The sequence below is a fragment of the Anser cygnoides genome, chromosome 6, assembly GCF_040182565.1.
Source record: "Anser cygnoides isolate HZ-2024a breed goose chromosome 6, Taihu_goose_T2T_genome, whole genome shotgun sequence".
NCBI lineage: Eukaryota > Metazoa > Chordata > Aves > Anseriformes > Anatidae > Anser > Anser cygnoides.
Genome location: NC_089878.1, coordinates 4,130,038 through 4,274,216, shown reverse-complemented (window position 1 = coordinate 4,274,216; position 144,179 = coordinate 4,130,038).

Genomic DNA, 144,179 nt, shown 5'->3' with positions numbered 1-144,179 from the left:
AGAAACTACTGCTTGTTGTATGTTCTAGGGATCATCCGCATAATATGAGAGAAAAAAAAATCATACGGTGCTCTGCTATGAAGGAACATGAGGGAGCTCTCTTTTGATTCTTCCATTTTGTCTTCTCCTTAGTACACAGATAATTAATATTTGTAGTTAATATTGACTCAACAGATGGACCAACTTGTTTAAAATGAAGAACCTCAAAATATGTCAAAGTTTGGTTTACTCTGCAAAATAGCACATGTTCTTGCAAGTTATCCAGAAACTATTTCATGTGAGATATTGGGATCAAAAGATAAGAGCCCAGAATTACTCTTTTCCTAGCTTAGGGTGCTTCCCACTAGCCAGGAATACACAAGCATACTTCCTCTCCTTTCTTCCCTCTTTTCCCCAAAGTAGCTTTCATTCCAGGTTGCATAGCTCCTATGGCTCAGCAACAGGAATGAAAAAAACTGTGTTATCTGTATTTCTTTTGTGCTACATTAGTGTACGTCGGTGTAGTATAAAACGTCAGCATGTATTCTCTTTGGGCTTAGAATGCATGTATAAATTGAGTCCTCTTCCAAGATACATTAATTGAAGCAATATATTCTCTTCCACAATATAATATATAAGCTGTTACATACAATGTGTATAGAAGAGCACACATTTTTCTGTATTTGAGTGAACACATATACATGATAAAATGAGTAGTGGCATACTTCTAACCATAGCAGGTATATATGAAAATATGTTAGCTCATTCTTAAATTAGTCTATTGGAGTTGGTTGAAGACATACAGAGAATAGTTTCAGTTAATAATAACGTCTTTTCCTTTATTTTATTTCACTAATCATTAATAAAAAGTAGCAAACCATAACAATAAATGTTGGTTGTTCTTTTTTGTTTTGTTTTATTTGCCTGACTAGCCCTGCTCAGAAGGTAACTAATCACAAGCTAGCACAAGAAAACCATTTTAAGTAATGCATTTTAGAAATGTCAACAGATAACATAAAATTAGTTTCTGATACCAAAAGAATTTTATCTTCACCTCTTTCTCAAAAGCTCATGCCCGCTTTTACAGCTTTTTTAGTTTTCTAAACATACATTTCATTTTACAGTCAGGGAATATGAGATTAAATTAATTCTTAGAATCTCAGGACTGTGAATAAGATGTTTTTAAGCCTAAGAGGGGAACATTTATTCGAAGTTTCTTAGACAGAAAATGGTGGATGCTTAAAGATTTGTAAAATTGAGAAGTTGGACTGGTAACTAGAATCTACTTGGATTTTCAAAGGTGTATGGTAAATTGTTATATTTCAAAGCCAAATGATGTCTTCTGGATTGAACCATTACATGTGATTGTTGATCAATATGTTCATTGGTTTTGAAATAAGAAATTATGCTGGTGCCTTTCTACATTTGATTTGCCTTAGAGAAATTGAGAGATTATTCTAATCGCTTAAAAATAATAATAATAATAGCAAGAACAAAATAAAATCCTCAGTCCTTTAAACTTTCCTTTAGGAATGAATGAAGAAATTAACATGAAAGACTTGAAGCACCTGTTCATTTAGCCCTTCCATTTTAAATCGCATTTGATGCTGTAGTTTCAAATAGTTATCTTGATGGTACAAATAATCGCTCAGATGAAAAAGTTAATGACACTAACAGTAACTAATGCATAATGTACATAATGGAATAATTACGGGTTAACTGATGATCCTTTAATATTTGCGGTCTAATCCTGTATGAGTATGCCAAGCTCTCTCCTCACACTTTATCTCCATTTTCCCGATATCACTCATACTTACCCTTAGGCCTCCATCTTCATTTATTTCCTATAGTTCTACTCCATTAAGTAGATCATCCTGAAATAGCCAGTTCCATTTGTCAGTCTTTTGTTCTGGTCCCCAAGCTCTCTGGTACCTGGATAATGTTTCTCATGCCCTTCTACCTTTAGTGTCTTCAATGAAGTTTGTCATTCAGTATCACAGATTAGGTCCAGAATCAGATGAATAATTAAATAGTCAAATATTACTAGCTGTGAGCAGCGAATGAGACTACTTGTTTCTTCCTTTCTGGACCATGTTGGAAGTTACACTCCTCTCAGACAGACTTTTGCTTGCAGAAGTTTCTCATTTGTATCAGGTACCATAATTTTTAGTTCTCCCATACATATTATTTTTCCTTTTTCACAGACTGATCTATGAAGGATTACACCTAACAGGTGTACAAGAGGCTTCATTGCTGCAATGTTTAGCATCTAACTTTCAGACTCCTACTAAAATTTAATCCAGTAATTTTTGCACAAAATGCAAACTTCAGTGGGAACACTGAGATTAGTCTGTCTTTTGATGAGAATGCTGGGAAGAGTGCTGGAAATTGGGAAGTTGATGCTTTTTCCATTCTGAAGTGCAGCCAGAGAAGTGTTACTGCTGCTGCATTTTTTGCACAATAAATAACTCATTGAATGAGTAGTTCCTCAGGATAAGTGGAATTTAATTACCACTTGTATTTGAGGGGAATTGCAGTCAGTTCACTTGTAGCAGGGCCTTTAACCTCCAGCTGCTCACTGTGCTGACCAGACTTTGATTGACCATCCAGCACTTCTCAGGAAAGGTTTGTAGAGGGCTTCAGAGTGACCATGGATCTGCTGCCTAGTGATCATCTAGCAAGAGAAAGTCTTAGGTTCTCCTCTGTATTCGATGCACTGCTTCATGCGTTTTGTACACATCCAGTCACTGGATTAAAAAAAAAATGAAAAAACATCTTTGAAGACAGGTACGCATGGAGGAGGTTTCCAAATCTCTAAAATTAGCTACCCTTTAGGCACCTGCATTGTTTTATTTGGGATACAGACATTGGTGTATTAGAAGACAAATTGTTTTTTTCACTTTTTGTTGCCATTTAATTTGCCCTTTAGCCAACATGCTGAGGAGGTATGTACCGCTAATGAAACTCTTATGTGGAACTATCTTCTCAAAAACAGCTCCCTAGGCATCTTTGAGCTGGTAGACTGAGGAGTAGTCTGGTATGACAGCAATAAATTTGCACTGTACTGCTTCAGTGATCTACCCTTTGTAGAACACTTCTCTAGGGCTCTCTTAAAAGCCATCACACATGTTTTTGCATCCCCATTACATTCTGAATGATATGCTACAAATCGGATACGCTATAGCACATCCGATTAAAGAAGTCATTCAAAATGTGGAGACGTAAATGCAAACTCATTGTCTGAATTTCTGGGAAGAATCTGACACACCTGAAACATATCATTCAATTGCAATTACTTTATTAGTCACATTAGCTTTCATTTGAATTACTTCTGAAAAGGAAAGGGGGAATAATTACTGGTTAATGTAGTCTCTTTTCCTGAGGAATAGAGATTTCTATGGGTAGACTTTTTATCCGATTCTGTGTGTGTATCTATCATCTCACTCTATGTCATAGGAGTTACTCATTGTAAGTAGATAGCGCCAGTCCTGTACCAAATAGAACTTCTCAGACTATGTCAGTATTAGCAAGAATAATTCCCAGGAATGTGAGTGCAATATTAATTACTGTAAATTCCTAGATCACTTATTAAAAATCTAACCTAACTTGGTGCATGTTAATGGTGTGCTAGCAGTCTTCATGTGATTTTTCAAAATCATGCTGCCTGCTGAGAGTTAAACTCAGAAGGAGAACTCACAGAACAAATTATATTTCTTTAGATGGTTTCTTCTTTAAAGAGATACAGGCACATGATTGGAGTAGCTGCTGGGGATGAGCTGCTGCCTCTGGGAGCACTCCCAGTTTCATCCCAGAGACCTGCTTCCACTGCGCAGGGGCACAGAGGTGCAAGTGAGCCATACCCACTCCTGTGCACCCGCAGCAGGATGGAATTCTCCTGCCCCTGCAGGGCCTGGGCCAAGCCTCTGGCTCACAGGAGGACACACCCGGTCACTTTGGCAGACAGAATGTGTTCTTTTCAAACAAAATGAGCTCACTCAATCCAGCAGTTATTTCTACAATTAAACAATACTTGCCTGGTTAGGTAATAATCCAAAAAACCCTCCACGATACCATCTGGAAACAATTCCAAAATGAAGCAGGTGTGTTGCCCTTCAGGACCTAGTTAGTCCCTTATCCCTTTTGTAAGATACATACTTTGATCATAAAGTGAGTTAGGGATCATGGGCATGTTCAGGCACCCATTTCAGAAACTGGGGATAGAAAAGGTATGTCATCAGACATTTCTCAGAGCATTTTAAATCCTTCCTTGAGGCCAGGACACTGATGCACAATTAACATATCGCACAAGAAAGAAAACAGTCCTACAGGTGGTTATGTGCTTTAATATAGGTCTCACTCTCCTCAACTCCTCAGCTTCAGTTACATCTCATAAGGCTGCATTAGATGAGCAATGACTCTCACTGCTGTTTTGTAGCCAGCTTTTCCCAGTATCAATTTAGTATTTCCTGGGAAAACAACACATGTTAAAGTAAGACTGGTGTACTGAATAAGCTGAATTGTATAAAATACACAGTTTATACTAGACGCTCCCTCTCTGTCCTTTTTATTCCATTATGCAATATTGTAAAATATTAAAGGACTATTGTTATTGCTTTGGTTTTACAGTGGTGAAAGACATTAATCTGCCAATGATGATGAATATTGCAGACAATTTAGTTCATTCTAATGTAGACCAGTTAAATTAAAGTAAGAATATGGAATATAAAGTATAGTTATTGGTATAATATTTGCAAGAAGCAAATAGTTTACAGGCATATTTATTCAGATGAGTATGGCATACTGGTGGCTCTAATATAGATTGTAAGAAAGTTCTGGTGATGATATTTTAGTTTCTTTCAGATTAAATGATGAGAAAAGACTGATGAGGCTTATTGTTTCTGAAGGACAAAATGTCATCCAATAGCAACCTGTTGCTAAGAAAAAGTTGTAAAAATACTGAATGGCTAGAAAAGGAATAGTAATGTTCATGCATGAGGGTAGAACATTATTCATTTTATAAGGAATGAGATCTTTCTTAATTATTTACAAAAACAGTCAGCAGTAGTGAAAAAGCAGATTGAAAATGGAAGCCAGGTGTGGAATGACATATACGTGAATGCCATATGGTCGTTTAAGACTGTCAAAATATGAAATCACAAGGGCTGACAGGGAACACTTAGAAATATCACAAAAATATCGAAAGGTTTTTTTAATAAAAAATTATCAGTTTTCTACTAAGATGCTTGCCACAATGCACAGAATAATAACTAAAACAATAACTTCACAGAAAAAAAAAAGTGATAAAACTGCACTAGGAAATACTGTGTTTATCTAGGAGATCACTAGCCTTTATGTCAGCTGAGGCAGAGATAAGTGGGTCAGTAGTTGTATACATTGAATTTTTTTTGTTGGAAAGTTCTATTGATCTTCATCTTATCACTAACTAATAGGTTACTCAAACTATGACCCAGATTTGAACTTCTGAATTTCAGGGTTCAGGAAGCCCAAAGGTTGGGCTAGCTCTAGAGTTAATGGACTACGTGTAACAAGGAAGGATATTTCTGGCACAAAGTCTTAGACGTATTATTATAAATGTCCTTGTAAAAAATAGGGCTGCTGTTCATGTTATCATTTTTCTTTGTGCAATCTGGCTATGTAAATCTCCTGAAACAGAATGTATTTCTGGATTGGATCCCAGAGTATAAAAGACACTAAGGGAACAGCAACAATCACAGTGACACCTCACAGCAGTAGTAGAAACACTCCCATCAGCCACAACAGGATGAGCTGGGAAAAAAAATGAGGTGTTATTAGTGCAATTGAGAGTACATATCATCAGAGCCATCTTTTATTCCTCTCAGCCACATCACTGCAGAAGAGGACATGTTTTCCACGCTCTAATAAAACTGGAGGGGGTGACGGGAGGATACTCTTATAATGGAAAACCCAAATGCGTCAGTGAAGCATTGCTGATGTATTAGAAATAGTTAATGGTCCAGATTAAAATTCTCCTGAATTTCTTCATTCAGCTAAGTTAGCTGCTCTCTCATGCCCTTGAGAAACCTTGCAGTTTCCCAGAGTACAGCATTCTCTTAAAGATGAAAATATCATGGTTGAAATACCTGAGCAAAATTCAGGTGATATGTAGTAACAACACGCTATTACAGGTTTCTTAAATTCTCCACATCAGGCCTTGCGGCCCTGAGGAACTCTGCCCTTACGGGTCCTCAGAAGCCCCTTCTCTCCCTCCCCCCAGCTCCTTTGCCTAGGGGCCCACAGCCCCGTTTTGGCTCTCCCTGGACTGCTCAGCCCTGCTGGAAGTGTGCGGGGCTCCACTGCTGTCGTCTGGATGGACCAGCACTGAGGCATGGTTCCCAGCCACACTTACAGAAGGTAATTTTAAAGTCATTCAAAAGGACAGATTCAAAACTGGGAATAGAAAGCTCTCAGTTCTGTCCACTGAAAAGAAAAAATCATGAAAGAAGTTACAGCAGTTCTTGAAAATTTCTTCTTCAAAAGTTTTATGAAGAAACCTGTCAGCAGGGAATGCACTGTCTCTGTTACTAAAGCTTCCAGTAATCTGGAAATCAACAAGACCTAAGCAAAGTGTTATATAGCTTCCTTATTAATTCTGTCATTCTGTTTCACTTGTGTGTGCAGCTCTTGTTTTCACTCTGCTTTTGTACTGAATGACAAGAACTCAAGGGCAAAGAAGCAATATGTCATGCAGGCATATATCTTTATCATTCAGTGAAATCCAAGAGCACTCTGTTGCATTGCTGATGACTTTAAAATTTCTATATTCTCAGAACAAATTAAGAAATAGGAGCATTGAGTTTCATTTCTCTTCCTTGAAGTCATGAATCTGAGTGTGAGATGATTAGCAGCACCAGATTGCAAATATCATCAAAAGTAAGGTTGAGAGTCTCAGGAAGTCAAATACATAATCCCCTCCAAATTAACCTCAGCAATGGGAATCCTGGCAGGGTTAACTTGTAATTTGAAGTTTCCTGTGATGAAAATTTCTAGCTCTTTCTTTCTGCTGCTCAGATATCCTTACAAGAGAAAGCACTTTCCTGAAGTCCAGCCTATACTTTTCTGTCTTGTTTGGCATGGTATGAAGAGCAGATTATTCCACTTTAGTAGCAGTTTATGCATCTTTATTCTTCCTTTTTTTTTTTTTTTCTTTTCTATTGGTCAACCTCAAGGATTTAAATCTTCATAAGTAAAGATCTCTAGGCTGCTGATCACTTCTTACAACTGTCTTCTTAACTTGCCTTTTGATCCATGTCTCTAAGTCAGTGTCCCAGGTCAGCCGCAGTACTCCTGCTGAGGTCTCACTGTGCTGTCTGAAGCACCTAATTGTAAGTTGTTCATGGGGTACTCCTCTCTTCACAACCCTCATGAAATTCCATTGAGATATTCTTTTGGGAGAAGATGAAGATGGTGACAGCTCCTATGACAACGTCATTGAATGTATTTCCAAACATTATGCCAAAGCATAGAAGAAATCCAAGTTATCTGCTTCAGGCCTGGTTCCATAAGCTACCCCTGCTCAATCGTATAATAGTTGCCATGGTACCAGCAATGAAGTAGAGGTCTCTGTCCAATTTTCCTACCAGTGCCAATCCCATCCTTCCTCAACCTCTGCAGTCGAGACCATTCAAACCCAATTCTGTTATATCAATTGCAAGTCTCGGTGGTTATGCCACTATGTCCCTCTGTGCCATTTGAAAAGTCATGGAGTTCTTTAACTGCTCTAGGGCTGTGTGCAGGTTTGCAGTGAAGTCTACAGATAATTACTAAATACTTCAATGTTTCTGGTAAAAAAATCGTGGGTTTACAAGTGTAAAAAACAAACAAACAACAAAAAAAAAAAACAGTAGTCAAAGGGCATGAGAACAAATATCACACAGCTCCTTGGTAAGCTCCTGTTATGATAAAATGAAGGAGTTGATCTTATTTCACTTTTAATAAAAACTTGTCATCTAATGTGACAGCACAAATAGCTAGCAGTGAATGGTCAAAGAGAACAGCTCCCAGATGACTCACAGTATTTAGACAAACAGTTTGGCTGATTCTGTAAGAAAAAAGGAAAAGTGCAGTTAAGTCGTAGACAGTTTCGTAGATGAAATGGCTAGTATAATTTGCAAAGCATATAAATGAATAGTTAACCATCTTTACTCAGTGATCCACTATGGCAAAAAAGAGAGCATTTTTTAATCTTTCAGAAATCTAATAGTGGATAGAACAACAACAACAACAAAGGCATTTTTAAAAAGTGTTCAGTATTAAATACAAGATTTGCCAAATCAACAAGAAGAATTTTGGAAGGAGGAATTTAGAAAATGAATATTCACTTAGTAAGTTTGAGACAATATCTGGACCCATATGATAATATCAGCCCTACTGAAAGCATCCATACAGCCTGCTGAATCCGGATTTCTCCTAAACAGTGAATGTGAATGGGAAGGATCTTAGTCAACTGAGGAACAAGTTCTTTCCAATTAAGAAGCAGAGTTCCCGTTGTCCTTTGATTTGACGCTAAATAGGGCAGGGATGCGGTAGAGAGGTTTACAAGTTGCTCTAAATGAAAAAGTATGACAGCTCTTTATTTCCTTGTATCCACAGAGCCAAAAATAAGGTGTTACTCAGGTTCCTACAAAAATATTAATTTAATCATTTGGTTTTGTTTTTTTTTTCCTTACAATTAAACCAACTCTTAGAGGTCTATGTACAACTCCACCCTTCTCCTTCTAAGCCCTTGCTGCACTTTATGAACTAGAGTGATCAGCTCTATAAGCAGAGTTTGTACATTTCCATATGGTGGTTGAGTAATTAAGAAATTAGACTTCTCTGAAAGCTCTGTATTGCTGGCCTTAAATGAGTGGGAAAATGTTAAAAACTAGACAGTGACTTCAAGCACAGTGTTGAGCAGGAACTGATGAAGAAGTAGCCCTCATCTCTTTGTAGGTTCTTTCCAACTGAACTATTTTATTCTATCTCAAGAAAGTGAAAAGGTCAGATTACAAAAGGGGTTAAATCACTGTTTAGGATTGCTTCTGGTGGAGTTTGCCAGTTTATGCTTAAGTTCATCTCCCATCTCTTCATCTCTCTCTCTCTCTTAATAGAATTAACCTGATCTGTACCAACTAAATGATGTGATGGCCTTTTGAACCCTTAAAATTATTATTTGACTCTCTTGCCTGGCTACTTACTTCAGTATTACCTGAAAGGGTGGATCCAATTCGCTCCCCCCCTCATTCACTCCTTGCGAGTGTGGTAGGTTTAAAATGTAAAGAAATGAAGCTATGAAGGAGAATAATAAATCAGATAAATCTACCAATTTTTGTATCTGTTCTTAGATTTTCTATCTCTTTTCGAAGAACTTTGAAAATTATTGAGAATCACATAGATAAATGAAAAGGTCATGCTATCTATATCTAAATGAACGGTACAAAGATCACCCTGTAGTTTAGTTGACTGTTGAATGTGTGTGCTGTATAGCTTGCAATCAAATTAATATGTTTTACTTTAACTTTGTTTTGTTGCAAATAGAGTCACATACAATTGCAAAGTCAACAAAATTTATGTTCTTACCCAAAGCTACTAGAAAGCAATACCAGAAAACTCTCAGAGTTGTCAGAAATCTGCCTTTAAGGTACTGCAGAAATATGCGTGATTTTATTTCCTTTTTTTTCTATCTGTCAGTGCCGATGTGAAGATATGTATTTCTTCTCTTTCTGACATTCCTATAAAGGACATACAACTCAGCATAAATTTTGTTATCATTTTTCTAAATTTGTGCTTCCCAAATATTAACATACTAACGTGCAAGATACTGATGCACTAGTTCCAGGTCTAGTTTTCTGTCTCAGATACACGGGGAACTAAAGGGCTCAAAGAGTCCTAGTGAGTGTAAATCAACATAGCTCCACTGGTTTTAATGAAGTTATGCTAATATACACTAGCAGAGGATGTGCTAAATCTCTCAAGAGCAAATGTTCCCTTTGATTACATTTTGCTGTTAGGTATAAGCATTGTCCCATTCCAACACAATTACTTCTTATTGTTCTTTCTGTATACATATATTCCCTTTAAAGTATCATTACATGGTTTTGAATGTTCCTTGCCTATGTAAGTCCTTATAAAAACACTTCTGAAATTACTTACATTTAATAAGGCTTGAACAGATGCAAAAGATCTAAATAAATTCTGAGGTTGCATTGAACTGTTTCAGATTTTTCACGTCTTACAGGTGAGCTAAGTCTCTACAAGCACGCAGTAAGCTGGGTAAACTGCGGAAATATGCTCCAGTCATACTGGGAGCAAGAGGTGGGCTATGAACACAAGAATATGATTTCAGTGCTAGTTATAAATATCTCAGCTATTAACAATGTCAAAGGTAAAGCTAAAGTAAATTCCTCAGCAGATTTACAAGTAAGTTTCTAGAAGCCCACATTAGCTATGTTTGGCATCCAGTGGGGTAGCAAAAAGCATTTAACTATGTAGTATAAATTGAAACAAATAGCATGACCTATATTAGATAAAGACAGTTAGGAGCAGGGAACTAGTTGAGAAAATAACTGCCAAAACTTAAGGTAATATCAAGCAGTAATGACCCTATATCACTTTTCCTATTTAAATGCTACTGTGTGGGGCAAGGTCAGTAAGACATTTTGAATAAAAAGCTCAGCAATCCAAACTGACAGCACAGAATAAACAAGTATTGAAGGGGAGGCAGTGGACATACACTGTTTCCGCCAGCTTGTAAATAGGGTGTAAGTGAAGCAGCAGTAGATGTGCTGGGAGTGGTCCAAGAGGTCTGTGTAAGAAAGAGGAAACTAAACGTTTCAGGGCTAGAACCTCAGCAGAAAGCTGTGCGTTGCTTTCCTATGCAATTCTTAAATCAGAGTCTCTGTTATCGCTTACAGCAACCTGAATTAATCCTTTATTCTTCATTGATCTCAAAGCATCTAAAACCTGGCCGTCGATATAATTTGCAATAGCCTCAGGTTTGCTTTTATTTTGTGTCTCACTACAGCACAAGCTAGACAGGAAGAAGTCATTGAGTTAGCAATATTTGGGGAATGCCCCCTTCCTCTGTTTTTTGCCCTTGGTACATTTGTTAAAATGGGAGTTGAATACTACTTGTTAGCAAGCGAATTCTGAGTGTGTCCACTTGTAAGGCTTTATGCAAGGAAACTTCTGTCCCCTCTGCCTGTTTTCTCAGAGCAGAAGAAAAAGAAAGGACTATTCAACATAATCAAAGTTTTAAAATCAGGTTCAATAAATGTCTGCAAGTAACAGGGGAGAAAACAGAAATAAAGTTGGAGTAAAACCTTTGAATGATTAGTGTCCAACAAGTTTTTAGAGGATGAAAAATAAGAACCTGGAAAATGGAGCAGACATCTTCCTGAAATACGAGAGAGCATAATCCTCGCATTTTCCAATTCAATAGCCAGATGTAGGAGTTTATTTATAATTTTAATCCTCCTCCTGGAGTTATACTGAAGAACCAGTTTGCTTCAGCAGCTTTTCAATTGTATTTTGCTGTGTAAAAATAAATAAATAAATCTAACATGAAATCAAGATGAAATAACCACTTTGACAGATCCCTTTAACCATGCAGGGCTGGTTTCACCCACCACTGAAATGGGCTGAAATTTAGCGACACTTTATTGAATTGAAATACCGAGGATTTTGAGGTAGCTAAAAGGTAACCACCTTCCCTGGAATTTGGCCAGAACACAGAGGATGTTAGACCTTCATTTCAGTACTGCCCTGGGATTGGCGGTGACAAAAGAAGCTCCCTTTTGCACCATCCAGATGCTGGCACCACTAGCAGAACAGTGACTCAGCTCTGTCTTGTTCTCCTCATTCAGTCGTGACCTGGCCTGACCTCCCTTAACAGGAGGCTCTCAGCCTGAGGTGAACTGGTATGGCTGCAGGCTTGCTGCCAGACTAGAGGTGCTGGACATTGTAAAGAAATCTATCTAGAATAATTGGAAGCCACAGTTTTTATCGAGAATTATTAGAGCGTGTTTTGGTCTGTATTTAAGCAGCTTTGTCAGATCAGCATTCCTTAAAGAGATAAAGAAACACAGTTACGTACGTAACAGTTGCCATTGAAGGAAAATTGCACAAACCCAGGCTTTGGCTTAAAAGGATCAATACTTTACATAAAGCATACCATGTAAAGTGCACTGTCTAGCTATCTAGGTGAGTAGAAGAATATTTTAATCTATTCAGAACCCTGTGAAATTCACACAAAAGAATCTGAACTTCCCATGGTATCTCTCCTTTTGTTTCAGAGTGTTTGAGTGGATGAGAAAATGCAAACTAGCTCATTCAGAATCACAGAAACTGAAGGCTATTGATCTTCCTGGCTGTCCTTCTGCTAACATGCCACTGCATCTTACCTTGGAATCCAAATCCTTTTTCTAATCCTCTTTTACATCTCTGAAAAGTTTTCTGTAGCAGCATATTTACAAATCAATGAATTTGGCTGTCTGTAAAATTTCCTAATGGCCTTCTTTAATTTTTTTTCTTTCAAGTCCTTTTTCTTAATCACAAGACTTTAGACAATCTGATGAAGCTGATCTTCTCTTTCTTTGCCATTTCTTTTCCCAGAATATCTGTACACAACAATCTAATCCCCTTATTCAGTTTCCTGTACTGTAGTTGGTATTATCGGATTCAAAACTTAACTTCTTAACTTTTTTTTTTTTTTTTTTTTTGGCCTTAGGACATATATGAACTTATCACTTCCTTAAATTGTAGAGGTCAGACTAGATGCTTTCACACAGACTCAGAGATGGCCATCTTGCCTATTTTTAAAAGCTGGACCATGAACTTGACACCACTTACCTCTGGACAGTTGTAATTGCTATAATTTGTAGTTGATCATTAATTGTATCCTATATCAGTGAGGAACCATTAGAGGCAGAACTGCAGCACTTCCCTTCTTCCTTTTCTTTACTGACATGCCCTGAAATTTCTTATGACAGTTTTCAGAAGAAAATCTGAAGTTTTTGACAAGTGGCATTTGTTTCATTAAAATACTTGTGGACCACCCCATATCTGTTGCACCCAGCCTTCCTAGCTATAGCTTACATAGCTAAAATAAACAGCATGTTGTTTTTTTGGTTTTTTGTTTTTTTTCAGCATAAAGCAGTGCTGTGAACAAGCAAGGAAAATAAGTGAAAGGGGAGGAAGTACTTCAGCCTGAGGAGAGCATTCTAGGGAGCTGCAAGCATGCACAGGTAATTTATTTTGCCCAGCCAAAACTCAGCAGACCATGACCAAGGGAATTAGAAAAGTACATTATGTGCATGAAGCCCTCTACACCAAATACAAAGGAAACAACAGAAACTGGAAAGTATAGTGATGCACAGCAAAATGGAGGACACTGAGCAATAGGGATGGCTTTGCCCTCTTAGCAGTGGTAACTCAGGAAGAGCCTTTGTGATTATAATAATATGAAGATAAAGATCTCTAAAATGAGAAGAAAATGATAAAGATTCTTCTTCAAAATAATTTCCAAGCATTCGTTTTCTTTTACTATAGTCGATTTGATTTCACTCGTAAAACAGAATTGGCCAACTTTGAATATATTGGCCGTTTTAAAACTGACTGTGCATTGTAATAAGCACACTAACAAGCTAGTTATGTAGCAATTGACTTCCAAACAGCTCAAGATTTAAGTGTGTGCTTAATTTTCAGCATGTTAGAAATCCTACTGAAGCTGATGGGGATTATTCACCTACTTAAATTCTGTACAACTTTATATATTTTGCTGAATTAGGTCCAAAATATACTAGATTCATCCCAAAGCAGCCCAAAGTGCATTCAGGAAAAGAAGCATATACATTCAACCCAGTGTAACACAGACGTTGTGCTGGAATACAGCAGGCCATTTCCATTACTGCTAATCTAACTGGCATAGCTGATGGATTTATTTTTTTATGTGATCCAACACAATTAAAATCAGAATTTTTCTTACAAGCAAATTCAAGCCAGGCTTTAGCTGAAACAGGTTTTAATACAGCATTCAATAAATTTAAGTAGTTACTAAATGATCTTTGAAACAGGGACTTCTTTTCATTACATGTATGTCAATATAGTGACTAGCACTGTGAACCCTTACTTTTGATAATGGTTTCAAGTTTTGTTAGTATTATTAATGAACCATGAACTATTGACATAAAATTATGATTTAGATTAGCAACAGAATAGCAGCACTGTCAAGTTTACAGTCTGCCCTAGGACAACATTAGGAATTTTGTTTAGCGTCTGCTCTATAGAAAAATATGCTTTATTCAATGTATTCTTGATGAATCTTGTTTCTTCTAAGCAATGTTAACCATGTCTTAGACTGCCAACCTTAGTCCCAGTAGAGTGCTATTGATCTGGCTCCAATAGGCCCATGTGATAAAAATGAAGCAATAATGGTCATTTAAATGTGTACTACAACATGGCTATCTAGACTGATTTTCAAAGAGAAAAATGCAAGGTAACGTAAATGAAATATTATGATCAATCATTTATGAAGAATAAACAGGGCAACATTTCCTTTTTGCTTTCCAGTGTGTATTCAGCATACTCTTGTGGATTGGAGTATAGCATTTCATTTCCCAAAAAAATAAAGTGAAATATCAAAATAATGGTTCACTTTCTTTGGATGGCCTCAAAGTATGCTGGATATATTTTCAAATGCCTGTGCTTCCCAGGAGGAGGGAGTAATTGAGTAAGAGATTTCAAAAGAACATAAAGCAGAAAAATTATTTGTATATGTGCAGTGTGATACTTCATTTCACTGCACGTGATAATAATGCATCAGTGTGTGGGCAGCAGACCTGTGTATTTATCATGACTCCATTTTTTTGCATATTTGATGAAGTCAACACTTTATTTTGATTCTGGTGAATTCTTGTATGGCTGTGAGGTATGGTGTGTTTGAGTAAATTTCTATGTGTAAAATTAGGTAAATAAAATAAGGTCAGGTGTGCCGCTGTAGAGAAAATAAAGTAAGAATCTTAGCTTGTCCTCACAATGACTCCCCACGAATCTTTCTCAGGGCCCAAGGAAGTCTGGTAAAATTCCTTCTCTTTACTCCTTCTTTCTCACTTATAACTCACCTTGTTCTTCAGACTCCATGCTTCAACCTTAAAAAGAGTAGTGACAAGATAAGACAAGAAGCAGTTCCAGTGGTTTTCCAGCTTTGACCAAAACAGTAAATACTAGAAATCTACCTCTCCTCCTCCTCCAGAAAAAGTAATGCTATTGAATCTTGTATCAACATAGTATGTGCTAAAAGCTAAATCATGAAAAAGTTTACTTTTTAATATCAAGAAATTATATTAATTACACACATCAAATTATTCCTGCACAAAGTGATAACATTACTATACAGATTTGTAAGCCTACTTTGTGCTAACCAAAATACAGGAAGTGCTGCTCACCGAAATGCAGGAAGCATCCCTTTTTGCAGTCTTACATTCATTACCCTAGTAGACTTAGAGGCTACAGTCTTACTAGTGACTAAAGCTGGATGTGTATTTCAAATTCTTCCTGTGCAGAAAGTGAAGAGGTTGTGACTTAGTGAAATCACCAGTCCTCTGGGGGAAAAAAAAAAAAAAAAAAGAGACTGTGTGAATTCCTAACCTTTCATAAACACTACTATCCAGCCATTCATTAAAGAGGGAGTACAGCACTTAACATGACAACAAAATCCAAAGTCTAAAGCTGTGCAATGGCTTTGCAATGGCAAGATATATCAAGCATATTTTTCCTACATATTTTCCTTTGCTTATTAACCAGCAGCTCAGGCAAGTCAGAGGAGGCATGTCTTTATGTAGAGCTGTGGTTATGACCTATCAACACATGTCTAATAGATATGATATTTATGTCACTTAGTGGGCCATGTTTTCAAAAATTCAGCTAACCCATAGTTCTGAGCACTTTCATAAAAGCAGAAATATGTGAATACTTCAGGTGAAAGGTAATACTCAGATCAGAGGTAATAATGAGATCATATTCTATTATTTAGTTTTCCTTCAGTGAACAAACCTCCACAGTACTCTTAATCCTCCTAACTAGAGAAAATCTCTACACCCAAATTGCTTCGATATGCAAGAACTTAATTTCAAATTAATGTTGCTGTTACTTTAGAGTAACCCTGCGTTTTTTAAATTGTTCCATGTTACTATCAAGTATTTCTACATTATTACATTAAAGCAATAATGTAGTTAACATTCATTATCATGCAGATAAGTAGTTGCTGGAAAACTGAGTCTTCAGATCTCAGCAAGGATACTTAGAGACACTTAACTTCTGGAAGGACTGTAGTATATATAGTGTTTAAAATTATAATGGGGAACTTCCAATGACTTTGCAATTACTTTGTGACAAAATAATTTCATCTTTTTACTCCTGCTGATTAGGATAATGATTAGTATAAGAAGAGGTTTTATTCTTGACTGATACAGCGATGACAGAAGAAAGCCATGGTGATATCAGTAATAGTATGTTCTCAGCAGTTAAGTTTCCTTTGCTCCTGGGAAGTGATTCTATTATATTCCCTGTTCATATGTATATGTCCAAACAAATATCATTCCTGTTGTGGAGAAAATAAGGAACAGGCAAAAGTGTAAGAACTGAGAGTGGAAAACCAGAGGTGCAAAAATGAAGCTAGTTTATGTACCACATCACATTGTGATTAAACTCTTACTTCAACTGGCACCAGACGTTCGTGTAATTGGTTCAGCTCCAAATCAGGAAAAAATAGCAGTTAAAATTATTTTTGGTTTAAGTTTATATTCAATTCCTTGGAAAGGAAAGGGAAAGGGAAAGGGGGAAGGGAAGGGAAGGGAAGGGAAGGGAAGGGAAGGGAAGGGAAGGGAAGGGAAGGGAAGGGAAGGGAAGGGAAGGGAAGGGAAGGGAAGGGAAGGGAAGGGAAGGGAAGGGAAGGGAAGGGAAGGGAAGGGAAGGGAAGGGAAGGGAAGGGAAGGGAAGGGAAGGGAAGGGAAGGGAAGGGAAGGGAAGGGAAGGGAAGGGAAGGGAAGGGAAGGGAAGGGAAGGGAAGGGAAGGGAAAGGGAAGGGAAGGGAAGGGAAGGGAAGGGAAGGGAAGGGAAGGGGAAAATTAATGAAGAGAAAGAGAAAAAAATACTTTTGTGGGGATTTAAACTCTTTGAAAATGTGATTTTTTTCTATTTATATATATATATATATTTGAAACATCAAATTCTTCTCTTAAATTGAAGTATACCTTAGGGACTTATATTTAGATCATGATGTCCTTGTGTAAAACATCAAAAAAGCCTTTAGAAAGCTTTCATTTTATTTAGTGGACTTTGGTTCAAAGTTGTGTGTAGGCCTACAAACACAAAAGGAAATTCTGGGCATGTGTTTGATTCTGTTTTCAAATATACTTATTTTGAATGATACCAATTTCACTGAAGTCATACATTAAAAGGAAAAAATGCATTCATCTTCACAGTAAGAAATGGTTTATCCACAGTAGCATGGCAAGTCAGCAGCAAACCTAGTAGTAGCTGAAAGAGTTCTGAGCTTTTTCTCCTGGAAGATTCAATTGCAAATAAAATCAAGATCCAATATCTTAAACCCTTCTATTTCAACCACACTATTAACTTGTATTTCAGTAAATCCAGATTTCATTTCAAACTCCTAAGGCAGTGTTGGTTTATTTCAGTATGGTGATTTGTTCAGCTAAGGGGGTCTGGTTCTCTATCTGTGGAATTTTGTCTGTGTTTTTAAGCACCCAAATAAGCATTTACCTTTGATTAAGAGCCCTATGGTGTGAGACTAATGGCCACTATTTATCTGCAGTAGAGGGATGTTCATGGCAACCTCAGTTTAAATTTCCGTGAGCCTTTGGTATCAATCCTGCTAAATTACTGCTCCCCTCTATCAGAGGGGGGAAAGTAGTTCTATTCATGTGCCTTAATGCTGTGGTATCTGAATAAACTGATGATAAAGAAGGTAAGTAATGTGAACTGGTATTTTTCTTGTTAGGTTTTGATAAGTTGTCTAGTAACTGCTGGTCCCAAAATTGGCACCTTTCAGGAATGAAATTCCTAGAAAGGCGTGGTCTTATAGGTGATGAACTGATCTGGATTTCAACCTGCAAAAAGCATTAACAGCCCATCAGTGAGTCAGACCATCACCAGAGGTAGTGTCTACATTTGTGAAATTAAACCACACTGCAATTTCCATGACTGATAGTTCTGCAAATTTATGGCCAGTAAACAGAACCCCTGAAAAAAAAAAAATAAATGAAAAAATGGAACTGAAAGCCAGGCAGCTTCAGCTGTTACAAATGCAAATTTACTTTGCCCATCTGAAACATGTTTCTATTGCCTCTTTTCATCAGACTCACACAAAGCAGTTGCGTCTTCATGGAAGTTAGAGACAGATCTATAATGGATTCAAGCTTAGTAATGTCAAAGCACAGCAGTTAAGAGAGAGGGTAAATCTGATGAAAATGAATGAATATTGCAGAATCATATAGTCAGTGGCTTACACAGAAGCCTGAATGAAAGCAGTGAGAAGGCTTCCAGGAGTCTGCAGTCTTCTCCACCTACTGCAAAACTCCATCTGGTGTCAGGCAGCTGAGGCTCTTCGTCTTTAGTCAGCGGAGGGGCTCAAGGGGTCTTTCAGGGCCTCTGTGCAAAAGCTGTCTACAATCATCTTTTATAATAAAAAAGCATTGCTTGCCAAATTAGTCATGGAATATTTAATAATACTTTTTGGTCAAGGCTTTGGTTGTATAAGTGATTCAAAAGATGGATTCAGATATTTAAAAAGTGTGACTTCATTGTGCCTTCAATATTTTATGAATAGAGACTCTTGGACAAGTTACACTCATCAAGAATTCTTAAAGATGACAACTCTTGAAAAGGAGCTCTCTCACTTGCTCTCTCTCCATCATTTTATTTATTCATTTATTCATTTGTTACTTGTATATGGACTTCAAAATGTTACTTCATTATCCCACTTCTGGCTTTTCTAGACTAGCACATGCATTGAGATACACACATTACAATCAAAGCATTTTATCATGGCTTTTAACAGGAAATTACCTACCAGTTATGCAAATTACTCCAATCATATAGATAAATGCAAGTGTGAACAACACGGAAGAATCCTTTGGAACTCATTCTATGCAAGTTATCAAATTCATCACCCTCACTGTTAGTCTGTGGTCCACTGGAGCTCCCAGTGGTGTTTGTGCTATCTCCTTTACTTTCTGTTTCTCGTTATTTATCTTTTCTTTGTTGTTTTATCTTTGTTACTGTCAGTCAGCCTGACAATAATGTATATAAAAGCATTAAAGAAACAAATAGTTGTAAGGGCATCTCCTGACTGATAACTAAGAAAAGAGAGGTTCTATCTTTCTACAACAATTTACAGTTTTACTGACAACGTAATTCACTGAAACTTCACGATTTCTAGCTAGGAGAGAAGAAACAATCAGCTAATGTTGCTAGAAATAGGGAAAGAGACTAAAGGATTTATGAAAAATAAAAAACAGTATAAGAAATGTAAATTTTATAAAATTTTATATTTTATATATACTGTGTTGCACACAGTCTTAGGTAGATCCTTCGTATATAACCTATAAGTATGCTTATTTCTATTAGGAAAGAAGCTGTCTTTGTAAACACAGCGCCAATTTTGATAAATATGCTGAGCCCACAATAACTACTAATTCATACAAATATTTTTCCTCATAGACTTGTCTCTCATTTCTGGAGTTTTAGTTAGCTTATTCAAGTCTTTTGTAATGTCTAGTATTTATATAGTGAACTCTTACAACAACAATCTGTCCATTTTGTGGGGGTCCTGTAGCTACTGTATGTCTGTCCTGGTTTTTCATTATTCTGCTTAGCCAGGACTGAGGTAAGAGTTACTCACACGTTACCTGCTTTCAAGTTATTTAAGTAGGACATAGCTTTTCTTTCCTTTGGCATAGTTTTTACTTAAATAAAACCATATATCCAGATATACATGCCAACTTGCATTCCCTCGCAAATGTCTTCTGTACAATTAAAAGCATTACTTAGAAGTTCTAATCTACATTTCCGTTCACCATTGGCAGTGGTTGTGGAGTTTATTACTAATAAGATTGTGATAGAAAACTCATTGGAAATTTTACATCTGTTGATAGATCTAGAATTGTAAATACGAGGCTCTTATATTAAATAAGCTCTCTTGGAATGAAATTTTTGTATATGTGAAAGTATAAAAATACACCTTTTTCTTGAATTCTTGTGCATTTACAAAGGGCAGCACAAAAACTTAATGTCTTTCTTACACACAGTGTTATTTTGGTATAAAATAATTAGTAACTTGAATTGATGTGATTAAAGCAGCTCAACCTACTTGTTTCCTTGTGAAAGTAGATTAACTCATTTCAGTTCTTTTATGAGCTGAGTATAAATAAAAATCTGCAGACCTTTGAGTTCTTTTTTTTCTATAACAGTTCACAGAACAAATTCAAGTATAATTGTTAAGTTTTATTGTGTATACAAGTCCTAATTTTTCAGAAGAGTTTGCTAAGAATATTATTTACTGACCAGTAAAGGCTGAATTCTCCATAGTTTGTATAAAACAAACTCAGAAAACTCAAGAAGGCCAGACAGTTAAAAATTAAAAAAATGTGAATGTATGTTTGCGGACAGATCTTTAGAACTAAGTCCTTGGCTCTCATCTTTTCATCAGCTTTACTACTACATCCTGCAATAACAATCCTTTTTAGATATCTATATTAATAACTTTTGAGATGCCTCTGCACATGCTGAGATTCTTTGCACCACTGAGAAGACAGCTCCATAGGATATGGTTCTAAGAAGCTCTGTAACTACACAGAAGTCAGACTCATATGTGAAAAAGAGCTTGGGGTAAGAAGGTTGTTTTGGAGGATGAAAAAAACTCTAATGAGACAGTCATTTTCATACAAAAATGCTTACTGGTGCTCACACATAGAAACAGTAAGGAAGGACATAAATAGCAAGTTCTTTGCTTTGACTATTGAGTCTGTCTTCCCAAAAGATGCAACATAAACTTGGTGCTTCCCTTATAACATATCAGATATGCCTGGGCCGTCAAGTATCTGCTTAAAGATAAAACAGAAACAAAACCAAAAAAAAAAAAAAGTTTTAAACATATTTGAATTAAACTCAGTCAATCCAGAATATGCCAAAATATATCACTTTTCAAAAGGGCAGTCTCCAAAATGGCAATAGATGAATCCTCTTCAGCCATGGGATTAAACTGGACCTCCTATGATAAACCACAGTTGATGTTACTTACACTTTTTCACTTAAATATTTACTGGGATATGTATAACTCTGAATTCATCTGTTTAATCTACAGCATCAGTTGTCTTTGAAGTTGTCTTTGAAGCAGGTAAATGTATATCTGTTCATGCTTACAGCCTTGTAATTGCTCCAGCTATTTTGATTTTAAATATTGAAAAGAATAAGGGGGGGTAAGGAGATTCTCAGGGTGAGTCAGCAGTGCTGGAAATAATATTTTGAGCACAGTATTCTTATGCATATGTCTTCCCCTGCATGTTGTTAAAGGCTGTCTTCCTTTCCCATCAGTTGTTGCAAGAAAAGCAGGATCCCACTTGAGTCAAGAACTGCCAGCTAAAACTGTTCTTTCCTGGGAACTTTCCCTGGACTCAGAAAGAGTACCTGCACAAAGAGGTGAAGGTGATTCTGTTCGTCTGACGTCCCTTCTACCAACCAGATCTTCTTGAATTTGAGATGCATCATATAATGCAGATGCTTAGAAATGGTGAATCCAAAGCTGGCACAGTGTTTATTTTATTTTATTGCATTTCAATTCACTCTTTTAGCTCAATGGTTGAATACACTGTTTTATGAGAAACAGAATACCATACATTCAGTCTGAATATTTCCAAATCTGAATTCTCTTAGATCCTCTTTCAAAGTGATGTTGTTCTCTCAGGACTGAGCCAAGGACTAAGGCAAAGGGTTGATAGGATATGTCTGGGACATGCAGACAGTATTCACAGAAAGCACATCTGAACAAATGGCACTGCCAATTCAGAGCCACTGCTCTGCATGTCAAGTACTTAATTCCCAAGGATTGGAAAAATCCATTCTTGGACAGATCTTTCAGCTGTGCCCACTATGGGAAAACAGTAACGAGCAATCAATTCTGCTGCTGTCCAAGGGACCCTTTCAAGAACATTACAATGCATTTTAAAATGAAAGCAGACTTATCCAGCAGCTATATCATTGTTGCCCATTACCCGTGTTCCTAGATCGCAATTTCATGTACAAAAGCATGCTGAGCATTAGGAAGGTACCAGGGTCTAGTGTCAGAAAATCTCCTTTGCTTTTTTCCTTACTACCAGCATTCTTGCAGTCCTCCTGAGGCTGTCACCAGAAACCCCGAGGGACAGAGGGCATGGCTGAGACAAGGGAGGAGTTTATGTGGCAGATTGATGGCTTTTATCTTGTGATGCCACTGTGTGACACACATCAGGGCCATGGCAGGTAAGCAGCTGGCAGGCTTCGGGGGTCCCCAGTACAGTCATGGGACAGCATTGTGTATAAACACCAGTGGGACCTAGCACATCACAATCCATCACTTTGGAAATTAAAAATAAGCTTTTTATGAAAGAGCACCAGCAGCACCATAACAGAAGTTGAAATTAGCTCACCACTATGAGCTTCTGTTTGTGTACACATATTTTCCAGCAACTGAGAACAAAATCTATCAGATATCCTTATAGCTGCCACAGTGGAGATGCACATTCCTATTCAGACATATGCAGCCACTCTGAGGCCCATATGTCCTTAGAACTGACAAAAAGGGTGACAGGATGCTTTGGAAAAAGCCACATTGGCACTGTCACCTTTGTAACAATGTGCAATGTGTCCGCAGGCTGAGACATGTTAGAAAACAGAGTTCATGAAATGTCTGCAGAAATGATTGCTTTGGATCATGGCATTTGCAGAAGATTTTAATGTCTTAGTTGCTTTTTGAAAATCCCAAGATGTTCTTAAAGCAAAAAGGTAACGAGCTTGCCCACGGATAACCAGGGAAAAATTCCCTTTAAAATTGTCCTCTTACTGCATTGTCATTTAGATGGTTGCATCTTTTCCCTTTGTAATGTATAGATGAAAGAGGCCAAATTTATTCTCCTTTATCAGTAATTCTGCAAGGCTTAAGACTTGAATAGACATCAGTGCCAATGAACATGCCATAAACATTCTGCCGAGCTTTCAGAAACATCTTTTTAGAGGCCAGAGTCAGGGAAAGTGCTTAAAACTGCTGTCTCCCCGGCGGCCTCCAGATTAGATTCAAGACATCTAATTTTTCTCTGCTTACAGAAGCAGAAAAGATAACTTATGTTTGTTTTTAGCAAATTAATTGTTCCTGTGTTTTTTTTTATTTTAAAGGTTGACTCAAGCAAGGAAGGAATAATTTATCAAACGTAGAGGGAATATGATTTTGTAGAGCGAGTTGAAGAACACAGCTGCACAGCAATGAGATGGGATATTGTGATGTTCTGTGTGTGTGTGTGTGTGTGTGTGTCCTTTCTGCCCGTGCATGTGGGTGCCGTAGTGGGCACTGCCTGCTGGGGACCAGGGCTCCTGGCAGGATAAATCGTGTGGGTTTTGTTGCCATAGAAACCAGCGTGCACTCGTGTATTAAAATTCCCTAAGACAGGAGAGCACCACAGATTGTATTAAATTAAGACTAGTCCTGGTATGCTTCCTAACCTGTATTATAATTTCCTTGAATGATGAATCAGTAGACTGTCGAAGTTCAAGGTTCACAGGAGAGCTGAGCAGTTATATCAGGTTAGCATATTAATCACCACTCTTATGTTCAGGAACGTATCTCTGTGAGCACTGTCGTGCTTTAGCCTTTCATAACACTTTAATTGGTACCTCGGGTGATCTTAATACTGGTTTTTGTTACTGCAAGGTAAGTAGGCAACACAATAAAAACCTGCAGAAAGAAGCCAGTAACATACATTTATGTAATAACAATATAGGCTCCTTCAATGGAATTAGTAAATCAACCTGATGGAAATCACTCTGAGTGATGCAATCAAAGCTAATAATATATCCCTGCAAAATATTTGAGTCATATTCATTGCATTTCCTGTTATGGCTCTGGCCTGTAAACTTGCCCTGTGACTGCTTAGTTGGACTCGCAGTTGTCTATGGGGTGAAAAACCCAGTTACAGGTCTTTGGAATACACAAATGAGCTACAGCACTAAAGGCACCGTGGTAAAAACCACACACACTTATGACAATTCAGCTTGCTGGCAGATCAGGAAAAAACAAACAACCACAAAACAAACAAACAAAACACAGAAAAAAGTATAGTCTCTTTTGGGACCGCAAGTGTGAGCAACTGGTCCAGTTAGTATGTCCACACATATACTAAAAATATTTACAGCTGTGTAAAGATAAGTGCTGGTATACTACAATCATTGGTATGTTTCTACATTAGTGTGATGTTAAGAGGTGAGATACACCACTCCAGAGACAAACGTGATAAATGTTGTGGCTTCCCCAGTGTACAGACTGAGAAAAGAAGGCAAGTTTTGCTCTATTTTGTACATTCTGCTTGACTTCAGTTTTATGATGCCACCTTACATTGGCTGAGAATCTGGTCTTGGATGATTCATGAAGAATATTCAGACACAATATAAATATTTATCTTTTTTTTTCTGTGTTGTTTATCTTTTTTTTCTGTGTTTTTTTTTTCCTATGTTGTTTATCTTTTTTTTTCTATGTTTGCTTGCAGATGCATGCACGTGTAAATACATGGATACATAGGTTAACCCATCCTCTTAATAGGCAACCGCCCCCTCTGTTAACAGGCATGGGCCAGCGCTTACTCTGAATGTGGAAAGTTACCACCTGAACAAAGAGGTCCTTACCTGCTGCGTTGTTGGCATATGCATCAATCATACACATGTAAATAGCTACAAAATAACCTGGAACAATACAGACCAGAGACTTAACAACATTTTCCACTCACTTTTTACCCAAATCGCTGGCAAGTGCAGCCTACACTCCTCTGTGCAGACACTGACATGCAGTCTTTCAGTTTGGGACATACGTGATTTAGATGACAAAGAGATGATTCAAATAGCAAAATGGAGTGTTCTGCTAAATAATGATGTTCCCATTAGGTTTCCAAGGTCTATTACCAACTAATGGTTTAAGTCCCAAACTGTCAAAAACATAATCACGGGGGTAATTGTAAGTGCCTTGGCCATGCTTGTAGTGTTTCTGGAAGGCGGCCCTGATGCCGGTCTCACAGCCGCATGGCGGCCATCAGTCCAGCCGACCTTGGGCAGACAGCAGTGAGGTGCAGAGGGGTGGCACGTAGCAATCGGTGAGCTTCATTGGCACCACACTGAGGCGGCTCTTGCAGGGCAGGAATCCACTGGCTGCAGCTATCAGCATGGTAGAGCTCTCCTCTGTGATGCTGTGAGGGTAAATGAAAATCAATGATCGCCCGCTCAGAAATTCAGATCAAAGTGCAGATTAGGCACTGCCTGGTTTTGTAAACTCAGAGATGGGAATGAAAGTGAGGAGTAAGTTTTGGGAAGAAAAATTCTTTTAGAAAAAAGGGAGATGTGGAGCTAACCGTGGTATAAAGAGGTGATGAGCAGATTTAGCTATGTCACTGCGCTGTCCTCCACTTTGATCACAAGGAGCCATCATCCCAAGGATTAAGAGTATTTTTGTTTGAGTCAACCTTGTTTCCTAAGCTGTAGTGACACATTGTGTTGGCTACGGTGTAATATTTTCTGTTCAGCATGTGTGTCTACAGCTGCCAGAATTAGATTGCAGTGGTGCTTTGTAAGACAAAATACAAAAAGGACTTTGAAGACTAACTATAGGAAACACCCTGAAAAGTCCACCCAGGCTGTGTGCCAGTCACTTGGTCACCACCTGAGCAGGGAGGCTGGGTGGGCAATGTGACCCTCCGCAGGATGCCCAGCTGTGGCCATCATTGTACAGCCCTGGCGCTCAGAATCTGAGCCCTCTCACGCAGTCCTGTACTGACTATTTCCTTCTTCTGCCAGGTTCTGAAATGTATTGACTTCTATGTTTTTTAATGCAACAGTTTAGGATATTGCACTGTATGCCAGATAAGTTGATTCCCGTTCAGAAATAATCTTTATTTTTCTCTTCTCTTTCCTTAAAAGAAAGGGAGAGAAACATTTGTTTTTAACCTGAATCTATTCAGTGAGTAGTTATACACAGTGGCCATGTAAAAGATTATGTACATAAAGAAGAAGGGAATTAATTCTTTTGAATGCTGGTTTTGCTGCCAAAAAAGCATTTCGCCTAAGCAAAGTCTGCCTAAGCACTGAATTTGGAGTCTGTTTTGGCAGCATACAGATATGTGTAAAAACTGGAAAAGTTAGATTGGACTTCAAAGACTTTGTCTGACAATGTATAATGGAGGGAAAAAAGTGAAATAATTGCAATTATTTTGCTTTTTGAAGAATTCCTGTGTCATTGGACTACTGCAAATTTTGTGGTGCCTATGGAGCTTTCAGTTACAATTACCTGCTGACTGTCTGTCTTTGATTTTACTCTAAAAGTGGCTGTTAGTGGTACATACCTACTCAGTTGATCTTTCTGTATGTGTATAATGCTATGGCTTGGAAATTCAGGTTCAGCAGCAGGTGTTGCATTTAGAAACACAGCTCTTTCAGCATCTGCTGCTCAGTGAATCATAAAGATCACTGACAACAGCTGGGGTTGTTTGCTTGCCTTATTACTTTAAGGAAAGCTGCTGTGATAGATGCAAGACAAAGAAGAGAAGGAAGATTTGAGTCAATCTCTGAGATTTGCAACCTTATTTAAGGAGGGTATGCCACCTCCTTCAGTTTCTTCCATTTGAGAGCGTTTGGTGGGAAAGAGGAAGAGCAGGCAGACTGAATATGGCTACTCACAGTGTTTATGTGTGGGCTTTCAAATGAACCGTGTGGGGATAGAAGCCTGCAGTAGCCTGATGTCCAGACACTGGCAATTTCTGTCTGCTTAGCAGCAAGAGGGCAGGTTTCAGCTATAGCATTAGCAAGGGATTTTTCCTTTTGTTGCTGTCAGGGAGAATGGGAAATTAAGGTCTTCTTTCTGTTTCCTTAGATGATAACATACCTCTTGCTGATTTCTGTAGGAGTGTAGATGCGGAATCATTTTCTTGCAGAGCCTGATCTCCAGGTATCCTTTTAGCGGATGCTTCATGGTTAGTTAAGTGCAAGGTGGTGTCAAGTTTTTCTTTCTTAAACTTTTCATCTGTATACTTCCTAAATCTCAAGGGGTGGTTTCAGTACCACGCTGCCTGTGTACCTTTATAAAATCAGTTCATGAAGACAAGGAACATCCCAAAAGGTTTTTGGGATCCTCTTAGCCAGTTTATATTGGGAATACAGTAAGTGGAGCTGTGCAAAAGCAAACACAGTGGTTATGCTCTGTGTTTCACCAGAGTCCTGACAGGTAACTGGATATGAGCTTCATCTTAAAGGATGAGAAGTTGTAAGATTGAGCCCACTGCAAAGATTAAGTGGGGGGGCCAAGAAAGAGCAGCAGGAAAAATACTCATGATCTGATTTTGAGAGGTTGAATTTTCCCCAGGCCCTTTCTCTTAAGTTGCTCAGTGTGAACAACGGGCATCACAGCGGCTGCTTTTGGCCTGCCACCAGCACCTGGGCTAAGGCTGGTGTCAACCAGAGGCTTCAGGCAGGGGTCAGCTACAGAGAGGTGCTTTCTGTGCAGGTATTTTGGGGTGGGAGGCAAGAGCCAGAGGGGAAGGAATCTCATCTGTCAAGGCTTGTTGTTCCAGCTGCAGCACTGTGCTGTTGTCACTGACCATGATCAGTGTAGGAAGAGGAGTGGCTGCAAGCACACGTGAAAGCTGGCTCTCTCTAGCTGAAGTCAGTTGGTACTTCATGGCAGTTTGTAAAAGAAGCAGCAACAGCTGGTTAGGGAGGATTCAGCTATGCTGCAAACAGCTGAAGAGGTACAGTTCTGTCAGCTACCAACTGCTCAAGCAAGGAGCTTCCCTGCCTGCCTCTCAGCAATTTGCAAGGGCTAATTCCAGGTGATTAAATCAGATGAAGCAATGGGGGAAAATCACAGCAGTTGCTCCTCACAAGCAGTTCATTTTTTCTGTATCTTAAAGGGCAGGGTGTCTATACAGAGTTACACCACAACATATGCTCAGTCCAAGATTATATTCCAAAGCCTGGAATGTACCATGAGGGGATTCCCTGGCTCTGGGAGCATGGGTTTTCAATACACGGGCACTACTGGCTAAGCAGGTAAGTTAGCGAAAGGAGTCCCTCTGTTTCAGCCTCATTGGCAGTGGAACACTCAACCTGGGAGCAAACTGCATGATAGCTAAAGCAAGGGAGCTACAGAAGGGCATATATCTATCTGTTCTCTGGGAGTTTTCCTATAAAAAGTGACCTTCCTGTTTTTTTTTTATAAGCTGTATGTACAGTGAGAAAACTTCCTTCCTCGCACTGTTTGCAGCAGCCCCAAAATGAACATCAGAAATACCCCTCCAGCATTTGCACTTCCCCCAGTGTGTGTGTCCAGTAGACTGGGACCTTAGTACAAAACACCAAAAATAACTGTTTTTATTCAACCTCTGTATTATCAGAATAAAATCTAGCTGAAATGGAAGATGTGATAAATCAATCACTGACATTGCTTTGACAAAATGACATGGGTACTTGGTTTGTATTTTTGCTTTTCAGCCAGTAATTTTCAATGTCACCCTTGTGCCACCAGCTCCTGCTGGAGTGAATGAGGTTCTGGGTATACACGAAGTGCTTCTGAAAATGTAGGTGTCTGAAATGTTCACAGTCAGTGAACAGTCAGTTGTTCTTAATAGTAGTTTTTAGACATGAATATAGACATAGGCCTACAAATGTTGGCAAAACTAAAAAAATACTTGTCTCAGCCAACACAAATAACAAAAAGTGCCTAAAATTTTGAAGGATTTTCTTGTTTTCATTTTCACAAGTTTTACTTGTTTTTAGGCAGGATCAAGATAAGCTGTCAAACAATACTAACTTGCAAGAGAAACTGAATAAACAGGAACAGAAGAGAAGCAAATCCTTTCTCAACATAAAATACAGCTTTCCCTGTGCTCTCTCTGTTGACTAGCACAACTTAATATTCAACTTCAGCCAGGCATTATTTGGGAAGGAACATTAAAAAAGCAGTGCCTTCTGTGTACTCCTAGTGTACCTCTGCAGAGTGTCTGCATGTCTTGTTATGTTTATACACACACATGCGCAGGTGTACATGGAGGCAGATGTGTATGTAGATAAATGTAATGCCATAGCATCACAGGTAACATAATCATCTTCATCTTAACTAGTAGGCTTCTTAATACCTGACATTTTCAAAGTAGAAAGACTTGGGAAGTAGGTCACGAGGATTTATTGATAGAAACTAGAAGTGTAAGTCTGGGATTAGAATTGGATCTAAACCAAGACATCCTGAAAGGTTCTCATGCCAGATTCTGTCCTGGACTTGATTCCTCCTGTCCAGATCTCAGGAAACAAGTCTGCCTGGCCCCTGGCAGCTTCAGTCACTGCGGTTTACCCACATTTCTGATAGATGTATTTGTAATGGGCCTAAAGTGCTGTGTGTCCTCAATGGTATTTAAAGGAAGAGAAAACTTTCTGGATCCCAGAATAGATAAAATTGCTGTTGTGGTGTATCCCAGAGGATTCTTTGCAGAACTGAACATTTTTGGAGATAAGCAACCGTCTGGTGATATTTTAGAAAAAAAAAAAAAAAGAGAAAAAAAAGAGATGTGCAAGTCTCCTTTCTGAAGAGAGGGAGGTGTGAATATCACAAGGAGAAGGGGGCGGGAGGAGACTGCAACAGCTGCACTGGCCCTTTCCTTTTCTCTCTTCCCACTTCCAGAACTCGATGGAGGAGGAATCACAAAATGTGTCTGAGAAGTGTAGATAATGATGAAGACGTAATGAAAAAGTGCCCAGACATCTAAAAGCTCAGAGGAAAAGTCTTAAAGAAAAGTAGCGGGATGAGAAGTGGGTGAACGACAGCTTTGGAGAATAGCTCCATGACAGTAAAAAATTAAATATATTTTTAAAAGTCCTATCCAGCACTGTTTGAGACAGTTGGGAGGGAGAGTTTCGCATGCCAGACTTCGTTGGAGGGAGGGAAGCTTCAAGAAAAGGGAGGAAAAAATAAGACAAAAAAAAGCTTGGGGAAAACATTTCCAGGGCCCATCTGGAGAGTAAGTAGAAGACAGAGCAGTGAGGTGGGTAAAATGGAGATTAGTGTAGTGGATTTAGGATGTTACTGAAGCAAAACAGATTCTTAAATGTCAAGAGTCAGGATTATTAAGTGTTCAGGAAGCTGTTGAAGAAGAATGCAGTGAGAGCAACATGAAGAGTGCGTGGTGAATTGCATGAAAATATGAGTGAGATTTTAAAAAGCAAATCTTTTGGGAGCATCTGAGTTGCAATTAATATGGAGAACAGTAGTGGCTGAAATACATACCCTCTTTTTTTCTTAACGCACTATTGCTGGTCCATGTGAAACACTTCAAGGTGCAAGAAAAAAAAGTCTTCCTGTTTATTTCTATCCCTGTGTAATTGCAATCCCACAAGTTTAAGGACTTCTCCCTAACATCTTAATGCTCTCCATTGCTTAGCATTTTAAGTTGTAGAAGGAGCAGGGAGAAGGTCTAATTTTCTTCCTGGATTTTAGTGTCTCTGTTTTTTTTTCACCTATAACACCTCTTGTGCCACTGCACTGCAGCTGCACGTGATCTTCACCATAGTCCTGCATTTTGAAGCTGTAAAGGAGCCCAGTTAAAGGATGTTTCCACATGTGTGTAACTCATAGTTTGAGTGAATGGCCTTCTCTGATAGTCTTCACATACACCTTACTACCTCATTCCCCACCTTGCAATCTGTACAATGTGCACATCTGAGTGTCATAAGCAGAACAGAATTTTCCTGGTTTCTCACATTGAGACACTTCTTAGAAGTGTGGCAGGTCCCCAAATCCTTTCAGGCACTACTGAAACCTGCCAAAAGTTACAAGTAAGCAACATGTGATCAACGCCATTCCCTGATATAAGAGCCTCTTCTGTGTCATTTAGGCAGGCTCTGGATATGCAACAGTGCATCCTCTCCTTATGTTAGCACTGCGGTCTCCAGAGTTCACAGCTCCTGGCTCTGAACCAGAGCTCTCTCCTCCATCAACATCTCTCTCCCTTGAGTTGCTGCTCACTGATACTTCATATTTCATGGAAGTTTTACCCTAACTAGCTATGCTAGGTTTAAAAGCTGCTATAGTTCCAAATTATGTTGGTTTTAAGGTACTTTCACCACCTTTTTTTATTGTCTGAGTAAGGAATATAGCTTTAAAATATTGTCGTACCCCTCCCCTGGCTTCTCCAGTCACATTGCTGCTTGCTAAATTCAGTATTACTTTTTTTAACTTTTGCTCATGTGCAGCATTATCACTACCTTTCTCTCTTGTTCCATCTGTCCTTTGCTCCAGCTGAGATATTTAACTGTAGTGTACAGAGGATTTCACTTCTCCCCACTCACCTCTTTTTCCCAGGTACGGTAGGTGCTTTGCTCTTCCCTGCTGCTCTTCATGCTTCACAGAAGTACACCAGTTTGGAGCCAGCCTTTGGGTTAATGGCCATGTTAAAAAACATCCCTCTGTGAAGCATGAAAGACAATGCAAAGCACCAAAGTAGTCCCGAGAGACAGGGTGGGAAAGCAGCTGACTTTCTGAAAATCAGAAATCCAATTACCAGACGGGCCATGACCTGGCACACCTTACATGAACAAACTCCACCTGTCCAGCAGTTAGCATTTTGCTGAGCTCTAAGGCTTGCCATAACCGTGCTCAGTTGCACCCCACACCTTCAAGGGGGTGACCAGAGGCTGAAGCTCACTGTGAAGTCGAGCTGGAGCCTATGCTGACTGCATCAGGAACAGGTTCAGCTCCCACCTGTGCCAGACGAGTTGTTTCATGAACAGGGTCGATTCTTCTATGTTGTCTGTGTATGTGCCACCTATTTGACATCACAGGAATCACTGCTGCCCTACTCTATTCAAAGCAATAAATTGTTGCAAGAATATTTTTCTGATATTCAAATCTATTTTACAACCCTGAAATTAAATGGGTGACCAATGTCCAGACTAATGTGTTTGTACTGTTCATATAATTAAAAGCTTGTACCAGCTTAGCACAGAAAATACTGTGGACTCGTAACCAGAAATTTTGAATTAGTAAAAAGCAGAAACAATGTGTTTTCAATTTACTTCCATTCTGAGCACCCTGAAACCACTGGCCAAAGGATAACAGAAAAAGAAAAAAGAATAACAAGGGAGAAGGTTGATGTAGGACTCCTCTATATCTTTTCTATGGGTAGAAAGTGTCATAGTAAGTACCAGCATACTTTTATTTTCAGTACCACTCTCATTGGTTATCTTCAGGGACTCTTGTTCTGTTCCTTTGTTTTGTATCTCAAAGAACAACTCAAGACTAATTATTTAGGAGAAATATTAAAATAAGTGAGTTTCTTCTGTAACAAATTCCTTTAATATAAGGTTGCACGCTGGATATAGCACAATAGATGCATTTTGAAAGTGCCATGGACACAAATGAGGTCAATTGTCTGTATTGGGAAAACAGTGAATTGCTTGCACGAGCCTTCATGCCTTAATAGGGGAATGATTTTAAACTATTTATAAACATGCTGTCTTCTGTCAGCTTGTCCTGTGAGCAATTGATTGCTAGATTATTCAAAATCTGACACTAAGGTTTTATAAGAATAGTTTCCCCATTCATAAAATAATCTTATAATGGCATTAGCAGAAGTGTTTACTCTATCTGCAGATAGAGGGTTATCTTCCAGGTTGTAGAAGAGGGTTGGAAAAAAATAGCAGTCTTAGTAGTTGGAGATGCATAACTGGCAAGAACAATAGCTTAAATTATAACATAGAAAAAGGCTATTCTGTTTAATCAGTAGTGGGTGACCTTCTGTAATACCTACTGTATCTAACATAATTTCAAACTCAGAAATCAACTTTTGTCTTCAAGACATTCATTATAGAGAGGGAGGAAAAAACACGTATTCCCAGCTACAACAGCAGAAGCCTTACTAAACATACTCAGCAATCTGATGAATTTGGCTGTACAAAACGCCAAGGCATCAGATGGTGCTTTGCCTGGGGAAGGTGGAGGGAAAGACTAGGGAAGTAGAAGGCATGGATATGCCAAGGCCATACTTTACAGTATGGAAGTTTAAGTATGTTTGTACAAAATAAATGGAATTACTGGAATTGCATACATGCTTGAAGCTCTGTGGGTTACCTCTCTGCTGGCTTAGGGCACTAGGTTCTTACAAGTCATGGAAAGGGTTGCAGGCTTTTAAAACTTTGATCTGTCCGGGTCCAAGATGACTGATTCAAGCCAGCTCCCTGTGGAGAGCAAAAGGCTAAGAGCGGGGATCTGTGTTAAACAGCAGATGCCTCACATGCTATAAATGCCTTCAGTATCACCAGGAAGTGGTGCTCCTCTGCTTTGGTCAAACGCAATTGATACAAGAGCTCCCATGGGTTCTCTGTCACAGGGCATAGCTGCAAAGTTTCTTCTCACTGTGTACATACAGCCTGATTTTTGTTGTTTTTAGCAGCAGCAGCAGTCAGGGCTGGCTTTCTGACTTCTACCTTAGGATTCTAACTAAGATTCTGAAATTGGAAGGAGCCAAATTGCATCTGGTGTAATGCATGCATTGAGAGAAAGGAATCTAGAGTGTGCAATTTGACCTGACCAAGATGCAATTTTAAACAGAGATTCTTATTATGAGGGATTGTATACATACACTCTTAGAGCAGGTATCGAAAGTTTGTGTTTGCTGAGTTCAGGAGGAACACATGCATGGGAAAGTTCAAAGCTAATGCCCAAACTCCCCAGAACATGGTGAGATCTAAGTACTTCTGGTAGTGCATTTGTATTCCAGACTTCAATACCTCAATTTCATCTAACTAGAAATGCAAGAATGTACTTCATGAAAGCCAGTGGCTGCTTAGCAATGCTGCTTGCTATAGTTATATCAAATCTGTCTTCCACTCTCTGCTCCATGTCTTCCAGTGTAAAATCCTGCACAAATAATTTTCCCCAACGTTGAAACTGCAGCTTGGGATTGTCTCTTGCTGCTTGTGCTGCAGCCTTTCACCTGTGATCACAGTGCTTAACAGGAGGCAGGAACACAGGAGGTTGAAAGAGGCACTGGGCTAGTCCCCCAGGTGACTGTGGAAGAGGATCACTGTAGGAACAAGGTCAACCTGGAGAAAAAAAAATCTCTGTCAGCTCTTCCATTGCCACGAGGAAACCACACTTCCTCATTCTTCCATGCTGCGAACAATGAGAAAAGAAGCAAAAGCTTATAAGATGATCAAACTGTTTTAGTTACAGATTGAGAAGGAAGTAGAAGGGATGTGTTGTCATTTCTATTTTTAAAAAAGTTTTGAAGCATTTGCAAGCTGGGGATGTGGGCTCACGTGGCAAAATAAGTCATGGTATATACACTTTGTCAGTTCTACAGAACTGACAGAGTTCTACAGAGTTTTACCCATTTCTGATAGGAGTTAGGTGACTAGAAATATTCAGTACCCCTGAGGATGTTATACTCCATATAGAGATCATTTAAAATTGTTTAAATCCCAGTTTTGTTCAGAAAGTTTCATATGAGAAATATGTGCTTTGTTTTCAGTTATAATATTCTAATCCTCACATAAATAACTTTGTTAGTCTTAAACAGAACTATGCCCAAATAACAAGAAAATTCTCTTCTCCTGCTGCATTTTAGAAAGTAGTTCTTGTTTTTCACTTCAGTTAATGACAACGATGCTTCTACAACTGAACAGGATCTTCTGACACTGCACACACCTGCCTTTCTATATTATTCATCATAAAAAAACCTCCTAGAAAGCTCTGGAGGGATTTATTTCTGAATAATAATGGCTTCTTAAGGGAAGAGTGGAAGTACAATCAGAAGTGGAAATACTTGAAGCAAGAGCTCTAGAATATGCTGTTTCTCACAGTAATCTCACTTAGCAAAGCATCTGAAGTATGTGCTTGAATCTTAGTAACTGCAAAAGCAATAAACATACATTTTTAAGTAAGAAGGATCAGCTCACATACTTTAAATGTGGCCTATGGTTAATGTGTTGAAGAATTATGGTCTATATTAGACCAACATTAGAAATTATGATAGTAATGAGCACTGATAACTGCGTTTTACAGCTTCTTTCCCTGTCAGTGCATGAACATCCCCTACATACTATCTCTTTGAGTTTCACCTATTTCTTCTAATTGCATGAACTACCCCTAGGACACAGGAGCACCTTATCGGTCAAGTAGAAAAATCTTGTCATAAAGAAATATGTTCTGCTCTTTTAAGAAGTTAGTCTGGAAAAGGATGATACAGGCTGGTGGAATGATTTTCTTAACTCTTTAGTGTCTTATTTATATATATATATATTTGTTAGATACTTAAACTACAATACTTGCTTTTAGAGATTACTCTAAATTGATGTAATTAGAAATGTACATTTTAAAAGTTTTTCAAAAATGAATGGCAAAGTACCCAAACAGTTTTTTTGAATGAGCAGTAAAACATCTAGAGCCATTTCATTACTGGTGCATTATAAGTGAACTTGGTACAAACCTTTTGACATAACACCATCACAGCATCTTGTTGGAAACAAACATCATAATTGAGCCTGACTTGAAACATAGGAAACAGACATGGGAGCTGGGTAGAAGTTTTCTTTCCAATGCATTTTCTGTAATTCTTTGATACAATATTGTGTGACAAAAAGGAGGATTATTCCCTGGACAAAGTGTGTTTGGTAATATATGATGAAGTCTAAAGGCTAGCTGGCATAAAATTACTCTTTTGGGTCAGTTGCTGCTTTTTTTTATTATTATTATAAAAGAGTACTATTGCCTATTACTCAAGCATGAGGAAAGATAACCGTAATATTAATGGAAATTCATTTATCTATTGTAGTAGCTTTACCAAAATATCCCTGAATTTCCTTCATACAGATGACCTTGGAAAAAAAATGCATCACAGTGTATTTCAGTTAGTAATACATTTGTGGTAGAAACAGTTCTACTTATAAAAGGAGAAGCATTTATTGAATCTTAACTATGTTGTCAAATAAGCATCATCCATGTGAAAGGATTTGCTAAAACTGTGGGAGAGGTGATTAAAGTAAAGTAATTCAGAAACTAAATGCAAGACTGTCATGAATGTGTGCAGTCAGACCCTTGACTTCCCCTGTGCTTGCATTCAGAACTCCCACTGTCATTTGTCATCACTGGCATTGGCCTCAGAGTCCAAGATAATTAAAATCAAGCAAGGATTATGTATTCTCCCATCTAATAAATATGCGTAAGCAAATAATTGGAGGGTGGGGGGGTGAATGATCTGAGTAGCTAAGTTTTCACTTTAAACTAATGAAAATTAAAGGTTGCTTTCGTAGGAAAATAAGAGTTCTAGTTCACCTGCACAGTTAAAATTGGTGAACTTCTGAGGCCAGGTCAGTACTGACATTTCACCAAAATTAGTGCTTTATCAAGAACTTCATTAAGGCAGTGTTCTCATGAAAAGAAAAAAAAAAAAAAAAAAGAAAAAAAACCTTTCAGCTCAGTTCAATGTTATTGCTAACAAGTGCTGTCACAATAGCTTCTCAATAGCTTCTTCATGCAACAAACATTCTGAAATGATGCAGGTGTAAGGAGAGTTTCAGTGATGTCCTTGCTCTTTGGCAGGTTGCTGTTCTTTTAAATAAATGTTCCAGAAGCTATTCAAAAAAGCTTACCAAGAATTAGAACCTCTCCTTACACACCTTTCAGTGTGGGAAGGTAGCTCTGTGAGGAAGAGTAGAAGTTCTATGTGGCGCTAGGTTGTTATTAATTTATCCAAAATGTACATGCAGAGTAAGTGAAAGAGAAAAATCCACCCTTCGTTCCCAGAAACCCAACAGTGAAAGTACAGCAAAGAAATGCTTTTCTATCAGCAGTTTGGTACAACTGATGATGTGAGAACAAAACCAGAACAGAACAAAAAAGCAGTATAATTTGTGAGGTCTGAGTGAGTTAAGCAAGAATTGCCAGCCTACAGACTATGAAGAAGAATGTATAAAATGGGAATTAAGACACTGTTGATGAACTGCTTTCATTACTGTTTGGCATTCTTTAGTAGAATTTGGCTTATTGTCATTTAAAGTGAAAATAGTTTTCTGTGTCACACTGTGGGATCTTTGTCCCAAGTTACAAATGCCCTGGGCTTCATATTTGCCCTCTTACAATATGAGTTATAAAGCCAAGGGGTTTGTGAACAAGAGCCACACATTCACAGATTCAGTATCAATATAGCATATCCACTGTATGAATAAAGACCAGCTTACACTGGTATTAGCCTTATGGGACTGATTTCCCTGCTGACTTCCCACAGGTACACTGGAACACTCCAGTAGCCCAGCAGATCACTCCTCGGGCCCCCTCCCAGCCTGCTGCCAGCACAAGAACACAGAATCCTGTTCATGTCTTCCATCGGCTCCTGAGGATTCCAGAGGTCAGATACACCTAACCTATGCTTACGGTTTTCTTTCTATTTTCTTTAAGAAATTGTTTGTGAAACTTTGGACAGACTAAGGTGATGTTCTACTTTTATCACTGGGTTTAGTATTACCAATTGCTGGTTGCTGGTTTTGAGCCCATCGCCTTTGCTTCTGGCCAGGATACCTCAAAATAGCATGAGCTTGTGTTTGCTGTTGGGTTGACAGAGCCAGCCTGTAATTAGCCCTACAGTCTCGAGAGCTGACTGTCAAGAGACTCTGTCTGCACTTCTCAGTGGAAATTGTCTGAATATAACTGCTACTTTGCATTCCTGTACTGCAGTTTTATTCTGTGCCAAGTATATTTTTTTTACTGTTTAAGAGTTGTTTTTATAGAATTGAAGTTTCTCTTTTGGTGTATAAAATGAGGGCCTTTGGAAGAAAGCGATATTGGATTTTCACTGAGAGCTGACAAATAGTCATTTACTGACACATGTATAGGTGTGATGTCCAGTGGCAAGACATCCATAAGTGAGTGTCATTCCCAGCAAGTCTGCAAAGAATAGCTTCCAGCCACTCTAAAAGGCAGGCAGAAAGGTTTCCTGTGAGTTAAAACACACCGTGGATTTCTGTCTTCTTAATGGTGGCTTTAAATTTACCCAGTACTCTTACCAGCTTGTTCCAAAGTTCAGGAATTCTATCTGGTAGTAAAAAATGAGACCAGCTAAATGTCTGTAGGAAATTCATGGGAAAGAAATGCTTTTCACCATGAAAGTCATCAGAATGAATTGCAGAATTTGTGGTCTCTTTGTGGAGGCAGGGAGACTTGGCTGCTAGATGGATCCAGCTGGAGCTCCACACACCATGAGCCTGTGAATTTGTTTGTGTCCTGACATGAGACTGGGTGACCTCTTTTAAGCTGAGATTTGAAGCAGCTCTCCTGCGCCTGGATTCACTATCACCCTTTTCATGAGAGTAGGACAGCAATCTCCAATTTTATAGAAAATTTCAACATGGGAAATGACTTTGGCCTACCTGTCTTTCCCCTCCACCTTTGAAGAGAAACAATATCTTTCTTTTCTGAACTGTCCTGATATAAGCTGTTGCCATGCATTGCTATAACTCCTTTATTCCCTGATGCGTCAACAGAAATTGAGGTTCTAGCAATAAAAAACATGACTACTGGAAAGATAAAATGTCCCAAAGAACAGGTTGAGAGCCAGACTTTGAATATCTAGAAGATTGAAGTGGCCTCCCAGCTCCCTGATGACTTGTGATCTTGTCTAGTTGGCTGCCATTGCTAAGAGATATTCTCTTATTTTTTAACAAGGATATTCTCCAGGAATTTTACCACACCTGCTTTATTTCCTTTGTTTCATTCTTCCTTCTGTAAAGAAGGAACATACAATTTTGAGTATTTCTATATGTCTTTCTATATGTCTTACAATAAGTTAATGGTGTGTGGACATTTTAAGGCCATACAAACACTCTAGATTTTTTGTAAACAAGAATGTGACACCCATATCTTAATGTGCTGTCTTCATTTTCATGTGCAACTGGTATGTTTTCCCTTCCTGTATGAACTGCAAACTTTAACATGCTTCCTTCGCTCTGAATGTCAGTGTGTACCACTAACGCTCCTTGGGTGTTGCTCCACAGGGGTCATGCAATTAGACTGCAATTGAGCAGCTGCAAATCCATAGGAGGCTGTAGAAATCCTATCTGAAAATGGATCAAAATAAACCAATGTGCAATTGTTTCCCTTGATTGGAAATTGCTTTCTATTGATTAGAGCAACAATCCATGCCATGACACATACCAAGGACACTGGAGCTGATGCCAATCACTACTAAGCTCCAGATTCCTGGCAAGATCATTTCTGATAACGCGAGACTTTAGAAAAATAATATTTGTTCTCTTTGAGATTAGTAGACTCTAATTAACAACTAAGTCCTGTTGTGAGACTATTGTGCCATAATTCTCTCTCCTCCTTAGGCTATAAACCCTGGATCCTTTCAGATTCCATGCATTACAACGGGGTCCTGAATCCAGTCTCAGGCCAGTAGGAATTAAAGTTTGCCTGAACAAGAGAGTTTTCTACTCTTTTAATGAGAAAAATACTGCTGTTGAGGTTTTGCATGAAAATCAGAGTTTTTTTGAGGAAGGAGGACTAGCTTTGCCAAAATTCTTTTTTCCACACTTAGGAAAAATAATTTCAATGGAGAGCTTTTATTCATACACTTTAATGGTGTTACAGTGTATTTGCATGAATTTAAATGAAATCATAAACTAGCCAAAATAATATCTCATAGATTTTGCTTTTAGGGCTTGCTTTAATGGTGGTGACAGTGGCATACAGGAAGGAAAACAATGACTCCTATCTTAATGAAGCAATAGGAGCTGTTTTCATTTCAGCAGCAATATTTTTTTATGCTCTGAAATCACCTTATAGATGTTATTTGGGACACAAAATAATGATGTGAAACAAAGCAGTCATAATATCAACCCACAGAAGGCAGCACTGTTCTTTCAACAGATCAGCAGCAAGTAAGTCAGTCATTGCCAAACCTAGTCTGAAACCCTGACTTATTGTACTGGTGTTCTTTTGTTTAGCCTTGCAAAGTGAAATATTCCTCCGGGACACTGCTAGGTGCCTGTAATCAACAGCATGCTTGCTTTGGTATTTGTGAAATCAAAATCTCAATTATTAAAGTATTTGCCAAGTATAGCTCAACATGGAAAGTCAACACAGACAGAAAAAGATAGTCCTTAACCTCAAAGCTTTCAGTCTCAGAATAGTTTACTCATTGCTGAATATATTTTCAATTACAAATTTAACAGGTTGGACAGAAATACAATACTGTGATGGTACAAATAGACAATTTCTGTAAGGGCAAAGTGCCTTTGAATACAATGAAGGACAACAGCTTACCAAAAAAATCCACAAAAAAGGTTAGGGAGGAGTTGGCTACAATCAACTAACAATGGAAATCTTACAAAGTACCTGGGGAAAAAGGTAATTTTGCTTTGATAAAATGAGGGCAATCTGAATTTCAGGCTCTACTTCTTCCACCTGCCTCAGGCTTTCATTGCAGGGCCTCTCTGTCGAAGTGAACGGCATTTTTGTAGGACCAGAATATTTTCTCTGAAAGTGTGTCTGCAGTGATGCAGAAGCAATCTAAGGCTCTACTTGCATGGCTATGTCAATTAACTATAAGAACAAACCATTACAAGAGAGAATTGATAAGGCTTGCTATTTCATTACTGCAGGCACCTACAGTAATAGTAATGTAGGACAGGACACCTGGAATACACTGATCACTACAATGCAGAGCCACTGTAACAAGAAAATAGCCTGAGCGAACAGGAACAAGTGAAAGGAAGGGCTTGACAGTCCTGACCTATCCATCTTAGAAATAATAAAACACACTTATTACAACAGCATTATTTCTACTTTACAACTACAGCATGCAAAATTGCCACAGATAACAACTTATATCTTTGAAAGGTCTTCACATGTTATGCAAGCCCTAATTAGAGCTCACTGATGGAAAGGGTAAAGTTAAAATATTTTCTTCAAAATTTCTTTCTGACTGTTTTATTTGCAAAATTTGGGCTTTGCAGAACTGTCTTCTGTCAAGTCTATAGCACTGTGTTCGGGAGGCCTGTCTGCCAGAATATCTACATGTGCATATTGAAGGATGATTTTACTAAAAGAATAATCTAGTGTTGTATCATGCAAAAGCAGATGTATTTATTTCTTATGCTTCAAATGCTAGTATGCTAGTAGCTTCAAATGTGTGAGCCTTTGCCAGGTCAAGACCCTTCTAACAACAAAAAAAGGAAGGAAAGGAGGAAATAATCTCATTTTACGTATGAAGAAATGTGGCAACAGCAGTTATGTGACATTTTAACCTCTCACTGCAGCAACACTTATTTCTGGAGCCAGGAATCATACTTGGTCATAATTTCACTTCTCTAAAATTCTGAAGCCAAGAACAAGATAAGCCACTGCTATTCAAACCTTACCAATAACAACAATGTGGAGAACAGTTTGCCAGAACTGAGCTTTACAACAAACATTTCCAACAGATTTCTACCTAGCATAGCTTCCTCCATTCCGTGTATTTGTCTAACATACTCTGCTGATTTCCAGCCTGTCAGATCCCAAGAAGCCTTTACCATTATTATGGTATCAGGATCTGGACATCAGTTTCCATGCAACTTAAAAGATTTTAATAATGATAGTCTGTCCTTTTCTGCAGGCCTATTCCTACCTTTGGTGCGTGGTTAACAGCATATTATCTGTTATCAGGCCATCTTTTCCTGTTTAATTAAGCTTGCAGGGAGGTTATATTTCTCTGCCTGTGATGATATTTACTGTCCTAAATTTAATTTCTTTTTATAATCCTTACAGTGGCAAGTAGTAAAGAGAACTTTTAACTAATAAAAATGTTATTTGAGCATTAAAAGAAATCAGAACTTGGCAAAAAATATGTATTGGAAAAAAAAAAGTAAATTAACATAGTTACTAGCAAACACACACACACTATAAAGCACTGCCTGTATTAAGCTTGTGAGTATTGGTGCTTTCTTATTGAAGAACCTTCCTGGCTTTTAGGAGAGGGATGAAGGGGTGGAAAGGCAAATGTCAAAGCAGTGTGGTTTCTTCTCGTTCTGGTCTCCACTCTTTCTAAGCAACCAGAGCCATCAGCTGGTTTCCCAGAGCCCCTGAGCTAGCCTGTGGGGCAGAGTGCCTGCGGAAAGGGAACGTAGATTCACCTCAGCTGCTGGCTGCAAGCTGGATTCTTCAGTCTGCAAGCCACTATAGACTATCAGTTAAAAATATGCAAAGCTGTTGCTTTCAAACTGTGCCTCACAATCCCTTTGGGACTAAGAGACTTAGTAAACAAATCTGAGGATACAAATGAAAAATGGGGGGCCCTAATTCAACTACTCTAGCTTTGCTGCTTTGTATTAACAATGCAAAACACTTAGAAAATATGACTGCTTATTCAGCATGAAATTTATCCTGGTGTTCAGTGTTGTAGTTGCTTTTCACACCACTGAATTTTACGTAAATATTTTAGCTAGGCTGAGCATAGGTTTAAATGTTGTATCCCTCTACTTTTACCCAAAGGGATTCATTGAATTAGGTGCTGTCACCTTTTTAACCTTGACTTTTTGAAGCACTTTCAAAACAGCTTTTGATTTTCTCATAGAATCAAAACAGTGGCTACATCCTAAAATTTTGAAACGCTTAAAATGATTTCATAAATAAGCCACTTATTTATTATCTTATATATTAGCTATGTATATTATACAGTAAAACTGGGTGACCATGAGTCTATGAAAAATCTGCATTCCTGCCATAAAAATATTTTTTAAGCTGAGGAAACGATTCACAGCAGAAGAAAGCTGTTGTGTTTAGCAGGTAACACTTCCAAATTTAAAAGCAAACATCACTTTCTTTAGAAACAAGGTGCATGACTGCCTTTGAGAGAAAGATCATCCTACACTCGCAGCAAGATGTTCTTTTTTGGTAATTCACAGCAAAAACAAATGCTGAAGTACCTGGTGGCATGAAATAAGGGGGCTGACATTGGTAGGAGGGAATGGTGGTTGTTTACTTGGGACAGAAACGCTTATATGAGGTGCAAAACTCATCTAACAGTAGGAATACTTGTTACATTAACAAGATTTACTGACAGACTCCATCTGTGCCTTCCCACCAAACAAGGTCACTCAGTTAGATCCTAAGGAGCCTAATGAGCAAAGTGCCAAGTCTCTGGAGTGATAATGGAGGCTTGCTCTGACTTACGCCTCAGGCACCTGCAATATTTTTAGTACTGAAAAATAAAATAGGGGAGAGGAAAAAAGGTCATAATTTTTATCAAACCAATCCACCTTGAAAAATATCAGTGTGTGTGTCTGTGCATGAACATACCTGGGTATTTTTTCTCTCTTCCTGGTTATTCACAGTTTACTTTTCTCTTTTACTTCAGAGTGGCCCTCGAGGCACTTCAATGCCTTCGTCTTGGCCATTCACTTCACAGCTGCATCTCGGTTACAGAAACTTCAGCGTGGTGGCAACATGCCCATTCCTTTCAAAATGCTGAAACATCAACAGCATGGGCAGTGGTTGCATAGTTGAGGGAGAAGCTTTAACCATGAATTTTTGCTGCATATCCATTTTCTGTCTGCAGTTTCTAAGATAGAGTCTGGTCTGCTTGTAGCAAATAGTATGCTAGTGTAAAGCTGGAAAGGGACATAGATAAACTTCGAGCAATACAGACAAAACCATCCGTGAATCACTTTTAGTATCTGTTATTCTTGGTATTGATTTGTTGCTGTAGACTTGCTGATAATTCAACAACAAAAAACTGTTTATTATTTTTTCAAAATTTCCAGCAGAACTATAGGCTACCTAAAAATATTAAGCCACAATTTGAAAGAAAAAGACAGTGCTTTTTCTATGCCCTGAAGCATGATTTGTGTGACTCTTTGCTGTGAGGCATTGTTGGGGTACAGTTATAACTTGTTCATCTCTTAACTAGTAGCACAGTGGTCTCAGTGCCATCTTAGGGTCAAGTTTCTATCATTGCTTATTTGCCTTATTTCTTAAACTTTTTGCAAAAGTGTCTTCTGGTGTCATCTGAAACAGAATTATGGGTCCTATAAACCCTGGGTTTTATCCAGTATCTATCAAATTTACTCACTATTGTTACAAATATAATCTAATGAATATTTATCATACAAATGCCAATACATTATGAACTGCCCACAGAAAATTGACACCTTATTTAATTGATCAGTGAATGAAATAATACTTGTCTAAATCTGTGAGATAGGATTAGGAAGACTAAAACTGCTTTGTTTTCCATCTTGTAAAATAAAATATCATAGTGATCATTAGAAAAACAAGATGAAGGAATAGAATAGAAAGACAAATTTAGAAGCAGCGACTAGTATCACCAGTGAAGTTTCTCAGTCCCATCTCTAATGTGCTGTAATGTTTCTGGAATGAAGTAGTGCTTCTCATGGCAAAGGATTTATTGGGTCATGTTGAATTCCACATATGGCTACCAGCGATGTAGTATGAAAAATACGCCACAGCAGATCTGGTGGAAATGACTCCAGTGCTTCACCTCCTGATACATTTATGTTCTGTCTCAGTGTAGAAGAGCTCAAGTCCTAGCATACAGCACACAGAATGCTTGTTCATAGGATGAGGATTTAAATTTTCATCTATGTGCCTTCATACTTAGTGTATACAATAGGACATGGCAAAATTGTACACTTGGAGATCAGAATAGAGCATTAATTTAAAAGTTCTTGGGGGAGAAGTTGCCAGGAAAATGCACATGTACAAATGAATATTTCAGCATTCTGAAGGGAAATGTCTCTACAATTGTCAACGGGCTCTGCATGTTAACACCAGTGCTCAGTCGCCTTGTAAAATACAATTGAAAAAGATGTCTTTATGTGATGATATAACATCACTGACTTTAGCAGAAGTAGAATCTGTACAAGTGGAAATTACATGAGAATCTTAATCCTGACTTGAAGTATCCACAAATACTAAAAAACACATTTTTATTGATCATTTAATTTATAAAGATGCTATTGTTCAGGCCCTGCAACAATATCCATCCATCAGCTGACAGTGCAGGCTGGGAATCCACAACTTGATGTTAAGCCTAGGGCTGCATGGGAGCTTGGTCCAGCCACACCAGTGTAGGTGTCCTGGGCTGCCGATGGCAGCTGAAGAGCACATGTCAAAACATGGATGTGCATAATTCAATTCCACTCTTTTTTAAAGACATCTTGCTGTCATCATGAACAATCAGCAGTAGCTGTCATAAAAAAAAAATATTCCAGGCTCACATATTCCAAATATATATATATATATAATTAAATTTATTTAATAATCCTCAGTATTTTTTTTCTGAGTGATAAATATTAAATATCCTGAAAGATGGGGGTGAAGCATTGCAAAATCTCAAAACTATGGAAGTAAGAATGTCATTCATTTCCATACATCACACAGAGCAGCACGTGATACTCCGTACACATGCTGGGAGAGACAAAGGTTTAAATTTCAGTGCATCTCGATTTGTGCCGTAAGGAGCAGCACCTTGTTTCCTAAAGCCCCTGTTCCTCCATTCCCCAATTAACTCTGGCAGGCTCCTCCAGCCAGGAAGCACATCATTAAGTACAGCACGGGTTTTACCCTTAGGTCGCTGCAGGCAGAGCTTGCCAGTACCCAGAGCAATTTGTTTTCTCTCCAGTCACACTCCATTTCTGTTAGCAATGATTTTCTTTTAATTCCAGCCTTCCCCGCAGTCATATTTACCTCAAGCCTGTATGTATGTTAACTCCTTTCAAGCAGGCCTTCCTGTCGAAGGCCCTGTGCCCTCATGTTTGACCAAGGTGAGTGGCAGCCTGCTGGCACCTTGCACCTCGTGCTGCCCTCTTACCAGAACTTCCTCTCTGGTCCTCACAAGTACCTGTTTCTTACTCGAAATGGAACAATTTTAAAAAACTGTCTAAAAAACCTGGCTTGCCCTAAATCATAGTTTGTGTTGGACGAGTTTCTTCAACTTGTATATTTTTTGCATGGCAAAAAAGGAGTGGCCTCAGATGGCTACTCTCATTCTGGGTAGAGAGAAAAGCATTTCTCTATAAAATGTGTTTCAGCTCCTCACCCAACCTATATTATTCAATTACTCATTTAAAATTAAAAATGTGTGTACACGTGTCTGTATAGTAAAAAGGAATATTTTATTTTTGGAGAGGAAAACCAATTTTTAGAAATGCAAACAAAAGGAAGTAGTTGATACAGTATAATTTAAAAACCTTGTCATAAACTCCAAGGAAAATTAATGCCTGAAAAAAAGAGTTGAAAATATGTTTTTCTATAGAAACTCTTTACAACAGAAGATTTGACTTAGAAAGGTTACAAGTATAGTCAGCAACAAATCTTTTGCTTGTGTGTCTTACAATGCTAGCATGCCAAAAACAACACAAAGATCAATAGAGGAAGCTATTAGGTAGCACATATGCAGATGTTGTATTGAACAGTCTTATCTAAATGAAAGAAAGAAGTGGTTACAATAAGCTTTAAGTACCCACTTTGAATAAATTGCATTTAGAGACTTAAGATCAGGTAACACAAACTCATATAACATAACTATACAGAGAAATAAGCTATTTCTTGGGATCTTTCCATGTCACTGGTTTAACTTGACAATAAAAGATGTAAGCTTGAGCAGCTTTGAGTTAAACAATAATATGTGAAAGAAACACAAATGAAACATTTAAAACTTCCTGCCATGGTAGCAATTTATGGGCTATTTCCTCGCAGACTTCAAAGGTGTAATGTCCAGGCAGGTGTGAGACCCTGAGATCTCTCTGCCTTGCTCACTCATGGATGGACTTCCACCAGGTTTAATCCCTGCCTGAGTCACTTGCAATTCTTGGTCAGTGTCCACTGGAGATGGGTGGAGGAATTGTACAAGAGCATGCATAAGAGTGGCCAGGGAAAGGTAAAGAAAGGGAATACTTGTATATGATAACACCGGACTTGTCATAGAGCAAGTACTCCATTTCGTGAGAGTGATGCTAAATCAGCTTTGCTGAGGTCTGAGCAGATGGTGTTTAATTTTTAATTACTTCCATATACACCTTTCCCAGCACTTAAGGGAGTGCCCCACCCAGTGCTTGAGACCATCACGGGATCTGAGATCGTATTTCCATGAAAGGCACTGAAGTATTAAAAAAGCAAAGCAAAACCAAACAAAACACCTGTCTGCTTGTTGCATCATAGTTTGACGAGTCACCTTCAGGAAGCAGTGCTCCTCTATTTACCACCTGGTGATCAGGCATTACAGAGGATTTAACCAAATAATAGGGCCCCCATCTGCTGATTTTTGACTCGTTGTGCTTCCTGTCACATACCACAAAGCACAGACTGAAGCCTCTGTAGAGATTACCATGATAGTATCCCTCCCAAAGACACTGACTGACAATCTCATGCCTCAGACAGTGTTCGATACCATGTCAGTGTGCTGTTTGCATGCAGGGAAATGCTAAGGGCAAATAATTGTAAGAGTTTCTCTTTCTCTGAACACCTAGTATGTACAATGCTTATGATCTGTTTTTCTAATAACCACTTTTATGTGGAGGCAGCGGCAGTGGAACTTATTTTGACTGGTTCTCTGAGGATTCACATGTCACTTGACAACTGAAACAAAAGTGCTGTCTTTTCAATCTTTGTACCAAGTCATCAATGAACAGCTGCAAAGCTACTCAAGGTGCACAAGTGTCTTGAAGCCAACCACTGTCCTAGGCACTGGGGACATAGTCCCCTAGGTATCTGAGAACTTTTAGAGTAGAAGAGTTCTGTTCCTGGAAAAAAAAAAAAAAAAAAAAAAAAAAAAAGCAATGACTGTATCTAAAAGCCTGTCTCTTTTCTAACTGCTGTGTTTTGTGAGATCAGACCAAACCTGACTCAGCCTTACCCACCTGCCCCATGTCACAGAAGTTCGAGATGCACCAGCACAATAGTTCCTCCATCAGCTTTGCTTACAAGTCCACCTCTGCTTTGTGCAGCCTGCTGTAACCCAGTATCAGGTGTAGTCTTCTCATTAATGGATGATAAATCAAACGTATTGGGTGGGAATGTGTCAAAGGGAACTGAAAATATTTCTCACCTACTCCATTTTACACAGTAGCATAGATTCCTTGGGACAGGTTCCCTTATATTTCTTCTTTGGTTTTGTATTTCCGAGAGCAGAGTTTTCGAAATAAAAGATTGCCTCAAAGGAAAAGGCTACTAAATGGCTAAGCTGCGTGACCTAAGTGATAGTTTAATCTGTGTGCCAGAAAGTCTTGAACTGGTGCCTTCCCTGGCCTTCTGGACACATCGACAAGAAATTCCCAGTGCTTTTCTTCTCATATTATACCACTATGGAAAAGATGGAAAATCCTGCTGGTTACGTCCTTTGCGGGTGGCAGCAAATATAACTGCAAAGCCTCATACTAGCTGAGGATCTGGTCTGTGACGCAGGGTGAGAGCAGGAGGTGAACAGCAAATATTGCCTTGGAAGGAAGTCTCTGAGGTCTTACAAACGTTTGGATGTTTCTGTTTCATATGGTAGGTTTTCTAAGGCGTCAAGCACTGAAAACAATATGTAGTCATTTAGGATACAAGAATACAAACAAAAATGACCTGACTGTCCTTCCTGGAGTAGCTGGCTCACAGGTTTGGAGGCGCTGCACGCAAAGCAGCTTTGTGCGCATCACAGTGGGATGTGACGGGGCCTCTGGGACACAGCTGCCATCTGGGGGGGAAGTGCTCTCGCCCATCAGCCCTTACGTGGTGGCGTGCAAGCCAGATGGGGTCACACCTGGGAAATCTCTTGAGTTATGTGTTATGAGGCTACGACTTTGCTCCTGCTAAACACGAGGAAGTGGCGCATGTTTTTGATATGGCATTGATTCTGTTGGCTAAAACTGTGAGCCGGCAGCTTGCTATGTTCAGAAGAACTACCTGACAGAGGCTCCAGTAATTCCCAGTTTGCAGTAGATGTATATTTTGTATAGGAATCCCACTATACAATTATGATTGTTTGCAACCTGAAGCCCAGAGTCTCTATTTGCTATTTGTTTCTGACAATTTAAGACAGCTTGGAGGAGAGGGAGAAATGTCAGCAATCCAAGTTATTGTCATTATAGTGTGACTATCGAATGAGCACAGATCCACTCCTGATAAAAACTGTTTGAGGGTACAGAAAGAAGAATAAAAAGATTGCACGGTTGGTGCACAAGCTGCTTGGCATTAATTTTATACAGAAGAAATCCTAAAAGAACGTCAAAAACAAATCTTTTCAAAGTTAACAATGTTGACATAGACATAAACATTTCCTCTTCATTGGATGTGTCCTTTCACAAAAAAAAATAAATAAAAAAAAAAATCATTGCAGCTCTGAAAGGACAAACCTCCAGGATCAAAATTTTGTTTAGGTGTATGAAATCTTGTTTCCGTTCTAGAACAGACCTAAGTTTAAAAAACAAATTTGTCTTATAATATAGTTCTTTGTCTTTCCATGGCAATTAAAATAATTGCACTTTTTCAAGTTGCATCTTTTATCCTAGTTAAAGATAGAGCTTACTGAGCAAACATAGACTAGTCTGGTGACAGATGAAAGATTGCACAGTGTGTCTGAAGTAGTTGAGAGCATCACATTATGCTATACAGAGGGAAAGCTTGATGCAGTAAACCTTCTCGTACTCACACAGAAGAAACAGAGTACTTTATTAAAGAGCGATTCATTCTGTGTATCACATTCTTAAACCCAGATAGTTTTAGGTATATATCAAAGTTAATGAGTGCTTTGGATTCTGCCTCAAAGTTAATTATCAGTACGTACCTGGTTGTATTTTAAAGCAAGTGTCTAAAATCACAGGGAATAAAATTAGATGAAAAACATCTTTGATCATTAAAGTATATACAGCTAAGTTTAAGTTATTGGTGCAGAAAATTTGGTTGTTTACAACATAATTACTGATTTGACTGTGGAAAAAAAAAAAGAATTGCAAATTGTTTTGCTTCAATTAACAGTACATAAATAATTCTGGTATGCATAAATATTTTACCATTGAAAACTGTAGCACGCAACTTTTTATGGTGCTCTTAAAACAGGTCTAATGCAAAGTTAATAAGACACACGAAAAAAAGCCTGTCTGGGGGATGGGAGGGAGGAAGCCATCTGTCATATAGAGGACTACAATGGTGTTGCACCAGAACTTGTTCAGAGAGTAACAATTACAAACGTCAGTAGTGAAACACTGAAAAGCTGAACAGCACTACAGTGCGGCAGCACAGCTTCAACAAAATATAAGGGTTCATCCTGACTTTTGCCAGTTCTGAGCTTGATGGCACTGCTTAGCGCCTGCAGGTATGCAGGCAGGTTCTCCACTCCTACGCTCACATGTCTGGGACACGCTCTGTCTCAGACTGTGAAATGTTTGGTGTTTGGAAAGGTATTTGAGTCTTCAGTCTCTACTGTCATGTTTTGCTTAGACTTGGAATTATATATATATTTTTTTAGATAGAATTTGCTTTAGCAAATGCTTTAGTATTTTGGGGGAAAAAAAGAAAGAATAAAAAAAAAAAGAGAGTATTATCTGTTAATATAGTTGTCCCATTTCAGAAAGAACATTTTCAAATTGCCCTAATCCAAAGCAGTGTTTGTTCTCCTTGTGGAAAGGAAGAAGACTTCTCAGTCCTGAGAGTTACTGAAAAAAATATGTGCAGTAACAAAAATAGGGTACTAAGAAAGAACTATTGGAAGAAATCTAACAACAAAAAAAAAAAAAGCAGAAGTGGATCTGTGTTAATAAGGATGTTCTTACTAATAGATTTAGCTCATTAAAGTCCAGATTCCATTCTAGTGCACCAGTTCTAGCAGATACACAATGTAGACTTTCTTTGTAATGTTTTTCTAACTCCTTCATTTTTGTCATTCTTTGTTTTTCTTTGATTTTTTAAAAAAATCTGTTACTGTTCTGAGCTTTAGAATCTAAATCTGGCATTTACCTGATTAACACTTCTTACAGAGGCAGAAACCCAGCTTTAGAAACAGTTGTCAACATTGTGGTGTAACTGCACAATGTGATCTGAATGTTTTCCAAACATGGAGGGGCAAATTATTCCTTCTTTCCTGTATACAGCAGAGCCAACATAAGTTATACTAGTTGAGCATCTGCTCCCTCGTTTTCTTAAAAATTCTTATCTTTAGCATCAGCAACTCGTGGGAATAAGAAGTTCTTGATAGCTTAGTTTAACAAATGCTTGAATTTGTCCATGCGATGAGATGCTGATAAAATGCTTGTGCTTTCTTGAATCAGGCTGGTAGAGCGGGCTGTGTAAGTGATCTGCCTGATAGAAGAGCCAGGGCCTTGTCTGCCCAATATTCATTTACATGCTTGGTTGTTTGCTGTCATGAAGCAAAGCCTTCTTCTCTTCTGGTAGGGGCCAGCTGAGCTGGCATTTGCTGGGCAAGGGACATGTGGCAGAGATTAACAAGTATTTTTCCTTCCTCATTTTCATTTCCTTTACCCACAAGAGAATAATAATTCCAGATGTGTAAACAGAACGAAGTTTTTAATTGCATCTGTAAACGTAGTAATATTCTCTCTTCTTATTTAAAAAGTTAATTTATGTACGGTGCCTTTTGTGTGATTCTTGGGCTTTGACCATTTACATTTTAGATCATTTACCGTTAATATAATATTTAACATCAGTAGTTCAGGTTCTGGTGTAAGGTGCCCATCCCGTTAGACAGAGATTCATAACTGTCAGGAGCTTCAGCCACTGGAAATATTTGTAGAAGGAAACATTAAAACAGTACTGTACAGCAAAAAAAAAGCAGAAAACCCTGGAGACAAAATAGAAAAAAAAAAAAAAAAAAGAAGAAGAATGACCAGTGAATACACGGTAGCCATTACTAACTTTGATTGCTAAGAATATAAAAACTAGTCTTCTAGGAAGAGAAGGAAACGTTTCATTAAGGTATGAAATCACTGACAACCAGATGAATCAGCTGACTTTGACCAAGAGCTTCTTTTTCAGTGGCAGCTGCTTGGAAAACACACTTGCTTATCTTCTGTTCTCTCTTCAGAGGCAAGCTGAGACCAACAGGCTGCCTGACCACGCAGGCAGCTTCCCTCTGAAATAATTCCTCCAGGTATCCCTCCTTCTGCCCAGCTTGTTGGCTGAGATTTATGGCTGTATCACTGGCTCTAGCTGCAAAAATAAAGAAATGCAAATCCCACAAGACACTGGAGCTGTGTTTAAAAATACAATTCTTATGGCTTGGAACAAGCATTGAAACTTCTCTGAATTGGTTGTTTGCTTTTATGACATGTGGTAGTTTTCTAAAAGAGGGATAATCTTATGAAAAAGAAGCAAAAATAAACAAAAATGTTCAACTAGAAAAGAATTTTATTTTTAACTAGCTCTTGCAATCTTATAAGTATCTGTACTTTATATAAAGATCTCATTAAGTAACTGAGGAGATATTTTTCTGAGTTGCAAACACATATGCATCTCGTTCTAATTCTACACATTTCAGTAGAATTACACCAGAAGCCCAGCAAAGCACCTCAGCTGAAACCATGTTGCCTGCTACCAGGCTAGCTGGATCACAAGAAGAAAGAGGAAATATTATAGCTTTTCTGTTCTCTGTGTGAAAACTGAAATGTCAGAACTAGCTGCCAGATCTTCTTCGGACCTGTGTCTAATGATCTTGTAGCACAGAGATCAGATGTTTACATTACACTTCATTAACCTTGGCAAAATCGCTTTTCCATACCTTCTATAAAGCCACGCTTAAAATCCTAAATTCAGAATAACTACTCAAGAATAAAACAAGAAATCCTGACAATCACTGCAAGTAGTGTAGTCAGGGGAGGAGAGGAAAAACAGTCAAAATGTCAGAATTTAGCAAACAAAGAAAAACCTAGAAAATGGAAAAAAAATATTATAATAAAGAGCTTTTCTTGGCATGTCACACTCACTTCTGATCCTGTTCCAGTCAGGGCAGAGTCAGTGGGATTAAGAAACTGGTGTTAAAAAGTTCAGCACATGATGGGATCTGGTAAGTTTGGGGCTACTTCGAGCATAAAAAAAAAAGGGAAAAAAAAAAAAAGGAAAATAAAGGAAAAAAAAAGTATGAATTGTATATTGTAGAACAATGCTTCTATACAAAATCTCCTATAACAGAAGAAAAAAAGAGAATTAAAAAGTATTAAAAAGCAATAGATTTAAAATGTATTAAGACATTTTTACAAAGCATATAATTAACCTGTGGAACTTGTTGCCATAGGGTAGCACCGAGGCCAAGCACTGAGCAGAATTTAGAAAGAGCAGGCATTTTTATGTATAATCAGAAGTTACCACGTCGCATTAGAGAGCATAAAGTGCTTTTATGGAGGACATAAACTCCAGTCATTCAGGCCGTAAGCCGCGGCCGGTCTCACGGGGGTGAGGAGGAGAAGCTCATCTGGCAGGGAGCTCTGCAATCACCTCCAGGCTTCCTTGGCGCTGCCTCTGTGGCTTGGCTGTGGTCAGGAGAAGGTGAGGTGGGAGCCAGCCCCATGGAGCATCGCAGCTCAGTGGGCCTTATCCCTGCTCTTACTCTTGCTTGTATTTTTGTTCATTTACCTCTCTGCAACAACGTTTTATTAAGACGAATATCTTACAGGTAAATCCTGTCTGGCACTCTCTGTCTTGCTGCTCAGCAGAGGAGAGCAAGGGTGGGATTTGCCCACATAACGCCTCTGCAGCAGCCTTCATCAAACAAACACGTTGAACTGCAAGGCAAATGCTTCCATGGTTGTTCCTATCTGTGCTGATGGAGACGACATATTTCCTTTACAGAAAGACTTTCAAATCACCTCATTCTTCTATTAATCCAACATAACTGATTGTAAGAACTATGTTAGTAAAATTAATATTTCAGAGCAGCACTGCGAGGGATATTTTTAACATGCGGCACCACAGACTCTGTCTCTTGTCACTTGTGTCATCCTGTCATCATGTACGCCTTCAGACACAGGCAGGCTGATACTAATGAGCTCACCACTCCATGTTCCTCTATCATGAAGTTCAGTACTAATGAGAAAAATTCCCAAACTGCACTCACACTCTAAATCAATTTGGCAAGATTGATCAAAATATTCATTAAAACAGTTTGTTCTTCAACTCAGCCTGAACCCTGCAGCCATATCTTTTTTACTTCTATATGATTGTGTGTGTGTGTCTGTGTGTATCTATATGTGCATGTGAAATTAAAAAAAAAAAAAAAATCAGTTGTTTTCCCTCCCCATGTGATTCGAGCACTACTTTCTGAAGAAAAAAGCCAGAGCTGATTTCTTGCTACACTTTCTTCCTTGGGAAGTGCCCAGGAGCCTGGAAATGATACAAAGAATATTCTGCACCCCTCTTCTCCTGTGCCTGTCAGCTTCAGGCCTGAGAATGACCGACGTGAAGCAACAAATTACTGTCAAAAGGGCAACAAGCAACACAACAAATGGGAATCTGTCAGAGAAAGAGAGACATCTCTGGCCACACAACCCTGGGAATTTAATATATCTTTTGTCTGTCATCTGCATGCTAAATTTCCATGTCTTCCTTCAACAGAATTTCTTCTTGCCGTGTCAGCCTTGATAAGTATAGGTTAGTTCCCGCTGTCTACTTTTTCACAGGCATTTCAAGATAAAACATAGTCTGCAGAGCCAAGAATGACATTAGCTGACTAATGCTCAGCCAGCTGGGCTCTCTGCTCGCGAGGGTCTAGACACAAAACCAGAGAAGCACAAATTGCACCAAGGGATGAGCAAGGGATAGATTTACAAATCTCAGCTATGATGTTATCTGTCCCTCCAAAGGGACAAGAGTAATTCCTGCTGGTACCAGTTTAAAAGCCAGACACCCTGACTAGTCATATGTTATGTACTTCTGGTTCATTTCAGCAATAGAGAAGGTTGCTGTTGATCATCAGACTTCACCACTCATTGCCTACAAACTAGGAGCTTTTTCAAAGGCTTTAGAGGGCTTAAAGCAAACTTCAGACAAACTTAAACCAGACATAGTTTTAAAAGACTTGATGGATTATTGTTCACAACCCTGCAAACCCACTTTAGTTTCCAAAGTTAAATACATAAACTGCATTTGTAACAGCCTATTTCTTAGATATACTGTATGCTATAAAAATGAGATAATATTATTCCGGGAAGCTTTCAGTGTTGTTATGAGCCCAATCATTCAGAAGCTCTAGCACAAACCCCACAGACAGTGCTCTGCCAGGTCCGAGCATCGGGCTGCTGGTGGAGCTCTGCACTGGCTCAGGGCACCTCAAACTAAAACAGGCGTAAGCATTCCTCTGAAGAAGGAGGCACAGGGCACACAAGGGCAGCTCTGCGTTTGCCTGAAGGAGAAGGAGCTCCCACATATGCAAACCCTCAGAAACAAACCCACTATTTAAATGGCAATAATGCAAAGCTCTGTCTCAGAGGTAGCCTAAGCTCTGCCTGTGCGGAACACTGTTTTTCTCTTTACAACAGAGAATAACACTGCTATCAAGCAAAAAGCAGTCGTGTTGTCCAAACAGGTTCTCTGGAGATAAGGTGTTATTAACCAAATGCTCATTTAACAGGCATGTCGTCTGCCATAGAAAGTGAGGATCAACTCCTGTTACCTTCCTTTCAGAGTGCAAGATGCTAGTTTTAATGTGCTTCTTGCTTGTCCACTTTTACTTGGCTGGTAAGGTTTATTTCTCGTGACAGAAGCTGTCCCCAGGCATCTATTTCCACAAATAGAGGGAAAAGCAGATCCTGGAACTATCTGACTCTCTATTCGGTGCATAGACTCTACTAGATGGCCACTGTAATTTTCATGAAAGGAGAAGTTTTAGGGAATCCAGAAGCAACCATGCTTTTATAGTTTTTCCCTAACTCTGCAAGAAAAGTACTTGCAGGAATGAGTTAGAATTTCACTTATTCAAAATGTTTCTGCCAAAACCTTTAATCAAAAGTAAAAAATAATCATTCAAAGTATATTGTGGCCTAATAATTGATGTGAGTCTTGGGTTACTTAAAGATATTTTTTTTCCTACACTGGATTAATAACTGCGTAGACAACAGAGAAAGCAAAGTTAAACACATAGTACCTCATTTCCATTGTTTGATCTTAACAAGCCAACTCATTTGTTTTTAAATTGTGTAGGAAAAAAAAAAAAAAGCTGAGGAATGTTGTCAATTCAGAAGAGTGAGACCTTTGTTTTGCAAGAGACTTCTGAAACCCTCCATGGTCCTTTTGTACCTTGTTTTAAATTACCATGTTCCCTTTGTGTAGCTTTGCAGTATCTCAGGCGTTTTTAGCACCAGCTGAAGATTCCTTGGCTTCACTGCAGGTTTTTATTTATAACTTTTGTTCCTCAGCAACTTAGGCAGTGGGTACAGGAGGAGATACATCCACTTGATACAATGACAGAAAAAGCTACGGGATTCTTTGCCGTAGGTATGGACATGCTTTGCAATGTTCTCTGTTGCTTTTCCCCTCTCACCTCCCACCAGTGCCAGACTGTTCTAGAAGAGCTGCAGCCCATGCTTGAAGGAAGCTGTCACTCCCCTGCTGAAGGATCATTGTGGTGCATTTTCAGTTGTCTTGACCTGTATAACCTAAATTAAGGTTGTTACTCTTCTTCAAGATCCAACAAATATTTCCAGTGCACAAAAGCACGCATCCAGATATTTCTATTCATGTATAACAGAGTTAGTAGAGAACAGGGATGATGTTATTGATTTTTGTTTGTTTGTTTGTTTTAATTTCTGTCTTCACATAATGGTTGGGTACAACTGTGGCTAAGGCATGCTAGGATTTATTTTACAATTTCTTGGTCACCACACAAAGTGGATAATGATGCTATATAGTGTGAGACACTGCTATTCTTAATGGCTGTCATGTGGTAATAATTATGCTTATTAATGTGTGGTAGTAACAGTTATTATCAACAGTAAACTCTAGCCCATCACAGGTTTTCTGTTATTGGTCTTATTTCAGGCAGCATCTTCCTTTTCGGCAGCTTTTCAAGATAGTAAACTTGGTAAATCCTCCTCTCAATATTTAGTCTGAACTACCAGAGGCAAACTAAATTGTTAATTAAATATAACACTTTCAATTGGATGCTCTTTTGATATGAACACGCAACAGAGATAGAAGAGAATATTGGGTTTGAATGACAATGATGAATAATATTAATATTTACCTGTTAGTGGAACCTGGAGCTGCTCCAATGAGCTACAAAGTCTTAAAATCTTAATTAAAGGTTAATGAAAGAAAATATTGAAAAATCTGCTCAAGGAGCAAGAAGTGAGGAAATAGGGTATTCTAACTCATCCACAGCACTGCTATTTCCAAGCACAAAAATTGCTTCAATCAGGCTTCCAGGAGGCTGGTCTATGCACAGTGTGTGCATAGCTTTGAATTCACCTTTTGGCTTTCAAACCTCCTAGGCTGCAGGTACAGTCCCATATCCACTCCTCCTTTTTGCAAAAACATCCTTTTGTTAAATTCAAAGATGGGTATGTGATATATTCATGTGTCCCTAGGAGTTCAGTTATAAAGTATTACTGAGATTCACAAGAAAGATTGGCAACGTTATGAGCAGATCTACAGAACAAAATATTCAAGAAGTATTGATTCTATTCCTTTTGAACTCTTAGGAAAATTCAGGCAATTTTTTCAGCATAAAACACTGGAATGATATAATTGGTTCTAAAGTCAGAGACTGCATCTTCATTACATTCCTAATATATGATACTTATTATGTATTAATAACACCTTATTATCTCTTGTCATCTATAATAAATATAGCAGCTGAATATTAACTTGGTGTTTTATGCCAGTTCATAAAGTTTGAAAACAGAAGCTCTGTTTTCTTGTACACCTCAGACGCTACTTCAGCATTAGGTAGTGCTTTTAGGGAATAGTAACTCTATAGAATTCAGTGATTATAAGCTTGGATACATGTAGAATGACCAGTTTACAATGAAATGCTTTCTAACTGAAAATGAATTTCAGATAAGTTTGTGTTTTGGAAATATTGGAGGAATATACTTTTACTGCTTTGGTTTATGTTGGAAGCCCGGCATTCATGCTACTGCTGCATTTGAAATTAACTAAAGAATAATCCCATTTGAGTCTTCAGAAGTGCCACTAATGCTGCAGAAGTAAAACGCTTGGGAAATTCATCCTTGATGATACATTTTTCCCTCTAAGCTTTTGTAGCATGACTAACCAGATGCAAAAAGGGTGTCATTATCAATTCAGTATTGTACATGAATATGTACACATTAAAATTTACAGTGTCACTTTCTTACCTTGCAGACTTTTCGAGAGGCTCAGGAACTTCATATTTACAGAGCATTCTCAGCTGTGGTGATATCTACTTCGCAGTCACGTGAGTCAAGATTTTTTCTTTTTTAAAGAGTAATAATTATGAGTGCTTCTTTTGATGCTTAATTTAGTATTCTTTCAGATAGTCCTGATTCTCAAGAGTTAAATATTAACCTTCTACCATCTTTAGGGCTCCTAGATATCACAAAATATAGTTTTACCAATCACTTTGGAAGACGTTGGTTTATCCGCTCGTGTTGCAGAAGGAGTAATAGCTATCTATAATCATTACAATGATGCCATCAATCCTAATATAAGTAAACATTAAATTATTTATTTACTCATATGCAAAGGTCTGGGGAAATTTATGCTGACAATATAGATATGTGATCAAAAATTAATCTATATAGGGGAATGTTTCAAAGCAGTTTCACCAGCTTCTTCTTAAAGTCTGCTAGTCTCCTTGGTGTGTTGGGAATGTAACTGTTGGTCAAGTCTTCTAATTCCTTGTAGGCAAGCAATAAACTTTTTTTTTTTTTTTCATCCCAGAAACAAATACTTTGTAATTTCACTAACAGAAATATACCATGGTATCCAGCACTAGCAGTACAACTAGATTAAACAATGTTGATCTCATGGGTGTAACTATTAGCACACAACAAGGAACTCACTCACCATTAGTTGCTATTCTTTCTCTTAAAAAGAAGTCACTGGAGTTCTTAAAAGATCTCTCTTCTGCTTTCATTCTGAAAACTGTTCTTATTTTTCTAGATATTCAGGTAAGTTCTCTGATTCTTTCTCCCCACTCCCCCATTATTTCCATGTACTTCCCCCATGTAATTTCGTATATCAAAATGAAGAATGATCCACTGAAATATACAGTTCATTAGGGACAGCATTACTTAATTACTGAAGAACTTGGATATAAAGGTATGAGTATAATTAGCCAAATTATTCAGTGCTATACATTGCATAGGCAAATAGCTTGACTTAAGGCAGTCCCTGCCAAATATGGCACAGGTAGTTGGCATCAAGTATTATTACCCGTTACAGCTTGTGTTTGTATTGGAAAAAGATTTACTGATATGCCTGCATCTTTGAGGATGTTGCACCAAAAGCCGTTTTGATTGTGGCAAATTATTTCTGATAAGATTCTTGCCCGGTCTAGTCATTGTAATATGTAATATTATGGAGACAACAAAGGTATAAAATGCTGATTAAGGTCAAAAGGATCTTCAGATTATGTCAGTCATAACACCAAGCAAATGCTTCAAGCTCTGCAGTGATACTTCTTGAGAGGAGGCACCTCATAGATCCTCTCTGGCACATCAGCTAGCTTTTGAATCTGTGAAGCACCTGAGACTTTCCCCTATTTTGAAACAACTGGCCTAAAAATGGCTTCTAAAAATATACTTCTGGGAATAGCCTCATTTCCTAATAAATTCTGAATATCTCTGAGCTTTGCTGGTCAGACTCAAGTTCAGCAGTATGAAGGCAAAAACTGCTTTTCAAGTGAATTTTCTTGGTGGGATAAACTGAACAGAATGTATGGAAATTCTGAACTTTTCTTTTGAATTTTGTAGAATTTTAAAAATGATTATGCATGATATTTCTGGTGGATCACAGTGACTGTCTTGAATTTGTTGAACTTATTTGAAGTAAAACTGACTTTCAGCCTCATGGTAAAAAGCTGTGATCTTTAGTCCTAACAAATGAAAGAAAAAAGAGCAAAATTTTGTTTCCTTCCTTGGAGTCAATAGGAATATTACAATAACATGAGATCAGACCTTGACACAAAAAGGTTTCACAAAAAAGATATCAAATCAACACTATGGATATTATTAAAAACTCTTCAGTCTTACAACTTAAAAATCACTAAGAGGGGTTCTATTTATTCCAGGGAAAACTAATTTTCCCTGTTAAAAAATGGGAAAGAATCTGATTACTACCAAATTCCACAGTGTGGTTATATTAAGAAATCTTAGTTGTATTTTTTCTTTAAACTGTTTTTCCCTGTCTGGTAAGGGTGATGATAGAAAATAAAGGACAAGGTAGAGATCACCAATTATATGCATGCCTGGAATATGACAATTAATTACATTTTAAGTGAATAAATAATAAAACCATCTTTAACATGTAAGTGGTACACACTGATGATATACATAACACAAAATCAACCTGTAACATTGAATATATCATTTTAGCTAGCCAGTCTGTGATCTTTCACGATTCAATTTCTAGTCAGAGGAGACAGAAAAAAAGGAAGTGAGAGAAGTTTCTGCAGTGAGTGGAAGTTGTAGCTTAACACTTAACATTACCACTTGACACTTCTGTGGCCTGCACTTTGGGCTGGTGTGATACCTAATGAAAAGTAAACAGCTAACCTATTCCAATTCCTGTCCATTATGGACAATCAACTTTATACAGAGATTTGTTTCAGCTGTAAAATATTGTCCACCATAAATATCTTTCAACAAAACCTGCTTTGAAGTAGGTCTTTGGCTACAAAAAACAACAGAGGCTGCCCGTGCTGCACAGACAGTTCATAGGACCTACAGATATCAGTTGAGTGGAGTACTAGTATAAAGGTGGGGAAAATCAATTTTAAAGGTAGCAACACATTTCTCTGTTGACTGTTTCTAACCTGTTGTCAGTCTGCCTACTGTGAAAAAGCTACATATTTTTATTTGTGAAAACCTATCCCCATTTTAAGATAAGAAACATAAATGTAATATAAAAATAAGAGCTTTACAACAGCAGAAACAGAAAAATTCTAAGGTCATAAGTAGTCATAATAATAATATATTTTCTAACATATCTGGAAGCCCCCAGGTATAGGATTGGTAAACCATTATGATTAGCTTGTAATTAATATGTTAAATCTGTGCAACTTAATTATACGCTCGTGCTATCCTGGAGCATCCATTTTGGTTTGTTTTAGGACTACACTAATCATAATGACATTGCAATATTCTTGTTATTGGAGATTTATCATATTTACTAAGATTTTTACAGTAGACTCATACTTCATACAAAGTTCAGCTGAACCCCTATCCTATTTAAGGAGCAAGCTAATGATCCAGGTGTTGAATCATGGCAGTAGCTTTTTGTCTTACTTATTTTCAGTCACACTATTAAACACCAAAAGTATTTGTGCTGCATACCTCTTAAACCAATGAAAAATCCCCCAAAGCAAACTTGTATGGCTTTTTTTTTTTCAGTAGAAAATTGATCAACAACCCTTTAAAACACAGTGGTCAGGACCTTAAGAAAGTGTTCATACACTCTCCTAAGGTAACTCTACATCCTTCCATTCATGTTTTCATCAACTTCTTTTTTTCTTTGTTATGGGCTTAAGTACTGTGGAAGTTAAAACTGACTCAACAATACAATTACATTTCCCTGGACAATAATCTAAGCAGATTTAGCTATTATTTTATCATTGACTTCTGTTGTTCTTAAATTTTCATCAGTAACTATATAATCTTTTCTCATTAATTGATTACCACCATATATCTTTATAGACAGAAGAGACCTTTTTTTTTCCAATTCCCTCATATATCCCATTAAATAAATGTACTTCTGAATGCACTTAGAAGACTTTAAAAATTCATTTTATGCAAATTCATTATTCATTTTCTTGGCATTATCAGACATTTATTTAAAAGCAACTTGCTATGAAAACAAGATCTATGTAAGCTGGTGTATTCTAAATTAGTTTTTGAGAATCCCATTATAACATAACTATTCATTGAAAAGGCCTCTGATAAATGTCCACTTTGATCTGCAAGGCTGGTTTGATACTCTAAATGGAAATGTAAATCCATTGGCAGAAGCCTGATTGAACCAGATATACCAGAAGAAAATTAAGATGCAGGAGATGTGGTTTAATCAGGCCACAGTTGTACTAATTTAACTCATCTGGGAAGTGTAGGGCCGTAACTTGGACAGTGCAGATCACGATTATTTCCTTAATCATATCCACCTGGTAGGTGGTAACGACTATCTACCCTCTACATCTGGTCCTGTACCTGTTTGCAGGAGAGAAATTTAGGCTGTAGTGGAAGTAGATGCTCTTCCTCTTAAAAGTGTAGGCTGCCAAAGGCTATAACTGCCCCTGGATGTGGCATGTGTTGTATCAGTGTCAGAAAGCAAGCTGGAGAGCGCAAAATGCAAAAGTATATAGGAGTATAAAATGTGAAGTTCCTAAGCCACCGTGCCAAATCCACAACATGGAAAAGGGATTATCTGCTTACTGTTGCAGCTCAGCTGTCTAGCCTCTCTAAGGCATGCCTCCCTCTAGGGCTAATTTCAGGCATGATTTATCAGGGACCCAAAACCCAATGGGTGAAGATCACCACTAGATACCTGACATCTGCTGGCTGTGACAGAACAATCCCAAATCTATTCCAATAAATCTGAAATATTGTAGTTAAAAAAATAAATCACCTTGCCCTTGTCAGTGTAATTTTAAACAATTTCTGATCCTTTGGAAGATAACTCTTGCATAAAACCTGATACTATATTAATTTTAGGGCTGGGATGTTGAGACTTGCTATTCTCAGTGGGAAAGGACTCACACTTCAGGACTCATGATTGAGTTGTACGTAATACTGTTTACATATGCAAACTCTACAAGTCAATTTACACATAAATGATTCTTCTCTCTGTACTTTAAGGTATGTCTTTATCAATAAATCTGCTTTAGATGCCCGCTCTCTCCTCCAGGATCTTAGAAGTTCCCTGTTTGCACCTGCCTCTGAGTTACACTGTACTGTAACACCCCCACAAAGTAGCGTGACTACACAGCTGAGTGGAAATGATCTGTGGCTCGGGCCAAAGCAGGGTGACATCTGTGGGTGCCAGCTCGGATGTGGAAAAAGTATGTATCATTGCAACCCCATTATATGAAAGTCTCCAGTTTTTCCACACTTCAAAGTATCTACTAATGTATTTTCCACACCAGTCCCATTGAACATACCCCACCAGTTTTGTTGATAGGAAGTGCTTTGTATGCGTCAGTCTTACATCTTATCCTTTTTCATCTATGACATGGAAGAATTAATTGTCCTACTGATGTTCTTCTTCATTCACATCACAGTAGGGTCATTGTTTATAACCTCTTTCCTTCCGTGGAAAAGGAAGTATGTGCATGCAGGAAGCAAGATGTTACAAATACAGTATTGTTCTATGGAATTGGGGGGGAAGAGGGTGCATAAGCTACTTTCCATAAATCTGTCAGTTTTTTGGAGTGAATTTTGGGACTTACAGAAGCCAGTAGCAAAATGTCCATGATATTTTGGAATGCACAGTAATACAAAATGAACATACCTCTGTGAAATGGTTTAATTTCAATTGGCAATTATCTCATTTCAAATGACAAGTATATGCATTATGAAACTAGCTACCTTTTCAACATACAATATTGAAAACATTTGAAATTGAAGTCTATGTAGCAAAATGCAAGACATCTTTGACTTCCGGTGTCTTCTGTGAATACTCATCTTTCAGCAGTGTCTAGGTATGAGCAATTTATTTGGTATGAGTACAATAAAAGCTTCTTGAAAGCTTTATCCTGTGCTATTTGAAGTCAATAGGAGTTTTGTCATTGGCTTCAAAGGAAGTGAGGTCAAAATCCTAATTAATAGTGTCAGCTCTAGCTATCAATCAAAGGCAGAATATTCATAATGAAACATAATTTTCAAAACAGATTAAAATGCGAAGTATTAAAAGAGGGTATGTACATATAAAGTGTAGGACCTACACCTTTGAGATGCTGAATATTTTCTGATGATGGATGTCTTTGGGGTTGTTTAGTTATTTTTTCATATATTGGCAAGGTTTTATAGGCTACTGTATAGAAGTCTGTAGGCTTACACCCCTGGGTAGCCTTGAAATCAGCTACCTGACTCCTATGCACTGCACAGAGCAGCCTTAAGACTCTGTCCTCGTCTGGCTCTGTGATGGTGCACCTTCTTTGGGGTCTGCACAATTCTATACTCAAAGTGATCATGTAAAAGTAGAAGGGATTTCTCACCTGGCAGCCTATTCAGCCCTGCATACTCACACTTGGAGAGACTATCTGTGTGGATTCCTTCTTACAGTTGCAAGGATTTTTACATATATTAAGAATGAATAAAAAACAAATAAAAACATCATAAAGAATTTACAGCAGGGTAGTGTATACTGTGTAAGAATGTATGTAAATGTAAGCACAAGTAGATTAAAATGGAAGTATCCTCTTTTGAGATGCCTTTTGGTTGTCTCCCTAGAGTTAAAAGTGCATGCATAACCACTGCCTAACTGCAATAATATCAGTTTCTGTATCTCATACAGCCTGACATTCTTAAATTTTACACTGGGCCACAGTTCAAATTGTTGTTTTGACTTTTAGTATGCTCACATCTTATCGCCAAGACATTCAGTATTTCAAAATAAGAAACAAAATCCGTGGTATATAATGACCTCCCTATAAAAATTGAAGCATATTTCCTCAAAACTTTATGCATAATTGAATAAGCAAAGGAATCCCAACATGGATTTTAGGATTATTCAGGAACATGAAATCGATAACAGCATAACACAAAAGTCGTAGAAGATAATCCTAAGAAGTATACAGAAAAATGGTTTGGACCTTGCAGTACAAGGTCTTTCATAGGAATCTTCTTAAAGCCTTATCAGCTCTAAATGAATGAAGTGTACAACAATACATCAGTGTAACAATAGGAATGCATAACATTTCTTCAGAATAAGTGTCTTCAGCCTAAGTATGCTCAAGCAATTAAGTGAAAACCTGATATTTAAGGCTGAAAATAAGAAAACCTGTGGGAATAATGTTTTGTAGTTAACAAGAAAGGTCTGGCCTCTCATTTCATTTAAAAGAGATTAACCTCTCTAGGCCAATAGCTGTCAGCATCATTTGCTTTCTTTGTCTCTACATATGGTGAAAGGAATCCTTAAAAAAATCACAGGGAAAAACCTGAAAAATATATTTTATATAAACGATTATGCTTCCAAACAGCAGCCAAGAAAAAAATGTGTGTCTAGTTCAGTATACATCACTCTTTATTACCAAAAATCTCTGGAAAACAAACTGCACTGCTAGAGTATTCAACATAACCTAACTGAATTAGGATATTGTGTCTTACTGAAAAATGGAGTAAAGAAAAAATACTCCAGGACCATACAGATTTCTTTGAAAGTGCCACATGCCTGTGCGCTTACTGTCTCTGTGAAATGAAGAGAGTAAATGGCCCAGCCTGCACCTCAGAGCAGAGACAGCTCCAACTGGCCATCCCTATGCTGATGTGCAGGTATTCTGTAAATCCTAATGGTTAGGCTTGCAGCTTCTAAAAGCTTAATGTAGGTACATGTAGAAGTGCTAAGGTTTCATGACAATTTTGAATTTACTTTGTCTTCTTTAGTAATAGGTTTTCCCAAAATTTGAGTAATTGGTAATTAATTTTTACAAAAATGAGTACAATTTAAGCTTCAGAAGTCTTATTAGAAAAGAAAAAGGCTTTGGCTTCATTGGACCAGAAGTTAAAATGACCTCAGAAATGTAGAATAAAAATTAATTTTAAATTCCTGACTGGTTTATGAGGAGCCCATTAAACTGAGATACTGCCCATTCAAGACCTAAGACAACAGCAATGGCATTTGCCAGAACAGTTAAGCAGTACTATTTTAATAATATATAGGACTAGAGTTCTAATTATGATTTGCTATGTCTCATAATAGTGTACTTGGAAAAGCAAATCCGGTCTTCTGTGTTCTCAGCATTTGAAGGAGATGCTGAACATTTATAAGGAAACTGTAAAAAATAATAATAGTTCTGATACCAAAAATTGAAATACATTGAAGATCTTTTAATAATGTTAACACATCACCCAGGAAAACCAAACTAAACTCTTTACAAAAAAAAATAAAAAAAATAAAATAAAATAATATAAAATAAATCAGACATAGTAAATAAAATCAGACGTAGTAAATAAAATCAGGTGTAGTAAATAAAATCAACACAAAATATATATATTCACTAAAATGCATTTTAAGGTAAGATTTGATATACAATACTAATTTGTGAGAAGTAATAGTTTTGTTGGAGGAAGCTAAGCAAAATACCTGAAATTTAAACAAATTCCAAAGAACTAGTTATCTTCTGTTGTCTTTTATCTTTTATTTGATTGTTTTTAAAATGCTACTGGACATTCCAGTGAAAGCGTTCCAAAAAGTCTGTCAGTTTCTGGAATTTCCTTTATGTTCATTACTAACTTCTGGATATTCACCACTTCTTACAAACTCTGAAGGTGAGTGAAAAGTGTCTGGAAGTAGCCTTTGCCCAATAATTCTTATGAGACAATGACACGAAAATCCTCCAGAGATTAAAACAAGGTTTCGAGGATTATAGTTCTGTGTTTCAATACCTAAGTCATACCTCTCAGACTTTGAGCACCAATCCCTTTTTCAGATCATAAGCAAAACAGAAGCATGACAACAACCTGAATGTAGCTCTCTTAGAGACTTAAATTAGTATATTCATCATGGGTCCGCTCTTCCCCTCATATGAATGAGCTACCTATATTTTTAAACATAGACCACTCCACAAATTACTCTCACTATATAGAACCATTGCAGATAAGATAAAATATGTCAGTTCCTTGTCTTAGAAAATAGAGCTTTTTTTTTTTTTTTTTTTTTTAACAATGGAGACTGAGCCAATATTGCTTAGGGCACTAGCAAAATGAGTTTACAACAATCCTAACAAGCAACTGTCTTCATCAAAGCCCATTATTTCATATAAAGCTTGTGTAGATCAATCCATATTATACATAGGAAAAAAAGGATGGCTAATTTCTACTTTTAAAGGAAAAAAATGACATTTTAATTCAAAACTCTCATGTTTCTAAGAGTCCTTGACTTATAATGATGGGTTGCATTTTGAATAAATCAATTGTAATGTTCTCCACTGGGAATATATGATCTATGTCAAATCTCAGATTTCATTGCACACCACTAGCATATTTATGTCTTCTCCGCAACTGCAATTATTTAAAGAATAACTAAAATAACTCCATTTTCAGGAGTATGTCTGGAGGTGTAAAATAACAACTATTCAAAGCAGTATATTTATATTACCTCATGGAGTTGAGGACTGAAGGCAATATTTCATGAGAAAATGTTTTGGAATTTTAGCTAACTTTAGCCTGCCAATACTCTTTTTTTTTTTTCTGTTTTCTAGTATCTTGTGGGCATTCAGTCTAAAATTCTACTCTTTGAATGCGCAAGGCCAACAAACATCTCTCACTGTACTTGACATGCTGAGTTATGAGATGAGACTGACCCGAGGAGTAAGAGATGAAAAGTGACTACAATGGCAGAGTTAGCTTTTGCTGGGTCACAACTTTGTAGTATTTGATATAGCAAACATTTTTTGATCAACCTTCTTTTCAGTAAATTACCCCCTGGCTCCCAGAAGCTTGAGAAAGTCAAATTAGAGGTGTTACAGTATGACACTGGTTTTAGAGGAGAAAACATTTGTAAGGCATCTTCCTTTTGGCATTGCATGCCTTACAGTGAAGCAAGAAAAAGGCATTTGTCTCACTTTCCCCAGGGAAAGTATTATATCTGTTTTTCTTGCTGGAAAGTTGGGCTTTTGTAAGGGGAGGCTCTAAGTCAGTTTAACAAATGACTGTTTTGTTGGGGTTTGGGGCCAGTGATACATGTTAGCCTTTGGGGTCTATTTTGTCAATGACTTTTGCTTTTCTGGTGGTTAATCTCACTTAAAAACTCTTCTGTTGTTATACTTTTACAATGGCTGTTTGCCTCCTTCCCATATGAGAAGATGTAGATTTACATAGGCTAAAGAGAAGAAAATACAATTGAATGATCTTATTATTTTTCACCGCTTTTCTCATGTTCTGAATTTCTCTTACCTCTTCCTTTTGTGTTCAGGCTCTGTTTCTCGTATGCTCTCATTATTTTCTAATGATCTGTATTTCATACAAGCAATAACAATCTAGTAAATGCAAGATGTAGGCATTAGCATGATAGCAGAAATCTCTTTACCCAGCACTACCACTGTATCAACCAGACTCACTGCCAGGTTTTACAAACTGCATCTTATTTACTAAATCACACAGATGACACAAAACCTTTTTGCCTTTTTTCCAACATATTGCAATGTGCAGTCAGTATGGAGTTTTATCAACAGCGAGCTTTTTACTGTAATGGTCTGTTTCTCTGTTGTGCTTTCAGTAATAGGCTCTCAAAATATCTTGTAAAAAAAACAAGGACTGGATTTTGACGCTCCCATGCATTGATGCATAACTGAAGGAGTGCAGGGAGGCCAGGAGAATAACCTGTGCACAGCCTCTGCAAGGGCTGGTCGTAGCCAACAGTCCTGTAGCTGATGAATGGAGCACTTCCTCCCTCCCAAAGCAATCAAAGCCAAAAGCCAGCCTGGTCCAGGTGCTCGCAGGAGCCCCCCTGGCAGGCGTACTTCCCTCCAGCAGCCTGGCGTCTGGATGAAACATAAGGGGCACTGAATGTTCGGCTGATGTTACTTATGGTATGGCATAAAGTGCAAAGCAGAGTAAGGCAGGAGTGAATTAATCTTAGCATGAGGTATTAATCACAAAATCAAGAATGTTGACCTTATTGTAAGTTAGTAAAAGCATTTGAAAATGTTTCTGAAATACCCAGACAGACCTCTCTAAATTGTTGTGCTCTAAGGTGACAATGATATGCTCTGTGGAGGTCCTTCTAGTGGTTCATTTTCTCTTGTGATATAGGAAAAACTCTAACCACAGAGAGAAGCTTGCTTCATCTGACCAAGCATGATATTTGCACTGCTTATATTGAAACAGCCATCCAGATTTCATCCAAAGTGGAGAGGAGCTGGCCTTCTAGGTACTGATATGTGTCACTTTAATAGAGCTGTATAAATTAGGTCTAAAGAATCACTCTGTAGAAATGCCATTAAGTATAAAAAGTTCCCAGGATGACTGCATTGAAGACACCTAGTGTTAGAAAGGGTATATCCCAGAAGGGTCTCACTGCCTCCCTCGCTGCTTTTGTCAGCACCCCTGGGCAGAAGATCTAATTTTCTTATTGTTCAGATGAGGTGTTCCACTCCCTCTCCCTTTCAGTTCATTTCACTGTAATATTTTGTATTCAAATCAAACAGCAATGTTGTATTTTTAAAGGGGGGATTGTACATATGAAATCGGTGTTCTCATGCCATGTCAACACATGAGTTTTGTCCCACTTTCAGCTTCACCTAACAAATACTTGAACACAGCTCTCTGTTCGTGAATTCCCAACAGCCCAAGAACATGGCAAGGCACATCTTGTCTGAGCGTCTGGCTTTGGATTCAAACTGTACTAATTGCTTTCACCTTTCCTCAAATACAGAGTCCTGTATGTACTGAAAAATGCCACTTTCATCATGTGTTTGGCACAATGTTTTAGAAAATCTACATTAAAAATGTATTTCTGACCAGCAACAGAACACCAAAATACTTCAGGCATATCTTCCTGCCCTCCACATGACTCATTTCTGCAGTTAGATATTGGGAGCTATTTTAGATAAATGGGATAAAGAGAAAAGAACTACCAGGTCAGGGTAATTTCCCATATGGATGTTTGTACATAAATGTATTCCTAGCCTGACTGTGTGATAAGAACAGCTCCAATAGCTTCAAAGTGAACTACAGCTCTAATTATATTTACAGGGATATAATATTAATTAAAAATACACATACATTATGGGGTATTTTGTGTGAAAGAATCCTTTCTACTTCTCGTATTTTGTTCTAACAGTTATTAACCCTGTGCAAAATGATTAAGCAAGAGGTTTGGACTAAAATGCATTAAATAAATCTCGTTCATGGCAAGCTGAAATATGCATGGTGAATGCAGTGCAGTTTTGTCTCCAGTAATTGCAGATCACTGTTTTTAAAGAGATCCATTTCAGTTGATCAGGTAATCACATAAATTAGGACACTTGCAGTTCATCATGAAAGTAATTATGAAAATGTATGAACCATGATGTATCTTTTTCTCTCTTTTTGCACCTTAATGTAAGACCTTGCTACCGACTTTATTTGTAGAAGGAAAAAACAATTAGATTGTATTATGAGCTATTGCTGTTTATTACTTGTATTATAGTGGCACCAGGCTGCCTCACATTAGATGTCATTTCCATTACACAGTAACACATTTTAGACATCAGGTAGATTACAGTCCAAAGTGAAAAGACAGATCAGGGAATTATTCAGAGTTCTTTGTTTCCAGTGAAAAGAAAGAAACAAACAAAGACACTGATAACATGCACTGATAAACTGGAGCTACATAGCTAAGTATAGGAAGAGTGCCCTTCCTGGTCAGAAAGTATAAAGGCACTATTTTAATATTAAGCCCACATTATTCCTTTTGAATAAACAGGGACATATTTTTAAGATTAAGCATGTTCTCCAGAGCTTTCTTAATTGGCAGCCAAAATGACTTGTACATACACGGAGTTACATACAGGATAGAGGATTTCTTAAATCCCAGTGAAGCTTCAGGATTTCTCATTTTTCCATGAAAACAATTGGCAAATAATATATATTAAAAATAATACTCTGTTAATTTCCATAATAACTAAGTGCATCGTTACATGCAAATTAGTATCTAACATAATCCCTTCCATTTTATGTGCTACCACCACATAGAAAATACATTTTTCAGAATCCAATAAACCAAAAATATATAGTTGAGTATTTCTGGAGGGTGCCTAGAGCTCAGAGTCATACAGTTTGACTGGGACATGAAAGGTGTCAGCTAAGGCAGACGGCAACAGATGAAAAGATAGTGTTTGCTGGTAGTTTGATAATAAGAGGGTGAGTGCTCCAAAGTTCACTCACAATTCTCCAGTATCTTGCAATAACTAAAAAGTCTTTTCACAGCAACACAATAACACATTTTATAAAAAAGTTACAGTTTGGTAACCTTTCACAATTTCACTGCCTCCATTTCATTGCATAGGACCATGACGTGGGCCCTTTGAAATCCTGGGAGATAAGAGACAAAGAAAAAAGAAAAACAGACAGAAAGTGTGGGAGGGAAAAAAAGGGAAAAGGTTTCTGCTCAAGGCTGTAAATTAATACATTATTGATCAAAACTTGATTCAGCAAAGTTCAATGATCTGGTCATGACTGGCCTTTATTCTCTCCCTCGATTCATATACAGTCAATATTCTATTATATTGCTACTTTGAAAAAACGTCTAAAAGAATAATAAGCTTGAACCACTCATTCCCGTTAACATATCCGCATGTAACAAAGGGATTGGTTTTCTTCCAGTTATGAGAGAAATACATAGGACCTAGTGAGCACACAAACGACACAGGTACTTCTGCAACGACCTGCGCGCTAGTATGGAGCTGACATTAGTGAATCTGTACCAGTGTCTGGCATGCAGTACGGAGGGAAGAGAATTGTTGTTGTTGTTTATATCCATATTGCTGGAGTCAGTGCTTCCACTTCTTATTGATTCCCGAGGAAAGAACTTCTGAGCACCTTAAGCTAGTGTTAACATGCCGTGTAACTTCCTTCGCTGTGTCTTGCTGAAACTAGCACAAGGCACCCATAGCTCAGCGTACCCAAATGTGGGTAGGGCATGCACAGGATGCAGCCCGCCAGTGACTGTACCACTCCTTCCTGCAGCGGGTACTAGGCCTGAGCCAGCTGAGCCCGCAGGGCCCCCAGCTCCCCGCTGGGCACCCTGCAGCAGGGATGGCCGGCACAGCCCCGCCTCAGTCATGGGGCTGTTGGGGATGGGAGCAGGGCCAGCTCCCTTGGGTGCAACCCAGCCACGGAGGAAACCAGGCAGCCTTTGCTGCCAGGGACCCTTCGGCTCTGCGGGGCAGGGGCTGGAATAAAAATCAATGCCAGGATTTTCACATACTGCTTTGTGCAGCCCCCCTCTTCCTCTTTAACAAATTGATGTAAAGTGATTTCACAGTCACTCACTAGGAATTACACTGAAGGTAGCGTACATTTTGAGACTTTCTTTCATTTCTTTTGTAGTAGTTGGAGCTCAGGGCACATTTAACAACACAGTCATCTCCTGCTGATCCTCAATGTATTTTTTAAAATTACTCCTGCTAGGATAGATAAAAAATGTTGTCCGTACCATACCCCACTAGATTGGCCTGTGCCACCACAGTTGCTAACTGGAAAAGGAAGGTGAGGAGGAGCTTGAGAAATAACACTTCTTTTGCAATATGTCACTGCAAATTTAAGGTCTGAAAGAGGCCTGTGGGGTTCCCTCTCCAGCCCCTCGCTTCTCCCCCCTGCCCTGGCTGCAGCGACGCACAGGGTTACGCAGGTGGGGACATGCAGGGTTATGGTGTGATGACACCTGGCAGCTGCAGCTGACAACCTGCAGGTGCAAATCAGGGCAACCGCAAGGCTGCGGCAGGTTGACCAGGGCTCCTGGGCCTCCCTGTCCTTTCCCCACATCAGCAGCGAGAAGACAGCAGAAGTCAGTGCTGTGTCTGACTAGGAGATCTTGCACCCCAAAGTTAGGTGTACGCTTAATAGGAGCATTCAGCATTCATCACTGTGGCTTCAGTGCCATATGGGATTTGTAGGATCACTTTCAGCAGAGTGCTTCCAGGATGCACAGCAGTTTGCCCAAAAAAGTACAAACAAAGAGCAAAAGAAGAAGGCATCAGTGATGATGTATAGGAAAAAATGCATCAGAAAAAGGGAGCATTCAATTAGAGACCAATTGTGGATACTAATTGAGAATAGGTAATACAAATGTCATAACCTATATATGATATAGATATCAGTTCAAAGCATAGCACAGAGAGTGTTAGATGTGTTTTTCTGTTATAATGAAAAAATACTTAGTTTTTTGAGCCTTTTGAAAACGTTTATTTGAAGACATCTGGACTGGTAACAAAGTATCAAGCAAATTATTTCATTTTGTGTAGAAAGGCACAAACCTTCCTGATGTTCTCTGTTCTTTGTGCAATTAAATCAAAAAGTTGGCTTTACTGTTGATTAGCTATGGAGTTGCACAGCACTGTCTGCTAATGTGCAGCAGACCTGGTAACACAGAGAAAAACAAGTGGTCAGAGAAACACGTTTTTCTTTTTCTTATGTGTATATGTAATACATTATATATACTATATAATATAATATTTTATAGATTATAGATTACATATATATTAAATAGCTGCAGAAGCAGGAGAAGCTGCAAGGCAATGAGGCCAGTATTTTTTTTTTCTTTTACCAAACATTAAGGCAGCATTTCTCATCTCCAACAGAGCTTTGTTAGATAACCAAATACTTAATGTCAAAAATCCTGTTAACGCAATGTGACAGGAATGACTGAGCCAAGCAGTCCAGCTCTGGGGTCCCTGCTACCTCCTTCCCCTCCTTCTCCATGTCTCATGAAGGGAAAGGAAAGGAGCACCTGCCAGGGGGTGCCTCCAGGACAGAGATGCAGTGGGGATGGGGTTATTACGGGAGGACAGCAGCAGCCTGACATTGATTTCAGCAAAGGGGAAATCCATGTTCTGGTGGCTCATAAGCTTAACTTGTAGAAGCTGAGATGGTTGGCTCTGTTACACTAATTGCCATTTAAATTACTTCTTGCCAGCCACTACATGGATGACAACTTTCTCTGCAAGGCTGACTTCTCAGCTTCCTTCCCCCACCCTTGTGCTGTTAGTAGTGGATCTGAGAGCTGATGAATATGAAACTGGAATTTCTGTGTGCTGTAGCAATAAACGCATTAGAAATTCGGTTTACAGCCTGACCTCTGTTCTCTGAGGAGGATCTTAAGGACTTATTACCAGTTTGGTTTTGCTGCTTGCTAGTGCTTGTGAGCATGTATGTACAAGAAATTACATTAAAATGATATATTAATCTAGTAAGATATTAGTCTTCCATCCTTAGAAAGTTATTCTACAGAACCAGTAGGGTATACGGGAAAATGAATTATAAAAAACAGTGCTGAGAAAGAAGCGACTATTAAAAAAAGAGCATTTTAATTGACCATTCCAGCTTTATTCAGCACTTCAGTTTAGTTTAAGGGAGAGGCAATAGATACATCTGTTGCTAAAATGAGAGAGAGATTCATTGCCTAATTCCTAAACATGTTTCCTTACCTGCTTCCAGTGGTAAATCTGTATTTATTTATAACAACTAACTTTGTTCAGGTACTGACTTTTTAATTAAAGATAATAATTCAGATGACAACATGCTCCTTTGTCCAAATATTAGAGCAGTAGCTATGGAGTACAAGTATAAGCAGGGGTCAGGCAATTAAGCCTCATACTGTTTCTCGTACAGCTGTTGTGAGAGTTGTCAAACAGTATTTCTGTTGGTGTCTAATGGTAGTGATAGCGTAGATATTTGTTATTGTCTTTAAAGGTGTTGAGTTAGTACTCAGAACTAAGAACATTCATGGTCTTTGCAGCTTGTAAAGGTGAAAGTACAAAAGTACTGATATGCAGAGATGTCTTTCCAACACATTTTGATGCCTTTATCAGAATACAAGTAAAAGGATTGCATAAAATAATGGTCACATTTAAATGCCCCCATTAAAATCTCCCCATCACTATTTACACTCTGGCTAGGAACATCTTCCCTGCCTAGCACAAGATGTAGAGCTCCCTGGAATCTCTTGGATCTTGATCTCTGAAAAACATTCAGAAGTTCAAGGACAAATATGATGGAGTTATTCTGATTCTCATTGACAGCTGAAAAAACCCTTCTCTGTCCTTATTAAAGATAATCATTATTATTTCATCTGTTAATGTCAGTGGCAGAAACACAATATTACATTCTGTTCCCTTTTCAAGGTGTTTGGAATAGTAAATGAGTTATTTTTCCCCAGAGATTTGAAAATAAATGTCCTCTGGAAATCTGGCAAGATAAAAGAGCTCCAGACAATACCAAATTAAAGCCGAGATACACAGTTTTTACTTAGCTGATGTGAAACAAATCCTATACTTCAAAGCGTTTCATTTCTCAAGGTCAAATTGCAGATCTCTTTGCATTTTCCTGTACACTTCAATGACTAAACAAGCAGCTGAATCCACTTGTTGCCTTTGAAAATCTCAGTGAAGGACTTTCCCAAGCAGCCTTCCACAGCTATCTGATGCTAGAAGAAAGAGAGATTTAATGGCTCTGGGAGGCACGAAACGCTGGGGCTTTATTGCAGGGCTGCATTCACTGGTGAAAAGAAAAAGCCGTACACGTGTCTCCTTGGCGCTGCCATCTATTAACCCAATTTCTTCTTTCCTACCTTTTCTCTACTTAAAAGAAAGGAAGTGTTCAAAGGCTAACTTGCTAAGCTAAAGTGTTTCTGGTTACCTAGCTACTGGAAACGTATCCTCATCAGTAACAATAAGAAATCCATATGGGCAATGGGCAGAGACATTCTCCTTCCGATGTTTCCAACCTCGGTATCTGACAGCAGCCAAAAGCTTGTTTTAAAAGATATATAGTTAAAAACATGCATTCTCTAATGCATTTGCAGAGTTTTCTTGCTATTAACAACTTACTCTAAATTGCCTTTCAAAGAACCTGTGTTACATTTGATTTTTTACATTAAGACCCTGCAGTACACTTCAGCTTCCACTTTGTTTACTGTAAGAAAGTAATGCAGTGTGCTGGCATTACCAGTCCGTGTGGGATGTATTCCTTCCCTCCACAGCACGACTTACCTTGTTTTTGTTAGAACTTGCTTCTTTAGTCTCCTACTGAGGACAGGATGTTGCTGTGTTTTTGCTGGCTTATTTTGACTGTGGTAAACATGAGAAGTGGACTTCAGCATTTAAAATCTGAAAAGCATTTATGACGCTGGCCTGCTTAGGGTTCTGGACACATACTGCTGCTGATTCTGATTTTGCAACTGTCTATAATTGTTATCAGCATTGAATTTCTATCCTCTGTTAAGCAGTTGAATAATTCCAGGATATTATTTGGTGAGGGAAGACCCTCACGTTGCATAGTAAAGCAACATCCCAGCAATTGAAAGTCCACAAAAAGAAAGAGCATGAAGACAAGATACTTTCTTGCCTTTCTGGGAGATTCCAGTCCAGACTCCATCCTTCACTTGATCCATACATTTAATTGTATTACAATCATTTTCTTTCTTTTACACTATTGTTATTTTTTCCATGGACAGCAGTGCTCATTTTATACATATGTGTATATTATGCCTACTTTTAAAAATGGCAAAAAAAAATTTTGAATGTTTCAGAAATGCCTGAAGGCCCCCTGTTAGTATCCACAGTGTGGTATAGAGCAGGGCTGCCAAATAAACATACGCCATTAGCATCTATTGAGTTGTCTTGGCAACAGAAGAAGGAATCTCACCTCACAGCAAGACCGTGCTGAATACCCAAGCTGTTAGTGACTGAGGGCAGTTAGTTACCTGCTACAATGTACGAAATGGATGACGGTTTCAGGGTGTAGGATTTGCATGTCTGAAACGCTCCACATGAACTAATTTGCTTTTCTGGATTCTAGCCATGCTCAGCTTTTTTTTTTTTTTAATTATTTATCTTTATTTTTTTCCCCCAGGTTTCAGCACTGGTGACCTCTCCAAGCTTTACCAAAGTGAAACCTCTCAGAGTTTTGCTGGAATCATTTTCATGTTTCCCCCTTGCAGTATTTCAATCTTTTTATAATGAGCAATACACACTGCAAGGAAACATTTAGTGCAGCTAAATGCAAAGGTATCAAATACGCATTTTTTTCGTTGCTTGTCCTTCTCTGTTAAGATTATTAAAGCTGTTCTGAGTCAGAGCTTTGAACTGAATATTTAAGAAAATTTTGGGTGAGGTAGCACGTGAAAACTCACAGGAGAGAGAAGTCTGTCTGTATGTAGTGCCAGCTTCGTCCAGCAACATCTCTTTCAGATCATAATGTTCCACTGCCTTCTCAGGGTACTTTTCATCACCGTGTATCATCCCTTCTTGCACTTCTTGCTTCATAATGAATATTTCACTTCTGTATGAAGCTCCCACCAAGGGTCCCAGAGCTTTACTGAATAAGGAAGCTGGTGAGTAAATGAAAACAAGTTATGCAGCTTATTGGAATAACAGGCCTTTCTTCTTTTTTTTTTTTTCTTCATTTTAATTTATAATTTTTTCTTCCTTTGTCTCCACTTAAAGGGATAAGACTCAGGGAAAAAAAGCACTAGTACTGTTGGCAGCATTCAGATAGTAATATCAAGGCAAAAATACAGCTTTCAGAAACATGGGGAAATATCATAACATCCATCCTTCTCTTGGCATCATCTAAGATTATAGTCCAGAAGTCAAAAATTAGCTTACTGTGAATGTTAATATGAAGGAATAACATAGTAGGAGTCCCCCAATACTGAAGGGTCGCAGAAATTGTCAAATATGACTTATGTTGCTCTTAAAAAAAAAAAAAAGAAAAAAAGAGGACCTGTGGTGAAAATTTTCATGTTCTCCAAATTTCATCTCAAGACAGTTTTCAGGATAAAGCTGCACCTCAGAAATGCAAGTCACTGCTCAGCACTGAGATTCCTTGACTGTGACAAGATTTTAGCATTTTCTGAAATATATTTCTGAAAAACTGACCTAACGTAAACCCTACCAGAGGTCTGTACTCTTGACTGATTCTGTAATTCCATGAAACCTTATTCATCTTAAGTCCTAAAGAAGACTAGCCTTCCTTTCCAAACAACACCCTGAAGATATCGTCTCACTGACCATGCTAAATAAATGAGCTGTCTGAAAAAAATATCTCCTGTGCATATTCCTACTTTCTACATAAATCACATCCTGTGGAAGGGAAAGGTGTTTGAAGAACTGATTCATCAACATCTTTGATGTCCATGACAACTTCAAATAAAAAGCTCCAAAGGAGAACTTGATATTCACTGCTTTACAACTTCTTTTTTCATCCGCTTAAAGAGGTCTCAGTGCAAACACTTTCCAACATTTGATCAAAGCTCAGGATAGTCTCTTAAAATGTGTTAGCTTTAGAAGAAAGGGCACTGTCACTCAGCTACAGTCTTGCAATCAAAGAGATGAAAATATACAGTAGCTCACCCACTGCAGTACATGTGAAATGAAGAAACTGTTGCTTTAGCTTACCCTGTGCAACTTACTACCATTAGAAAACATAGCATTTATAGAATAAGATCTTTTTTATCTCTAATGAGGACTAAGATTTTTTGTTATAGCTAAAATAAAAACACCAGTCAGTATAGCCTATCCAATCCAGATCTTTCTTTCCATTCTCTTTCTGTCCCTTTCCGTGATTCAGGGGTCAGAAGTCACTTTTTATTATTTTTTTGTGCCATTTATCTAGAACTCACTTTTTCTTTATTCAGTCCAAGACATTAAATCACCTTTTCTTCTAAACTCTCTGTATAAAATCTTGCTTTTTTCCTTAACTTATAATTGGCTCTCTTGCTGTATGGCATTCTGTGATACTTATCTAAAAGCAAGTTATATAATGAAGAGCATGGAAAAGACATCCATACTTCTTAAAAACTTTTCTAAGCCTACAGTTGGCTTGGCAGTATGTCAGAAAAATGACTCTTGTGTTTATGTTTCTAAAACAGTGTCAGGAAAAAAGTCAGTCATTCCACATCTGAATTGTTTAAAAAGGTTGCTATGTTTCCATGTCCTATTCTAACCATGCATCTCATGAAGGATTGTCATTTAGAACAGTTCTTAAGGAAAAAGACCGAGTCTCTGGTGCTCGTTGTTTTGAGTTTCACACAACAAACCAATAAATCACTGTTCTGGCAACTGCCTTTGCAGGAAGCAAGAGAGCACAGTTAGTCCCATTTGCTGTAGAAATGTTCTTTCCCTAAGAGTTAGGTCACCTCTTCCAGGGACACCTTGGAGGGCTCATTTGTTGTGTTTCAGGTACGGCCTTCCTCTGTGCAGGACTCCTGGGCTGGCCCAAAAGCTTATTAAATCCACTATGATATTCTCTTTGGCGTCAGGTGGCTTCAGGACCAACCTTGCTTTTGAGCCAGATCTTGGTTTCTTTACCAAAATGGGTGATGTCTGTTCATTTATCCTGAGATGTGGTCATCATCTGAGAAGACTGTACAAGGGTGTGTGGCAGTAGCAAATGTTTAAAGTGTATCTTACTTTGGTGAAGCCCTCAGTCACTTGTTTCCACTCATGTTGTACATTTAAGAGCAGTGCTGTGGTGCAGATCAAGGGATACTTGTGGTTGAAAAACACTTTTGAAAAAAAAAAAAAAAAGACAAGTTTCTCAAGTTTCTGTTTAGCTGGATCAGTTCTCATGGCTGTACAAGTGCTTTAGCTAGCAGACATGAAGAGAGCCAAATGGGTATGAGGGGGAGTGGAGCAGGCAGCAGCTCCTTAAGCCAGTTTCAGCAGTTCTGATATAGAATGTCCTGCATGGTGAGGATCTCTAAATTCTTACAGAGATGAGAGCCAAAAACCATTGGAATGGTTCTTTAATTCATGCCTGGGTCATATTTACTTCACGTTTTTTTTGCAATTTTCCGGTCTAATGCATCTACAAACAGATCCTGAAATTGTCAGTGTATTAATTCATTGGCTATCAGTCTCTAGCCTATGTATCCTTCACTGTCATTTAGATGGGCCTGTGCTATGAACACCACTCAGAGCTACCTTTCAGACTTGTGAAATGGCAGTGGGAGGACATGATGCATAGAAAGTATCAGGAAGGATGTTTCCACTCGCACTGCTGTTTGGTGGTCAGTGGACAAGTGGGCTGTAATGCCAGATCTGTGAAAGGCTACGCACCTTAACAGGCAGGATTCGGTTGTTTGCCAGGTTGCAGCCAGCTGATGATTATTACTCCTACCCACAGTAAGCTGTACAAGCTGATGTCTCCTATATGAGGCTGAATGAATTTTTTTAGGCAGCGGAGAGCACTTCTGCACACCTTAATTACGCTTGTCCTGGGGAGTTTGTTGGCTGCTGACAATAAATAGCAATAGCAAATTTGCAATGTGTTCACACTGTCTAAGGTCAAAACACCTGAAGCCATTATTGAACCCTGAAGCAACCCTGTGGATCCTATATGTTATTCTAGAAATAGTGAAGAAATCCAGAAGCATCTTTCTGTCTTGTTTAACCAACTGAAATAAAAAACTAAATAAAAGCTTAGCTACTTTTCTGTAGAAATTTTCACCCAAGACTGTAAACTTCTGGGCTCTTTGCAGTCCTGTTTCTTACACGTGCATCCAACTCGCAACAGGTTAGTTTACAATGGAAAATAGTGTTTCGTTCACATGTAATATGCACTGTCTGCTAAATAAAGGAGAATCCTTAAGTTCATGATTCTTATAATGTGTACATATATTTGATCTAATTCAGATTTCTATCATCTTCTGTCTTACAATTAATCTATTTTACAAGATCAAAGGGCAAAAAGGTCTATGATCATTTCCTGTTCACAGCCTGGTCAAAAATACCTACAGCTTCGGTGAGCTACACTTGGCTTGTTTTCACTGCACAAGTCAAATATTGCTTGTAATGGACATATTTGGTCTGCAAGGACAGACATTCTCAGTGTTAATGGTTTATTTTTCATCTTGTTTGCACTGATTTCTAAGTGGTCACTGTCAGTCAGGAACTGGACAGCTAAACTAAAGAGTGTCAAAACAAGTGAAGATCATATGATCATTGCTGCCCAAGCAATGCCCTGAGACAGGGTTTTACACGATGTGATCATCACTTACACATAATATTAGGAAAAATAATTTATTTAAAATATACTAGAGAAATATCAAAGCCAGTTAAGAAATTAACTTTCAGCTTACACTGTTGCATGTCTTTTAATGTCTATACTGTCCTTGAGCCAAAGTGCTGTAAGATAAGAGTGTCACGGAAATATGGTTTTAGACAGTTCTTCTGCTGTTATTATGCAATCTGTTTGGTATATTTCTTATCCTACAAATGTAATATGTGGTAGATTGTGTTGCAGATTCCAAATGCATTTGAGTGAAACTGCCCTACATTTTAAAGTGTAGTATACAACACAGATGGCTGATACCTTTCCTCACCTGATAATTTATTGTGTGAATTGAACAATCTGCACAGACTGCAAGTTTTCTCCTGTCTCTGGGAGCAAAAGGTGTGCTAGCAATCCATCATGGGAACAACCTCCACTTCTCTAAAGTGGTCTCTTCCACCCTTCACTCCCCATGGTCGCTTGGGCTGAATCTGAAAAACTAGATGTGAGCGAGTTTGCCTGGTCTAACCAGAAATCAAATCCAAAGTCTCTCTGGGGCCAGCAGTCCTTGGGGTAATGGAATGTTAAAACAGATCAACTAATACAAGTAAAACAAATCTGGAAAAGCAAATTAGCTGTTTTACTACAGCTCAGGCCCTGGGAACCTTACAGGGCATAGCAGGGATGCAGGCAGTAATTACCTACCAAGGATGCTTGGGGGAGCAGAGGAAGAGCATTTGTCAGGAAGAGCAGGAACTGGGGCACTTTCAAGCTCTTTCCTTAAGGAAATCTGGGTGAGCACCCATCCTAAATGCCAAAAGCCTGCATGGCATGGAGGAGAGGCATACATACATGTGTGTGTACCATACGGTCCTACAGGGAGAGGGCAGGTGCCAGGGAGAGACCTCAGCTAACAGCAGAGCAGCAAGAAGTCCTCTCCCCCGAGGAGTGACAGAGCCAGCCCAGCAGTGGGCTCTGTGACGGTCTGACTAGCGCGGTTCTGCGGGGGGCAAGGGACCTAGGGAAAGAAGGACAAATTGCCCCAAAGCACCGTCTGGGGCCAGCCTGCCCATGCACAGCTAAACCAACTGGTTTCTCTCCTTCCTCTCTGGAACAGTCCTGGGATTACTTAAAAAGACTCCTCAAATGCTCAGATCCTACACTAAGGAGTAAAGTCAATGACTGACCTCATTTTAGGCATTTACACTTTCTAAAATGTCTTTCATCACATTTTCTGCCCATGTGTCCTTTGAAGAATTTCCACAGGACAATGTGATTACTTTTCATCCCGCAGCTCCAGAGTGGGAGGGGAGAAGTAAAGTTCATTTCCACAGCAGTCTTATGAGAATCAGTTTTGAGTCTTTGTCAGCTATAGACTTCTAGATGGTCTTGCATATTATCATCTATCATTATTATAAGAAGGAACAGCAATATTTACCTACTTCAGACAGTGCTTGAGAAAGAAAATATAAAAAGCTGTATTACTACAGTCAGGGAGCCAAATAAGCACTCAACTACCGTGTGCCAAGCAAGTATATGGTTTCATGCATTTAAAAAAAAAAAAAAAAAAAAAACAAGAAATGGTACCGTAAAGAAAAAAATATTTTTATTTCTGTTGTGTGCATCTTGTTTAATGCTTGTACATAAATACTGTGTATGTCCCCTCAAGTTCTCTTTCATGTTTATCATGACTTTAATCATGTTGCATTTGTACAACTCTTCTCCAGCAAAGAGCTTAATACAGTCAGTTTGTGAAATGTAATTTCAACATCAGTAGAACATGTTTCTATTATAGGCTCTTTCAACAAAGCACAATGTAACATTTGTGAATTGAAAAAAAAAAAAGTTAATGTCTATTCACTACATGCTATTTGCTGGTTGTTCTGGAAATTCAGTAATCGAGTGTCTCCCTAGGAGGATGATAAGCACAACACCGAAGTCATCACATTGCAACATTCCACTTGTTCCTCGCAGTAACTCTTTCAATGCTAATTCAAATTCTTCTTATCCCAAAGCTTAGTAAAATACTCAGAAAGTTACTTAAAATGTATAAAAAATACTTCTGTCTCAACAGAAATTTATGCACCAGCACTAGTGTGCATAGTGCAATCAGGGTAAATATATGGTTGGACATGAATATATATATATATATACACACACATACATACGTGCATGTACCTACATATGTGTGAGTAAATAGACCTGATGTTTAATTACAGGTTACTTTATTCAAAGAAGCACTTATATTTATGAAGATTTGTTGTTATTCTTTATGGAGTCCTCATTTTATTGCTGTGTTATATGGTGCTTGATGCATTTTTAATGTTAATTCACTTAGAAGAAATTAGCTACGATAATATGCCATTAAATAATACTGGTTTTATATGAAAACAGTGTATGTGTATGTGCATGTGTGTTTGCGAGTGTCTGCACGTCACTTTAGTGACGGCATGTCCTGCTTCCTTCTTCTTTGAGTTTAGATTATTTATTACAGTATTTCAATTGTTTATTTGCAAAACAATTAAGCAGGCTTATAAAGCTTGTTTTACTTTTTGCCATAGAATTGATAGTTCAGAGAAGACAGAAATATAGCATTCAGTATCAAGACATTTTAATCTAATATATTTACATCAGAGAAAATAAACCAATTACACTCAAAATCAAGATGAATTTGTAATGAAAATAAACTAGAAATACCAACAATACCTTAAATATCAGATCTTTAGTTATTTTTGGTCTATTCATTCCATTGGAATTTTTTAGCTGTGAAGGATCCAATAGCTAGTATACATCATCTTATAATTTTGCCTGATTACTTGAGCGGTTGTGCCTTCCAGAGGAGCTTACAATATATTCAGCAAGCCAAAAATGTGCCCTAGTGCGGAACAGTAGAGACCTGTAAGGGTCTCTGTGGGGCTGATATTGAACCTCCAGCAGCAACCCCAAGCTGCTGGCTTTGAGCAGCAGAATCTAGAGCCCTTTGTGTGGTCTCCTGCAGGGCCACTTTTGCCTGTGGCTGCTTTCACCAGCCTGCATTAATAGAAGTCCTGGTGGTTCAATGGGATTTACAAGACTAAGATGCTATTCACAATTACAAGTACGCTTTGTGATTTCTTATTTAGAATTCACGTTTTAAAAGAAAAGAAAAATAATTGAATATCAATCAGTATAATAATTAATTTCTAGCTAAAGGTTAGGACTAGTATCAAGTGAGCATTACTGATCTATTTCGTAACCAAATACAAAACTAGATCCAATCGATTTGAGTTTTGTGACAACTCCTCACAGTTACTTATAAAAAGAGAAATAGTGAAACTACCGTTAAACTCTTGTACCATTCCAAATATAAACCAAAAAAGCATTAAAAATATAAAAGTTATAACAGCTTGATATAGCAACAATCTACACTGATGACTCCAATCAAGTAAATGACAAAAATTATCAATCAGTCAGCACTCCGCAGTGCAAGACCAATGTAAATCAGTCATTAACAACAACAAAGTGTGTGATTAACAAGTGCAGAATTATTATCTTCCAATCAAATAGCCAGCAGCTAAACAATTATTTGCTTTTGTGCAATTTATTTCAACTCCTTCCAGAATTATATTATTTTTCATTTTCAGTAGAGTCTGGTCATTAATTTTGTCCTCTCCTCTCCTCTCCTCTCCTCTCCTCTCCTCTCCTCTCCTCTCCTCTCCTCTCCTCTCCTCTCCTCTCCTCTCCTCTCCTCTCCTCTCCTCTCCTCTCCTCTCCTCTCCTCTCCTCTCCTCTCCTCTCCTCTCCTCTCCTCTCCTCTCCTCTCCTCTCCTCTCCTCTCCTCTCCCTCCCCTCCCTCTCCCCTCCCTCTCCCTCCCCTCCCCTCCCCTCCCCTCCCCTCCCCTCCCCTCCCCTCCCCTCCCCTCCCCTCCCCTCCCCTCCCCTCCCCTCCCCTCCCCTCCCTCCCCCCTTCCCTTCCCTTCCCTTCCCTTCCTTCCCTTCCCTTCCCTTCCCTTCCCTTCCCTTCCCTTCCCTTCCCTTCCCTTCCCTCCCCTCCCCTCCCCTCCCCTCCCCTCCCCTCCCCTCCCCTCCCCCCCCGCCCTCCCCTGCCCTCCCCTCCCCTCCCCTGCCCTCCCCTCCCCTCCCCTCCCCTCCCCTCCCCTCCCCTCCCCTCCCCTCCCTTCCCTTCCCCTTCCCCTTCCCCTTCCCCTTCCCCTTCCCCTTCCCCTTCCCCTTCCCCTTCCCCTTCCCCTTCCCCTTCCCCTTCCCCTTCCCCTTCCCCTTCCCCTTCCCCTTCCCCTTCCCCTTCCTTTCCTTATAGTAAAAATGGAGTCCTGATATCCATGCCAGTTTTCACTTAAAGGTACAAATAATCTTGATCTTAAACAGTTGTCAAAAATGTTGGCTGGGCCAAACACAGTAGGAGAATTGCCATTGGGGTCCCCGTGGCAGGTTCTCATGCGTCACTTCAAAAAGTGTTAAATGCTCCATAATGTGCCATGGTGTTAGAAAAAAGCTTTTATAGATTCACCTTTTTTATGCAACTAAGTATTTCTCACTTTCTGTGCAAGTTGTTATTCTAAAGACACATTTTATGCTTAGGCTTCCAGAATTGTTATTGTTCAATTTCCAGTAAAACCAAGAAATACTAGTGAATTATACCCGTGCTTCCTCTTAACTTGTACAGCTCAGATTATCAAAGATAGATTAACTAGATTAAATTTACTATATATAATATTCAACAGTCATCAGGAGAAGATAAATTTAGAAGTAATATATTTTGTGCTTATTTATTCACCCTTCAGAAGTAAAACAAAAAGTGGTTGCATATTCTGCTGCTTTTCAGATATTCTGATAGTTCTTAATATCCGAGCCAAAATGATGCACAGTGAATAATGAAGACATCCATTATTTTTCATGGTGTCAATGGAAAGACGATAAAAGAAAATAGGTTTGGAACAAAAGAAAGAACAAACCCTCTCTTGTAACATGCAGATAAACTCTGGAAATTGTTATCATAAATGATAGAAGCTAAAATGTCTCCAAAAAAGCAAATTAGACAACTTGATGGAGGACAATTCCATTGGTATCTGTTTCAGCTGACAGTCCAGATGAAAGCTGTTTAAACTGCTGATTTCTGGACTGTTGAGAGGACGTGCAAGAGAGAGACACTAGATAAATGCCCTGATTGCTTTAAAGTAACCTGCTACAGACCACTGTCAGGAGACATGCTGGGCTCCGTAACTCTGGCCAAATCTAGCTTATGTTATTAGGACAAAGCTAACATCAAACAATCATTTTCCACACAATGTAACTGAGACAATTTATTTAGGGAAAATCAGCCAGTTTCTGGAAATGCAGAAAGAACTAAACTTAGGCTCTTTGGTTGCTTCCAAAGCTCTGCTAAGTAGCATAATTCGTGATTCACAATTCAGGCATGAATCTCTTTCTGGAATAAATACACAGTGGTTTTGACTAAGAGGCACAAACCTCCAGTGATGTGTTCAGAGGTACAATAGCAGAGGGATGTAGAGCAACAGGAAAAAATAACAGGTTCTTAATAACTTGTGTAATTAAAAGATCATCAGAGTGCACTGTTAACTAAGAAGAAAGAAAGAGCCATTGTCAGCTCTAGTGCCTTTTAGCTCACGGAGTTGTCAACAGAAAAATCTGTAGTGTGTGTGTACCTGTGTCTGTGTTTAAGAGAACAATGTCATACAAAGCAAGGCAAATGCAGGTTACTTATTATCAAGATAATGGTGGAAATGAGAAAAAATTAAGTTGTATTAAGTTGCTGCTGCACATCACTATAAAGACAGAACGACAGTGACAGGTTTTAGCAAGGTGTCCAGGGTTCTGCTGGGGCTGGATCAATGCCTGAGGACAAGCAGTGCCCTGCAGGAGCCTCAGTCCTGAACGTCTCTTCAGCTCACCAAACAAGGCATTGTGTGGGGATTAAATTCCTGGTGGCACTGAGAGGCACAAAATGGACTGAACTCAGCCTCTTGCTCTGAGTGAAATTGTGATTCCCAAACCTCATAAGCACAATGCACATCTTTGGCCAATAGAGAAAAGAAAACACATGAGCTGCATTTCACAAAACAAAAAGCATCTCTGAGCTTAAAATATATTGTAAAAGTGCCTTTTTTATTATGGCCTCCTCATCAGGGGAGAATTATTTTAGGGAATGGATACTGCAGTCAAAAATACTTTTGAGTCTTTGCTGAAGATTTTTCATCCTTTTTCCTCTTTCTAAAAATATGCCAACAGAAAAAAAGTACAGCACAACAAACTGTAGATGGGAAATCAGTTTGAGATTAAAGTACAGAGCAAGATAAAACAAGAATTGATCTGAACCTTCCCACAAAATGCAGAGGACAGCATGAATCATTCTGAGTTTAAAAATATGGCTGGCTTTGAGCTCTGTTTCCACACTTTTTCGCATCATCAGAGATTAGAAGTAAAAATAAAAGCCCCAAATCTCTTCTTGATATGCTTTAATATGCTTGACCTTATATTCTTTGATGATGTTTCAAGCTATGGCCTAAGTCAACACGAATGCCAGAGGCAGACAAAAGAGAGGAAACCCTCTTAAGAAAAACATTGCTCTGAATTAGCCCAGGTCAGAATAGACATTTATGGGAGCTAATGTCTTTGCAAGTCACGGACCATAACTGCATGGAAAGACATCCAAATCATTGATTGTAAACTTCTTTCAGGATTTCTTATTCAAAAAATTGGAGTTTGTGCTGGGCATTGAGCACTGGGGTGTGGAAGTGCCACAGGTACTCATTGTCGAGCTTCTTCCTTAGTTTTTGGTTTTCTCCTTTTTTTTTTTTTTTTTTTTTGCTACCTTCTAATGCAAGCAGAGGAAAAAAAATCCATCAGTTTAGTTTCACAGATGTTTCCATTTACAAACAGAAGCCTTTGGTGATGCTAAAAGTTTCTCAGCATTGTTATAATTTGCATACCATTAGACCTGATGTTTTTATTTTGAAAAGTTGAAATGTTTGTGGCTCATCATTACCTAGTCCTAACGATGTTCAGTGCATCTGCTTAAAAAGTCACGCCCAGGCAATGTTCTATACTACAAACATTTTTTACAACTTTTACTGTCTTCCAAGTTTTTCCATTCAGATATACTTAAAGACTCTGTTTTATGTACATACAAATTGGAAAATAACAACTGGAGAACAAAGTTGGGTTGTGCGCTGCATACTGTGTCTGTATTTCTGCATCTGTCACAAGAGCTTTGTGCTGCGTTATGCAGACACTTCACAGGTTTTGTTTGGGTAGGCTCATAAAATTAATGTCTCGTTTTGTAGATGGCATAGTGAGCTAAACAGGTGTAACAGGAAATTACAATAAGAAGGAGTAGAAATCATGATGACAACTAAAAGGCATCAGTAAAAGAATAATTTCTTCAGTTCTTTATTCTTGTTTCTGTCCCCTAAACATACTAGCAAATTGGTGACTATTCTTGATCTAACATTAAACCAAATCCTAGTTAAAAGCAGTAACAAAAGGAGATTAACCATGTTTCAGAGATGTAATTTTATTAGCAGAGATCTACTGTAGTGTTCACCTGCATCTTTATTCCCAACTTGGTTGCTCCTCTGCTGTCTTATGTGGGACCTCTCAGAAGAAACGTAAATCCTCTGTATCTATCAAGGTGTGTCAACCTCTCTTTTATCTAAGCAGAAAAGCAAGCAACCCATTTCTGTGAACAAACAGAAAGTTCAGCACTTGATATCTGTTGTGGTTTAACCCGGCTGGCAGCTAAACACCACACAGCCGTTCGCTCACCCTCCCCCCTCCCTCTCTGGGATGGGGGAGAGAAACGGGAAAGTGAAGCCGGTGAGTTGAGATAAAGACAGTTTATTAAGACAGGAATATAATAATAACAATAATAATAATAATAGTGATAATGATAATAGTATTAACAATAATAATGTGTAAGAAAACAAGTGATGCACAATGCAATTGCTCACCACCCGCTGACCGATGCCCAGCCTATCCCCGAGCAGCCGGCCCCCCACCCCGGCCAGCCACCCCTATATATTGTTTAGCATGACGTCAGATGGTATGGAATACCCCTTTGGCCAGTTTGGGTCAGCTGTCCTGGGTCTGTCCCCTCCCAGCTCCTGCTGCACCCCCAGCCTGCTCGCTGGCAGGACAGAGCGAGAAGCCGAAAAGTCCTTGGCCTGGTGTAAGCACTGCTCTGCAACAATTAAAACATCAGCATGTTATCAGCGCTCTTCTCATCCTAATCCAAAACATAGCACCCTACCAGCTACTATGAGGGAAAATTAATTCTGTCCTAACTGGAACCAGGACAATATCATACAGAGGTTTTCCTGACAAACATCGTTGTACACTTGCCTTCAAAACCCTGACCAAATTCACCCCCATCTTCATTTCTGCTATTTTCTTCCAATTTTTTTTTTCTTTTCCAGTCACCTTTCTAATTGCTTTTTTATCTCCTTGCCCTGCATTTGATGTGGCAACTTCCTCAGTGCTTCCTCCTACAGTTAAAACAGCCTTTCCATGGTCACCTGCCAAACTCCCCAGCTCTCCTCCAAGTTCCTACCTGAAACACATTGCGCCAGTTTCTGTAGTGTGGCACTTTCTCCAGTTGCATTTGGTTATGAGCTCCTAAGGCAGGAAACTGCTATGTGCTTGTAACACATACACTTTTAGTGCTGCATAAGTAAAATTCCAAATGCAAAAAAAAAAATGTGAAATTAAGCATATCTGTCTCCTTAGAAGAAAACGTCTACACATGTTTAAAAGAGAACAATTAGAAGTGTATCAAGGTGGTATATGTGCACACATTTTTAAGCTCATGATAAAAATATTAGACAATAACAGATGATTGAACCAAACCAAATCTGAATCATTGTTTTCAACATCTAAAGTCACTCCCATGAACCCAGAAGAATTTCATTCACAGCTCCCCTTGAATGAGAAGTGAATATACAAGGTACTGCTTCAACTTTTTGTCATCTCAGCTATGTATTTTAATACTCTCTAGCTTTTCAGGCATTCCACAGTAGTAAAAATATAAGCAGAGTTGTACCAAAAAAAAAAAAAAAAAAGAGTTCTGTTTTTTTAATGATGGCATTTGCTCACAGCTAGATACCAATTACATAGTCCCCGGACATTCAAACCCCAGCTAACTGCCACGGAAGCGCCGGCTGACAGTCAGGCAGCCCAAGACAAAGCTGTACGTATAAGATCCAAGGCAGTACTGAACACATAACCCAACAGTTTTCGACTGCTCCTCAGCATATGCCTGCTAATAGCATGCTGGTAACAGGATGCGAGTTTGAAGGCAGCTGAATAAGGGACTTCCTATATGGGGAACTAAAATTCACTGGGAATTGTCAATTAAAAAGAAATGGATTAGGTGGTATTGCCACTGTTTGTAATGTATTTATGACGGTTAATTTTCCTAGGGAAGGTGGTCAAAGGGGAAATACTGTAGTAAATGTGAAAGCAAAAGCGCTTGCTCCAGGCATGCAGTGTTCAGGAGCTGCTCTCCTTGTAGCCCCACAAGAGGCAGACTGCCGGGGAGGGAGCACAGCTGAGGACAAATGGCACTGTTTGGTATCCAGAAGTTAATGCAGTGCTCGGCAGGAACATGTCACTCATGGTAAGCCTCAGTTTGAATCCAGCTGCAGCAGCGATCGTGTAGCTGGAGCTAATTAAGGGCTTTAGCAGCTTTTAAGAGTAAAAGCTGCCTCTAGGCAAAAACATGAAAGGAGATGAAATTGGCCCTTTTTGCAGATGTAACCATTCTAGTACGGATACCATATTGTCCAGGGGTTGGATGTTGTGGAATCTAGAAGACAAGAAATCCTTCTTTTTTTGCCATCTGATGCATTTTTATATCCTATTTGACAGATAGGACTTACTACGTGAAAAATGAGATACACAAAAAATAACAGGTCTTAACAATGTTGGCTATGAGAAAAATGAGTATCTCAGTGAATATCTTGTTTTCCTATGGATCTGTATTATATTTTTTTCTGAAGAAGCAGAGCTCCTATAATCTCTCTCTAACTTGAATTAATTCACTCAGATACCTCTTCCTCAGTAATGGTACTAATAGGTTCTGGCTACTCTATTTTCATTAAACTAATAGGAATTTGATATGCTTGAAAATGCTGTCTCCTTGCCAAATGTAGCTGAAATTATCCAAGTAGTTCAAAAATTATTAGGGCAGAACACACAATACGCAAACTTAAAAAAAAAAAAAAGTCAACAGTCCCAGCAATGTTCTGGAAAAACTCCTGAGTGATCAGTATCAATAAAATGGAAAATCATAACCTTTCTGCATATATCATAATCAGGAGATTAAACATTAGCAGCAGAGAAAAAAAGAAATCAAACCATCACACAATAATATTGGCAATTAAAAAGTAGAAATAAAATAAAAATAAAAATAATAAAAATAAAAATAGGTGCCCAAGCAGAGGGAGACTAGGACTACAGTCATGGAACAAACACACAGCTACTACAAATAAGAAATCAACTACAAAATAAAAAATACTAAAAATTAAACCTGATGTATATTAGAAGGAATGTTAATCATAAAAGAATTCAAAGCCTATGAGGAGTTTATGATGCAGATTAGGCACTCTGGGAACCAAGCTGACCAGACGTTGGTGCCTAGGACAGACACCTGGTTGTCAGTGGAGCACTTTTCCAAGAGGTTTCTTCTCACCCAGCCCCATTCATTTGTACCTCTCTGCTGACAGGGTCCTTTTTGTCAGAAAGATGGGGAGAAAGAAATAGTGGTTTAGTAAACATTTGAAAAATATATCAGACAACTGTGAAAACCTCCTGGGTATGTGGGTTTAGTTTTTTTTTCAAGTCAAGTTGGTTTTCAAGTCACAGATTTCACTCTGAGAAAACATATTTTATGTGTGAAGATTAATTTCTTTCCATCCTGCTGTGTCTGCCAGCATCAGCACTAGAGAAAAGCAAAGGAAAGATAAAGAAGCAACAGATGGGAGAGAGAGAATAGAGACAGAATAGAAGGATTTTTTTTTTTTTTTTTTTTTGAGGCTTTCATTCTTGTGTTTCTCCTTACTCTGACACCAGCAGAAGTTTATTCTGCTGCACAGCATGACCCACAGCACTGGAACCAGGGCACAGTGCCATGCCAAACCCTTGTCCCCGCTGGCCTGGGGTCTTGCGCATCTGCACCCTCGGGTGCCTGCATCTCCCACACAGCACAGCACCCGCCTGCCCCAGGCCTCCCTGGGGACCAGCCCAGGAGCAGCCTTCCAGCCTCCTGCAGCCAAAAACAACCGAGGCAATTGGTACAATTGGTTTTGCTTCTTTTTTCCTTTTTCTTCTTCTGTAAGCCAGTAAAGAAACACAGATACATATTTTCTCCAGTGCTGAAGCACTAACAGCCCAAGGGTTAATATACTAATGTAATGGAGCTGTTATTGCCCAGATGTGTGCAAATGTAGAAAAGAATAAAAAAGGGGAAAAAAACAACCACCAGGAAGGGGTAACAAATATTACTATTTTCCGAACATCTATCCCTCTTTCTAATCAAAGCACAGGTACTACAACACAGGTGGAAAAAAAAAAAAAAATTCTCAACTGATGTAGACTTTTTTCCCTTGCCATATTTCTTCCTCCATTCCATCTCTGTTCTCTCTTCTTCAGGTTTTGCATTTTTATTTTCACAACTAGTCCTTTCCATTTATTCAAGGCTTTGTCTGTCACAGGTTTTTACTTATGCATTGAACTGCACTACAGCACTACTAAGATTAAAGACTATTAAAATTAATAATCTTAATTTTACAAAGATTGAAGGTTAAGAAGGATTAAACAAGAAGGCTGTGGTGATCGATTGTCCTTGCACAGGCAACATGACCCAGATGTGGGTGAAGACACAATACACTGAGGGTAACCAAGGAAGTAAAATAGCTCCCTACCATCTTTTATCCTTGCTCTAAATTTATCATATACTAAGTTTGGGGAAGTTCCAGATTCATCAAAATAACTTCTTAATCCATGAGGAGCCAAGTTTTTTCCAAAACTAGGGCTTGTCAAAAATGGTGAGAAGTTACCTGCTGGTCTTTAAAGTGTGTTGGTAGTGCTACAGATTGCAGGAGCTGAATAGCCCTGGAATCTGTTCAGCAGGATGCCTGAGATTTTATGAATTCATTTGGCTCCTCTCCTGTCAGGCTGGCATCAGCTTTTATTTTAAACAGAAATCTCCCTAACAGGAGAGAATACAGGAGAAAACACCAAGGGAAATATCAGGTAATTAAAGATAAAAAATACAGAGCTGTTGATCTGCTCAGTATATCCCTTCCTATATTAGCAGTTAACTTGTCCATGCCTGTGCAGTGTGTTGAGGCAGAGGAGGAAAACTTTTGGTAACTTAGCTTAAAACCAGAGTCTTTGTAACAGGTGAATGGGGTGCCAGCAGCACACAAGGAGTAACCAAACAGGTCCTGCCCTGCTCTCCCCAGCCCATCCTGGGGGAAATACTGGCTCCAACCCTTCCTGTCAAAGCAATGAAACACCAGAACAGCATTTGCTTCTGATTTGAACCCCTGCTTCCACAAAAATCTGTACCAGAGACGAGATGCTGAGGGAATTCAAGTTCCACATTCTCAGCCATTTTTAATCTACAGTCATAGAATTAAAACCTTGTAAAGTTTTAAGCATTTAAGTTGTTCCCCTTGCAGGATAAACTCACATGGAGATAGAAGGTGAGGCAGGCTTATCTTCCCAGCTTTACAAAAAGGAGCCATGTTTCTCAATGCAGCTGAACCTCCGTCGTCTAAGAACATAATTCCTCGGAGGGACAAAGGCAGCCTGCCTAGTCACGCTGCAGTCGGGTACAATAAACCACATGCCTATACTTTGTAAATCCCACCTCTCCAGCTTATGTACAAAGACTTACTGCGCGCTGCTGGTGGCCATCACAGCTGAGGAGCTGCTGTTTGGATAGGGGTACACATGAGAGAAAAGAGGACTCAGGAAAGATTTATGCAGCTCGGTAAAGAGCTTAACAAGGTGATTTATAAGAGAGGAGAGCAGCTTAGAGAAAATTAAAAATGGGAAGCAGAATAGAAAAGGGTACAAAGATAGAAGCTAAAGCCATGTAAAAACCTGATAAGGAACTAAGGTCGAAAAAGTGCATAAATATAGCAAAGGTAATACAAAAGGCAAGCAACTAGGAGCATGTTAGCAGCAAAAGCAGCAAAGATCCAGGCCTGCATCAGTGACGATGGGGGGCCAAGAGGTCATAAAACCATGTTAATGACAGAGATAAGGTTGACATCCCTGGAAGCCTGGGTTCATTGCTTTTTTTCATACTTCAAGGAAGAAGCTGAGGTGGTCACGACTCTGGAACAGATTACTAGAGGGGCTGGTGGCAGAGACATGGAGTGAAGTGAAGAGGCAGTGTTAAAGGGCTTTGAAATGACTCCAGAGTAGATAAGCTGTTGAAGGAAGAATTAAAATTCACCTGGTGGCAGTGGATTTATCGCAGAATAGGGAAGTAGAAGCAGCAAGGTAAAATAGTGATAACCCTTCAGAAAATATAATTAAATGTTCACTAAGGGCCTGGCAAGGAGGAGAGGCTTCCAAGAGGACTCAGGAAACTACAGAACCATAACTTCCTTTGGTATTGCTAATGCTAGTTTTGTATGGAGTGAATAGATGTAGCCCATCCATAGCATAAACTGGTTTGAGATCATTAAACTAGTCTGATGGCATTAGTACTATAAAGAAACCATTAACTTGCAGAAGGACGAAGTATTAGAGTGAAAGGTTTTTCTAAATTATTTTGACCTTGTAGCCAAAAGTAATACACGCGTGTATTTGTGTTTAAAAAAATTCTAAATTCCAGAAATCTGTAGTAGCGATGTCAAACCTGTGTGAAGTATTTCTGCAAATCTTACTGTTCATACATATTAATGAGGAATGCACTTAGATCACAAAACAAAACTTGGAAAAATATATGGCAAAGCTCCCTCCTATTTGGGAAGAAGTGGAAAAAAAGAAAAAAAAAAAAGTATATAGCTCAAGAAACAGCCCTTAAGTAGAAATAGATTCAACTTTACCTTTCCAGGAAAGCACAGTCAAAAACAAACATAAATGCACTTTTTTCAAGCACAGGTGAAAAACATAGCATTAAGCCTAGAAAATGTCAACTGGTTTTCATGTTTTCTGTCTGCCATGCGCTAACGCATGTCACAATGGCTGTGGAGATGGGTAAAGGAAGCCGATATTGACTGTGGTCCAAATGAACCTTGGGTTTGTTTGAGGCCTTTAGGGCTAATATACACATACAGATAATCCATATTAATTCAACCTCTGCCAAGTGAAGGTTTTCGTGATAAAATTTTTGTATTGTTAGGAAAAAATAAAAAAATAAAAATAATGCAAATGCACTTATCGTTAGACCTGCAGGTACATTTAAATATTCCTAGCATATATTAAGATTTCTGTCATCCCTTGCAGGTTCTCATATAGTTTAAAAATGGAACAAATTTATAAAGCTACACTTGAAGGTCATAATAATTTTCTCCATAGAAAAATAACAGAAACTGAATGGGCAGGAATATTTTGTGCAACAAATACAAAGAAAAATTTCCTCCAAGTCTCAAACGTGAGATTATTTCAGGAAAAGAAGTCTGTCATTATGTACAGAACTAAAGTTCAAAGACTTTGTATCTATTCTCAACTCTACTTTGGCTCAGGGTATGACCTCTGACAAATTATTTCAAGGGAACCTTCAAAGCAGAAGGAAGGGGTTCATCTGTACTGTGGTGAAGAACAGATCAATGCTTCATCCAACATAAGAGTGACCATCCTGGCCCATCTGGCCCAGTATCTTTTCTTTTAAATGGCCCTAAAAAGGAATCAGTAGGTGCCTCAAGAAGGGCAAAAGAGTGCATCAAGTATATAGAGCACTTCTCCTTGAACCCTTTACACCTTCCTGAAATCTTCAGTTTAGGGCTTTACTACAGCTTGTGTATTGGTCTGCATCCCATAAAAATGCACTAGTTGTAGGCAAATAACAGTGGTACCGAAAACAACCTACTCATGCTACTACTTAGAAGTCTGTAAGAATCCTTTTCCCTTGCTGAGTAGTTGGCTCTAAGCTAACTTGCTTAAGGTTAGTTCAGGTTAGTTCCAACAAATTATGATGCAGCCTGCGTACATTGCAAAAAACATGGCAAAAGATGTTCTGAGGCATTAGGGAACGTGTTTTGCTGGAGAGAGATGCTAAAGAGGGATTTCTAGGTGCAGCCTTCATGGCATTCAGAATAGCATACGTGGGAGCAGGTTGGTTCTGTGTGGCTTAGAGACTTGGTTCTCTGATTAGAAGCCAATCCCTCCATAAGAGGTCCCCATCCATTAGGATCTCGTTACTGCACACTCAGGAACATCAAGTGCGGTGGCCCTGCCCCTCTTGCACCTCTCCTCTGCACCTTCTCAGCTGGCATACCCTGTGCCTCGGGTGGCATGGACAGGCTCAGATGACAACCGTGCACTGCTCTGCTCCACTGCTGCTCCAGGGGCATCTTCTCCTTTGGAGCAGGCATTTTTATAGTTGTGCACTGCGCTGTGCTGGCCTTCTCCCTGAAGAAAGAGGCCAAACACAGATGTTTTGTTCAGTCCAATTAGGAAAGCGATGGAGCTCAGGCTCTGTTTTATGGTAAGATGAAGTTGCTGCACAGTCTAGAATCCAGACATGTATAACCCTCTGTTTCCCTTCAGGTACTGGAGCTGATAACAGAAATAAATCATCAGCTATAGCACAATGGTATGAATTGCAGAATTTAGTTGAAGAGAAAGGATGTAAAGTGTGCAGAGTTAGGAAGATTTGAATAACTAATGCAAATATATACATATATAAATTTTGTGTCAAGATCCTCAGGATCCTGAGAGCAATTAAAAAGAAACCTAGCATGCTCCTCACCTAGCTATGTTGCTGTCGGTGGGAAAAACAGGGCTCAAAACAAGTTCCATCCACTCCTGAGTCTCAGAAAAACAACTCTAGAGAAATCCACAGCATGTTTTTCACTTGAACAATTTATTGGACCTCACAGAAGTGCACTTATACTTTCTGTGAAGGATGCCACTATACCACAAAGGAACTTACACCTACTCCTATTAGGTAATTAGCAGTGAAAAGCACTGACTTGGAGAACCATTCTGAGAAGAGTAAGATAAAGTCCATTTCTCACTCATACCCAGTTATTAATGGCAATTTTAGCAATATGTATGAAGAGTATATCTGATCGCTGCTGTCGCACACCAGACAGATTTTAACTCAATTACTTCCCTCTCACCTTATCTGAATGCGTTTATTTTCCTGTATGAAATTAGATCAGCCGTTATCTCTGAACACATACCCTCTGAATTGTGGATGGAAATATCCACAAGGAAAAGCAGATGCTCTTGTGATTGACAGAAAACCCTGAAACACTGTCTGCTCCACAGAAACAAAGCCAGAGTTGTCATAAGGATGATTTACTGGGCTATATTACACTGGCAGAGAGAGATTTTTGTATGACTAAGGGTCTGGTCTCATTGCAGAATAAGTAAATATACTTGCCTCAAATTCAATCTAATCTAATTTGCAGCAGAAAATTAGAAATATTAGTATAGCAACTATTAAATCAAGTGATTTAAACACAGTGTAAGATGGAACGAAAAAACATCTCTGCCATTTCATAGTAGGAAATCCCATACTGCATGTTTTGGATAAAATCAGCTAGAGAAATAACAGTAAATAACACCTAGAAGACTACAACTGCTAGAGAGATGATATTTTGCTGTATGCAGAGATTATTCTAAATCATGTATTCGTACCTGTATTCTCTACCATTTATTCATAACCCTTGATGTCAGTGGTATAAAGTACATGTAGTGAAAATAGAAAAGGCTGCCATTTCCCAGCATTATAGTTTCAGTTTTCTTAAAAAGACAAATAAAAGACACAAAGGCCACAACTGTAGGAAACTATGGATGTTTTTTTGTGTAAATCAATAGAATTTTGTTCCTAGCTGTAGTGAGTACTAATGGAACTCTTGTCTTCTAATACTCACCTGTGGCACATCACTGTGGTAGTAATGCCTGAACAAGAAGGACTGATCACATCTGGTGAATCTCCAGTTACTCGCAGCTGAGAGGACCTGCAAGGTGAAATATCTAAACAGTTCGTTAGCAGTTCTCTGCAAGGAGAGCTCTGACCTGTGTTACCATGAGTTAAGGTTAATGGGAAAGTCTTGGAGTCCTTAAACATCTTATTTTACTTTGGAGATTTGCTCCTTCCCCAGGGAAGGCTGTAAGAGCAGGGATGGCACCAGGAAGGTGAGAGACTGAGACCTTGAAGGGTTTGCTCAGAAAAGAGTGAAAAGCCAAGCGATAGCAAGGGAACATGCTCTCACTTCCTGAAATGGCAGCTGTTTGAAAACTTTATGTCCTCTATTTTTCTGTCTGGTCTGAATTAGTTGGGTTTGTGTCCCCTGCAACCTCGACATGCAGCACACGAATGAGTACATGGCATTTCCTCTTTTTCCTTGGATAGCACAAAGACACCACAGTGATGTCTGTGCTAGTGAGATTGCAAAGTATGTCACTGAGTCAGTCCTTCCACAGATATAAGTCACCATGAGAGGGATAAATTATATAGCTGAAAAGGCTATACGTGCCCACATGACAAATGAAGAACAAACTGTGGAAAGGTGATGGGTGAATTTTAGCTGGGGAGTGAACTGGAGGATGGAAAAAAAAGGGGACAGAAGTCTCTGTATAATGATGATTTACAAAATGAAAGCACTGGGGACTGGGAAGGTCCGTTAGGAAACTGCTGTGTCATTTGTTGCAAATCTGAAGCTCTCAGAAGTGCTCTCACTGTGGGTCACAATGCCTCTTTCCAAACAGAAAGTTTCCATGCCCTGCACAACCAAGTTTGCACAACCATCTCTCCATCTATTTAGAAATCTTTCTGTGTGAGTGCCAAATAAAATGCCAGCAAGCTTCTTTTCAGGCATTTGCCTACCCACCTTTGATCCATCCATGTGAAAGCAGGCAGGACATCTCCAGCTCTAACTTATATGAAAGCAAAAAAATCTTCAGCAAATCTTTAAATAAAACCTTGTCAAAGTGCGGCAGCGGGAGTTTCTTAGAAATCACCTGCAAAGTCTGAAGCAAAATAATTGCTTGAGAACATAGCAAACTGTATTATGTAAAGAATAGCATTTTCATTACACTGGATTATTCTCAAAAGCCTTTTCATTAAATGGCTTCACAGATTTGATCATTTGTATAAATGTATCCAAAGCTGCCTGGGGTGAGCTAACTCAGCTTGCAGTCCCACAATGAGAACTGAATATCATATCATGGAAAAAGAACAAAAGAGCGATTTTCAGAGATGAGCTTCCTTCTGAGGGTCACATTTGGAAAGCGGTAGCTCTCCCAAAGATCCTTCTGTCCCTCAGGAGTGATGTACTGTGCACCAACTGCTAGAAGTAAAAAGTGAGATTTATACAGAAAGCTGACTTCCACTGCTGAAAAAATACAGAAATTTGAAAATACAGGAAAATGCGCAGTGCTGATAGTCTTGTTATGTAGTAGTGCCGTTAAGCCAAGAGACCTTGCTTGGGCATACACATTTCCATAATTCTCTGCAGGTATTAGGATGAAAGTGTGTGAGATACTCTGTGTTCAGGTGTTGGCTTGGCCAGCAAGATCTGCTTGGTGGGTGGCTGGAGGCCAGACTATTCAAGGTATTGCTATGGCTTAATGTTCTAAACTTTTAGGAAAGGATTAATGACAAGAACCACAAGGCTGAGAAAAACATATACAATGGACATATCGGTATTTTATCATTTGATAACTGAATGCCCTTTTTTGAGATGGAGTGAAGAAATCAGTTTTATTTTAAAGGCCTCGTAAGCAAAAAGCATATGTGGAAAATGACTTTCAATGTTTATGGGTGTACTGGAGTTATTAAATTTAATACAGGTAAAAACCAAACAAACAAACAATACAACACATCACCTTATGAGCAATGGATACAAGACAGAAGAGCATATGAAGTGCCTCTTTCCTTGAAACTCCAATATCTTGTCAGAAACCATTTAGTCATGTCAAATTGCTGAATTGTATTTAGTTGGATTCATCAAATAAATGGAATTGTGGATATAGTGTTTTCTTTTAGCAAGCAGAACTCATTCATTTAGTTCTATAAAACCTCTGCAAAGAAACTCCAGGAAATTACACCATGGGGACAAAATGTCTTTTAACTGATGAGGTATAAAGACTGATAGTAAAATGACTGATAACGCAATTGTCAAGCAGTTGCAGCAAAGCCCAGTCTAGCAGTAATCAAAAACATTTGTCTTGATAAGTGTGAGAAGCAAAAACAAGAAATGGTACTATTCCAGAATTTCTTAAGAAGAATGTAGTGAAGGGTGAGGAGCCTGCTTCTGAAACAGTGGCTTGTGTGGTAAAAAAATTCAGACAACTCTGTCAACTCCTGCCAAATGAACAAGGGAATTATTCATAACTGTTCTGATTTCAGAATGAGGAGGCAGAAAATAGGCTTGAAATTTTTAAAAATCAATTAAAAATGAATCAGAAGCAAAAAAAAATCTGAAAAATGATATGCCATTTCCTGCATTTAAACTGTTCCCTTTTTTTTTTTTTTTTTTTTTTTATTTCATCTTTACACCTCTGGGCTGTTTACAGGCTGCTTACTGTCCACTGTTGTTTTCAAGTGACAATGTAAAATTATTTCATTTTTAGACTACTTTATTATCCTATTAATAAAACAGAAAGCAAAGGGGAGAACAGGAACGCCTTCTTATTCTAATTTAATTCATGTCTTTAATAATAAAAATAGATAGGGATGTCAATAATTGTGAATATCAGAAATTAATTTATTTACTGTAATTTAATCTCTTTAACTTCTTATACAACCTTCCTAACACTACATTATCGTGCCATCTTTTGGAAATGAGTTAAGTCAGAGGACCTTCATAGATCTTTCTTCTATCTTCTTCACATAAGGAAAACCATGTGGTGTGTGCTGTTTTTTCATATATATAAAAACATTTTCATACAAAACTCAACAGTGTTATTTCTGATGCCTGTTAAGAGGAAGGGCAGAAAAGCATATGTTGCTTTTTAAAAAGATACTAGTAAAGGTTGTGGCTTTAATTAGTACTCAGTCTGTATGGCTTTTTGTTCCTCAGTCTTGGGCTATTACTTAAACCATCTGGCTTTAAAGTCTTTCCAAAGTTTACACTGACTTCTTTTCTGTTACAGCATATCTACAGATCTTGTGTCAGCAATGCATTAGTTCCTAAACAAAAACTACTGCTTGGGCTGGTGGAAGAGGTAGGTGACTGGCCAGTATCTAAAATGATCAAAAAGGGAAATGTAGTTATTTTTCAAGTTGTCTAAAGCAGTTTAGTCTTGAAAGCCTTCTCACCTGCCTGGTAAATGCAGCATGTGAAAGCCACTAATAGCAGGATCAGGGCAATGGGGAGCACAAAAAGAAGCTCACTGCCACGTCAGAGTTGGCACTGTGCATATGTATGTCCTCTGTAGGTCCAAGGGTCTCCTCCCATCAGTAAACATACCTGGATGGACAAACATCTCTGGGATGAGGGGGCAAAAAAAAAATGAAGGAATGCAATGTCAGATAATAATTCACAATAATCATGTAATGCCCTGGACTGCCAGGGCCTTGGCTACTAGGGTATCAGAGTACCAAGGAAAGAAAAACAAACCAGGACTGCCCTGCCTGCTTGTACATGCTATGTGCTTGGGAAGTAAGGCTTCCTTCAGAAGTAAACATGCCTCACTGCTCCTCTTTCCCCAGCACTTTTTGTGCCTGCTTCTGGCCTTCCATTTTGCCCAGGTTGTTGAGAAGCTTTTCCCGAGCTGTGTTTTAGTGGCATTAAACTCATTACAGAAAACATGCCACAGTATATTGAGCACTTAAAACTGTCAGAATATTTTAGTGCATTGTGCAGATGGGTCGTTGGCAGTTTACTCTCCACTCGAGTTGTAACAAACAATTTTTTTATCTGGGTATTGTCTTTCAAGCTCTACTTTCTCTTGGAAATCTCTGAAGTTTAAAAAGTGCCTTTCTGAAACTTTCTTTTGAACATCTACAAGGGGAGCATCTTTGAGCAAGACTTGAGAGAGTTGTCTATCAACCTCACCTGTAGTATGAAGGTTTGATATATTACAGCCCATGAACTTGGGACCTTTTATTCTCTTTGTTTCTGGCAGCAGAAGCTTACTTGGAAATAATTTTGCATGTCATGAAGGCTTAGTAGTCACATAACAGTACTGCTTGTAGAGCTTGTAAATTTGAGAAAGTTAACCCTTACAATTGAAGGACAATTTATTTTTCAAAGGGAAATTCCACATTACAAATCAAAGCGTATTCACATGAGATATTAAATACAAAGAATCAGCACAGAAAAACAGATAGTTGATGTGGCTGCACCCATAATTCACCAATGCTTGGCTTTTAGTAAATAATATAAACTCTTACTACTCTGTCCTACTAGAAATTACCCAAAGGGGGGAAAACACACACACACACAAAGCAGAAATCAACAAAACACCAACAATGACGAGGATCCATCTCTTCAGTTAAGAAAGCTTTCAAAAAAGCTTTTTAGCAATGCACTTTCCTGAATAGCTTCCATTTGCATTAGAAATGCCTACACTGGGTTGGACTGGATTTTAAAGCATCTTTTATCAGTCTTCTTTTTCGTTCAGCCATGGTTAAATGCAGCCACTCTGTACATCCTGATACACTGCAACTTTCAGAAGAGAAGAAAAAGGAGTCTTTCAGCAACAGGTGCCCATTTATGAAAATTACAATCTTTAGGGAAGGAAAACATTTTCTAGCTTGTGAGCTGATGCCACTAATTTGTTCACACACACTTCTCTGTAGTATGCAATTAACAGAACCAGCATTTTTAACAATTTAAACAGTAGTAAATTTAAACTACAGGCTGTAGTATCTTTAAGAAGTCTGTTATTTCATCCAAGCACTGGGCTCTCAAAAACAAGAGCAAAGGAGACAAAGAGAACAGAAATAATAAGTTCAGATGGGAAAAAAAAAAGAAAAAGAAAAAAAAAAAAGTACATTTATAACTCCTCATTACCCAAAGCTCATGCTTTTTAATCTGTGTTCATAATAAAGTATAGGAGCAATAAGTAGTCAAGCAAATACCCCATGTTCCAGGATGAATCTGTTCCTGCTTCTGTCTTTGGGGAACTGGAGGTTAAACATTTCTTACAGTGTATAGGAAGAACTTGGTGTCTCTTCAAACCACTTCCAAGTAACCAGGTGTTGACAACATTCTGTATTTTAGAAGGAACATGAAAACACAATGCTAAGAATATAGCTTAACCTTTCATGATGCTTAATATATGTAGAAATTTAGGATCTAAAAGTGCCTGAATGCTTTCTGTGTTCTGACATTGTACCAGAAGAAGTAAAAGCAGGGATGTTGGGCAATAAATGGGCATAAATCCCAAATTCAGCAGCAGACCCGACGAAAAGCCTACTGTAAGAGGGGAAAACAGTGAGGAGATTAAAAATGCCTGTTGTAAAGGAAAAAAGGGCCTGCCTGATAGTTCACTAGTATGCTCAGTGAAAAGCCTGAACCACCTCTAATAGCATCGCTGATGAGATAAAGGTACTATTTTTCCTGAGTGTAATGGGGGCAAAAAACCTACAACTTGCTGTGCAGACTAAAAGCCTTTGTTAAACCAGCGGACAAAACAGTTGCTGATAGCATGGAAAAAAAACACTTCCAAAATCACCTGTCTCTGAAGTTTCTGGTGATTTGAAGAGCATTTCTGTTTTTGTAAGCAGAATGAAAAGAAAATGAACATTTCTGAGTATGTGGCTGAATTAGGAAAATTAACAGAGCATCACTTGTTTGGAAGGAGTTTAAATGATGCACAAAGAGCCCCGATAGCATGTTCTATACAGAACGAACTGATGCAGAATTGCCTGTTTACTGAGGCTGTTTATACCCTAAAGCGTTCCCTAGAAATCGATGGTTAGGTGAGGACAACTTCTTGCAGTGCTATAGAGTTGCAGCATAAGTATTTAAGTTATAAGCATAAGTTTTCTTATGCATAAGTTTTCTTATGAAGTTTTCCATGGGACCGCTTTCTCTTGTGGTATTTTGGTACCTACATTTGTCTTCCAGACAGAATAAAATACAGCCATTCAAAATTAACAAGCAGTTTCATTAACAGTTCATTTTATTTTAACATAAAAAAAAAATTTCTTCACATTGATGCTTGCTAAGAGCCAGATTGTTCTGTCCTGGGATAAACAATTGATTTCATTTACAGCCAGACCTCTGAAAGGCCTCAGCAATAAGCTGTACCTGAACAAGTTTCCCTGTGCCTCCTACATGCAGCCGAGCCAGAAGCAGCTCTGAACTCAGTCTTACTTGGTATTAGGACAGCAGTGAACAAAATTGACCTTTTATGCTGGGCCTGGTGTTCTTGACAATATTTCATTAGTACTTGCTGAAGGATTACCGGCTTGTTTTGCTTATAACAGCATCTTCTTTTCTTAAATTTCATCAGGGTTGGGATTGAAGATGATGGTGAGGAGGAATGAAAGCACGGAGCCTTATTACATTCACTTTGAGACCCAGAGGTGCCCCAGCCTGTGGCACCCGCCAAATCAGATATTATTCATTTGATATCATAACCTTACTCAAGAAACTGTGTCCTATACATATTCTAAGTAAAGAGCTTTCTAGACAGAATTACCTATCCTACCCATCCTTACCCTCCTTACTATCCTTCCCATGAACTTTCTTCTGGTCTACTCCAGCAGGAGTGAAGTAGATGTCTTCTCAGGGAACCTGCACTCTGCTTCAGGGACCATCTGTGTTTCAGATGTCTGCCAGAGCCATGGCTATACACAGACACATTGGCATATAGAAGAAAGATATATAAATTGGCCTAAAACATAACCGTGAGGGAGGGAACAAGTCATTCACCTCTGCGGTCCTTCCAGGGCATGTGTTTACAGTGACATGCAGCTGGAAATCCCTGATGTTGCTTCTCAGGAGAAGGTCATCTCTCTCATATTATGATCTCCCTTGTAGCCCTTTTCACTGATGTTTGCTACGAATGGAGCAAAGATGCAAAGGGGAGTTCAGTATGGAGCTGACATGAGCCCCATGCCATACAGACTACACGTTCCCCACAGCACTACATATACATATATATATATATGTATGTTTCTGGGTTTGGGTATTTAAATATATGTACACATGGATATAGAATTATATGCAGGAGATTATGTGCGTGTCTATACTGTTATGTATTGTATACACTGTGTACATATGTCCTAGCTCATTGCAGTAGGACAATGTGAACAAGGATTGCCTAATGGCACTCAGCTTCTTCTGGGATTGATTCAAAGCACAGTTTTTGCACTAATTTGTTACTTAATCTTCTCCCTATCATTTACTTTTACTTTTACATTCAGTTCTGCTTCTGATTAATTCTCCTATACACTCAGACATGGCAAGCTTTCTTTTTGTTTGTTTTGAAAGACAGAACTTATTTGCCAGATTGGCTTTCTTCCACAAAGCCTAATAACTCCAATGCTCAGAGCTTGTTAGGACTGATTCTTTTCTAACTATATCCATGCATTCAGGGATGTGATTAATTCTCCTGGAAAAAAAAAATCTATGCAGTTGATAGCTTTAAAAATGTATAACATGGATAAGTGTCACACAGCTGGCTATGAAAAGAGAAGGGTATTAATCACAACATTTAAATTAGATTACAGATGCGGTTGAACTTTTTTCTCTCTTGCTGCAACCATTCTTTTTGGAACAGTCACTGCTCTGCTATTCTAACATGGAGAAAAACACATTTAATTTATACAGCTGAAAAGGCTTGGCCTTAGTTTCAAGATCGTCTCATGAATTTGATAAACATGGCTCATTGAAGAGTACAGGCTCAAAGACAGGAATTATCCTTAGTGTAAGATGCAACAAGCTGCTGGAAGAAAAAAAAAAGTCTGAAAGAGGCAAAAGGCTCTCAAGACAGTAAACACATTTGATGGAGGCAAATGTACAATGTTAATTAAAATCTCAGACTGCCTTTACAAAGTATGGAATTTGTGACCCTTAAAAGCATCACTGTGAAGCTGGTGCTTAGAGCTTTGGCTCAAGCCTACTCTGGCTCCGTTAGCAGCCAAGGGTAACACCTCTGGTGTCTTCAAAAGAAGTCAGAGCAAGCCCACATTTCTGCTTTTGGTTCTCCATTTTTAACAATGTTAACAGCTTACCAGTCCCTATGAACAAGAGCAAGAGAGTAACAGGGCTTTCTTCCTTTTCGGCTGTCTGGACTGTTGTGAGTTCATCCCAAAACAAGCAGGTATTTATATGAACCTCAGAATGGGTTTTCATAACACTCTTACATGGTGGCAGGGAAATATGTCCTCAGCAGAGGTTGTTGGGTGCTTCTTTAAAATTGTCTTTAATCTGAAAATGTTGCTTTGCTAAAATGACCATTAGCTTAGATGGTGTTTCAGGTGAAACAGGAGAAATAAACCAGTATAAGAGCCTCAGAACTAGAACAGATACTTGAAATAGCAAAGACGCAGCAATGCAGGAGCAGATACAGTGCTCTGTACAGCAGGCCATACATCACCAGGCTATACAGCAGCTGTTGCCCTCACCCAATAATACATACTGCATTGCTCACACGAAGTGTTCTTTCAGGCTAAATGTGGGAAAAGCAGCGGATCCACAGCAGGGTACGTGCCTAACTCAGAGACCTTTTTGCATTCTGTTATGAAGCTCTGGAAAGATTCATTTCCTTTGGCAGCATAAACACAACCATTGGTGACACTCCGGAAAGTTCTCTAAGACAAAACAATTTATCCCCTCATTCTCTCCTGTGCCCTCACAGATGTGGGTGAAAAGCCTTTTCACCAAACAAACTTTTTGCTATGGAAATACGCACCTGTGACAGAGCAAGACATAGCATTTCTTCAGTAAAAAGGGGATTTCAGTGTCCCTCAGGAAAGGCAGAACATTTATATGGCTGCTGTCAGCTGGTGCGGCTGTTCAGGGGAAGAACACTAAGAAGTGCCTGGAGAGCAATCAGATGTCTTTGGGCTAACTGCAGGTGTTAATGCTGCGGCTTTCTCATTAAAGCCAGCTTCAAAATGATACCAGGCCAGTTCTAGCTGTATTCTTTCTACTTCTGGTTTACTAGTGGGAACTAAATGATGTAAGAAACCTGTGATTCCTTTTTAACCAAGTACTTCTCTTCAGATGTCATCATGTTTTTATGTTAAACAGTCTCAGAAAGGCAACAGGTCAGCATGCGGAATAAGTCAGTTTAAGTTCCTAACTCTCATTCCCGTCACAGCATTGCAGTTTTCCAGTCTGAAAGGTGCTTTTAGTTTGCTAAAAGTTAGTTCTGAAGTGCTGCATTTCATGCTTTACTTCAGAAATATACATGTTAGACCCGATCATGACCAGGAAAGGCAAATGAATAGACTAGTAGACATCTTTTTATTCATTATGTAGCTCTGTACTGGACCATTATTTCAATTTAAATGTAACAAATTACATGTTTCCATGCTTTAAGCACAGATTTTGTCTGAAGATTTTTGTCACCTTACCACCGTGCCTGTTAATTTCTCACCATGAGGTTTTTTCATGGCCACCTGATGGGGTAATGTATCACCCAGTTTGGTATACCTGCACCTGGTCAAACTGTTCCTAAAGCATCGTGTATCCAAATAATTTAACCTTTCTTCTCAGTTCTACAAAATATCCATAAGAAGAATGTGACTTTTATTACTTCATCCCTTATTCATAATTGTTTGTCAGATCACTTACATGAACAAATAATTGCCTATATATTCTTCTCAAAACTTCCAATCATTCCTGGCCATCTGGACTAGGAAGCTGGCTTTGTTAGTCACCTGGTCTTATTTATGTCCTTTGGTTTCACCATAACCATCTTCCTGGTGACTGAACAGGGGCTGCCCAAGCTAAAAGCACAATTTGCTTTAGCTTCAGTTACCTCCCACTCGAGCTGCAGTGGGCTCGGATGCTCCCAGGAGCACACCAAGTAACAAACACCTGCTGAGGGAAACGAACAAGCTGAATTTAAGGAAACTGCCTAGCATTTACTTGGAAATGTTCTTGAAGGGTTTTTTTGTTTGTTTGTTTGTTTGTTTTGACTTTCCATGGAAGAAAATCTATCCATTTTCCTTCATATATATAGTGTCAGTGCTCAACCAGCTCCTGAATACACCAGCTAGGTAACTGTGCTGGTTCTCTAGAATACTTCTGGTTTGTGTTACCTATCTTATATACCTATGCAGATGTGTTTGTGTACTAGAACTAAGTGAATTATTTGTATTTCTTTTCTGATATATGGAGCAGTTGAGGCAGTAAGTGTCTATCCTGGAAAACTCATAAAAATAAACACATGCATGTTGTATATTTAAAAATACATCATTCATCCCACGGGGCTCTGCCCTCGCTCCTTGCCTCTCACAGCCAGTTATGCCCCTGCTTGTCTTCTGCCACGTTACTGACTGTCCTGTCCAGCCTTCAGATGGATTATTAATACAGGTACTTCTGGCTCAGCTTGCCAAAGGTAAAGTCACTTTACCTTCTTTTCTGGTTTAGATTTTAAAGAATTTCCATGACTTAATTCTCTCTGTTATTAATAGACTATAATTTCTTGGTATATATCTTTTTTCTATTAAACATTTTCATTTGGAATTCACACCTGGAGGTTTTCATTTACTTTTCTAACGGCTCATTAAAAAGTGAATATCGTGGGTTAGGAAATGATTTGGGAACATAATTTGGTGTATGAGCTCGATCAAGTTACTAATAATCATGTGTTAGTGCTTGAAGGGCCAGGCTGCTTTCTGAGCAGCCCAAATCTGCTTTGACAGCCACAGAAGATTCGCTCCCGCTGCACGCCCTGCGTTAGGCAGGGGGTGAGCTGGGAGCCTGGCGGTCCTGCACAGGCAGTAGGAGTGAGCAGGCTCTGCCTCTGTGTGAAAACGTCTGGAAAGAGACAAAGAGCGTTATTGTACAGGAGTAAGTAGAATTTAGTAAATAGTATTTAGCAAATGGTAAGTTGTATTTAATAAATAGTGGTGTTTAAAAATTAAAATACCAGAAGTCTGAATGTTGTACATTGACAAAGAACAGAGCCCCAAGGTAGTAAGTCTGTGCTTTGGTGCTACTCGCTTGGGCTGCTCAGCTCCCTCATTGGCCTTTGGGTGTGAAAAGAAAGGAACAGGCACTCAGCTCTTTGGAAGCAAAGGATTGGGCTGTGATGCTGCTTAAATGCAAGGAAGACCTTGGAGCACATATTGCAGTGGTGTACTGCAGGCAGTGAGCCCGGCAAGCACAGCTTGTAAGCCTTCTCACAGGGATCAGCCAGAGCTCCTGCTTTGAAGCACCTGTGACCCCACCACCAGACTTCTGGCTGCTTTTAATCTGTTCTGCACGCAGTGCATTTTTTCATGTTCATTACCAGCTCTTCCACCATTTTTATTTTGTGTGCAGGCATAAAAAGTTAAAGAATACTGATTTCAAACCTAGATAATTCTCTGTAAAATTAGACCTCCATCCTTACAGCCATGCACCCATGCAAAAGTCTGAGTGCCTTCCCTGAATCCAGCTATTCGGTTATGGCTTTGCATGAGGAAGAACCAACAGTATGCACTTGGCAGACAGGTGCCAGTCCTTTGTTAATTTGGGAGGAGAACACAGTAAGAAATATCTTTTCAAATGGGTACATTGTATTACTCAGGAACAAATAGGTATATGCTGGGGGCAGAGTTTAGCTGGGAAATAAGTGCTGTCAATGGGAAAGAGCGAGACCTGAGAGGGGATAAGAAAGAGGAGAGCAAAGCTGTAGAGCATGCATGCTGCAGCAACACGATAGATGGATTCTTGACCAGCGGCTTAGCAACCACTGGTCCAAATCCAATAAATCTTATCCACAGGGTTAGCAAAAAAATCTTCCTAGTGAGAAATAATTGACTGTGCCTCAGGGCAAAAGCAAAAAAAAAATTTCATCACGTACACAGCTGCAGCATAGGACTCTGGTGATTCTTCTGTCACAATTTAGCTGAAGACTTCAATGCATCTTCTAATGCTCTAACCTCTGTCCTAATGAATTAATAATTAAAAAAACATATAATGGGAATACTGAGTTAGTTATCAGATTAGCAGAAGGTGTTAGAGCCCAAGTAATATCATCTTGGATACAGTTGCAGACAGTCATAGACATTCAGTTTGTGCTCATCCTGTATGGCCCTCACCATCCTCTTTCTGGGGTTGCTGTCCCTGCAGCTGCCCCTGTTTGAACAGGTCACATCTGCCCTCTTAAATCAGTCCTGGGCAAAGAGAGCTTGTGAGAGAGGTGTGGGAAGGGGCCTGGGTCACTGCAGCGCTGTTACTGCGGCACCAGCTGGGAACACTTAGAGCACAGTGGGCATGGCTCATCCTCCTGCTAGGGTAATTGTAGTTAGGGAAGTACCTAACTGTTGGGAGCACGGCATTGTAAACCAGAGAGCAAGCTCTCCCCTCCCCCCCCCCCCCCCCCCCCCCTCCAGAAATGCTCACCTTTTTCCTTGTGTAGGGGCTTTTAAACTTTGAAAGAACATCAAACTTGTAGTAACCAGTATAACTCAGGTATTACCTTGTTGCATTTATGGGTTTGGGGATGCAGACTGTTTCCTGTTGATCATCTGGCAGCACTAGAACTCAACATAAATTTTCACATTTATACATTTCAAACATAAGTGGTTAATTTATTTTACTTCTCTATGAAAATAATAAGGCTCCCGTTGCTTTCATTTTCAGAGCTAACCTCTTCTGTACAGGAATTATTTTAAAATTGTGTTTCCTACTTCTGCAGTCATATTAACATATGTTCTTTAATGAAAATCATCAAGTTAATTTAGATGTATTCAGTTTTCTTGGATGTTAGCCACAGCTCTCATTGCTCAATGCCAAGCTCAAGGAGTGCCTCAGCACCCGTGTGGGATGAGGGCCCTGATCAGCCTTCAGTGGCCACTTAATGACACAGTTTGTCCCTTTACTTCTCCCAAGTCACTTCAGCCATGTGAGCCCTACCCCACATCTCTTTTAAATTCCGCAAATACCAGAAACCAAGGCAATTAAGTGTTGTGAAAGTGTGCCTGCTGAAAAATTTGGGAGGTTACAGGACAGCATGTAGGTTTATGCCATTTTGCACATTGATCCCCTTTCAATAGGAGAATTCACAACCACACTGTTGTGCAGTAAGGTCTTCCCTTTGTCTCCCTCTTTCAAATGACTGAATGCCATAAATGTTACATAAGAGACCCCACTAATTCTGCCACAAATATGTATGTCTGAGGAAAGAGAAAAATTAAAGCATATACTTCAGAGTAAAACAGCTCAGTTTCTCAGTTCAAATACTGGCTTTTCTTTTTCATGGTTTAGAACTGGGGAGCTATTTTCAGTTTGCATATTGCTGGATGTAAGAGCTAGACTGATAGCAACTGCCAGAGAAATACGAAAACAATGGCTTATGTATATGGAAATTCATATGTTTTAAACTTTAAAGTTTTATTTCTCCTCTTTAAATATATATATATATATTTTTTAAGCTTTGGTGGTTTTGTTTTGTTTTTGTTTTTCAGTGGGGCATTATAAAAATGCTGGTAAGCAATTAAATCAGTGCGCTGAACTGGAATTACATAAAATATTAACTGTGTTTTTAAAGCAACCAAGAATTGCGTAAACAAAAGTAGCAAGGTATACTGCATGGAGCAACCCATCAGCAGTGCTTCCTTATCTTGCTTTTATAGGGCATTTCTGTAGCATTAGAAATCTTTTCTTGTTATGGAGAGGTCAGTTGGATTAAGAAAAGTTGGATGACAAATTCTCTTCAAGCTTGAAGGCTTAATTGATTATAGTGTATCAATCTGGAAGAGATAATAGTCCTGATCATTTAACTCATTTCATTTCTTCTTAAAAATAAATAAATAGGTAGATACGGGAGAGAGGACATGTAATTCTGACATAATTCAGTTCTCCAGTTAAAAAAAATTGCATGAACTTGCCTGGCAGAGCAAGGCATTTTACAGCCAAATGTCAGATCTGCTGTGTAGTTTGTCATGTCATGTATGAGCTAAAAAGTGTATAGTCAGATTGTGGAGAGGTCTGTTTGCTGTTGTTTTTATATGTGACTTTATTTTATATAAATATGTGTTTATAAACATGTATTGTTAAATATGCTCCAGTCATTTTGAACACGATGTTCCTCCTAACCATTCAAACTCATGAAGGCTTAAAAGAATATATTGACAAAACTACGCATACAAAATCAGTTCTTTCCAAACAAATTCATTATCAGTATTTATTCTTTAAAGATACTAAGAGGAAAATAATCAATTGCTTTCCACCTCTGCAATTTCATCAAAACCACTGTTTCATGGACTGAATTTGTTAAACACTGTCTAGAATAAATGAATCTGGCCATTCAAATTGTATCTGACAAAGGTGCCTGCCACTGGAAATTTTATATTAAGTTTTAGGCTGAAGCAAATTTATGAGACCAAGCTATAAACGTCTACATAAGAGGGTCTGGAGAAAATGCTGACAGGCCCCTATCTGCAGTGATGCTGCCAGGTGCTGTTATAATTAGTTCTTTGGAAGCGAAGAACTGTTCATTTCTGCAAGCAGAGTAAAACCTTGTCTGTAGAGCAGGTCTGTTAATTTGAGACTGAGCATTATTTTAGCACTTGGTCAACATAAGAAGAATAAAGAGCTTTTGGTGTAGGTCTGTGGCACCGAATAAACATCTTGAGGTCTACCTGTTGGGTTCCCTTAGTCAGCAGAAACTGGCAAGGGTTAGGAAGGTCTGAGCATTTTCAGCTCATTTAAGATTTAATTTATGAAATAAACCTTTAGACAGACATTTAAACAAGCAGCAAGCTGCAGGAAAAAAAAATGGTTTCTCATGCAGCAATGCAGCTGACAGTGAGTTAGGGTCTGTTTGCAAAAAGCTTTTAAAACTTCGAGAGAAAAAAGTGTCCTATAGAAAAAAAAAGGAAAAGGTAACAAAAATAATAATAATAAAAAAGAAATGCTACAAGATATGTCTTTATATGAAGATCCAGTAATATTTTGTAAGAAGGTGCGATTTGGTCAAATGTAAAAATGTCAAAGTGTACAGCAAGAGATGGATTGTTAGCCTTCTTATCTCAGTCTATAATATTCTTACTCTCTTTGCAAGCAGAACCTTAATTTATCTATTCATAAAATGTATGTGCAAATATTTTGGACACCTCGGGGTATATTAAGAGGCTGAATTAATGTTCTTCATTAGTATCCCAAATTGCTGTATACATTCTGTTGTTTAGACTAGCTGAGAAATACAAAAGTCTAAATGTGACTGTGGTGTGAGTGAAGAAGGACAATAGGTCTGATCGAGATAAATTACTCTGAGAAAAAGAAAATTACAGGAGAATTTAGTACTGAGGGCGAAAACATCAGCATCTCCTACAGCAGAGACCGTGCTCAAATTAGAAATCGGCTGCCACCGTGTCCCATGGTAAATTGTGGGAAAGCTCACCTTATAAATAATCCACAATGGTGAGATTAGATGTGTAATGATAGAGGTAGATATCGGGAGAAATAAGACAGGTTTGGTGGTTAGACAATAGCTGCAGCTATGAACCCCTACTTGTTTTATTGGTTGTACACTGTCCTCTGCAGATGACATTATTAACTGTGTCATTGCTGAGAAAGCATTCTCTTGGTCTCACTACAAGTGGTTTCCTCTGGACTAATGTATCGGAGTCTCAAGGAACTTTGATGTCGAACACTAGGAAAGTCTGAACAGAGTTGTAATGTCACAGGGGGCAAAGCATTTGTGTTAGCTTTCACATGGTCCACATCAGAAGATGCCATGATAGCAAAGAACATAAATTCCTGAAGCTGTTAATGCTCAAGATGTCTCAGCTGTGGAATCATGGCCATCATCACTCTCAGGTGTCTGACAAGCCCCCTTCTGAGGACCTTTTGGAAAAGCAGCTACAAACGTCTGCATCAAAAATGTGTTGCTGACACCACCTGATGAGAGCAGTTACTGATTATAGTCTGATAGCAACAAGTAGAAATTTACATTTGGCATCAATTGCCCTCAGTGCTAACTAGGAACAGAAGCCACAAAACTGGGAAGCTAGCAGCGATAAATTTACAACCTTGACAAAGAGAGAAATATGAAGATGAAGCTAATGGTTTTGAGCTCTCTCAGTCCAGAGGCAGTCATCCTGTTGTTGAAGTAACATCTTTCTACCTTTCTCAGGATGAAATAGCTAAAATTCATTTTATCAGCTGAGAGAGGGGAAAATATGACACACAGACTGCCTGGTTATAGGACTGTCATACTGTGGAGTCCCATCTGCCCTTCCCAATAAATGTGAGCAAATTACCCCATTTCTTTGCTGGTTCCCTGGTTGCGGGCTGCAAGACAGTCCTGCCTTCTCATGTAATCAGAGCAGTAAACTGCTTTCAGCTCTGTCAGACACCAAAACCTTCCCCATGTCCCTCATCTGTAGGACTTTACGAATTGCACCCAAGCAGCAAGTGCTTTGAGCTCATACCCATTTCTTCTAGGAACCTAGAGGAGTCTAGAACTAGTGAGAACCCAGGCGTCCTGTCTGCTCTGCTGTGTTTTTGCTGTGCAAGACATCTCTGTTCTCTTCTAAAGGTATTTTTACACAATTATTTTATGAATTCCTGTTTTTGAGTTCAACCCTGCTGTTTCATGAATTAGTCCTTTTGTAGTTTCCAATATTAGCAGGATTATGCTGAAGAAAACATGAAAGCGATCTATTAAGTTCTGAGAGTGGGCTTTCTTGTCTGTTGTGGGTTTGTTATTTTTATGGTGAACTAGAAAGGTTTTCTGTTCTAACTATGTTCCCTGGGGTCTTGCCTAGATCCAACCTGACTGTCAGGCAAATAAACTGAGAAGAAGGTAATGCAGATTACCTTTAAGCACCTGTATGGTGATCTGAGGACTTCCTGCTTGTCTCGCAAAGTCATTTCTGTAGCAGCAGTTCCCAGTCTGCATCCTGCCACTGCTTCCTTCCTTGCTTCTATGACTTTGTCCTGCTCTGTGAAGGGTCAATTATTAGAAAGTAAATTTATATTGTAGAGTTGTAAACTTGCAGTGTAGGGTCTGTGGAGGACAAACTTCCCTGGTAATCTCTGCTTGCTAGCACCAACTGGGGCCCTGGGGAAGGGGAAGCTTGCTGGAGGGGTTGTGTTTTGTTGGACTCTGAAGGTGGAGCTGTGTAGTAACCCTGGGAGGTAAGGCGTGATGTGATCTTCACAAGAAGATCATCACTAGACAGTAAATGAATGAAAATAATATCTACATAAGTTTGAATCCCTAATATTTGTTTCTACTCCTGTCTGCATATAAATCACTCAAGTGATGCTGCTGACAGGTCCTGTAGCAAAACTTAATAATGAAAGCATGTGTTTTCTTAAGCTAATTATCTCTGCCACCCTTGAAATTCAATTTCTGCTTCCAAAGAGGGATGTTTTAAATGCAGGTTTTTAGTGTTTGTGTGTTTTCTGGTTCTGTCCATTTTCTGTAAGCATAGCTTCTAATGAAGCCTCTCTTTTGAGGCAAAAGCAAGGGTCACGGTGCTTATGGATGGTCAAATAAAAGGACTGTAGCTTAAGATGTATGTGATATGCAAACTTGCTGAGAGGCAGGGAGAGAACTTGTAAACACAGCTGCCCATATGTTGTATCTTGAGCACTTTAACAAGGAAGTTGATTATTTCTCCCCTCACTGTCTGACAACACTTGCAAGGGTTCATGATTTTTCACTGATAAAGCTCCAGCAACTTTTTTCTTTTTATTTTTTTTGTGAAAATAGAGAATAAAGGCGCATCCAAGACAGCAGTTCACAGGATAGATGAGCTCCCAGGGGGCTTAGTTTCTTAGGGTTGGCAGATGATAAAGGAAGCATCTTGTTTTGATGAAAGAATTTGGGGAGTCTGAATGAATAATGACAACAAGTATGTATAGAAACAGGAATATTTTTCTGTGTTTTTGACCATGCATGAATTTCTTAAAGCTTGTCATCGAGATAAGTAGTTTGAAACTATATTAATGATTAAAGTGAAAGGAGGCTGTGGGAGGCAGAAGAGGAAGAAAAAGGAAATGCATACAGTGCTGTGGGTGGCTTTTTTCTTTTTGAGAGCTTCATGAAACATAAAGGTGATAAATACAGGGTAAGGATAGAGCAGTTGAAAGATCCTGACAGGAGGAGGAAAACATGGGTTAGCATTTATGAAACATCTGCAGAGCTCGGGTGGGAGAGTAGGAGCGTACGGCCCATCTGAATGGCGAGGGGGACAATCTGTGTTAATTTGGAACCTACAGCCATGTAAAATGGGACCGAGAATTAGGCCCTGAGTATAGGAATAAATGGAGCCATAACTGAAAGAAAACTGCTATGAAGAAACAGTTAGTGAAGGCAGCTCAGGATGGAAGCGGTGAAGTAATGAGGAAGAAAGTGGAGGCAGATAATAGGCAAGTTGGGGACCGAGACATAAAAAAAAAATAGAAGTTCTGTCAAATTCACCCCATGAAAGAAATCAAGGTTTTATCAGAAAGGACTGTCTTTCCCTTCTTTAAACCACTTGGCATTAGGAGAACTCAATAAGCAACTCCTGTTCTTCTCCAGTGCCAAAAGGAAGAGAATCAAGCCTGTTATAGCTAATCTATTTGATTTTTTTTTTTTTAATACCTCTTGTTTTCCTCACAGATTTTCTTTGTGGGCTTGAACAAAACCAAGAGAAGTTAAGATTATTGATGTCAGGATTGCACTGAAAGAAATAGGCAATAGCAGTTTGATGCAATTTCTACCTTTAATTGTGTAGAAATCAGCATTGCATTTGGTTTATTGTGATGCTATCCTTTTTAATGTTAATTGTGCATGATTTGACCCATTTACTGTGATTTTTTTCATATTCAGTCTTTTCTCTGCATCGCTCCCCAGATTCTCTTCTTTCTTGCTTAATGAAACTGTACCAGCTTGTATTGGTGGTTAAACAGTATCAGAAGCTAGATATCATCTTTAACCTTATTTTCTATTCCTAAGTGTAATTTTAACAATTAACCTTTTTGTGCAATGAAAAGAAAGTAATGCAGAAGAAGTGACATTAAGAGAAAAACCGTGCTGTTATTAAAATTGCTATCAGGATAAATTAGTATCTTCACAGATAATTGCTTTCATCTTTTGAGCCTCCTCATGCTAGAGAGCAAACCCTCACCTCCCCCATGCAATGGAAATATTTTTCATTAACTCTTTGAGGGGGGAGGAAGAAGGTACCAGTAAGAATGTCAGCGCCTCTGTACCATGTTCTACCATGTAGCATTATCTACCAAGTATTAGCATCTCAACTGAAGGCAGTTAAACTAAATATGCCAGTGTGAAAACTACAAACAGCAGTTTTGCAATGATCTCTTGGTGGGCTTGTTTCGAACATACACACATGAGTCTTGCTGTGGTGAGGTCAGGTTTTAGTTCTGCATTAGAGTAGTATTTAAAACAGCTTTGGTTTCAGCTCTAAAATCAGGTTTCAAAGCTGCTGTTCATGGAGATGAAGAAAGCAAGCTGCATGAGCACAGTATAACACTTGTAACAAACATGTCAATACTTAGTTCATAATCCTGTCTGTAGGCTCTTCCTAAACACTCAAGGGCAGTGTACTTGAGTGCAGAGCCAGGGCAAATAAGCACGCTGTGCACTGCTTCACTGCAGTTCTGCTGGGAGTGCAAGTGATCCAAATCAGCACCACAACAAAGGCTTTTTAGCTTCTGAAGAAAAGTACTGATGTACCAGAAACAGCAATATCATCAAAATACAGAGGTACTGGGACTTGTAAACTGCTGATCAAGATGTGAGGAGGAAAGAAGAGGGGATTGCTGTACTTCAAGTGAGCCTTTGGAAGAATTGAGGTGTGGGGGGAAAATCCACATTTTTGAGCCCTGTGGCCTCTGAATAAATTGTAGGAGAGGTTTCTGAACAAGAGCACTGTGAGGCATGGCTGGCTTAAATAACCTGCAGATAAGGGACTTCTTCAGCCTGTCCTGCTTTTGCTTGAGCAAATGCTGCTTTGGTGCCCTGCTGGGATGTGGATTACTGGTTTAGACGATCTCTTGGCTGGCTTGGTTCAGCGCTAGGACATGTTTATAGCAATTCCCAATGATATAAGCTGCTTAAAGGGATTGAGAGAAACAAACAAGTGGTGTATATAGTCAATCTGGGAATAAACCCTGAAGATGAGGGTTGATGGGGACTCATACACTTTGAATTAGGAGTTGTCCCAGCTATCCTAGAGTGGGACCCTGTGCCACAATATTGCAAAATACCACCTGGGGAGATAACCGTTTCATTGGCCTGACGGTACCAGATTTGTCCACTAAAGGGCATTGAAGAAGGCTTGCTGAATACCCCTGGGACTGAAATCTCAAACCTAGTAACAGAATGTGCTACATGAGTGCTCATTATGTGAGTTTAGAGATACCACTGAATTTAAGGCCAGGAGGGACTACTAATATCAGCTACTCAGGCTTTCTGCTTTATATATGCCATAGAAACTTCACCTAGCAATTCCTGTATGAGGCTCATCATTTCTAATTAAGCTAGAGTACAATCTTCAGAAGGTTAAATGGATTCAAATATTTAATGTGTTGAAGAATACAGATCCACCACTTGTTAAACTTAATAGGGAAGATAATTTACATATATAACAAATGGGTATACATTTGTTTAAATTTGTCACATCTTTTTCTGATGCTTCAGCCTTCATAAGGAGAAGCCACCTGACGTGGTGAAGGAATTGCTCTGCCTCCACTGAACCTCCCAAGATGTGTTTGGAGGTAATGTCACTTGTAGCTGGATGCAGCTGAGCAGAGAGCTTTCCCTGGAGCCTCTCATACTCCCTGCTTACAAACCTGCTCTGTAGGTGCTTGCAGGATCAGCCAGCCAGCTGATTTTTCTATTCCTATGTGGGCTGTCTTTGAGCACAGTGAGGCTTGGCTCTAATGGTGCTTGTGGAGATGGTACTTGATCCATTATGACAATACAAGTATTGACAGTCTTATTATTAGGCATGCTTATAAACAAGTATGCCTTGTGTTTCAAAATTTGGCTTAGTTCACAGCTGAACAGATTAGCTGAACAGCAAAATCACAAAAAACAGCCCTGTAAGTTGACAAAACGTTAATCAAGCAGATGTGTGAAAATGGCAGAGCATTATGTCTGATATTACTTTCTACTGAGTAGGAATTTTCAGTGAATTTATGGCACATTTGGATTTTCTATGCATACTAGGTGTTGAACACTCTAGCTGAAGTCTACTGGCGTCTGGGTGTGGCTGTTAAGTTCTTACCTTTGGGTATCAAAAAGGGTCTACTTAAAGCCTTTTTTCATATCTGCCTACCACTGCAGTCATGGAAGGAGATTTCAAAAGTCCCACTGACTTCATGCAGCAGATTTTAAACTCTCCTGATCACTGTAATTTTCATGCCAGGGTCAGTAGTGTTTATTTTGTGTAATTAATTCTGCACATCTTCTGCCTTCATTCTCTGAAACTTTTTAGCTTGAAGTCACAGGTATCTTGCATATCTGAATTATTTGTGAAGAATAAGATTAAATTCAAAATACATTTTAGGCATAAGGGGCCTGAAAACATCCAGAAATGTCAGAACAATGAAAGAGATTCATAATAACAAGACCTGAATTCATTTAAAATCTGGATCTAAATCTTTTCTCTAAATGAACTCCAAAGTGTCAGACTGAAACACATTACTCTGAGGTGTGAAAATGGAAGGTGAGGAGTTCAAAAGGAAGCAGGCTCTACTGATCGAGGAACATTGCTAGATTATCCTTGTCTTCACAAAAGCCTTCAGTTACAGGGGGCTGTTAAGTGCTAATGAGTTTTTTGTTCTTTATTATGATATTTTCATCTCTTAAAAATGGTGAAAGATTTTCTTACAACCATGAAATTGAGGTCCCATTACAGCAATTTGGTGCTTGCAAGTCATGTTCCCACCATAACTGCCCTGTGACCAAGCTGATTGTTTTGCTGTATTCTGCAGTTTGTGTCAAAGTTTAGATTACCAAGTGCTCTTGTAGCCCAAGTTTTCCACATGGTAGTAAGGTTTTGCATCTGCTATCTGTTTCTTGTAGTGAAGTAATATTTGCTAGGTCTTTAGAAGATTGCAGAAAAGCATAACAGCTTTGATAGATAGCTCCATCTCTCCTCTAAATTAAAGCTTTATTTAACAATAGGAGTGGCACTCATTCAGTGTGCACAGGTAAATGTCGTGTGTTCTGAAAACCAAAGTTAAGCATCTGACAAGATATATGGCATGTAATTTGCTCCCCCAAATTTTATATGTTTTGTCCAAACAGTTGCACAGTATTTCTAACATCTGCATGAATTATACTGACTGAACAAGATGAGCTTTTGTTGGTGATTAGGAGGACCCCATACTATGTGTTTTTCTTACTCTGCTAGATAAAGAAAAATTGGAGTGAGGGTTACTAACGTTACCGCTGTGTGTGTTAATTTAATAGAAGGAAGAAGCACAGTCACTCAGGCAACAATATATAGTAGCCAGTAAGATTGTAATAAACACATCACCCTGTTAGACATATATGGAAGAAAATGTGCAGATAACAATGCAGTGGGTGGATCTTTCATGGGCTGCTGAGTGTTTTGTCATAGCAATTTGAAAAATAAAGGGCAGACAAAAGGAAACAGGTGAGCATGGGAACATCACCAAATGATCAACATGTGTGGGAGCATGCTGCAGTTGGGCTATGGGGCCTTTTTATAGGGAAGATACAATGATACAGAAATGTGGGGAGGTTTGGAAGGGGCCAGGCCAGCCTGTGTTGTGTGGGCCCTGCTTGTGTACAGCTAGCTGGCTTTTGGGGACATGTGGGAGTTTGGGGAAGTATGTTGTGTCCTACGGTATTTAGCCATGAGCTTTGTCTGGTCCCAGGCATCCCACCTGTGTCAGCTCTCACAGCAGGAGCCTGCAAGCTGTGCACTCTGCTGCTGAAGGCGAGGGCAATGCAGCTTCCTCTGCAGTGTGAGGCATGCTGACTGCCTTGCAGCACATGGGGATGTTCTGCTTGTAACCCCACCTTGGGGTGGGAAAGCAGCCAAACTTGGCCATCGCTATCCTGGCAACTTGTGGTCCCCTTAGCTGTCACTGGGGGAGAAGATGGATTACTTGCATGTTAGGAGGGCGAGAGAATTTGGAGAAAGGAAATGGTAAAGACCTAAACAGAGGTGTATTTCCCCATTTTTATGACCAGGGCATTTATTTCTGAAGATCTGTATCTTCAGGAGTGTTTGTGCTGGCAAACACGATCTTCCATAGAGCGTGTCCTGATGGTGGCATGGCGATGTGGCTCCTCCAGCACTGCTGATGCACGTGGTGATTTTTGTGCTCTCTGAACTCAAGTCTTGCAGCTGCTTAAGAAGCAAATCACACTGGTCTACAGTGAGAGTAGGAGACAAATGTCTGATTGCCAGGTGTCTAATATAATTTCTAAGGGTTGGGAAAACACTGTTTTCATAATCCTTCTGAGCTTATTGAATATGAAGACATTTTCTGTCTGTGAATAGTATTTTTTCTGCAGCACCTACTTCAGCCCATGTTACTCTGTGAATTGTTAAAGGAGTGAAGACAGTAGAAAGTGCTTAATGTGGGGTCAGTGTGTTGCTGCTTCTTGGCCATAAGAGAGCAGTCTCCCATATTACTGTCTCTTAGGTTTGGAGTGACTTGAGCTATTTCCTACTTTGATATGCAATACTATATTGATGTAATATTGGCACCGAGGAGATAATTCACAGTGACTTGGGTGGCTTAGATGCAAAAATCCAGCATCACTGCCCTCACTGGCTGAGAATAAAATTCACTCTCTTCTAGCAGAGGCAATCATTAGGTGTTTGCACTGCAGCAGTACAGTCATGGCCATTACACTGAACTTTGCCTCTAATGACAGTGGAAGTGGATTCCTCCAAAACCACTGTTGCTGGGTCACACCCACACCCTGCCCTTTCCTACAACACGGCAGGTTCAGTACCAGCCTGTGGGTTTCTGCAGGCTTTACAGCAAAGTGTTGGCCTGGTAAGGAAAATGGTGCCAAATGGGCCAGACATAATTGTTCTTGCCATTGTTCTGTGTAACTTAATGAAAGAAAAAGTCAGTGACAGTTTACATCAGTGTAAGTCTGGATAAGCACTGGTGTTTACGTATCTTGGTCTATGCTATGCTCTGCCAAGGAGGGGCGGTAATGTTATTTTAAACTACCAGGTGTATAATTTCAGTGAAGAAAAAATACTAGAGGTAAATTCTTGATGCTGCCTCAGAGCAGGTGCGCAAGTGACAACCATGTGCCATGCAACAAGTTGCTGCAGGCTCGGATGCCTTGTGTAACAACAAACGAATGTGGCATCCAGTCCCCAGTGAAGTGACCTGCACCAAATCCTTGTTGTCACCTCAGACAAATGCCCAAGAGGTCTGTTCCTTTTTGCATCACATGCTGGTAAGATCTCATTGCATTGTGTTCAATTAGCATGTAGAAGGATTTCTGTTACTGGGTCTAAGCAGCTCTGGAAAGGTGTGTCCAGATCCTCAAAATGCTTAGACACAACCCCCATTTAATTGTAAATGTTCAAGGGCACAAAACAAAAGCTGAAGATGGGAAGAAGCAAGCTGCTGCAGTAGTTTAAAAAATAAAATTTGGAGAAAAATGGTGGGCAGGACACCACATATTGGCTAAAGAAAAAGCAGAAGGGAACAGTGTGCTTTTCCAAACATCCCCGCTATGTTATTCTAGTCATTATAAAAGAAAGGTTAAAAAAAAAAAAAAAAAAAAACAAAAAAAAAAACCTAGTGCTTTGAGTGAAGTTATTTTTTTATTATGTCCACAAATAGTTGCACTGTATCCAACAATGAGTTCAAGGGGGACCACTTTGATATGAAGCAGATAGCAGTGCATCGGTATCCTTCCTGGTAAAGCCTTTAGTTTCTTTCTTGGTATGCAGAAAAGTGATTCTTCTCTCAAAGTAGGTAAAGCGTATCATCCATACAAATCACACCAGTGCATCTTTGCTAAGCAACATTTAACTTTCCCATGTCGTCCTCCTTTTGCTTTTCCTCTTACACATGTTTTTCTTTCGTCTCTGAAAGCGCAGATCATTATATGCCATTTCTTAGATGCTGATACAAGAGCATCACTGTCACTTAGTTTTATATATTAGAATCAGTGAAATGTTTTAGTAGCCGGATACATCTATGTTTTTACTGGTGCTGCTCTTCTGGACTCTTTTGTGGGACTTCATGAGAAAAGATTTTTAGTGTTCCTGGCAGTGTTAGACTGACAAATTCAGCTGAAAGAATGGCCTGTCATTTGATTTATCTACTGAGGAGATGCAGAGCTTCTCGAAAAGCAGAGAAATCTGCTAACCAGGCTATGAGAGTCTCTCATAAATTGCGTTATAACTTCCAACTTTATTATAAGAGGGAAATTATTTGGCCTCATTTGCTATGTTTTCTATTTTATCTAGTCTTACTAAAACAGAAAACAATCAAATGGCAAAAGCATTGGAAAAAGTATTTAGCTTTCTAATTGTGACTTAAATTGTGTAAGCTAATGTATTTCAATATGCATTTTAAGGCTGTTGTCATTCTGAAGCCAAGCACAAACTATTTAAACAATCTATTAGTCACCAGTTGTATTTGCCAGTCATTCAGCTAAAACAGTTTTTGGTCACTAAAATGTTTAGCTATGCTTGCTTTTTGCAGAAGCACTAAGAGCAGTTCATCTCCCCAGCAAGAGATCTGGTGTATTAGCTCAGATTATAAGGCTTATGTTCTGAATGTCTCAACTTAAATACGAGACATTCTGAAGTTTCATGTCACCATAATCAATAGCTTCAGAGAAGCACAGTAAAATATTAAAAGGGTGTATGTCATTAGGAAGGTGCATTTGGAAAATATTGTATAGGAAAATACTTTGCTACTCAGTCATTTATACTTCAGTTTATCTTGGAAAATGTCTTTTCAAGAAAGAAAATGGTTTCCACAAAGTAATATTTGACAGGCATCTCTGACTCTCTATCAAAGACTGTGGAATAAATGATTGTATAGTTCTATCATTAGTTCTAAATTAATTTGGGTCTATCACGGAGTTGTAGATATGCCATCTAATTATGCGACAGACTTCCATTAAAGTTTAAAAGTTATCTGTTAATATGGCAGCCTTTTAAATGAGTGAACTACAGAAACAGCTTCATATTTCTGTGACAAGTAAATATTTTCTGTATTTTAACACCTTTTAGTTTTAATGACATCTAAACCCTTGTAAATACCTTACTTTCCAGGCCAAATCACTTATAAGCCTTCTCAGCCTCTTCTTTTTGCTAGAAAATACAGTTTGAAGTAGTATTTATCTTCAAATAAGAAGTATGATGTTTTTATACTAGAATATTTTGTGTATTTTTGTGAGACTGGAGTGTGCCCGTGGCTGGCACCATGCCCAGCACCTTCTCTATCTGTGAACGGGGAGGGTGGCATTAGCTCGATTCAGTGATGTTACTGAGAGTGCTGCCGCTTGGCGAAATTGCAGCAGCAGAAGATAGGATGGAGATGCTCAGAATACCCATTGTGAACACTTACTGTTATCTTTTTTTCTTCCCTATAAATATTTTTGACTTTTTTTTGCATAAAATCTTGTGGCAGTTAAGGTTAGGAGAAAAATAGTCCAGCCAAATCTGTAATTACCTCTGCTGTCAACTGCTTAAAGTGTCCAGGATCCCATAGCACAACCATGGCAGGGAAACAATATGTGAGACAGCACAAATCGTGGAGGGAAATGTCCCAATGCTTGCTGGTGCTTCATTTGGCCATGGCTGCTCTTGCTTCCCCATTTTTAGGCACCTTCTGTCATCTTAACAAAGCAAGCCATGCTTGCAGGCCTCCTTACTCCTCTGCTAGCGTGTTGCTTTCCTATCCTGATGCCTCTGCATCTTGAAGGAGCTGTAGGGCTTCTGTTGCAGCTACAAGAAATATAAACATAAGCCTAATAATAGAGATCTGACTCTAACCCCATTCTTTAAACTAAATTTTTCTCCCCAACCATCTGGGTCCTCTTCCAGGGGGACACTGGGCCTGCCCTGTGCACACCCATTCCTGTCTCACTGAACTGTGGAAACTTGGAAATGTATTCAGCTGCCCAAGGCACAGGTGCTCACCCTGGAGTGCCCTGTGGTGGGGCTGATCCACCGGCTCCCTTCAGGGCCCTTTTGCTCTGGTGACAACTCCTACGTTACTGTCCTGATACCAAGACCTTTGCACAGGAGACGACAAGGATCTGAAGAATCCTGTTTTTGAACACAATAAGCATGCAGACTTCCACTGTCTCGTTTTGAGGATGTTTTTGTTTTTAAGACTTGGATACCCTGCTTCTGTTTCAGATCTCTGCTACAACTGACAGAAGATGGATATGAAACCCTAGCACCAATCCATATACTATTAAATATCAATTTATTATGACAATGTGCTATTCTGTCTACATGACTTCCTATTAGATATTAATTCAGAACAAAGGAAGGTGACCTGGCAGGACAAAAATAAGCTGATTCGATACAAGCATAGCAGAAAATATAACAATACAATTTACTAAAGCAGAGCCCTCTTATGTGTGTAGTGTATGTAACAATAATAAGGATTAATGTCCAAGGTCCTCGCATTGGAGGCTTTTTGAAGAGAAAATAACTAATGGGCTGCTAATAATTTGTAATGTAACTTCAAATATGCTATTACCTTATCACTACGAAGACTATTTTTTTCTCCACACACATTAAACCACTTTCAGTAACAAGAATTACACTCCCAATAAATGCTTATCTAAAACCTTTGAAAGGATGAAGGTAACACTTGGGAAGCAAGAAGGCAGTGCGAGACAAAGACAAGCTCTAATCTGTTCTGTTTATGCCATCTGATAAGGCTGCCAAGCAGCGTGGCAGGCGGGCAGCTGGCATGACGGAGTCTCTTGGTGTGTTGCACCACCAGCTCCCTCTGCACACAGGTGCTTACAGTGCTAGGTGGGTACCAGGACTCAGTCCTTTGTCAGCCCTTCATCACAGCAGGATGGGGTAGAAAATCCAACAAACCTGCTGCTGAACAAGAAACTCTGAACAGGAATTGGACTCTTAAAAAAAAAAAAAAAAAAGTCGTCACGATATAAGAATGTTCACTGTACTAATGCAGTCTAGGTTCTGTGGTTTAACTCGCTGCATCTTGTCTCAAATAAGGACACCTTTGTAGTCTGAATAAAGCCTTCCTCACTCAGCAGCTGAGTTAATCCTATGGGCCAGTCTTGCAATGAAGCTGTAACTGGGAGTTTATGGTATCAGAGGAAGTTGGGAAAATAATTGCCATCACCAGCCTGGCTTTAGAGAGACATGATGTGATGCTGAACTGTTTGAGTCCAATGAAATATTGAAGAGGGTAATCTGTTTAAAGCACGGGATGCTATGCTCTTCCCAGGGTGCGAACGCCTGGGACAGCTCTCCAGCTGGTGGGAGCTGGCAGTGTCGCACTTGCTTCTGCAGAGATGTGCAGGCTTACTGCAGCTGAGCAGGCCCTCAGCTTTGTGGCTTGTGTGTGCTTTTTCATGTGCAGAAACAGCTTATTCTGATTCCAAGTAAGAGTTTAAGTATGGGAGGATATTTGCTCCTTTCCACGAGGTTCTTGCTCCTCTGAAGATGAAAAAATAAAATGCCACTCATTTCTGTAAGTTAACAGTGTTTCCTGGCTGAGAAGTTTCAGGCTTACTCTCAGTGAACTATTCTGTCCTTTTTGCTTTTCCACTTTCCAGACTTTCTCATTACCCAGCTCCTCGTTTTGCTAGCAATATTTTCATGTGTGTTTCAGAAAACCAAGCAGAGAAGGGTGGGCTCCTGCATTAGGAGCAGTGTTGGGGCCCCAAGGCTCGCTCAGCACCAGCTCCCCCATGCAGAGAGCAAGCCCTGCCAGGATCAGGCCCCTCTGCCCACCTTCCAGCATGAAGCCTTGCTAAATATCTTCAAAGTTGCTAAGCAGGATGCAATGACCAGGGGAAGGTCAATTAATTGGCCTGGTCCCGCTTAAATATGAGCTGCTTTCTGCTGTCCTTTTAAACTCGCACGCTAGATCCAGCTCAAAACTACTTGCTTAAAGATATAACAAGGAGAGAAGGGGGGGATGGAGGGGGAGAAGGTTATCATCTCCCTGCAGGTAGGTGGATGCTGACTGTATTCAGTGATTTGATGTGTGACACTGCTACAGTCGCTAGACCCCCTGCAGTAAATAGATTGTCTGCTGCCTGCTTGCTGTTTTTCCACCTTGTCACCTTTCAAAGGTTTTCATCTGCTGTATTGTCAATGGCAGCCTCCTTCCATGACATACTAGGAGAGGGAAAGCTAATAACTTTCACAGCCAATATATCTTGGCTATCTAACAGAGAACCCCTTTCATTTCACTTATCAGTAATGGAAGCCACCAGTTGTCTTTGGAAACACTCAGATCTAATGTATTTATACACACGTGCTATTTATTGATTAAATAGCTAAACTGTAAATATCAGCAACGTTTTAAGCGCTATTTCCCCCTTGTTAGTATCATTACTTTTGGCAACCTATATACTTTTCAGCAGATGAGCTGGTCTCGTGTAATGTTAGGGGAGTAGCAAAACCCTTCGCTAATTGAAAACCAAAATAAATAAAAACAGATGAAACAAGGAAAGTTTATCAAGGGCTCTTCTCATATTACAAAGGGGTGAAGCATCTAGGACTTAATGACTAGCTGCAAGCTTTACACCGGTTTTTGAATGGAGTTAGGACAGCTTAACTATGTTCCATGTTTTTTGACACTGCTTGAGAGATGGGGTAAAAAGTATTGTTAATTATGAGGGTTTTCAGGAAGGCGTGAACTTGACATGAAATCTATAATTCTTCCTTCTGGACTTTTGGTCCTAGAACTAGGAGGGAATGGACCCCTTGAAATTGTACTAAGATTCAGAAAACTTTCAGCTGTACAGGTACAACTATAATCCAGTAAAATCAAAGATTTAGGACTAGCTATTAAAACTTAACTAGTGTCCTACTTGAGCATTATTAAATGCATTGTTGAGCCCTCTTTTATGCTCTGTAATGTTACAGCATAAGGTATTTAGGAAAGGCCATTAAAAAGTCTCAGGCTCTGATGCCAGTTATTAGAGAGCACTGCAAGTAGAAACAGTTGCAGGATCTCTCTCCCTCCTAGCTTTGTAATTCAGTGCTGTTTGCCATCATGTTCTGAACTATAAGGGAAAATGTCTTATTTGACTCTCAAAACAGCGTGCTGAACTTATTCCTAGCAAACCATGGGGCTACTGGATAGTTAGGCTGGTTTTTCCCATCCATCTCCTCCCCTCCTCTCTCTCCAAAGGGAAAGTGAGCTAGCTTACCTGTCAACCTGCTCTCACATAGGAAATGTTTGGAAAATGTTCATACTCGATTCACGCTTGAAATTCAGTACTGTAGGAGCTGCAGTATGTCTGTCACTTTTTCTTTTCACCTGCACCGCTTTCAGATCCTCTCATATACATTCATATGACTTTTATACATTTCAAAATTGTTCACAAATGTTGCAAAAGCTATGCTGCAAAGGCAGAAGTTGTTCTTGTGTATGTTTTAGAGGTCACTTACTGCAGCAGCATTAAGTTAAACTTCCAGGGGTGCGTATGGGAGGTGAAAAAAAACAGCTAAGTCTTCAGGATGGAGCTTGGGAAATAACTATGTATTGATGCTGTCGCTTTCACACACTAAGGGCTAATGTGGACTAATACCTCCTGAAAGTCCAGCATAATTCAAACAGTGTGTAAACCCTCTATCTGTCCTCAGTTGGTTGAGTTGAAGTGGATCTCCTGTGAGCCTGGCATTGTTTGTGTGGCCCAACTCTTAGCAAGAAGGCACAAATTAATCCATCCAAGGAACCCCTCAGCAGATGATGTTGGGGTAGCACAGCCCCCTGAGCCCTTGGAGAGGGAACGCTGCTGGCACAGAGGGGAGAATAAAGCTTGACAGCTTGCTACCATCAGAAAGACACAATAAACCAGTTACCAGGGAGATGCAGACCCTGAGCCTCTGCTGAAAAACAGTTTTCACTTGGTGCTATTTCTAGTGTTGTAAATGCAAAGGTCTGTTTTGTGTGTTTTATGCAAAGCAGGTTGAAATCAACATCACACTTCATTTGGCTCCCAGCAGTTGAACAGAGAAAACATATAGAAGTAGAAACATATTTATTTCAGAGTACTTTCTGGAGGGGAAAATCAAGCACCTGAGCCAAGCTGCTGGTTTGGGCACTGAGTAGGCTGAGGATGAGAAAGCCATTACCTGTTTCAGGCTGAAACTGTTGGGGTAACTGCTTGATGTAACTCCATGCTAAAGCCCTCAGCCCCCTGGTGTGGTAGAAAAGGGATGTTCTCCTTCCTCCTAGCCATGAAGAGGCTGCCGCAGGTGTGTGGCCACCCAGCCCTCTGGGCAGTAACAGCTCATCCTCGGGGCTCAGGCAGAAGGGTAGAAACAGAGGAGACTTGCTCTCGTGTCTTAACTTTAGAAGGTTAGTTTTAAATGTCATTAATGACAATGGTTAGCAATGTTATGGGAGCTTCTAGCTCTAAACTATGCTTTTGTGTTTTGCATCCCATGTAACTCTATTCCATAGGAAAATTACTTTTGCCCTGCTTGAGGCTGAAAGCTCCCGCTCCAGAGATTTCTGCTAGATACAAATTCTATAGTCCATAGGGCTCTTGCTATTGCTGTATAAGTATGTGATACCCCATAAAAACCCACACTGCTGCTTGCAGCCAGCACTACCTGTGCAGTGCTCTGTGACAACAGTCAGATAGCCCAGGCTCATGTCCGATGGAGGCTGTAGGCCTGGAGCTGTTCTGCTCCAGTGTCAGCCCTGTTCTTGCTCTTATCCCCGTATTTTTACAGCTGGCTTCACATTTACTCAGTGAAGTCGCAAGAGACACCTTTCCTCTGAAAAGCATCTGTCACCAAGCTTTGTCCCCCCACACCCTGCAGGTTCTTTCAGTGTTTTCTTGGTGAAATATATATGATTTCTGATAGCCCCTGTACCAATGGTGGCTTCCTATCTCCTGTTTGTCTTCCAGAGACAAACAGCATCAGCTGCACCAGTCCTTTCACCTCTCCTTAAGATATTAGTTTATTTGAAAGTAGGCTATGTGTGGAGCGTGCTGTAAATTACTGTGCGTGATGTGTTTGTATCCAGGCGCAGAACAAAATACTGAGCGCAGAACAAAATACTGAGCGCAGAAGGCAGGTGGCAGGCTGCTGGTGCTTAATTTCACTGTCTCTTGTTTTCATTGCATGAGAAGTTTCATCCTTGGGTTTATATAGACATTGAGAGTTTCAGGTGATCAAAATCAATCATTAAACAGAACTTGTTTGACTCTGACAGATGACTTCTTTTTTTTCCAAGCATCTTTTATCACCTGGGTCCATATGAGAAGCACAGGGCTCTCCCCTGCCAGCCCTATTCCTGTGCCCCTTTCCCCCAGCCTGGGAAGGGGCGGCTGCATCTCAGTTCTCTGCAGCACAGCCGACCTCTGGCTGAACCATGTCCTCACCCAAATCTCCCATCCTCAGGGCAAAAGCCCTTTGGTGCAGAGCAAGCTTCCTTGGCTTTGAAGTTCAGAGTATGTGTTGTCCTTTCTGTTACATGCAGCCGTGTCTGTTCAGCCACAAATGCACCTTTTGGTTGCCGTGAGAAGACAAGCAGTGGTGACTAGCACAGCTCGCTTAAACCTGCGACAGTGCTGAAACTCTTCCTCTGCTCTTACTGTCTCCTCCAGCTGAGCTCCCCTCGGAGTGCTGGTACTGCGTCGCTCTCTCACCCTCTCGCACATCTGGCAGAGTAGTCACAAACCTGCTGCCAAATTGTGAAATTATCCTTTCCTCTCTTGACTGCCTCAAATAAGCTACCATCTTACAGGATAAGTAACTCCCTACCCGCAGCTTGTCAGCTTGCTGTGATGCCTTACCAGCAAATAATCTTAACGCAAAGCAATCGTTACAAATGGGACCTGTAGATTATTTTCACAGTGAAAATCATTAGCAAGGATAATTAACTAAGACTGTGGTGATGAATAGCGCTGCACTACTGATCAGTGTAATAAAGAACAGAAGCCACTAATTACAGATAGCAAGCCTTGAAGCCAATGAGAAATTTAATTTAACGTTGCTACACAGACTCCACACAGTCTAACGTAACTTTGCAATTATCATAATAAAATCTTGCCACAGATGATGCTTCTGGGAATGTTCCAGGTACAAGGATGTGTGTCCGTCAGGGTAAAATGGTTTGTGATCTATCAATTACAGCATCTTGAGAGAACAGGTTAAAAACCTTAAGTCTGAGCAGGCGCAGCGCTTCTGCATCCCTCAGACAAGTCCCGAGCTCAGGTCCACTTCCACAACCTCCAAAGGTCCCAGCATTTATGAAGTTTTCAAATCAGAACCCTAATGTTGTTGTTAGAGATCTTAGAGGTGTGTTTTTACTTAAAGGCATCTCAAAATGTCTAGTTCAGTGTTTCAAAGCACCTTTTTTGCTTGATGTTTGTCATGCTCCATCATATTAAAATGATGAATCCTGGGCAAGAGGAAATGATGGGGACCAACCTTGTTATCCCCACACACATATACAGCAAACCATGTTAGACACCTACTAGGAAATGGCCTTCAGCTGCAACATGCTGTATTTCAACCCCTGAATGAGGCTGTGTGAATTAAATGCTTGTGTTGGTAACCAGGGCTATGACATGATTTCCAGAAATTGAGGCAAGCCCTCTCTCCTCTCAGCTCTCCAGCCTCCATTTCATGTGCACTTGGGGAGCACACTGAGTGAAGAAGAAAGCAGTGGGGCTCCCTGTTTTTGCATCTATTTGAACAGGCTTTCTGAAGTTATTTTTAAGTGCACTGCATGTTATCTTTGATTGCCAACTGCGATGTTTATGAATGGTGTCAGGATATGGGTTGTCTTGTGTGAAGATGAGCTTTGCTTTACTGAATGTGGGATGAGGAGCCTACATTAGTTAGGTGGAGGTGGAGTAAGTGGGATTTTTTGATAGCATAGATGATTTTTTGACAGGAGTATCAATTGCTCTGAGGTTGCCAAAGTTCTCCTATCTGGTAAGACTGAAAGGAGAAAGGAGGAAGAGAGAATCTTCAAAATGTTTAAAGGCTTGCTGAAAACAGGTAGGTAAGTCTCCATGTCAGTCTCTATTGGATACGTATTAATATGCTGAAATTAGATTTAAGTAAACCTACCAATTTGAAAGCTTGTAGTATAGTAATTTGAAAAGATATCAGTTCAGAAGACTTGTAGAGGGAGCTCTTAAAATTGTTTAGGTTGTCAGGAGTTGTAGGGCTGAAAATGTTCCTCCCCTGAGGCAGAGGAATGGACCAATAGGTCCTTCTAGGCCTATTTTGGATATTTTCCTGTAGTTATTGCTCAGATGACCAGTAACCCTGGCTGCACCTGCCATGCAAAGCTCCAGTGTGTTTCAGTTGCATTTCCATTCCCCCAGTCTCCAAGTTAGCTTGGAGTAATTGTAATCCTGAAGACACCAAAAATCTTGAAATACAAGTGACAGCAAAATTGGGGTAAGTTCAATTAAAAGAAAAATGCAAGAAATCTTCCCTGGCCAAAAGGACATGGGGAGTTCACTTGGGTTGTGGTCAGCTGCTGCCTGACCCTCATGCCCACGAGTGTGCCTCTGTTTGCTCTGAACACTTTGATTTTGTGCGCTTCAGTGCAGAGGTGGGGAGTCAGGGCTCAGGAGCTGTCTGTCACTGTTTTTTCAGAGCCCAGTGCATGGGAACTAAACCTGCAATGGCCCCAAACTGATCCTGAGGATCAGGCACAAATCCAGGGTCACAACGGTGCCTCACCACCAGTGTTTGCTTCCTTCTTGAATCCATACAGAGAGCCAGCCCTGGCTAGGTAAGTACAGTCAGGGAAATAGCACAATGCCTGAGATGCATCCCGGTTTCATATATTCAGTATGATTTCATTATATTCATAATTTCACTATGATTTTTGTTTCTGCTGGTTTCCACTTGCAGTGGCATTTTTGGAAGGGCAATTTCAAGAAGAAATAAAAATAGAAAGCTTAAAAAAAAAAAAGGCACTTCATTGAAAACTGATCTTTTAATTAAACTCCCAGAATTCGAGTGTGAGTTAGTGTGACCAGTCAAGAAAAGGTACTCATTGATTAAGCTATTACCATTGACATCATATGATATTAAAGCAATAATACAAATGAGTTTAGCACTTGTTAGAACATGATGAGAGCAAAAGGTTGTGGTCTACTGAGATGGAGAATGCGTCATAATCAAATGGAAAATCATAACACAGAAGTAGGCTAGTTCCTACCGAATTTAAGATGTCAGGCAGTGCTCATGTTTACAAAACTTACTCCTACTACTCTTCATTTTGGTACTTGTTACTTGTATGGCAAGAAAATGATAGACGATGCTTTAAACATAAAGTTGGTGCTTCCCTATCCCAGATTGCTGACACTGACTGGGAGGTAATATTACCTGATAATATTAATGGTGGTAATATTAATGATAACAGGAAAGGGATCAAGACTCATTCTTTACTACTAATATTGGTCAAAAAAAGTAAATAAAATCACAGACTAAAACTCCTATTTTTATTAATGAAAGGATTTTTTTCCAGTAGCTATGTGAAAGTGCAAACTGATCTTTTAAATATTCCATTTATCCAGAACAGATAATTCAAGACACACAGATAAAACAAATTGCTAAGAGAAGGCTTATTTTGATATACTTAACCCAACTCATTCCAGCAACATTAATTACATTAAATCATGTCACAATCAAGTTGTTTCACTGAAGCAAAACTAACTTGAAAATTTGTCACTTTTTTTTTTTTTGGGTGGAGACTTTCAGACTTGTTTGCAATACATGACTTAATGAAATGCTAGATAGTTCTGCCTGCAAAAGAAAGAGGAGTGAGAAAGTGGGTTTAGTGTCTGTGATACTGGCCTGGGTTCTATCAAGAGCTGTCTCTCTCCCAGATCTTTTTAATTCAATGTAAACTGGAATGAAGAGTTTTGCCCTGAGTCATGTGGACCTCATGCATCCTCAGGTAATGCCCTGATCGTAAAACTATTTGTGAATCCCTTCCTGCAGTTAGAAAGCTCAAAGTCATGGTTTTGTGTATTTTTATTTGTTTGTTTTTGTCTTGAAATATTATAAATGTCCTGCTTTTATTCCAAAGCAAAATGAAAATGACTTTTTGGAACTTCTCAAGTTGTTACAAAACAAAACTGTCAGGTTTTTTCCTTCGGGTCTGTAGCTGAAGAGCTGCCTTGATCCTCCTTTGTACATTTCAGTTTATATTTGTATCTGGAACATTCAAAAAAGCATCATAAGTTATAAATTTTGACTATAATGGCAAATTTATGTAGCAAATAATGCAAACTGAGACTTTAAACCAATGCCTTCCCTCATGCTTCATAGTATCAATTACCAAATAAAATGTATGTCCCAGTATGATCTTAGCAGAGGAGCATAGACTAAGTGAATGGAGTAGAGATGAAGTAGCTTACTAATGATGCATGTTGCAACCTCAGAATTTCTTCCAGTAAAGTTTGTTTTAATAAAATAAGGAAAATGCCTGAAATGATCTCAAGGGAGTTACAGATTTGGTAGGCTGTAGTGCTGTTTCTGTCTCAACAGCTTTCATGTCCATAATTCTGTGCAAAGGACATGCACATGTTTACCTGAGGCCTCCATTCTGTTTTAACTTGTACTGCATTTTGATAGGCAGATCTCTAAACACTCTCTTTGCTCAGACTTAGACTGTCATGGTTAAAATGAGTCAAGACCACACACCACACTGTCATGATATAGCACGCTGTCAGAGCACGTCACTTTAAAAAGCCATTATCTAAAGCTAGTGCAGCCTGGGGTGTGCTCTCTCAGCTGTCCCAAGACAACCTCTGTGAGCAAGACTAATTAATTCTCTGCTCGCCAGTCCCGGCTGGTGGTGACGTTTCCTTTCTTCAAGTCCAGCTTTCAGGTTCTCCCTGTTGCAGCAAGCTGAGTTGGCCTTTGCTGTCCTGCAGCCATATCTGCTGAGACTGGCCAGTCCAAATGGCTTTCTGCTACAGCTGGAAAACAGGTTGACTCTGTGTTTGTCTGAATCAGCCTATATGTACAATACCTTTAACAGCAATCTGTAAACCCCCAGTGGTGGAAGGCAGCCAGGCAGCAAGCATGGATGCGGTTGTGTCACTCATCTGGTACCAGAATGTTGCTGGGGATATTTGGCTGAGAAATGGGAAAGAATTACGGAAGTTTGAATGAGAAGTGGTTTTAAATAATGTGTGTTAGTGGAAGAAGGTGTGCTAGTTCATATGTTCACATATATCCAGTTCACAAAATATTCACATACGTCCAGCATATACTGTATTTTCTGAGAAATAGAGTATCATGGGAAATATGTGAAATGAAGTATTGTTCTCCTCAGTATCTCACTATTGTAACAAGTGCTTCACTAAATTCAGCTGAACAGATAAAGAAATTACTACATCTCTGGAGAATCCATGTTGGGTCTAAGAAAATCTAGGTTATTATGATTTACTGTTTAATTTTCTCAAATTCCTTAAAAACTTTGGAAGTGGAAAATGCTGGAGGTTTTGTGTGCTGGTTTAAATTGCAATTAGACTCCAGCTGGAGACTGCAAAACACAGCAGAACCCTTGCAGGGAGAGTATTTGCCTTGGCTTCTATTTGAGACTCCTTAGCAATATCACCTTGTCGCAACAGCTGTTCTGAGAGCTGGGATTGGTGTGAATTTCTCCTCCGCTGCCTGGCAAGCTGAAAAGTTGTAATACATTTTTGGTTCATTTTAGGTTCAGGTATCGCTAGGAGCAATCTTCGTGTTCATCTAAAGGAAAGAGATACTAGGATTGCAAAGCAGAGATTCAGGAACTTATGCAAACTGCTCTCAGTTGGAAGTCTCAACTGGGACTTTATTGCCAAAGCACCAGGCAGTAGAAGATCAGTTGCTAAATTAGCCAGAATAAATGTCCAGAGGTACAAAACTACTGCCAACCTACCTGCTCCTTCGACAAGATGGGTAGGCTGGCAGTAGGCCTGAGTAAAGGTCTGCGTAAACAAGAATAAACTCGGTACCTGTGCCATTTCAGCGATTTGCTAATCGGTGATCTTGCTTGGCAGCAAAGCCTGTCGTAGCCACTGGTTGTTCCTCAGCTGAGCTCTTGGAAAGCTGATGTTCTTGGTTAGCAGACAGTAAGCAGAGCGGGCTAGGTTGGTAGCAAAGGTTTCTTTGGAAACACAAGTGTCTTGCATGGTGAATGATGGGGAGATCTGAGACTGTTCGTTAATAAATGTGGGGGCAACCTGCTGCATCTGCTTGTTCTGGTTTATCCGTTTTGTTTCTTGGCAAAATTCTTGGGAACTTCTTGATGCGGGGATGTTCTCTAGCATGTTTCATGTCATACTTCCAAACATAGCCGCTAGAAGCTTTCTCAGTTACCCGGATGAAATTTTAAGATCCAGCAAAAATATTCTTAATGCCACTATTCAAAATAGTCTGCCCAGACATCCAGATCCTTGAGAAGAAGGTAGAAAACATGGGTCAGGTTTCTTTGTCCTCCCAGGAAGCTCTCTTGGCCTCTCTGTACCTCAGTGCTGGCTGGGAGCTGCGAAGCATCTGCAAGGATGCTGAGACCTGCTTAGCTCCTGAGGCAAAGGCTGTGTGCGAGTGTATGGGATGGAAACTTCCCACAAATGTTAAGGTTTGAAAAGATGGTTGAAAAAGAAAGCAAGGCATGCTAAGAAAGACAGAAACATCAAGTTAGAAAACTAAATCTAGAGTCTGTTCTCAATTTAAATATAGGCCTTTTGAAGGAGTCTGGTTTCCAGTCACCATTTTTGTTTGAAAAGCTAGATGAAAAACACTTCCATGCTTGCAGAGCATAGCAGTCCATCATGAATTGACGTTTGCTGCTCTGAGCATCCCTCCTAAGGTGTAACGACAGAGTCTCGCAGCAGGGTGCCTTGAGGCTGATGTGCTGCAATTAACTGGCTGGGCCCTGGGCATTGCAATCTGTTTGGTGCAGGGTTCAGATTAAATATCTGCGTTGAGTGTAAGAGAAAAGGGAATATTCTTTCCCCTCTGCAAGCCCTGACATCAATTGTTTTATTCCTCCAAGCACAGATATGAACAGAACAAATCCTTATGTCTTGGCACCCACGTACCTTCTATCACTTTCTCTGAGAACCATGCCTCAGTAGCACACCAAAAGCCCCATTTGAGCAGGGAGACTGCACTGTTATGTCACTGGTACAGTAAAGCACTGTCTGTGTTGGCACCATTAGGGTTTCGTTTATTGCTGCCTGGCACGAGAGCACAGATGAACCCAGCAGTGGCTCTGGGGTGCAGTCTGCATTTGTTCTCACCTTGGACTCTTCCTTGGCAAATCAGGAACTTATTTGATGTCAGTGTAGAGATGGATTTAAAAAGTGAGCTATGACTATACATGTATTTAAACTGTGTCTGTTTTTGGAGAATATCTATATAGCATTTGCAGCAGATAAATATCCATTGTTTATAATGTGCAGAAACTACTGGGTTTATCATTAACATTTCTACTCATGTTGCTATAAGAGGAAAGCAAGTATTCTGAATGTACAGGCAATCTGTTACTGGAAAGTGGGACTGATTAGCTGTGGTCAGAGTAAAATTAGGTTATTTATATCTTCACCACTTTGCAGATTATTTCTTTTCAAAGGTTTTTCAATCAATTTCTTGGCTATTAGTATTAGGAAATTAAATAGTTCTTCCAAATATCTCATCACGGATAGGGATGAAAACAGTTCCACCGGGAAACCATTCAAGCTGAAAGAGGTCCAGTCAAGCAACAGATGGACTTCTGTTCCTGAGCAAAGAACTGACCAGGTTCAGGTTCACCATCTTTCCAAAAGAGCTGCAAGGGATTCTGTGGTCCCTCTACATCGCTGAGCAGGAAAAATTCATTGCGGTGCAAATGTTTTTCAGATTTAAAACTGACCTGCCTGTCTAGGACCAGGTATGAAGGTAGTCCTAGAGAGCTCCTGGGTACCCCAGTCCCAAATTAAAGCCAATGCTGGGATCACCTTTCAATCCACAGAGTTTACACCTGCAGTAAGAGATCTGATACCAAGGGAAGCTTCTCCCTTCAAAGTCCTAATGTAAAGCAAGGCTGAACTTGCATCTCCTATATTAATATTTTAGATATTGCTGAGTTTCTGTAGCACAGTTTGGCAAGTCATTTTTCTTCTCTCATTAGTGATTAAGTGGATTTGTGTGAATGTTTTTCTCCCTAACTTCTGTGGGATTTTTTTTTTGTCTGCACCAAAATACCTCTTTTCCCCCAGAGAACAAAGAAGATAGATTTTTTCTGGCCATATGGCTGCAGCAAAGTGGTTTCCCTGGCAACTGTAACCTACAGAACTTCTTAAAACTTTTCCCCTCTGTGGATTTTTTAGTGGTTTGATTTCAGGATCTTGTCATCTTCTCCAAAATCATTACGGCAGAGGAATGGAGGTTAACTGTGGAGGCCCTGGAGTGTGCTAGGGCCCTAGCTGTCTTCAAGAATATGCGTTCATTTGCAGTGATTCAAATGGTTTTTCCTCTGTGTGGATGTTTGGCTCAATTTCCAAGATGTTTAGCAAATTCCTCTGAGTTAGTGTAGTAGTCTTCACGTAACCATTACTGAAAGGTGTCTGGTATGATTTAGGAGGAAAAAAAAGAGTGCAAGATGAAAAGTGAAGTCAATGGGGTTGCGCACAAGCACCCTCTTGCTAGGCAAGAGTATTAAGCAGCCGGGGTTGCACCCTGTTGTGGTACCAGAGCTGGAGCAGGCTGCAGACTTTCTCTCCTGCCCATGCAGTCCCTGCTCCTGCAAGGCAAAAATAAAAATAAAAGAGGGGGAAAAGAAAAACAAATATTGCTAGTTCCGAATTAAAAATAAAAATTTTGCCCAGTAGAGATCAGTAGAAATTACAGAACTTTTAGACACGGTTTATGAAGCAAAGCAACAAATGGGCAATTAACTGCCCTAAAATTTGTCCCACTCCCTTGTTTCAGCAATCGTGATGCAGTCATCACAAATAGTGATAGCACAAGTGTTGTTGCAGGAACCTCATCTTGACTGCCATGCATTCAGCTGAGCATCCTGCTGGTGGCAAGTTGCAAAGATGAACTTGAAAGTGTTTTTCACCCTCGGCGATCCAGATGGAGCTATTGTTTGTACATGTCTGTCTGACAGTCATCACACTGACTTTTTTCCAGTGTTTTTATGTTCTTCTGGGTATTGTTTGGAAGATAATTAGTAGTCTGAGTTGCAATTGAGCAAACGATCAACAGAACCACTTTATAGTAGTAGTAAGAAATTCGTGGCAAGAATGTTTGCAATAATCCTCAGAAAAGTCAAAAAAGAGCTAAAGTCCTGTAAAAATGTGTGAAAATTGGGGAGCTTAGAAAGGCAACACGTGGGCCAATAAGATCAACTTTGATGCAACTGAATACTGGTGCAGGTGGCTTTTGTCACGCCAGGCAGGACATTTTCAAATGAAATTTTCATACCTCCTGGTTTAGATAAAGGGGTACAAGCAAAGTACTTTCTTTCTACTTTGCATATATCATGTTAAATCCAGAAATCAGTGTTTCATTCCTGCAGCCTCTACTTATTTCTTCTGTGGTTTTATCTGTAGTTCTAGCTTTCTAGTTCTCACGTAGGAAAATATAAGATGCTTCAGGAAATGGGCCAGGAGTTTTGTCCTAAAGTAGTCAGACTATACAGTAAGACTATAGGCAGTTGGAAGGATCAACAATAAAAAAAAAATTATATTTTTTTTTACCTTTGTTCATTTTTTCCTCACTTCCTCAATCTTTATTTTGTAATACTGCAGCTCTTTTAAGGAGGGCAATCTGGAAATGGCGTGAATTAATCAGTAAGTTGTCAAAAACTCATAAGTCGTTCCATTCAAATATTAATAATGTTTTTCAAATTCCTATTTTTTTCTGAGTGAAATAAACAACAACAAAAAAAAATCCAGAAAGCCCTGCTGTAAACAAATCCCACAGGCACACTCATCATTAGGCAGTAAAACACACAGGACAACAGATGCTGGATCTGAATTTTTCCAGGATAATAAATGTGTTCAATGTCCCCAAGAAGAAGATTTTAAAGAGCATTTTCTGCAGAGAGCTAAATAATTCATCCTCAAAACCTCTGTTTTACATACTGTGTTAAAAGAAAAAGCACAAAATAACACTGGAATAAAGTCATAATGCGCTGCTAAACTAAGGGAGAACATCTTAGAAGTAACCAAACTCTGTGTTTAGAGTAATTAATTATAATGAATATGAATCACTGCTTCAGGGTTTAACCCTTTCCTCTATATCTTTTACTTGGAGTGCTATTGGGAACAACCAGAAGGGATTTACTCTGAAAAACCTCAAAAGGAGAGTCATAACATTTCACTTTACTGCCACTATTTGGATATTTGCTCAAGCATTTGGGGGGCAGAGAGGGGATTTCTCTTTAAAAGACTGAGTTACCTCTGAAGCTTGGACATTATTTCCCTTTACTTTTGGCATGCTATTCTTCTGATTCTTTATCAGATCTGAGCTGATTGGGGTTTTCTGTTGGGTCTGTGGATCATGATTTCTGCCTGTATCCCCATGGACATGAATACAGAAGTCAAAACTAAATTTACTTGCCTCTTCCTGCTGCTTACATATACGATCTTTTGCTGGATGCCAGATGTAGTTGTCGTCCTGCCTTTGACTTCAGAGCTAACATAGGTTGCTACTCTCTTCTAAAAAAGTAGCTGGAGTATCCCAAGAGCTATAATAGAAACATCATTTAATTGTATTCTTAATTATTTAGTAGGAAAAAGTCTAACCTTGGGGTATAGTTTAATGTTGGATTGAATTTCAGCCAACATAAGAAACCACTTACAGAGGCAGGAAAAGGAAGATCGTGTCAGCCTGGATGTTTTTATAAGGTGCACCTTACCATAAGCTCAAGAGTTTGTGATTATTCCAACATCTTCAAACACCAGGTAATTTAAAAGAATTCATAGGGGTAAAAAGTCCGCACGAGCCTCTTTGGCATTCATCTGTTGGCACCAAGTGGGTGAGAGGGCTGCAAGTGCCTGATGTTGTGGGGGTGCTGGAGCTGCCCATGGAAGAGCAGCTGATGTGCAGCCAGGGTCAGTTCTGTGGGCTCAGGGACTTGGCAGTTGCTCTCTGCAGGAAGGCAAGAGGAGAGCAGCTGTGACCATCAAGGAGAACGTAGCATCCCTTCTGTGCTTTTTTGCATTTATCCTGTATCTGTGCACCTTCTCTCGTATTCCTGTGAGATCAGTTATTAGCAGCAATTTCTTCTTTAACTGTTAATGGATTCTAGACAAGAATCACAAATATTAAAATTCTTTAAACTCATATAATTTAGGAGGGATAAAGAAAACGCTAAGCTCCTTCCAGGAGCTGTCAGGTTTATTAAATGATACAGTCAACGTGAGTTTTCTGGAAAAATGGGCTAAGGTATTGGTCCTGAACTTTGCTTGTTTATGGCAAGCTGTAAAGGGATTTTTGAAAATGACAGTATTTCTCACCCATAGAATAGCTGTTCCTGTGAAGAAAGCTGAAAGATAAATGTATTGCAGTTTGGACCCTACAAGTGTGTATTTATACCTTCTGCAGAAAGTCACAGAAGTGTTCAGAAGTGCTGTGCTGGACTCTTGGCTGCATAACGCAGGCTATGTAGCACATCTCTTATTATTAATTCAATTTACTCAGAATACGTTTTCACGTCCACTAAAATATGTCCATCATAGGTAGCTGATTGCTATCATGATACTTATTTTATTTTTGTTTTTCCATTTCTTAATCCCTCTTCTGCCATTCTTTATTGACCCCGATCTGATCCCTGTCTAGCCATGCAAGATTACTGGTGCTCATTCTTGTTTAGACCAGGTCAAGAGGATTTTTGTCAGTGTGAAATTCCACGTGGAGCTCTTTGCCAAGTGCTGTGGTGGCTGTTAAAATATCCCTCTACTCATCAATCAGGCAATAGATGGATGTGTTTCTTTAACACAGGGGCTTTACTCTCAGTGTTCTTTGTTAGCCATTGCTGCCCCAAACTACCCTTCAGTGCAGAGGGCAGGGTGCGGCTGTGGAGTCCTCACACCAGGCTGGGGCATTCGGCACTAGGCTGTCATGGTTTGTATCCTGAGCATCCTTTGACCCAAAGAGCTAACTGAAGCTTTTCATGATAGGCACAGGCACATCAGTGCATGTGAAGCTGCAAGGGATAAGAGAAATAAATATTTCATTTGCCAGATGTAGGAGGCTCTGAGTGGCAGGCCATCCCTTGAAGGACCAGATAGTCAAATAGATACTGGAGATGTGAGCCCAGATACTCACCCAGCATTTAGCACAGATTGTCGCAGAAGCTGAAATATTAAAAAGAATAAGGTAACATCAGCAAACTGATGACACTCATATTCACATTTAGTCTTTTTCTTATATTCAGAGTCCCAAGTGATCACACAGCTGAGAGTGAAAGGCTGAAGCCCTTACTCTAAATTAACCTAATAAGAAAATAAGTGTTGGCAGCGTGTGGTTGCTTAAAAAATGAAAGGAAGACTGCTCTTTCCACTAGCAAGATCCTTTAGTTTCAGTGGAAAATCCATAATTAGAATTAAAACATAATTAGTATTAAAACCTACTGAAATATGTGGCAACCTCTGCACAAATTATGTGGCCAATGGGCACACTGGGGCTTGACTGCTGTTGTCAGTGGTACATCATTCAGCAGCTTCCCTGGTGGAATTGGAAAGCTCCAGAAGAGTGGAAGGTGTCACAGGGCTTCGTCCATGGGTTTGGTGACCCACATTAGGAGAGAGGTGCAGCACTTGTGACAGTGATGTCTGCCACCAGAACTGACTGCCTAGCCTATTACAGAGGCTGTTTAGAAGGAGATGTGGCTGTTTCCTACGATGAAAGTCATACATTGTTTATAACCTTCAAGACAGGCAATTTGTAGGACATTTTACAGACGTAGGATAAGATCATGTAAAAATAGGTCTTGCAATAAAGTCTCTCTTGTCTCCACTACAATGATAAGATCTATTCTGGACATAATGATGGGAGAGATCTGCAGCCATGAATATTTTGTGAAATACCAAGGTTTTTAGTAAGACTGTTTCAGGTGGAACCATTCTTTTCCTGTTTCTCAAGTACTGATGTTCTGATAAAGAGGTCTGCATTGTACTAAGGTGCTGGTGTCTGGTTAAGTTCTGTTTTTTTAGGATGCATCTGTAGTTATTGCATGCTTCTGAAACCCATACCAGGGTCTGTAGAATTAAGCACATGCTGAGGTTACTTAAGTGCTTTTAGTATATTCTGTTTGCAAAGAAATGCTTTCTTGGAGTAATTTGTGTGAACATTTGCATGGCTGTATTTGTATATAAGCTATTTTGGTGAA